The sequence below is a fragment of the Prinia subflava genome, chromosome 10 (assembly GCF_021018805.1).
Source record: "Prinia subflava isolate CZ2003 ecotype Zambia chromosome 10, Cam_Psub_1.2, whole genome shotgun sequence".
NCBI classification, from domain to species: domain Eukaryota; kingdom Metazoa; phylum Chordata; class Aves; order Passeriformes; family Cisticolidae; genus Prinia; species Prinia subflava.
The window spans coordinates 23,699,102-23,841,567 of record NC_086256.1 but is presented as its reverse complement, the minus strand read 5'-3'; the positions used below and the strand labels follow the sequence as shown (position 1 = coordinate 23,841,567).

At 46.2% G+C, this 142,466-nt stretch overlaps 3 protein-coding genes across 3 annotated transcripts; 1 reads left to right on the top strand and 2 right to left on the bottom strand.

The window, feature by feature from the left end:
• Nucleotides 1–24,498: 24,498 nt before the first annotated feature.
• TSEN15 (tRNA splicing endonuclease subunit 15) lies at nucleotides 24,499–34,248 on the bottom strand. Its single transcript, XM_063407752.1, has 4 exons — nucleotides 34,035–34,248; nucleotides 33,336–33,417; nucleotides 31,911–32,046; nucleotides 24,499–24,937 (listed from the first exon to the last, which is right to left on the bottom strand). The coding sequence occupies exons 1-4, from the start codon at nucleotides 34,197–34,199 to the stop codon at nucleotides 24,733–24,735; spliced, it is 588 nt and encodes a 195-aa protein (XP_063263822.1). The 5' UTR covers nucleotides 34,200–34,248; the 3' UTR covers nucleotides 24,499–24,732.
• A 3,534-nt stretch (nucleotides 34,249–37,782) lies between these two features.
• COLGALT2 (collagen beta(1-O)galactosyltransferase 2) lies at nucleotides 37,783–84,836 on the top strand. Its single transcript, XM_063407751.1, has 12 exons — nucleotides 37,783–38,108; nucleotides 67,327–67,437; nucleotides 68,946–69,063; nucleotides 70,170–70,304; nucleotides 72,880–73,084; nucleotides 77,324–77,443; nucleotides 78,378–78,454; nucleotides 79,813–79,919; nucleotides 81,077–81,209; nucleotides 82,054–82,181; nucleotides 82,654–82,860; nucleotides 83,243–84,836. The coding sequence occupies exons 1-12, from the start codon at nucleotides 37,864–37,866 to the stop codon at nucleotides 83,517–83,519; spliced, it is 1,863 nt and encodes a 620-aa protein (XP_063263821.1). The 5' UTR covers nucleotides 37,783–37,863; the 3' UTR covers nucleotides 83,520–84,836.
• A 1,416-nt stretch (nucleotides 84,837–86,252) lies between these two features.
• RGL1 (ral guanine nucleotide dissociation stimulator like 1) lies at nucleotides 86,253–139,896 on the bottom strand. Its single transcript, XM_063407750.1, has 18 exons — nucleotides 139,750–139,896; nucleotides 138,682–138,792; nucleotides 119,936–120,144; nucleotides 114,598–114,675; nucleotides 104,720–104,904; nucleotides 101,478–101,602; nucleotides 100,717–100,932; nucleotides 97,462–97,565; nucleotides 96,332–96,416; nucleotides 94,409–94,498; nucleotides 93,176–93,262; nucleotides 92,915–92,947; nucleotides 92,093–92,214; nucleotides 91,697–91,786; nucleotides 90,296–90,479; nucleotides 89,278–89,634; nucleotides 88,080–88,194; nucleotides 86,253–87,567 (listed from the first exon to the last, which is right to left on the bottom strand). Exons 1-18 carry the CDS (start codon nucleotides 139,774–139,776, stop codon nucleotides 87,470–87,472), a joined length of 2,316 nt encoding a protein of 771 aa, XP_063263820.1. The 5' UTR covers nucleotides 139,777–139,896; the 3' UTR covers nucleotides 86,253–87,469.
• Nucleotides 139,897–142,466: the final 2,570 nt, after the last annotated feature.

The window sequence follows — 142,466 nt, the reverse complement described above, 5'->3', positions numbered from 1 at the left end:
AGCAACAGAGGAGGGCTCCTGCAAGCCTGAAAGAGGCAACATCACCTCTCTTGCTGTGCCTTCCTACTTGAACTTCCAAGTGCAGGAAGACTGGTCCCAGCCTTCTCACCAACCCTCTGACTTGGGAGCAGCAGGATTTTTTTAAACCCAAGCTGCTCTGAAGCTGTTTCATCAACTCTGCCACAGTTCCCCACTGAACTCTCCTGCCAGGTGGAGCCTGTTTTGGAGAAATGGCCATGGGTTCACTTGCATCCACCCCCTTTCCCCTTTTTCCTTGGCTTCTTCTCTTACCCACACTGAAATCTCCCAGCTGGGAAGAAACTCTGGCTTTTCATTCCTTTGGCCTTTATCAGTTCTGTTTTTCTGCAGCCCTAAAGGTAAAAATGAGCAGGCAGTTACTTCAACACCTTCATGAAGAGATGTAGAAATATTATAAGCTGATTTCACTCCTGTCTGGTTAAAGGGAAAGGAATAGCCTGTGGTATAAATATGCAATTAAAAATAGTAGCAATTACAGTGTCTCAAGAATGAAACAGGAGCTTGCTGTGAGGTAGAGCTGCTTTTCCTTTTGCCTGTGCTTCTAATTCCAAACTCTTTGACGTCGGCCTCTAATCTTAACAGCTGATGCTCAACTTCTGGTTTGGCCACGCGTGTTAAATGTTATTATGTGAAGTCAGTTCTGCCTCAGACCTTTGCTGCCTGTCAGTGGTGCCAGGATAGCCACACCTGGAAACACCTGCATGCTTTTGCATGGATCAGCTTCATTTTCTCGTGGACAAAAGAAAAAAGATGCCTTCTGGGGGAACCTGGGGCTCCTGCTCTCTCATGTGCTGCTTGGAAAGTGATATTTGGTGCAAGCCTAGCTCTCAGCATCACTAAAGATTAAACAGTCCCTGCAATGGCCCTATTTCACAGAATCCTGCAATGGCTTGGCTTGGAAGGGACCTTAAAGATAATTTAATTCCAACCCCCTGCCATGGGCAGGGATACTTTCCACTAGACCAGAGCTATTTCAGTAGAGCTAATTGGTCTAGGACAGACCAGGAGCCTCTGGAGCCCCAGCTGCAATTCTGCAGCATCCTTGAGGCTGTTTTCAACTCTGAGACACTTCAGTGAATGCAAATACTTTTCAAATGAATTCCCCAATCCGGATACCCACTTGCACCCTAGTTGCTGAAGGCTGGCAGTCGTGGCTGACCCAGTGTTGGCCCACCACTACCTCCATGTTGTGCTTTTCTATTGATATTTCAGAGCTTGCCAACACAGAGGTCACCACAAAGGATATATTTTCCATTAATCCTTCTTATGCCATGCTTCTGGAGCCAGCTGCTCCTCCTGCACTAGTCCATGTCCCGAGGTGAAGACATTAGGATGGGCAGAAGTGACAGTAAATGGAGATTTCAAGTTGCTCAGCATGCAATCCCTTGTGTCCACAGCTGCTTTCAGTCAGAAAAACAGAATACTTAAAACCAGCATATTTTCCCCCCCTCTCCATTCTTTTTGACATATCCTAGTTGTATTTCTAGTCTATTTTTGACATTCTGTTAGTAAAACCTAGAAGGTTGAAGGCTGGGCAGGGACGCAGCAGCAGCAAGGCTCTGCTTCAAGGAGTGGAGATCAAAGCTCTGTGCAAAGCATGGAGGTGCCCTGAATCTTTTAGGCTCTGTCTCCCATCTGCAGTAAGGAATTACATGGGCACAAAGCAGCATCTTGTGCTCCTGACACGTCACGTCCCCTCCACAGCAGTCTTGAGCATGACAAAGAGCTGCTGTTACCAGACTTGTGTCTAGACACTATTGGCTTTTTGTCATTAGTTGTTATACACTCAGATCCTTTCTAAGAATAACAGCAGTTCCTCGGGCTGTGTGTGGATGGCCCCAGACATGTACATCACTCTGCACACAAATGGGTGGATGAATAGGACCTGCACAGCCTGGATCCCTGTCCACCTGGGAAAACCCTGCATGGATGCACTCACCTGGGAGCAGTGCAGATGGAGTGGAGTTTTACAGGGATTAGGCACTGGAGTGCTGCTGGCCTCACAAAGAGCTATTTCAGCATCCTGTCCCCTGTGCTTTGGGCAAATGGATGCTGACTCAACCCTCTGAGCAGCCCTTGTGTCCCTGTCTGTTATCATCATCTCTTAGTTTTTGCTGTAACATCTGTGTTTGTCCCTGATGAGATGGCAATTTCCTTGGGGCAGGGAGCACAACTCAAACACAGGAGTTTAATTATCCCAAACACTCTTTTCACTGCACTCGCAGGGGTTTTGGCTTCCATGCCTCCTGTTTGGATGAAGCCATGGCTCAGGGAAATGGCTCTACTAACAGATAACCCTGTATCTGGGTTAGAGACAGTGCTGGTAGGACTCTGAGGTTCCCTCACTGCTGAGAGACCTGCAGGGATGTCCTGCACCCTCTTGGAAGGAGTGGATGGTGGATGGGGAGGACACAGCAGGGTGAGCCAACAGCAAACAGGTCACCAGAGTGCTCCTGGTGCCAGCAGAGCCGAGGTGGGCTGTCAGCACACCTTGGCCAGCAGGTCTGTGTGGGTATTGACAATGTCAAGCTGCAGTTCCCTCTGTGCTCATGGGGAACAAACACAACCTTAGTGCTGCCTGTCCTTATTTCTGCTCGTAGGGTGGCTGCTCCTTGCAAACAAACACAGGCTGGGTCAGACCAGCACAGGAGTGACCCTGAGAAGAGACGCCTGTCCTGGCTGCTGGGGCACTGGGAATGAGCCTGTTCCCAGGGCTGCATCCTGGGGGTGACAGGAGATAGCGCAAGGCCGCTGCCCCGAGCATCCCCGGGGCACCACACCGGGTGATCCTGCCTCTGTGCCAGGACAGACCCAGCTAAACCAGAACTTCTGGGCACCTCACTGCTTCCTGCAGCCCCGGCCCTCCTCCGGCCCTCCTGGTGACTTTGCTCACAGCCCTGGTGCTATCATAAGATGCAGACGCTCGTCTAAATGCTGAGATGGGTGTTTACATCTTTTGTTGTTTTGTTCTCTCTAGAGAGTTGTGCTTAACTGGCCATGCGGTGGGATGTTTTCCTGCTGCAGCTCAAAAGGCAATTGAGAAGAACTGGATTTTTTTATTTAAGGCAGGGACCTTAAATGGTCCTCCTGTGTGCTGTCAGACCAGCAGGTATGGAAAAGCAGCATCTGTCTGAGGTGTGAGAGATGAGAGAAGGCCAGAGAAAGGAGCCCAACCCTTGATGCTGACACCCATCTGTTTTTACCTGATGCCTCCTTCATCTCCACTCGGCAGCCTGGGAAGTGCAGAACTGCCCCAAACACAGCTTTTACTCATGCTGTCACAGTCCCCAACTCTACTTGCTCCAAGAGCACTTAGAATGTTTTCCCCAGCTCTTTGCAATCCCCATGCTCTGTTTGCTTCTCCTCCAGGCCTTTAGCTGAAAGCACAGCAACATCTCCTGGAGCCGGGTGGCTACTGCAAGTTCAGTTGTCAAAGTGCCACCATCGAATCCCCAGGAGTTCCCTCAGTCCGAGAAATTCTGGCTTTGTTCCCATCGTGCAGGTGCCAGGAATGCCTCAGGGTCGGTGTGTGTCCTGCACCTTTCCTCACCTTGTGAGGAGGAGGAAGGACCCGCTTTGGAAACTGCCTATCCATTGTTTGGGTGTCCCTCAGGGAAGTTTATCACACCTGATGAGGCAGAGACCAGGTTGTGTGAAGCATTTAGAGGGAAACCAGGGAAAAGGAACTGGATTGGTGGCACCACACTGAAGGAGACAGGAGGGATTCACCCATCAACAAGGGTGCCACATGGCTGGGGTTTGTTACCTGACAAATGGTCTCCTGTGAAGAAAAGCAACTGCGGATGTGCACTGTGGGTACCCCTGGCCCAAGGATAAGGAAATTGGAAGAAGGAGCCACCAAAAATGGTTCTCTGCATGGAAATAAGGCAAAGTGCTGTCCTTGCTGACCTCCTCTGTAAAAAAAGAGGCAAATGCAGAAGGGCAGTGATTGGCACCTCAGAGGAAACACAGCAGCAGTGGGGCCAGATAGGATTTGTGTCTCAAGTGCACCTTCCCTGTTTGCAGGGACCTCACATCCTGGTGCCACCTCAGGGTACACAACCTCCAGGGGCAGAGCCCACCTGGATGCCAACCCAAGCCCACCTGCACCTTCCCTCCCTTCTCCTTCTCGCCTAAAAAGATGGGAAATACTGGAAGCAAACAGCTGCTCCCATGACTGAGAGGAAACAAGAAGGAGAGCAAGGGTGGACATGCATGAAGATTTCTTGTCTGGTGCCATGAAAAGGCGCTGCTTGTACTACAAGCCTGGCAGCATCAGCAGCCAAATTATTTGTTTAATTATAACTGCTGTCCTTGATGCATCTTGACTTGCTAATTAGTATTTTAAGTGCTTGTGAAACAGTTTGGATGTATTCCTTCAGCTTTCAGACATGTCTCTATCGCCATTACTATTCCTTCCTCCTGCCCCGTGCCATCACCTAAGTAACATCATTTCTGCTTCCAGACGGGCTGAACTCTCTAAAGCAGGAGGGAAACACAAACTTCTTTGCTTATTCATGCACAGGGAGCTCTTATTTGCATGAGAAGGAATGAGGCTGTGGAGCAGCATGCCCTAAAATCTGGGGAGAAGTAAATCTATGCTCTGGGCAGGGAACAATGAGGCACAAACGTGGATAAGCTGATATTTTGTTGTTGCTCTGCAGCATTTCTGGTTTTTATACCCTGTTTTCATCACTCCAACCACCCCACTCAGCTGACCCCTGGCAGTGGTGGGCTGGGAGCACCCCTGGCAGTCTCAGTGGTATTGCAGTGGGTGATGCAGAGGGCACGTCCTGCATGACTGGATTCCAAAAACAGGCACAAATTTCTGATTGGACACCACGGCTGCTGTGTCAGACTGCTAAACTGGCTTCAGCAGCAATGCTGGCAGGCAGGGACAAAGGTGCTGGCAGGCAGGGACAAAGGTGCAGCCATACGGGGACTGGTTGGATTTGGACATTAGCTGAGGCATTTGGTAAATTGCTCCCACAAGCAGATGAACTTTGGATTACCCTTACAGGGAAACTCAAATTAGGCTTTTTTTTTTTTTTTTCCCTCTACATAGTATCTGGCAACTGTACAAAGAACAAAAAAAATCCCTTATTTCACAGATTTCCTCTTAGTTTTTGGAATGTTTCTTTCTGCAAGTATGAAGATAGGAACTATTAAAAACCCTTTTCAGCAGTTCTCAAAGCACACAGTCATGCCAGCTGCTATTTATGAATGATGTTTGGGAGGTTCTGTCAATGGAAGAACAAACAGATTTTTGTACATGCACAATTCTGGATATTTAGCACACAGGGGCACTTCCCAAATGTTTTGTGAGAACAAAAAGCCCTTTCCCTGGCTGTTTACAGATGACTTGCAAAGAATAAGTGAGAGGTTCAAGCGTGGCTGAACCAAGCAGCTGCTGAGAATTCAGATAAATGGTTTCCAGCCCTGTTCTTCCACAAGCTCTGCTTTGGAGGATGCAGAAACGAGACACATTGCAGGGCAGTGCTGTCCATCACATCAGGGGTTAGAAGAAAATCTTGTCTTATTTCCATTCTCCCCACCTGCTCTTTGGAAGCTTATTCTTTAAGCATTATCACTGCTGAAAACTTTTTAGTGTTTAGGTTCCAGCCATGATCTCATGGGCTTTGATGAGCTTTTTGGAGCTGAAAGAAGCTTGTGTGAAGAAGGAAATGAAGATGATCCCTTGCACCTGGATGCCATGTGCCCTGGGATGTGCCCATCCTTACGATGAAAAATGCACACATCACCACCTTTGGTTTCCCCAGCACTGATTCTGAACTTGTGTGGCTTCAGAGGGGCAAAGTCTGGCTTTCCAAATTTCCAGGCCTCTCTTGTGTATCTTTTGTAGAGATGGAAGTGCTGAGATGAGGAACACAGGATTTCTTTCAAAGCCAAGTTGGCTTTCAATTCCTGTGTTGCCAATGTCTGCATCCAAAAAAAGCTGAAAATAAAGTCATCTGTAAGGTATCCTCTGCATCCCCCATCACCAAAGCTAATAAGATAATCCCCCATTAGGCCATTCAAGGCCATAAAATAGGTTTTAAGTCACAGAAATATTCTGCTTCAATATAAGCAGTGGGGTTTTGTAAGCTTGTTTTACTTCTCCTGTTTGTTCATGAACTGGGAATCTCTCACATCCTATACAGAAGCTGTTTAGGACATTTCTTTCTTTGTAAGTGGGGTTACTGAGCCTGCAGGAATACTTGGCTCAGACTTTACAGGAGGCAAACTGAGGCCTCAAAGGCTATTTAAACCAAAACATAATCAAAGTAAAAATGCCCCTCTTACAAAGATGTTTCTGCACAGCTGGTTTAGAGCAGTGGTGCAACAGAGCTTTTACTCATTAGACTGGACCTACCTCCCTGTTGTGCTTGAAACCTGTGGAGAGAATGTTTTCCCACCTCTGAAAAACAGGTTTCAGCCAGGCATCCTGAGGGAAGGGTGAACCAGCAGGGACTGCTTTGTCTAACACATGGTGCATTGGTCTAGAACATGGAACAAATATCTTCACTGTCAGATGTAAGATGTCCTTTAATTTTTCACGGTGGCTTGCTCTGGAGTGTCAGAGTTCCTACTGGAATATCCACTAGTAAAAAGAAAGGATGAATGGTGCTTGTGTTCCACTGCCCTGACACAACAAGGGAATGGAATAATAAAAAAAAAATGTTAAATTTACATCCTTTCTGCAAGGGGCACTAAAATGGCTCGCTCTGCATCAGCTCTTACCTTCACCCATGAATTTCTTAGGCTACAGAAGTTGATTAAATTTGGTCCAAGCTGGTGCCTCTTGGGTGGGAATGGGTGTCACACCAACCTCTGTCCTGCACTGAACAGGGACAACTTAGGGACATTTTCAAAGCAGGTGTTGCTCTGGGTTTTGTGGACAGCTTTGAGAATGTGTCTCTTTTTTAGTCCCCAGACACAGTAAGTACCCAAGAATGAAATATTGGGTACTTTCAATATTATGGTAGCCCTCAGAAACTTGAGTCAAGGTAAGCAACACTCCAGACTGAAAAGTCATGGAATCGTAGAATCTTTTAGGCTGGGAAAGGCCTCCAAGGTCAACTGCAACTGTTTCCTCAGCGCTGCCAAGGCCACCACTGCCCCATGTCCCCAAGTGCCACATCTACACAGCTTTTAGATCCCTCCAGGGATGGGGACTCCACCACCACCCTGCACAGCCTGTGCCAGGGCTGGACAGCCCTTTCCATGAAGAAATTTTCCTAATATCCAACCTGAACTTCCCCTGCCACAGCCTGAGGCCGTTCCCTCTCCTCCTGTCCCTGTTCCCTGGGAGCAGAGCCCTATTCCCCTGGCTGCCCCCTCCTGTCAGGAGTTGTACAGAGCCAGAAGGTCCCCCCTGAGCCTCCTTTTCTCCAGGCTCAGCCCCTTTACCAGCTCCTCATTGAACTTTTGCTGCAGTGGTCAAGTGGTGGTGAAAAAGCCCTGGGGGCTTGTTAGGAATTTCAATTCCTCCGTGGGTAGAACCAGCTGGGCACGTGGGTACATGAGACCTTTGTCATTGGTTGAATTTAGGTTGTGGACTTTTCTGTAATTCAGTACCAGTAAAAGGAGAAGTTGTGACCTGGAAACTTGCTACCTGGTTGGTGTGGCCAGGTCCCTGTTCCATTTCCTTGGAGCAAACACGGTTTTGTCCTTCCAGCTCTGGGGAGCTGTGCTCCCGTGCACAGCGGCTCATGTCACTGCTGACACATGGCCAGGAGTGTGGGCAGACATCTGCAAGAAGATACAAACTCCATGAGGGATTGTTGAGCTGACAGAGAATGCCTGAGACAGCCTTCACTCAAACCTGCTCACACGCTGGACACTCCTGACACCCGCTTTTACATCAAAAGACTGATGGCCCAAGTGCATAATAACAAATTAATAGAGACCTAGGGGGACTGAAAAGTCAAGTGTTTGACAGCAGTGGTCTGCTTTCCCTGTTGTTCTGACAGATTCCCTGTCAGGCCCTATCACACAGTCACTTCTGAGTCTGAGGGATGACAAAAAGGATTAGCTTATCCAAGCTAGATGACATTGCAAACAAACATCTTTCATCTGCTGAGCACTGCCTCTTGGAGCTGTTGCCGTCCCCACGGCTGCGAGGGGCTGTCAGGAGCCACACGCTTCCTGCTGCTTCCTTCTGCTGCAGGATGGGCACCCAGCTATGGCATCCCAGAGCCAGGACGGGCACGTGCCAGTGGGAGCTCTCGTCCCAGGATTGTCACCAGGGCAGGGGCTCTGCTCAGGACCTTGGAGCTCACAAATACTGCAGCTAGAGATGAGCAGCTCCAGTGCATTGGTGTACCACAGTGCATTGATCAGCAAAGCATGCACTGGCTGGTTGGAGTCAGAGGGAAGGGGCTCTATGGGCCTGGAACACTGTTGGATTGCATCCATGCTCCCTCTGAAGTCAGTAGGAGCTGACTTGTTATACTATTACCTTTTTCTTCTATTTATCTTGGATGAACTCTAAAAAAATTTGGTTTACATATCCATGTCATTGATACTGACATCTGAAAACTTCATCCTGGAAAACAGTCCCACTGAGGACAGTGGATTTGTTATAAGATCAGAGCAGATCCACTGTGTGTGTCAGAGGTGTCTGCCAGACTTGGGGAGTAAAACCACACAAGGCACCACAGAAGCAGCCAGATTTGTGGAGGAGAGTGTTGAGGAGCAGATTTCTTCTCCAACAGGGATTTGGGATTAGGACTTCAGCTGAGCACCTGAGAGGTGCATGTCAGTGGAAAGAGTAACCCTGCCAGTACTGGTTTGTGCTGCCTGCAAAATATCAGCACAACAGAGCAGTAAGCGACCAAGAGAAGGACCAGCACCACCCACCTCTGCCAAGGGTTCAGCCCACCCCAAGCTGTGTACTGACTGCATCAGTCATGCTGGACCTTGAATCAGTTTGTTGCAAAGAAACTTCTGTTCATGAACATAATTTTAAGTGCAGATGAAGATCCAAATCCACCTACAGAGTCCAAAGATGAGCCTCCAATTGTAAGACAAGCTAGTCTAAAAGGAAATCAATTGTCAGTTGAGGTGCCACCTTTGTGCCACCAAAGGACACAGGAGCTGCATTTCAACCCACTTGAGCAATCAGGCTTATTCCAGCACCAACAGCAACAGTCACTTTTCCAGACAGAATTGGCATTATAAACGAGTTGTTGGTTAATTTGCTGCTTTGTTATCATTGATTCTACAGCTACGTCCTTTAGCAACAGTGCCTGAATATAAAATACCCAGCAGCAAAATTATAACTGCATTTGGATGCAGAACACAACCTCCTTATCACCAGACTTTCAATCCCATCCAGAGTTTCGGGGTTACTCATGCAAAAATAGCTTGTCTGTCTGAGTGAGTGTGTGAGGGCTGTTCCTCAGCAGCTGGGAAGCAGCTCAGGAATATCTGTCTGTCCTGAGCCATCCAAACCCAGCTCCCAGGGAGCTCCTTGTGGAGCTCAGAGCCGTGTGAAGGAGCCCAAGGGTTGGCCCATCTCCCATCAGCAGCGCTGCCTCAGCTGGGTCAGACCCTCACCCTGCCAGAGCCAGAGCACATCCAGATTTGCTGCCTTGCATAAGGTCATCCTCCAGATTTACAGCTGGCCTAGCATTTTGAGCTATTAAAGTATCATGAGTTTGAGCACTCATAGGGGCAGGACCACTCAGGTGAGCCATGAAGATGCTGGTCCTCACCTCAGTGGGTGGAATTCCATCTCTGGTGGAAAAGGTCCGTGCTGGAAGTCTAGTGGGGAATGTCCCTGCCCATAGCAGGATGATCTTTAAGGTCCCTTCCAGCCTCAACCCTCCTGTGATTCTCTCTTTTCAGAGCTCCCCTCCAAAACTGGGCACTATTATATTTGATTATAACTTCTGCCTTTCCCATCCCAGCCTTACAGGAATGTGTCCTGCTCCTAGGCAGGTGTTGTAAGGAGCTTCTCTTGGCAAAGCTTCCAGGCAAAAAATTAAGGAAAGGGGGTAAAAAGCAAGAATATCCCTCACAGGGGGAGCAGCCATGCAAAGAACAGAGACCATGAGTAGTAAAACTGACGGTGAGAAACAAGGCTGGAGCCCTGCAGCTGCTGAAGCAGAAAGCAGAGCCATAACAGAGCAATGGGATATTTTTCCTTAAAGAGCTTGCATTGCTCTCCACGGGAGTACAAAAAGACCTTTGCTCACCTTGCTGTGACAAGTTATAAATAGAGGTTAAAAAGATTATTAAACCTGACCACTCCTGTCCACCAGAGGAATAAAAAAGCTTTTAAACCCAAATTATTTGATGTAAGTAGGACAATCCAACCTTTATTCTTTCCCAGGAGCTTGGTTAAATAAACGCTTTTCTCTTGTGAGTGAAAAAATGAACTTCTCAGTAAAATCTGTCAGAAAAACCTTCCAGTGGACAAGGAATTGAGAGGCCAGTAGTGACACATCCCCACACATTCAAAAATATGTTTTTCCTTATCAAACTGCTCTTGAGATAAATAGCCCCCTCTCTCACCTGTGTGTTTCTATACACACCCACACAGATATGTATATATGAATACATAACTATTTATTCCCAAAACATAAAGGAGCTTTTAAATCATGTGATGAGATGTAAATACTCATCTCACAGGCTCATACCCATGCCTGAAATATCAGGTGTGCTCCCACCTGGTTTGGAGCTGGCTCTGGACCCATCAGATGGCAAGTGAGGGGTATAGATCCTGATTCTGTACGTCTCCAAGCCACTGCAGCTAAACCGTGTTTCCTTGGCAGCTGAGAAGTGGCATAATAAGATTTCTACTCCAAAGATACGTGCCCAGAGCACCAGGCCTTTAATTATGCAAAGGACTGGAGCCAGCTCCCTCCTGCCTTTTCAGATAAGTGGTTTCACCGAGAGATTACAGAGAGCAGAATTTGGCACCTGGCTCTGCTGGAACGAAGGGGCTTTTGTTCTTTGCCCATGCAGTCTCCTGCCACGGAAATTTGTGCTTATCCCAGGATCCACCCAAGTGGATCCAGTTGTCATGTCAGCAGATTAGAGCCTACAAAAGACCAGCAGCCCTGGGCAGACATTTAGCATCTCCCAAAACCTCGGAGCTGTGTGGTGCTGATGCTCATTTGTCCTCTTTGTCCCACAATGGAAAAGTTGGCTCAAGCCCCCCTTCTGCTCCAGTCCCTGTGGCCTGGGAGCTGGAAAGGAGCGAGCAAGCCCTGCTCCTGCTGAGCTGGGCGTTGCTGGAGGCTGTTTCACTGCAGAACAAACTGGTCTGTGTGTGCCAGTGATACCTGGGCCATGGCAAATTGCAGAAACCAGCAGAAATTCAGCAAATCCCTCTAATGCCAGTTTGGCAGCCTTGAAACATCTTTCACTGTCTGATAACTAGACACAAAACCAGCCTTGTTTTCCTCTTTTTCAGTCTTGTGGTGGCTGACAAGACAGCTGGTCACCAGGGCAAGGGCACCTTACCCATGCAGAGGCAGGACAGGGCTGCCTCCTGACTGGGGCCACTCCTGCTCTCAAACAGTTTCACAGCTAGAAATTAGCTGAAATCAGATCTGTAAAAAGGGTCTTTTAAGTTCCTATGGATACACTGAATTGCTGCACTAGCATGAAATGTGCAGAATATGTCTCCGGAGCTTTGGGAGAAGCAAACCCTGGTAGTAGAAACTTGGGTGGAGGCTTTGGAAATTGCCTTGGTGTTGGGTTAATGCATCTAATTGAAGTGAACACTAAAGCTAATACAGACTTCAAGGAGAAGGGGTACCCCAAGGGTAAATCTGAGAGATAACTGGGATACTTTCTCTATATTTCAATATTTACACAGAAAGACTTCATAGCTGCATATTTACAGTGAATGTACAGAGTGAGAGTGACATCTGAAGAAACATACAGGCTTTCTTCTCCAAAGAGAAAATTGGATCGAGACAAAAATGACCTAAATAAACATTGGAAGATCATAGGAAAGTGTTCCTTGGAGGCAGAGAGAAGGAATATATACATGCAGATAAGTGTTGGGTATTGTTCTTTGGGCAATTTCAGTGCATCAAAGGAGCCTGGTATCAGCCCTGGAACAGCATCAGAAGAAATGTTGTCTGAGGAGAAGCAGAAGGGCTGAAAGAAATTTATCTGGGCAGAGAAAGGTACAAAGGACTCTCCAGTATTAAATACTGAGGTGGTTTCTGGCCTTTCCATGTATTACTCACTGGGGTTGAGAAAGAACAACTTCTCCCAGCTCAGAGGCTCGTGAGTCATGGAGAAGTGGACAAGTAGAGTTAGTGGTGGGTCCAGGAAACAGCAATAACTTATTGGGTCAGTTTACATGATAAAGACTATCATTTATGGGCTCAGTTTTCTATTATAAGCACAGAATAAGGTAACTACACTTATATCTTCTCTATCCCTATTTGGAACTGTTCAGCAGCCATAAACCCAGAGTATAATTTAGGAAGGAAAAAAACATCAAAGCAAATGAGAGATGGATTTCAGGAATACTTCAAGCATGTGTACAGCATGGAGCACTGACCTCAGAGTGCAGTTGAAAGGGATATCATAACACACCAGTTTGGAAGCAGAATGTACAGTTTATTGCAAAGAAGGAAAAATCCAGGGCAGAATTTTCTCACTTCTCCCCACCTCCATTTTTCACTGCAGGTAAATCAGATTACAAGAATATGCAGCTTCTGAAATGACTGTAAACTCAACAAGCAAAGTGCTGGGCCTCCTGAGCACCTCCCCATGTGAAAACAGCCTAAAAACTAAGGACAGCTTCAGGAAAGAGCTGGGTTAAGTGGCTCATCTTCAGTGTGCTGTGTGGATGAATTGACACTGCCAGGTACAAAGAACAAACAAGCTTTTGGAAACAGAGCTGTGTGCTCTGATCCAGCTGGGTGGCTTCTGCCCTCTGGTTTGTCTGGCTGATAATGGGCGTCAGGTGGTGGCTTGTCATCGTGTGCTGTCCCCATCAGCCCAAGAGGGCTTGGAGCAGTCATTGAGCTGTATTTTTAGTGCCAGGTTCCTCCAGTTCTCAAGCCCAAGCCAAACAACACCTCTGCAATCCAGACTTTGGGTGAGTTACTCATAGTTGGGCTGAATTACCCTACCCTGCTGAGACCCAGCAGTCCAGCTGAAAAAAACCCCACAGGCAGTGAGAAAAAACCTGCCCTGCATTCAATTTTCTTTCCTTGTGGCAATAATCTCCCCTCCAACCTCTGTCCCCATGCTGATAAGCTGTGACAGCCTTTTCAATCACAGTCTGAGATACAGCATCTTCAGGTATTCAGAAAAAAACAAATGTTGGGTGACAGGGGCTTTAGATGGCTCAAAGTGTTTGGGTGACAACGGGCTTTGGGTGGCCCTAAGTAGGTGGTTGGCCTTTTTTTGTGCAACTGTAGGTCCTGCATGGCAAACCCAGTCACCAACCCCAAGTCTCCCCCTCTTTCTTCAGTTCCATGGCTTGCACTGGCATATCTAATATTTAGGAATATTTAGGGATACCTCTGACTGTGGGGGGAAAGCTGTGCCAGAAGAGCAGGTTTAGCCTGAGATGCTCTTTCAGGAATCTCCTGCCTGTTGAGCACTGAGAAAGGGAAGCCCAGGTTTACCTTCAGCCTAATGAGAGGATCTCCTGGCTGCTCTGCATGTCTGGCCAGAGCCTGTTGACCACAAGTTCAAAGACATGCGAGGTTATTCTCAGGCCAAAGAGATGCTGCACTAGAGAGAAACCCCACAAGGACCCCACTGGACCCCAGAAAGAGTGTTGGTGTTTTGACATCAGTTTTCTCCCTTTCCTCTCTTGGCTTTGTGGGAGTCCCACAGGGTCTGGATCCATCCTGATACCTCTCACAGCAAAACTTCTGAAAAGTTTTGCATGAAAGACAGGGAAAGCAATGGGAGATTTATCTCCCTTTCCCAGCCTGAAGGAGCAGTCAAGCGTGTTGTGATGCATGTCAGGGCTGTGTTGGGCTGACACATCACCTGGTCATGAAAGGGTTCTTCCCACTGAAGGAAACCCAGTAGATTTCTGCTGCTGGAGTCACTGCCTGGCGAGGAAGTTGAAAAACTGCCAGCACTGAGAGCTGGGAAGGTGCCCAGTGCCTCCACACTTCGCTGGGAAGGTATCCCAGTCCCTGTGGATCTCATACCCATGGTCCCAGGACCACCATAACCAGTCGTGGTCTTTCCAGGGGACACTGCTGCCAGCACATGGTTTTAAAGGTGTCTAAGGAATAACAGCCTAAAACTCTTTGTCCACCAAGAAGAGAACTCAAAGAGCTTTTTGTACAAATGTTCCCACGCTGGATTTATTTGCTGTTATTTTCCTGCCAGCTTGCTGTACTTCTTATATACCCTCTATCATGCTATTTATATACCCTCTATCATGCTATTTATATACCATCTATCATGCTATTTATATACTATATTTAGGCATCTACCTCTGTGCAAGCCCATGTGGGCAGAAAGCAACACAGTGTGACCCAACGTCAAGCCCTAAAGTGCCCTGGCTGGAGCAGGGGTGGCGGCAGGGAGGATGCTAAGGAGAAAGAAAATTGTTCCACAAGTAATTGCAATGAGGAGATGGAGGCATGGAGGGGACAAACCTCTGCAGGCACTGTAAGAGAAGAGGAATGGCTGTGGGATGTGCTCTAGGGAAGGGGAGTGGGTGTGCATCAGATCCCACTGGCAGAGCTGTAGGCACTGCCTGGACCAGCTCTGGCACTGGCACAAGCACAGTCACACAGCAGGAATACAGCTCCTGCCCCCTGGGGCTCAGCTCTTTACTGGGAAATAAGGATTTAAAAATAGGAAGCTGGAAATGCCACTACACAGCAGCTAAATATAGCTAAATATAACTGAGGAGCTGCAGTGCTCACTCCAGGACCAAGGGTAGGATGGAGGGAGCTGCTGGTCATGGTAGAGGCTGCCCTGGGGAGCCTGTGCAGTGCCCAGCCACCCTCTGGGGGAAGAACCTGTTCCTGAGAGCCAGCCTGACTCTCCCCTGGCACTGCAGCCCTTCCCTGGGTCCTCTCACTGGTCACAGGGAGCAGAGGTCGAAGCTGCCCCTTGGGAGGAGCTGCAGAACACATGGTTGAGTTGTTCCCCTATAGAGCTGCTCATTTTGCCATCCTTGGAGGTGCTCAACCTGTTCCCCCCCACGAAAAAACCCTCAGTTATAGTTGTATGTTTGCCAAATGCTGATTTTGGGGGCTGATTCCCCAAAGGCACAGCAGCAGTGGAAGGTGGACGTGGTGTTACTGCCACAAAAATGCCAGCAGTGGGGCTGGGGCTCAGCACATGAGATCAGTTGGTTTCTGTTTTGCTTTTTAATAACCAAACCTGCTTGGAAAAGTTGGTCCGGATCCAGCATGGAGGTAAGCAAATCACTGACATCACAACACAAGGGAAATTGCAAATTGATTTTGGGAAGGGGAAAAACAACAGGAGACTCAGAAACTGAACTTCAGCACCAACACTAATGATAAACCACAATTCATCGCAGACCTGCTTGGGAAGGGGGCTGGCAGTGAGGACAAATGAACTAAAAGTGACATTGTTTGGTGAATGGAAAGGCTGAGGCATCCTTATGAGGGTTCAAGTGTGGGAAGTTATCTAAAAATAAACAAACAAAGCCCCAAAGCTCTGAGAATTTCAGCACCATCTGGAGATTCTGGATGGAGGAGCAGCCAGCTACTGTGGGACATGTTGAAGAGCAGGGATTATGTGTGTCTAAATGTGTATCACAGCAGTGCACATCACCAACAGGGGAGCCCAGGGCACAAATCCAGTCAGTGATGTATGAAGTTACAGTGGAAGATGTCCCTGCTCATGGAAGGGGGCTGGGCTGGGTGACCTTTAAAGGTCCCTTCCCACCCCAACCATTCTGTGATCCTGTGATTCTAAAGCTGCACACCAATCCCAGAGCAGCCACTGTCTGGGAAGAGCAGAGTAAATCCAACAGAAAACCCACTAGGATTTGAATATACTGGTAAAAAAACAAACCAAGGAGAAAAAAATAGATGTTTTGGCCAGTTTGCTGGGCTGAGGGGCCAAGTGCTGAGAGAGGCAACTTTCAGTCAGAGCCCAGCTCTCCATCCCAGGAACACCAAGAGTTGGGAGCTGTGCTGAGCCCTGCCCAGGAGACTGAGACTTGCAGCTGTCTTAACATTGCTTAATGCACAGGGTTTATCTCTGAGATGAAATTAAAACAAATAAGGAAGTGCAGGGTTTTATTGTTGTGATGAGTTTATTTCCAGGTGGACTTGAGGACCCTCAGGACCATGCTGCATCCCTGACGAGGTCCCTTCTCCTCCTTGGATGCCAGCTTAGCCTCCTAAAGTAAAGTTTTCTTCAAGGTGTGATGCCTTTATGGTTTAACTATTGCTTCCACAGCAGGTTGAACCAGTGAAGGGCAGTAGAATTGCTAGACATGAGCAATTAAATTAAATCAAATTTAAAAGTTAAGCTCTCATTATCTGAAACTGAACACTGGAAATTAGTAGACACTTACAGTCTTAATCTCTGTTGCTCAGATCTCTGGCTGCAAAAGGAAGCAACATCACCCCTGTCTGATTTCCTCATCTAATTACACAGGATTACAGAGCTGGCAGCTCACTAATATTTATGCTTTGTTTGAGATTCTGATGAAACATCCCAAAGGCAGGACTTCTGTATTCAGTGTCACGTCCAGACACCCTTTGATTAATAACTTATAAAGTAACATGCTAATGAGAGGGGGAAGAAAGACTTTTGAGTGGCTCCACATTTACCAAATGGAAAAATAAATATTGAAACCTGTAAAAAAAGACTTTTCAACACTTATCCACAAGATCATGTCCAGGATGACAAGACCAGGTTCAAGATGCACAAGCAGCCTGAATTCTGGGATGTCCTAGTGCCAGGCTCTGCAACCCTGAAACTTCCCATAACAGACCCAGATTTCTCTTATAGTGATACCAAACCCAAGGAGGATCTTGCTTGAGGAGACGTCCCTGCTCTTTACACCACCACAGTTGCATCAGGGCAGGTTTAGACTGGATATTGGGAAAATTCCTTCATCCAAAGAGTTGTCCAGCACAACTGCCCAGGGCAGGGAAGGAGTCCCCATCCCTGGATGGATCTAAAAGCTGCACGTGGGGATGTGGGTTAGTGGTGGCCTTGCCGGTGCTGGGGGATGGTTGATTTCAGTGACCTTAGAGGGATTTTCCAACATAAACAATTCCATGGTGCTGTTTTGGGGAGTCTGTGTCTCTGGCAGGAATCCAAGGATGAAAACCAGCACTCCAGAGCTGCCTGGCTGCTCAGGCCAGCTCCCTGGGCGCTGCAGGTGGAAAGAGGCAGCAACAGAGAAGGACTCCACCCACCGCTCCTCTCTGCTTTTCTGCTGGATTTGTTCCGTTTCAGATCTTCTCAGATTTTTTTCCTAGAATCACACAATCTCAGAATGATTTGGGTTGGCAGGGACCTTAAAGCTCATCTCATTCCAGGCCTGCCATGGGCAGGGACATCTTTCATGATCCCAACTTGCTCCAAGCCGAGTCCAGCCAGGCCTTGGACACTTCCAGGGATGCAGGGGCAGCCACAGCTTCTCTGGGCACCCTGTGCCAGGGCCTGCCCACCCTCCCAGGGAAACAGTTCCCCCTAACATCTCACCTAAATCTGCTCTCCTTCAGTTTTCTGGTTTAAAGCCCAAGCTGCCCTACATGAACATCAGGATTTTCCTTTCATAGCTCTAAAAAGCTGTGATTTGGGGAAATTTTTTCTTTCACACATGCCCGGAAAATTCATGTCCCTGAAGTACCCTTGAGATATCCTGCACGGCACAACAGCCTTCCTCCGTGCCAGCTCTCCCTTCTATCAGCCCACTAGAACAAAATGATTCAACCAAGGAACAAATGTTGGAGAGACCAGTCCCTGCAGGCTCACAACAATGGCAAGAAAAAAGCTTGGCTAATTATTATCTGCCTTTCCTCACACAGGCTTTTTGTGAGGCTGCAGCAATTAAAAATGCTGCTGGGGAACAAGATAGATGGGAATTACTCTGACTTGGGGAAATTACCACCCAGAGGTTTTTGATTTTTTTGTGCTGCTATGTAAATTCCCTTCGCTCTGCTAAAACTCTTCTAACCGAATGCATTACTTTGACAACACATTTCAATAGCTGAGTTTAAAAAGACACCCTTTAAAGCTGTTTCCAGCTAGCTCTGGCTTCAGAAATACAGCTCTGTCTGTATTTCTCATGGTAGTCTTGAACCCAAATTCCTGCAAATACTCTTCTGACCCTTTTTCTCAGCTCTCCCAGCAAACCTTTGCCATTCACGTAGAGCTTCAACAGGAAATACAAGACAAGAGTGGAAATCACTCACCTGATTATTCATCTAAGCCAGATATTCCCCTTCCTGGGAGAACCTCCCTGTAATCCCAACACAAGCTGTGCGCTGTGTGAGGCAGCCTGCAGTGGTTCTCCCTCACTCCTGGTGAGGTGAAAAGGCTCTGTCTGTGTGTGTGTGTTCAAAGCCTGGTTTCCCTCCCTCCTAATCTGGAACCCAAAGTTTACAACACAGAAGTTCCATATTTTTCCATATTTTTGCTGCCTTGTCACTTCATCAACTTTGTGCTTAGGTTTAATCCAACACCATCAGTTAGAACACAAACCAGACCAGACCCAAGATCAACCCTTGAACAAGTCCATGAGCATCCTCCTTCCACTCTGATGCTTCCCTTGATATCTGTGACTCATTCTTTCTCTTCTAAGCACTTTCTCATCTATCACACTCTCTCATTTCTAACCCCATTTTCCCATAACTACAATCACTCTGTTTGGATAATTTCAATGTACCATTACCTTGGTCAGGGCATCAGCTCAGCCCATCCCTTCCTAGGGATGACCATAAATGCCTGACTAGCAGCAACCTGCCTCTCAGGAAAATAAGCAATGTATTTTAAATGCTGGACTGCAAGTGATTTAATACTCTTCTTCTACTTTCATTTTTGATTTTTTTCAGTAAATCAGATCTTCCTGGGAGAATGACCAATTTCTTTTCTCACTCTACAATTTCCTGCAGAATGTAACATATTTTTAAGCACAGCGAGTATTTCTCATCTCCCTCGGCCACTTCTTTTGTACAATACTCTATTATTTATGTCATCTTATGTTCTTCTATAGTGAATATGATCTTTTATGGCTAGTTTCAAGCTGCAATTTTCCTTCTGGATATTTACTCTGGGCTTTTAAAATGTGCATGGCTGAATCAAAGAGCAGTGCAGGCTCTGGGCAGGAGGTGGGTGGGCAGCTGGCATTACCAAACACAGAGGATATAATTTTATATCACATGAGGGGGAATTAAATGGGAATGGGTGAGGAGTGGGGTAAGTCTCAAGAAGCCTGATAAGCTGGCTGCTCAGTTGGAGGCTACTGCACCATCTGAGACGTGCAGGCAGCAGAGGAGTGCTGGATGGCTAAAAGACTCTTCTGGGGTGTTTCGCTGTAACTTTTGGTGAGGCTGACCTTGCTTCACACCCTGCCTCAAGCTCTGGGGTGAAAAATTCTGCTGCAGAAGATCCAGATGGTCAGGAGGGACTGAAACACCTCAAAATCTTGGGTTTCTGCTAATAGATGGAGAAGTGGGCAATAATTGGTCTATTTGTAGCTCTGTATGACCTGCATTCCTGCAGCTCCACACAAGCTGCTGCTTCACAGAATCCTGGAATGGTTTGGGCTGGAAGGGACATTAAGACTCATCCAGTGCCACCCCTTGCCATGGGCAGGGACACCTTCCACTAGCCCAGGGTGCTCCAAACCCTGTCCAGCCTGGCTTTGGACACTGCCAGGGATGCAGGGGCAGCCACAGCTTCTCTGGGCACTCTGTGCCAGGGCCTCACCAAACTCACAGGGAATAGTTCCTTCCTAATATCCCATCTAATCCTGCCCTCCATCAGCTTAAAGCCATTCCCCTTGTCCTGTCACAACATTCCCAAAGCCTCTCTCCAGGAAGGTTGAAGTAATACCATTTCCTTCAGGTAAGAAGAATTTCCATCGCAGGTGTTTCTGCTGACAGGGTTTTTCCCCCTCCTTTTGTTTAGGAGAAGCAGGAGAGGCGTGTACGGTGAGTTCCGAAAAGCTCCAGCATTCCCAGAGGAGGAAGGCTCCGGCTTGGCAGTGTCCAGGCGCCCTCTGGCGCAGACACAGCCAACAGCTCCAGCCAGCTCTGCAGCAGCTCTGCCGGTGGGTTTATCCAGGGAACATCCGTGCCAGCTGTTAATGGCAGTGTCTGGGATTATGGAAAGGGGGTGACAGCCACCCTGCCCCATGAAGGCAGCACTCTCCAGGAGAGAGGGCATTTTGATGTCTTCTCCCTGTGACAAGGGACAGGACCCAGGGAATGGCTGGAGTCGTGTCACGGGAGGTTTAGTCTGGAGCTCAGGGAAAGGTTCTTCCTCCAGAGGGTGGTGGGCACTGCCCAGGCTCCCCAGGGAACAGGCACAGCCCCAAGGCTGCCAGAGCTCCAGGAGTGTTTGGACAGCACTGCCAGGGATGTACAGGGTGGGATTGTTGGGGTGTCTGTGCAGGGATAGGGGCTGGACTGGATGATCCTGAGGGTCCCTTCCAGCTCAGGATATTCTATGAATCTCTGCTGGCTGGACATCGGCACAGGGCTCACAAGACTTTGCTTCAGAATTTACCTGAATTTTTAGTGGTAAATGGGATTGGTCTGGTGGAATCAAGAGGACCAGTTGGTACCTGGACTGGAGCAGAGAAAGGCCTTCACAGACCATCTGGGCAACCCAGCAGAAGACAGGAAGCTTGGAAAGAAAGAGGTGTTTCCAGATGGCATGGAAAGATAAATTTGAGGGTAACTACCGGTGTGAAATATGGGTCAGGAGGGCAGTGAACAATAGTAAGAAATTTGCTGAGATGACTAGAGCAGTGAGAAGGAGACGGGGGGAAGGCAATGAAAAAGATGAGCAGAGCCATTCTAGTTTGGCACTGAGAGCTCGATGGCCAGATGAGATACTTGAGCAGAAATGTGTAGCCAAGTGCAGGTGCAGAGAATGACTAAGGAGGCATCAGGCAATGAATTCTGTCAGGTGCTGCAAACACCCAGCACGGAGCTCAGCAGGAGTCAGAGCATCATTAATTCAGTCAGGTCTGCTGCAGGCAGGGATCCGGGGTCTCGGTGGGAGCATCTGAGAAAGGAGGGAATGAAACAGAAAAGCCATCAGCTCCCTGGATACTCTGAAATATGAGATACAGCTGCAGCTATTTTTAGAAGCATGAAATATCCTGAGTGGGAAGGGAGCCACAAGGATCAATCATCCAGTCCAACTCCTGGCTCAGGACACCCCAACAACCCCACCCTGTGCATCCCTGGGAGTGTTCTCCAAACACTCCTGGAACTCTGGCAGCCTTGGGGCTGTGCCCATTCCCTGGGGAGCCTGGGCAGTGCCCACCACCCTCTGGGAAGAACCTTTCCCTGATCTCCAGCCTTCCCTTGGGTCCTGTGTCTGGAGGACTAGAGAAGGTTAACAAGTAGTCCATTTACAAAGAACAGGGCTTGCAGGCTTGCTAGTTGATAGCATTGAGATTCTACTGAAATCTGCTGAAATCTACTTGGACAAGCTATTAAACATCCAATTCCTATAGATCTGCAACACTAGTAGGCTGATGAATAAATTCATATATATTCTTTATTAGGAAAAAAGTTTTAAACAAAAAAGCTTTTGTTGACAGAAAAGAGGAAGATGGCTTATATTTAGCAGTGTTACTGATATCTCACTGCTGTATCCCAGGAGGAGATCATGTGGAAAATTGTGCCAAGATCAAGGATGAGTTAAAAGAGCCCATGTGGTCCTTCCAGTGATTTCTGGAAGTGTTTTGTAGAGATGCTGAGGGCCACTTTGTAGGGGGGGGATTGTGCTTCAGATGTGGAAGCAACAATCCCTTCACCTGGCCTCGCCTGCTGCCCTGCTGGCACGCCTGGGAAGCAGACACACATCCCTGGGCTGCCCTGGAGCACACCCAGCCAGGGAGGCCTGGGAGACGCCCAAGGGAGAAGCTGCTGTCCAAACAGCCCCCTGTGCTCAGTGCGGGCTCAGGAAGGGCTGTGGGAGCTCTCTTGGTTGTGCTGGCAACCACAGCTCTTCCTCATGGACTTGACAAGGCTCTCCTGCCTCTTCACCAGCGTTTCTTTGCATAAAATTTCCTGTGTGCGCTGCAAACAGCTGCATGCAGGAGAGGTGGGTGATGGTGCCAGCAGTGCCTCAAGGAGACACAGTCTGCATAAGCAAAGGCTCCCTTATGTAAGAGTCTCGCTGTCAAAGCCAGGCCACAACAGCCCTTTGCTTTTCTGTCATCCTTGACTCGATGGGGAAGCGTCAACACAAACATCCCTCCGCAGAGAGGAAAGGCTTGGAACAATAATCTACTGCAAAATGATACTCTCTGGATTTTAAAACACCTTCTGTTGGGCAGGAGCATTCAGTAAAACATCAAGCTTGGCAAATGAAACCTAAAAAAACCCCTCTAAAAGATAGCAGTATGGAGCCTGCAAAATCTTCTGGGCTGAAATAAGGGCTGGATTGGCAGCAGTGCCACGGCTCACACTTCCATGGATGTCTCACAAACACCTAAAGCAGAGTTGTGCTTGAACACTTTGGGCACAGCACCAGGATGCTTTGGATTCAGGAATGTTAATGCACTACTGCTCTGAACTGATCCACTTCTACAGGAAGTCTCTTCCCATCTTTATTCAGTGCCTGGAAGACCAGAGGCTTCAGTCTGTGTTGCTGATTTGACAAAGAGAAATACTTCAGAAGAATGTAAAGGAACAGCACAGCTGGCTCCAAGCTTATTTAACATCCCCGTGTTTACACTGTAATACCTGTGGGACAAACAGTGCTATGATATTGTTTGTTCTTCTGTGGTTTTTCTTCCTCAGAAATAAAGAATCACCACAATCTAAGGAGGCTGGAAAAAGGCCCATATAATCATTTCTCGGTTGGACACAAGAAGAAACAGAAATCAAAGCCTTCAGACAGTTTCTCCAACTTGACATGTGCAGCCTGGGTCAGCAGTTTTCAGTGTATGGAAAGGGAGGCTCAAGTTATGCTCCTCTTTCTGTGCACAGAAATTATAAAATGAAGAGCAAAGCCATTCATCAGTCACGCAGCAAACTGCAAACTGGTAGCTTTTCCCAGAAACTGAAGCAAATGCAAAGGAATTTGCTTTTAGGTTAAGCATCAGTGTCACTTAAATACCAAATCTGCCACATGCTGCATGTGTTACAGCCTCCTTGACACAAACCAGCTCTTTTCCTGCAGGGCTGAAGTTCTTCCCAGCTTGGAACAAGGACAATTTATGTGGTAGCAGGTAGGCTAGCCAGGTGTAACACTTGCTTTATGGAACAAGCCATGGATCCCAGGAAATATCAATGTCAAGGTCACACACATCATGGCAGGAGTAAGCACACAGGGACCTCTTCAAGGCAGGACATCACCAGACCACAGGAAAATGATGCTTTCCTCCACGAGGGGAGCAATGCTGAGAAAGGCAAAGAAAACCTCTTTTTCCATGACTAAACCCACAGATGCCAAGTCTCCCCTGGCTGTACTGGGATAAAGGTGTCCTGCAGAGCTCCGTGGGACAGTGTGCAGGACTCCCTGCAGGAACATTCTGCCTCCCAGCACATTTGGCCAAACTAACATCAAGCTCCACAGCCACAGAAACATCCACTCCAGTCCCAGGGATAGCAAGGCTTAAATGGCCTTTCATTTCCAGCTTGGTTTTTTGGATTCTCTCCCATTCTTCTACCCATGCAAGAAAAAAACCTCCTGTGCTTCACCTTCTGAACATGTGATCCTTGGCCACACAGCTGTCACACAGACAGCTCAAGAAGCTGCTCTGGGATGTTATTAGTTTAACCTGGAGAAGATCTTCACACAAATGATGTGGAAAATTCCTGCAGAAGAAACTAAAAATCAGGGTTTTTTTCCTCTTAACTCCAAGCTGAAGCACCTCCCGGGGCAATCACATTCAATATACAGAAGCTATGTCCAAAGACAAAATAAATCCTAGCAATGACAATGGCTTTAGAAACCTAGTTGGTGCCTGAAGCAGGTAACCAGTGTGCTCTTACAGCATAGATGGTGACATACTTTGGTGTTTGAGTTGCCTCTGGTGCTGCTATAATCAGTTTTCTTTTGCAGGGAAAAAATTAAGGTATTTCTGTGAAAGAGCCTTTTCTCCAAAAGCAGAGGGAAGAAAGCAACATTCAGAAATGCAGTCTGGGGAGCAGCATGAGTGCTTCTGACAGGGCTAAGACAAAGACATCTGTAAACCACAAAACCCTTCAGTCCTGCCACGAGCCCTTCAGACTTACCTGTAACCAATATTCTCAGTATGGGTAAGGATGTGTTTATTCTGTTATGTACCTGACCAGATAGAGAGGAAACACAGGCTTTGCAAACAAGAGTATTTATTAGTCAGGACTGAGCTGTGTCAAAGCATGACTACTTCATACCCCAAATGGCATTTCATCACAGTGCAGCTGCACAAGCCTCTGCTCTCCCTGAACACAGCCTTGATAAGCCAAGGCAGACTTCAGCACACCACTTATTCACATACATCAGTTCCTGCATTTGTTTGGGTTTGAGCACAGCAGTTCAAGTAGTGTTTTGTTTTCTCTGTCCCAGTCATTTGAGAAGTTTCTTTCTTTTCTTCCTCCACTGTTTATTATCCACATCTTCGGTATCATCAGGAAGATCTGGCATTACAAAGCCATCAGTCATTTTATAGTAGACTATTGTGGAGTCTGTCTCAACTATGGCCAAGGTAACTGACAGCAGGGTGTCTGGATCCTCTGGAGGGAGAGAGGCTTTCTTCAGTATTTCCCTTAACCTAGGTGAGGAAAAAAAATCACTTAGAAAGGAGCCCACAACCACCTACAATGGCACAAAGGTACAACAGCACTATTTTTATTCAGCCTGTTTTCACTCTGCAAACTTGTCTTCACTAAAGTGAGCATAGCATCTGTTCTATAAAAATCCAAAGTCGTATAATCAAGCAACAAAAGAAAATAACAGAATCAGTTACACACATTTCTCTGGAAATGGCTCAACACATGCTTGTAAGCTTTGTTTAGGTGTACTCATGTGCACATGCCTCAGCCATCCCTCACCCACCACAGTCCTAGCATGGCAGTCTCTACTGGTCCTGTTTTCAGCAGACTTATGTAAGAAATACAATTAAATAACTCCTGGTATTCAATTGGAGAACTGAATAATTAAGACTTGTTCCATTTGCAGAGGTAAGTCTTCCAATTCTGTGTGCCACAGGTCTCTGCCAGACTGTGGAAGCCCAGGAGCCCAAGCCAGGTTTCTCTACCTCCCTGTCTAGACTAGAAGCCACAAGACTAATGCTCTTCTTCAGAACAGTCAGCCCAAATAATGTCTTCCTTAAAAGCTCAAGACGAAGTTATGCAATTTTTCCTGTTTAGCTTATTTTAAGAGTAACATGCCAGTTACTTTTCAGTTCAGAGCTCAGGACAACACTGATCCCTGGTGTCCCTGGATTCCTGGTGTGGCTGGGGAGCAGGTTCTGAAGGAGTGTGGTGATCGGAGACAGAACAGTAACACTTCCCACAGAACATTCCCACAGGGAGCTTCCTCCTTCCCCCACACATCAGGTGCAAGAGGGTTCTGAGATTGCTGGGACAGGTTACATTCCAGGGGGAGCTCAGCTGTGCACCAGGATAAACCAGTCCTGGCTTTGTGCACCCTGGAGAGCTCACCCAGCAGAGCACAGGCAGCTCTGGGCACTGCAGCTGAAAACAGGCCTCTCTCTGAAGGCAGCAGCTTTCAGACTCCAATCACCATCCTCCCTCAGAACCCCTTTGATCCTCTCCTAAAAGCCGAATGGAACGTGGCAGAGAATGAGCAGCAGCCTGGAAAGCCTCGCTGTTAAGCCCGTGACCTTCTTAAGGATCCGTCTGTGCTCTGAGCTGTGCATAATCCAGCCTGGTGAACTCAGGAGGGCCTCTCCCCCTGCCTGCACCACTGGCCCAGACACACAGCACAGTTACTTCATGGAACAGAGATACAGCGCTGGGAAAAGCCCCATCCCAGCCCTCCCACATCAGCACATTTCCTAACAACACAATAAGGTGAGAGAGACTGTGCTGACACTGGCAGAGGAGAGACACTGCAGGAGATCCCTTCAGCTAATGGGACATCACTCCTGTGCTCACTGTCACCTCAGCAGGCTCTGCCTGCAGGTTTACCTGGCAGGTAACTTACTCTGTGCTCAGCACCTCCAGCCCCTGTACAGAGACAGCCCCAGCACCACAGTGTCCTGCCAAAACCCTGGCAGGGGACAGGAGCCTGGGAAAAGATCACAGATGTCCTTCCTGACACATGCAGACAGCAAGAATCCAATTGTCACATGCAGAATTATTAAATGATTCGGGTTGGAGGGGCCCTTAAAGCTCATCCAGTACCATCCACGGGCAGGGACAGACAGCCCTACCCTTGCCACCTTCTTGGGATTTCCACAAGAAACACTCTTAAGTTTTACAGAAGCCACATAAGTAGAATAAGACTAAGTATTTTTTATAAGAATTCTTATTTGTTGGAGATCATGCAGTGCAAAGTTTCCAGTGTAATTTGGAAGCCCAGTTCTAAAACCTCATGGTGCCTGTATGTTCACTCAAATCCACATCTGCTCCCACCAGACCAAATGCAAGCAGGACAAAACCCTCATTTCCACCCAGGAAGCAAACTCACATTCAGCTCATGCTCCAGGAGGAGCAAAAGACTTCACCTCAAACACCCTGTTATCCAAAGAGCTGGCATTTAAACACTTTGCATTAGAAAAAGGGCTTAGAAAAGGCTTTCTGGTTATCTACAGACTAGAGTCAGTAGGGATTGCTTTTTTCTACCAAAGAATTAGACAGAGGAGCAGGTTTAACTCACTTAACATTGTTCAAGAAGCACTGCAGCTAAAGGAACAGCACTAGCAATGTCATCCTGCATCTGTCATTACTGCTGCATTCAAACTTAATGATGGCAGTAAACTGACTGGTCTTGTATTATTGTGGCAATTAACAGCTTTAAAATAAAACAAATCCAAAAACAAAACAAGAAAACCCATACAAATCCATCCAGAGAGCAGAAGGGAACGTGGCATCCCTCCTCCAGCTTAACTTTGCACTATGTAGGCCCTCAACACCCATCAGAAACCTGTGCTGTGTTTCCCAATACCAGCTCCTAACAAAGTAACACTGCCCTTTTCTCTGGGAGCAAAGAAAGAAAAGAACCAGGTGTACAGCTGGTGACCCGAGGTTTCAGCTGACTCTGCAAAAATCAACTAAGGGCAGAATCACAAAGAATTCAGGCAGCAAGTTCTGTGATGAACAAAAGAGCATTTCAGAGACACATCCCATGCAATGCCTCTGAGAAGCAGCGCCGCTCTGCAAGCTCAGAGCAGTTTTATGGAGGTTGCATAGAGCTTCACTGAGCTGAAATGGAACTACTGCCTTCCATCCCATAAAAGCCAAAGGCTTTCAATCTGCCCTTTATATTTGGATGAATAATTCCTTGCAGGCTTGGCCAGCCTGCCCAGCTCCCTCCCCTGCTCACCAGGCAGGGCTGCAGGGTGCACACAGGCTGGTCTCTGTGCCCCTGCAGAGATCATTACCCCGGGCACCAGAGCGTGCCATTGTCCCAGCCTGGGGCAGCACCAAGGCACAGGAACCTCCCAGAGAGCACAATCCCCTGGATTGAGCCAGCACTGCAAACTGCAGCACAGCTCCACACCCTGCTCCAGGGCAGGCAGCAGCACTGACCTGGAAATACGTGGGAAGGAGCACGTGGGGCTGGGAGAAGGTGTAAATGCATATTCCTTATTCCTTGGGATTTGTTCCCAAAACACACGAACAGGAATTGCTAGAAGAAACTCAGTTTTTGTAATAGAAAGAAAAAAATAAATGCCAATAAAACACCACGTGCCACACTGGTCAGGAGAAGGAATTGAAACCCCGAGGAATATAAAGATCTTTTTCCATGGAAGTTCAAGAAAACAAGACAAACCATGCAAAAGGAGATATCAAAGTTCAGCAAAGTTCCACAGGACACACTAGTGGATGTTCAGCCACAGTACTGCATAACCAACTCTGCTGTGGGAACTGCAATCTCATTTAAAATATTAAATTTTAAAAAATAGATAGAAAATACTAATAAAGAGCTTGCATTTAGGAGCCATTAATTACATTTTCCATGTGTGATTTACTGCATGAGTAAATTATGCTTATAGCAAGGTTTATTAACAAAACTGAAGAAGATGCAAGATGCACATCACACTTCCAGTGCTTTAAAATAACAGGATTTTTCAGTTCATAGCAAGATTTATTTCACAGTCTGCAGACTTTGAAGACAGTAAATTCCAGTCCTCAGATTTCCTTCTCAGGATGCTTATGAGCTTTAAGACAAAACATTTATGTATTGCTTTTTTCTAAAGTAAGTTAGCAGTTTAACAGAGTAAGCCTTTCCCAAACTTCACAGGTCTCCATGACCTCAGGCAACTTCATCCTTCATTTACAACACTTGTACACAAAATACAAACAGAGCAGTGACATGTCATTTAATCTGACAGTTTATCTGCAACATTTTGCTTAGACAGAGTTATTTGTCTAGGACACACAGTGCCCAATTCTATTAGATCAGGAACTTAACCCCCGGTCCTTGAAGGATCCAGGCTTTCCAGGCTATCTAAAAATCCAGCTGTCAACTCTGTGAGCTCTCCTAACTTGCTGAGCTTGGTTTATGCAAGTCATTTCTGCCAGGATGTGACTCTCCCTGCTCTCTGGGGAGCCACAGCTCTGGCATGTACCGACAAGGAGGCACTTGGTGGGCACTCAGGTGCTGCAGTGAGCAGCAAACCCACCCCAGCCTGTGCACCTACACACTGCTCCCACAAGCATGAGAGTCCCTGCTGAATTCCGGGGCTCTCCAAGCCTCAGCCAGCTCTGTGTGGGTCAGAGCAGGCCAAGAGACAGAAACTCCATCGGACTCCCCAGGGCTTCGCTCACAGAAGATTCAGCAATCTTCATCTGAGGAACACACAGAGCACAAAGCCACTCCTCAAGACTGTAAGATCATTTACTCTTTGCTCCAGAGCCCATAATTCTGTAATTTGGTGGGCTCCTGTGCAGCTCTACCCTGCCATGGCTGACTGAGCAGCTTCCACCCCGCTCTGCAGAAGTGGACAGGGAGCTTAGGAAGCAGAACAGCTTTTGCCTTCAGCAGTTACTGTCACGCTCAAACTGGACATGATGAAATTTTGTAATTTTATTTTTTGTAGGGCACTCGTATTTGTCATTTGCCTAGATGTTCTGCTGGTAATTTCCACAGCAACTTTCCTGTGGCCTTTTAAGGACACGCTTCTCAGTGGCAGCCAAGTAGGGAACTTCATGAGACACCTGGGAGCTTGGCTGATGTGGATTTGAAGTAGAGAACCACTGCTGTATTTCCCTGAAGACCAAGCCCACAAGAGTGACTGACTAACACTTGCAAAATGTGAGATTATTTTTAGCACATATGGAGTATTAATCCATATTTTCTAGTTAATCACTTTCTTCCTTCTACCAATAAGAAAAACAGAGCAGAATGAAGATGCAAGTCTGATTTCAAGGTGTCACTTCCAAACCCTACCTAGGTCTTACTGGTTAAACACAGAGGTGCTGCCCATAAAGGCTGCTGTTACTGGCTTCTTTTGCAGTTAGCACAATTCCAGGCCCAGAATAGAGACAGAACATTTTCACCATCCCAAATCCCTCCAAGGGCTTATTTTCAACACGAGGCAAGCTGCATTCACTTGTACTCATACCTCCTCCCCTGCTTTTAGCAGGTAACACAAAATGCCAAAGCGCTGCTTTGAACAAAATGCAGATGCACGTTCAACACCACAAACACAAGTGTTGCACACAAATACAACCTCCCAGCCTGCCAACATCCATGGATATTGCACACATACAGGCTTTTATGGACACACCTGGCACTGCAGCTGGGATTCAGCTCATTTTAGTGACAACACACCCTGTGTTGTTGCTCTGCAGCAAACCCTAGTCACAGACTGTACTTTTACTCAATGTGATGCATTCACTCTCTGCCTCTCCACCACACATCCTTCCAGGACTGGATTCCAGACACTCCGGTGCCAGAGGCAGAGCAAACAGCATCACCACAGAACAAACAAGGGCAGAGGCTGCCCATGAAAAGCCCCAATGACACACTAAAAGATAGGACATGCATGAAGTGGAATATCTGTCATTAAAAGTCAATCAGAACATACTCCTAGCCTTTAGCCAATGCCAGGAATCCAGGTTTTCAGCCCAGATGGAAACACACTATGTTAAGCAAGCATAACAGCTCAGCATGTAGGTGGAATTCCTCAAAGATCCCACACCCTCACTGGCTGCCTTCTATTTCCACCCAAAATCTTGTCTGAGGTGAGAGCTGCAGCGTGTCCCTTTCATTCACACACATCTCCTGCTTGCAGACAGGCTGCAAGCATTTCACCCTGCAAGGCCTCTCAGCAGCTTTCTCTGCTGTGGAGATCACATCCTATTTCTCTGCAACACCAACCCCCCAGGAGTGATTGGCCAATACTTGCAAATATAATGGTTTTTTTCAGCACAAAAATAGTACTAAACCCCAGCAATATCTATTAAATAATTTTCTTCCCCCTCACCCAACAAACAGCAAAATGATGATAAAAGTCTGTTAGCAAGACATTGATCTGTCACTTCTACAACCCAAAATAAAAAGCATAACTCCCAGAATGCAAACATACATCTAATAAGTGCAATTAATTATCTACCTACCACTGTGTCAGGCTGCTGCCCAGAGAGCAAGAGAAAGCAGCAAAAACCAGCAAGATTTGTAAAGGCAGCCCTGAGCCAGCTCCTAGCAGGACTGAGAACAGAAGAAACTGAAAAATGCACAACCATAGGATGCTGCTGAAATAGTTCAGGTCTTCAGAGTCATCATGGCAAACAGCAGTCAGGGAAGGCAGCCTTTATCAGAGAGTAAATCACACTGTGTGTCTGAGGCTGCTCTAGGGGCCAGTTAAAAGAGACTGTAAAACAACTGAAGTGGAAGTTTTCTAGGCTGTAAATATCTGTAATGTAACAAATTCACGGCTGTGCTGTCTTCTGCTTGAAGAATTGCTCTTGAATGTGTGACAAAAGTCAAAAATCACAGGCATGTGAGACTCTAGATGTAAGTAAGTGTTTCCTGTTCAAAGTAACCAAATTATAGTTTGAAAACAAAAGCAAAACAAAGCAGACAAGGCTTATCCACAATAAAAAAAGCTGATTCTTTGGCAGCTCCAAGAGCATTTCTTTCCCCTTAGGTCCTTTCAAGTCTAGCAGCTCAGGAAGCATCGTACATTTCCCAGAGTACAAAATCAGCACAAGAATGTTCAAAACATAAGCTGTGGAGGTGTTGTGTTCTAACCTTGTCTCTCAAACACATACTTTGGTGTGCACTGTTATCTCCTAGCACATATGCAACTCCAGACAACAGGAAGTGTTTATCAGTGGGCATCAGTTTCTGCTTGACCTCCAAGAACCATTTCCAGACAGGGAGAGGCAGAGACTGATGCACAGCTGAGGTTTCCTTAATGTTCCAAGCAGCTTGTGTGCCTGCAGAACCCAAAATAACTCTGCTGACAGGCTGAGAGGTTGTTTTCCTTTGATATTCCTCCATTTCCTCCTCCCTCCCCTCCTGACCAAGCCATCAGCAGGCTGTAAAATGTGTCTGTGCTCCATTTTCTGCCAGCGGTAACCCGAGACAAGCCCTGAGCACGGCCTCACCTGTCGTGGCTGATGAGGATGTGTGCAGGCACTGGCACCATCACCTGGAGCCCCTCGTGCTCCCTGGCACGGGCGTGCAAACACACCAGCTGCAGCTCTGCCACGCCCACAGCCTGCACCTCGTGCCAGTTCCTCCCTGGAAACGTTCGTTGGGGATGAGAGGGGCAGAACACAAAACACAAGCTTTAATCAGTCAGGTAACAAATGCAGTATCTCAGTTAACGTCTAAGGTTTTGTTTTCCCTCCCTCTCCATTCATCTGCCAAATTCCCCTCCTAAGGAAATTCCCCTGCTAAAGAAATCCACTGAGCAGGACCAGCCTGCTGCACTGATGGGTGGTGAACAGTGATCTGTCTGACAAAGCTGCTCTGCAAAAGGCAAAAAGAAGAAAAAACTGCACAGTTTTTTTAGAAGCACTATAACCCAAATTTGGACTTCACCAGCACCCTGAACTGTGAAGCAGCAGGTGCTAAAAGCACTGTTAATGATCATACACAGTTTTAATCTCCTGCTTGAAGGGATAAGGATGAAGCTTTTGCTGCAGAACTACAGGAATCTTCTTTTAAAGACTATAAAGGCATTTTCTTCATTGGTGTAACACCAACAGACGCAGCAGTTTCTGGACTGTAAAATCCCTCCCTTCCTTGACCTTGAGAAGCACCAGGCTCCAAGCAAAACTGAAATATTTTCCTTAGGCTGGCTGGCTGCCTACTCACGGTCCCTTTTCCATAAAGCCAACTTGGAAGCAGCCAGGCAGAAGTTTATATATCACATAACTCTGCCCCACTGAGCAGACACCAGAAGACTGCACGGGATTTCACATTTTGGCCAGAAAAGCCCTCCAAGATCATGGAGTGCCACCACTGACCCGACACTGCCAGGCCCTCCACCAAGCCATGGCCCTAAGCACAACACCTACAGTTTATTCAGAATTACTACATTGTTACATAATATTACTGCAGTGGTTATAAATTACTGCTACCACACTTGCAAATGATCTTTGCTAGAGGAATCACTGCCTTGCTGGACAACAGGCCAGCACACAGCATCCATTTGCTAAATGGTGACTTTTGTCAAACACTATGATTAACTTCACATTAATCCACAAGTGAGGACTATTCCAAGCTCAACCACTGAACCTGTCACTTCACCTTCCTACATTCCTTTGCCTTCCCTTACTCCTCCTTCACTTCTTTTTCCATGCTGACTGCCTTTGGCCTGGAACACCTGGAACTGCTGGATGAAACAGGCCCTCATCTTTGCACAGGCTCCAGGGAGGCAGAGAGCAGAAACTTCCAGCACAAAAAGTCTTAAAATGGGCACCAAGAACGTTGTAAGGAAAGGTCCTGTCCCAGTGCTAACAACTAATTCAACAGCTCCTGAGGGCAGAGACATTTGTTGGGATACCGTCACTTCCCTGATTTACCTTCCAAGAGGTCCAGGTACACCAAGAAGGCGGCGTAGACTTGAGTGCTATCAGACACATCAAGTGACATCATTTCTGTGAACTGAGACCCAAAGAGGAACGTTCATGAAGGAAAGCACAAGTTATACCAAGAATGCACACATCATCTCTACATTCAGCGAAGCCACTGGAGCTTCAAAGCAGTTTTAAGGCAATCAAAAAGCAGGGCTTGTTTTCTGACAGTATCTCAAAAGCTCCTTTTTCCACATTTCCCATATTTTAGCATGTAAAAAAAGCAAGCAAAATAAACATACACAGGCGGAATCACAACTATTTCTGGAACAGCTCTAGCTTTGTGGCATTTTACCTATTTTGGGGTAAATAATCTTACCTATTTTTGCTGCATCACATCAACATAAGACGACGGCCAAATTAAACATCTCCATGTTTTTGGTGTGGTAAAAATTAAGATGGAGTCGAAGTTTAAGGCATTTACGTTTCCCAGCAGGGATTCCATGATTTATAACCTCCGCCCCTGCTGGCAGTGGCATTCCCCAGCTACCCCACGGGCTGGAGCGCCCCTCAACACACCCAAAAGAACAGAATATATTGGCGTCTCCCCGCAGAACCCTCCCGGGGGTCCCCACGTGCACCTCTGGGGGAATCCTGAGGGATCCAGGCGGGAGAGCGGGACCCCGCGGGACCCCCGCCCCGGCCTACCGTGGGGTGAGTGGTGATCCAGTTGCCGCCAGCCGCCCCCGCCCAGCCGCCCTGTGCTCCCGGCGCTCTCCCGGCGGCGGAGGAGCCCTGGCCCGGATCGGTGCCCGCCTCTCCCCGCCTGGCCGGGCAAACGCCGCTCCAGCCCGGCCCGGCCGCCGGCTCCATGCTCCCCCGCCTGTGTGCAACGCGGCTTCACTCCGGGCGGCGCCGCGCGGCCTGGCGCTCCCGGAAACTGCGCACCGCCCCCACCGTTCCGCCTCCGCTCCGTTCCTACCCCACCGCCCTCCCGCCCGGGCCAAAGGCGCCGCCTTAAACCCTTTAAATTAAACATTATATAGATAGATATAGATAGAGACAGAGACCGAGATAGAGATTAGAGATAGAGATGATAGAGATAGATATATGTATTCCTTTCACGGTCCCTCCTTCTAAAGGCTCCAAAGCAAGGAATGCATCATCCATCTGCAGTGTCCAGAGCTTCTACAGACTGCATAATGGACATGCCTTCAAGGTATTGCCATTAAAAGGACTGCTTTACTAGAAACAGCTCTGACTTCCAATGAAAATATTCTTTGCCTAATGCCAGCTGTCCCAGGTCTGGCTTATCAGCTCCACCTGTCTCGGTAACTCTTCTGATAAATTTAAAACACTGGCTATTCTATAATAAAGCATCAATGAAAATTGGTCTGTATGTATGTAACGCATACCTTTGTATGTGGCTTATATCCACAGGAGGTCATATTTGGGCCAATCTAATTCAAGGAATTTTGTGGTGAAATGAGTAGCCATTCTGGCTGCTTAAAAAGTATTGTGTTAGCCAGCACTTCAATTCCCTGGGCACAGAATAGACAGCCAGATGGGATAAAAAAATCCAGCCTCCAAGACTTTCATGGAAGAGTTGGCAACAGTGGTTCCCTCAGCTGCTGGGAAAATAATTAGATGGATTTGAGTTCTTAGAGGTGAAGAAGCAAGTGAAAGGAGATGGATCCACATCGATCTACAGATGAGTCAAATCACATCAGCAGGATGCAGCCTCTGTTTTCTTCAATGTGGGAAACAAGTCTAACGTAGAAGAATTCTGCCTCAGAGAGAATTTGTCACCTGCCACACTGAGGGATTATGCCTCTGCCAGAGACAGTTGTCATAACTGGAATCTCCTTATTTGGTGTAGATATTTAAAGGAGGCTGAAACAAATGGCTTAAATTGATTTCTGTGGGACTTACATCTGCAAAAAGCCATTTCTTCCTCAAAGCTAAAATATTTCACCACAGAGTGGCTTATTGTCTTGTCGCAGCAGGATGGAGTCTGGGCTTAAAAAAACCCCACAGGATATAATTTTGGCCACCAACAGAGAAGTCAGAATGAGTCCAGATTTCTTTGTACGTGGACGTAAAGTCATACACGTTTATAGGTGTTGGAATGACATGAATTATCAGGTAACTGTTTACCTGAGCTCTCCAAACTTTGCCCCACGCTGTGTGTGACTGGGAGTGAGACATGAAGCTGGCCTGACTCCTTTCTTTTCTGCATGGAAGAATATCTCATGTTTCAGGCTTCTGCTGCTCTCTCTCTTTTGTGTTCCGCAGCAGCCAGACAGCACAGGGAGTTGTGTGAGTGAGGGAACATCACTCTGGAGAGCAAATTACTGGCTTTGGGATGCTGCTGGCATCTTTTCATTTGCCCCCAGCAAATTGTTATGGCTCTGATGCTGCTCACAAAATAAAAGGAAGAGAGGAAAAGAGCTGAAGGTAGTTTAGATTTCACTGAGGACATGAAGAGCTGCTCAGGGCAAAAGCACACTCAGACTTCTGGCAAAGGCAGGCAGAGGAGGGGCTTATTTCTGCTGAAATATCCTAAAATCAGGACTCTGACCCAGCTTGAGTGTCCAGTGGATGGAAAATGCCATCTTCCAGCCCTCCACATCAAGTATAATTTGGCAGCATTAGTCCTCACCCTCCAAATGTGAGCGGTCCCGTGGGCAGCAGCGGAATTCCGTGCGTGGAGATTGGCTCCTGTGAAACTCCAATCACCTCGCACAGGCTGCAAAGCTGCTCCTTCTGTTTGCTTAATGAATACAAGCTTAAAAGCAACATGTGGCAAACTAACCATGAAAGAAAAGCCTCATTAATGTGTCATTCTAGAAGGACAATTATAAAGGCATTGTGAAGGGCAAACAGAAGGAACATATTTGAGCTAATTGTTCAGGAAGATGAGTACAAATTGAGACAGTTTCTCAAATTTTAGTGCACATGATTCCTTGACCCCTGGAGAGTCTTTATTGAAGTTTCCTAGAATGATCCTTTTTGGGAAGTCATCTGATCAGGAAACTGAGACAATATAATTTGGTGTGCTTGATAAATTAGGATCTATAAACAAAGAATGGAAAGCATTAACTCTCTATATGTGTGCGTGTGTATTTATATACATATACTACCTGGATGCAAGCAATTCACTACGAGATTATGGATAATTAAACAATTGTTTGCTTGCCAAAGGTTTCCTCCTTTTTAAGTGTTGCAAGCACATAGCCAACAGTAGCACCTGCTCGAAGTGGTTCTGTCCACCTTGGAGAAACTTCCTACCCACAGTAAAACCCAAATATGGTGTGATGGGGCCCTTAGAGTTAATCAGAGATTTCATCTTGAAAAGGGTCTAGCATGCCCAAATCTTATTAACTTCTAAGAGAGCTATGATTACTATGCCTCTTTTCATGACCCAATAATCTTAATTGCTGGATTATGTTTTATGTATTTTTATGCTAAATTGCCATCAGTCTATTTATGAGAACATTTCCATGGTGGTTAAATCAATGAAGTACAGGGAAAATCTTCCTTGTATTTCCTGTCTTCAAAGAAGAGGTGCTGAGCAAGCTGGGGTTGTTCAGCCAGGAGAGGAGAAGGCTCCAAGGAGACCTTTGAGCCCCTTCCAGTACGTGAGAGGGGCTTATAAAAAAAAGAGAGAGAGTGACTTTTTAAATGGGCAGATAATGATAGGACAAGGGGAACATGCTTAAACTGACAGAGAGTACATTTAGATTAGATACTAGGAAGAATATCTTCCCTGTGAAGGTGGTGAGGCCCTGGCACAGGTTGTCCAGAGAAGCTGTGGCTGCCCCATCCCTGGAAGTGTCCCAGGCCAGCTTGGATGGGGCTTGGAGCAACCTGGGACAGTGGAAGGTGTCCCTGCTCATGGCAGGGGGTTGGAATGAGATTATCCTCAGGGTCCCTTCCAAGCCAAGCCTTTCTACGACTCTGGGACATTCATCCTTCAGCTGCATTCCAGCTGGAACAGCACATCCCTCCTGCAGCGTGGGATGGGTGCGCGCTGTGCGGCTGCTTCGTGCGAACATCCCGCGCATGTTTGCCAAAAACTTTCTCACGTAAAAGTTCAAGGTTACTTTAATTCCCCACCTGTGTGGGAAGGATGAGGCCGAGATCTTCACGTAAGCATCGAACAAAGGGACGCCTCAGCGTTAGCAGCAACACTCCGAAAGCCTCTTTAAAGCCCAAAACAAGGGTGTAGAAATGTGAGGTTAGCAGCTTTTACCGCGGGTGCTGAGCAGCTACGGTGCTCGCAACCTCACCAGGGTCGGGGGGATCGCACCCGGGGTGGCACCGGCGGCTGCAGCGCGGGGTCTGGGCGGTGCCGGGGTACGGCGGTGAGCGGGGCTCGGGGAGCGGGCGGTGAGCGGGGCTCGGAGAGCGGGCGGCGGCGCCGCTCAGCTCCTCCTTCCCCTCCTCCTCCCTCGTCTCCCTGCCCCTCCTCCTCCCGCGTTCCCCGGGCTGGAGCCCGGACTGCTGGCGGCTCCGCGGCTGCCCCTCGCCCATCATGGCTGCGGGCGCGCCGCTGCTGCTGCTGCTGCTGCCGCCGCTGCTGTGCGGCTGCGGGGCCGCCCCCGAGCCGCCAGAGCCGCCCGAGCCGCCCGAGCCCGAGGCGCCCGCGCTGCCCGAGTCGGCGCTGCTGCAGCCCACCGTGCTGCTCGCCATCCTCGCCCGCAACGCCGCTCACACGCTGCCGCACGTCCTGGGCTGCATCGAGAGGCTCAGCTACCCCAAGAGCCGCATCGCGCTCTGGTAGGGCCCGGGGGCGGGCGGGGACAGGGGGCTCCGCAGGCAGCCGGGACCGCGGCGCTGCCCCGGGGCTGCGCCCACCCGAGGAGCCGGGGCTGTGCCGTGGTGGCCGGGGAGAGCTCGGCCCCCGTTCCGGGGTCCCCCCGCGTGTCGGGAGCGTGGTGGCTCTGCCGGGAGCCGCAGGGAGATGAGTTATCCCAGCAAAGCTGGCCCGGAGCCTGGGAACATTCACTGCCGGAGCATGTGTCCAAATCCACAGGCACGGAGAACTCCGGCTGGGAGCGTGGGGCCGGCTCCCGGCTGGTAAATCCCGGGCTTTGTGGGAGCTGGTCGGGATGTTCCAGGGCCGGAGAGCAGGCGGGCTGGGTAGGTGCTGGTGGGCATTGAAAGGAGCATTGTTGCCAGGCTGGAGGCTGGAAGATGGATTAAAAGATGTATTCAGAAATCGCAGCATGGGGGCAGCTGCGGCGGTCAAACAGGGGTCGGGATGGAGGATTGAGAGCATTTGGGAACTGGTCAATCTGCCTTTGCAAGGGGACAAAGAAAAAAAAAAATCTTTCAACCTGACATAAGTGTTGGGAGGAACAGGATTGCTTGGAAGAAACAGATTTTCTTTTTTCTCAGTAGAGTGTGACCCAAAGTTCTCTGAAGTCCGCGGTGAGACTGTTAACTTTAAAAGTCAATAAAGTTTCGTTTTACTTTGAAGGGGCGTGGGGAGGGCCTTTCCCCAGTCACATCACTGAAGTGTCATTAAACAGATGTTTCTGTGTGTGCTTCGGTAACATGGCTGTAATTTGTCTCCAAGTACGGGGCTCTGCAGAACATCAGTCCATGGATTTTTTTTTCCCCTTGCTTTTGTGTTGCAGGTGTACAAAGCAAGTTGTGCTATCAGGCCAGGTTCAGGGTTGCCACACAAGTGTGTGGAATCACAACCTGGTGTGTGGCAGTGGGTAAATTCACATTCCTCTCTGTGTAGATCTGTGACTGCTCGTTCATTCGTACCAGTAGGAATTTTGCCAGTTGAGATTTCCTCATAGCACATGTGTATAAAAACAGATATTATCAGACCCCACATGGGCCTGTGATTCAGCTGAGCTCGGTGTTTATAAAAACTTGTGGGAGTTTTAAGTGCAGTCCTGATCACAGAGCGCATCCCGAAATGCCTCTCGCTGTACAAGTGCAAAGTAAGTTTTGGGGTTTTTTAAGTCCTGCAGATAATTGATTGGCTCTACAACTTTTCCAGTACATTTATTATCCTCACTAGACTGAAGGTCTCTGCAATATTGTGTGGAAGTATTTGTGGGGACTCATTTTAACATAACTTTGAATATGCTAAGGTTTTTATAAGAAATCACTATTTTTAAGAGGATTGCACACAGACACAAGGCATAACTAATGGAAAATCTGCTGATGAAAATGTCAAGATTTATAAAATGAGAATGACTAAAATTGTCACTGGAAAAGAAGTTCTGAGGATGCTCTTAGCTGCCACAGAGAGTGAGAGGTACCTGTGGGTGGAAGTGGTTCCTTGGAGAGGTTTAGTTCTGCTCCTCAGCAAGACTTGAGCTTTTCCAGAGCTGGGAATGCTCAGGACACAAAGTACCTACTCAGAGCAAGCTCACGTAGGATATCTGTAAAGTCTCTTGAGAACAAGTGAAACCATTCAGTCCGTTTCTGGAAGCATCTTGTGTTTCAGACAGAGTCCTTTGAATTCCAAGTTTACCTGTGTCCCTGTGTTACTGGGATAGCTTGGGGAGGAGCGCAGGGGAGTGGTGTGTGTCACAGACTTGCATTCCTCCATTGCCACTTATATTCTACTTCAGCATTTTCTTGAGTAAGTCAGCATTTTAAAATGCCCACTGTAGATCTTGAGAATGAAAACTATAAATATATATAATCTCTCAAGCTCCCGTATGCTCTCTCTGCATAGCTGGAGGGCTGAAATTGAGCAGTGAGTACCTCTGGCTGAATCTAGGGGGAGGCTTTATGAGTGATGGGTAAAGATGGGTTAAGAGATAACGAGTTTGAAGCAGGCACTGAATTCCGTGGTGTAGCCTGTTTCAGTCTCAAGTTTTGTTATCCTGATACTCAGCAAAAGATGTGCGGTGGGCAGCCTCGTGTTGCCTTCTTACCTTTGGTCTTAATGATGACTTAATTCTGCAAGTGGTTGTGAGCAGCTTTGGAAGGACTTGCTGGCTACTAATGAGCCGAGCAGGCCATTTGGGCTGGGGCCAGCTGGCACGGAGGAGCCGTGGCCTTGCAGTTAAACCCTTCCTTCCCCTCTGACTGCCCTCCCTGAGCTCAGGAAGTTCCATCGGAGCTGCCTCCTGGGCCGGTCCCTGTGCCAGCCCCGGCTGTCCTCGCCCGGCACGGCGGGCCGGGTCATCCCGGGACTGTGCCGATGGCTTCACGGTGGGAATTTCTGTGGGACAGCTCTGCTTTGTGTCCTGGCCCTGCTCGGCTTCCCGGGGCGGCTATCGGCGGTGTGGGAGCCTTAGGAGCCGGCCACCCCGGCGGGAATGGCAGTGTCCCCGCTTTAGGCACAGAGCCCGAGCCGGCTCTGGTGTCACCGTGGAGGTGCCATGCTGAGGGGACAGCTGTCCCTCCTGTGGGGGAGGAGGGGCCACAGCCGCCCCTCAGCGCCCGAACTCCCCGTGCTGTGGGGAACGGGCTGGGGCCGCAACAGGAGACAGTCTAGAGAATAAACCTGGCTGTTGGACCTGCTGGACCCAAGTCCAGCTTTTTTATAGCAGCAGAGGATTCTTCTGCCGTGCTGCTAGTGTGGCTGGGCTTGGTGTAGCTGAGCTTCTCCCAGGGCACCCTGTGCTCCCAGCCCGGCTGGGAAAGTGTACAGCATTGTTTGTGCTGGGCTTGGAGAACTGCAAAGGGAGGGAAAGCGATCTTTATCTTGGACAAAACTGACCCACAAGTTACTCAGTCAGCGTGCCCCAACCCCTTTGTTTTTAGTGGGCCGAGGTTGTAGGGTTTTGTTTTGAGCTCTCTCAATGCTGAGTGTTTATTTGAGATTGGTCAGTCACAGTACAGAGTGTTTCCTTGTCAGGCAGGTTCATCTTGGCTGCAGTAGACAGCCTAAAAGTGTGTGTATTCAGCAGTCTATCACATTGCCTTGCACTTTCCTTAGTCACAGATTAAGTGATGGTATAGCAAAAAAAGCTGCCTGTAATTTCACCTTTTGCTTCACCTTTTCAGCTCCCTCCTCCCATGGTAACCTGGGGATGGAACGCCTGCATAAATGGGTTGGTGCTTGGGAGCAGTAATTAGGTCTCTTGTGCTTGAAAATCTGTGCCTGTTTGGCGATCAGAGTATGCTTATATTTCAGAAATGATAGTGTGAACAATAGGGAGACAGGTGGAAAGCTGGAATAAATCCCAACTGAGAGATGAGTGGGTATACTGTAACACAGCTACGGTGAGGGAATAGTTTCAACTTAAAAGAACTGGTTGGAGCTGAAAATAGGAGCTGATGAGATCAGTATAACAGTGTTTCATAATCATATGTTATTAGACTGAAACTAGCTGATAATATCTGAACATTTTCTTATTCTTTAACAGTTTACTTTTCAAATGTGAAAAAATTCCACACAGAGGGCAAACTCCAGTGAGATGCAGGGATTATTTAAAACTTTAATGGCTGTTATTACTCACAGGGAAGTGCTGGCTTTCAAACACCCTGTGTTTTTTCTCCTTGTCTCCATTTGAGCAACGAGGTCACTTTAATCTTCATGGTCACTATTAATCATTTAGGAATGCTGACATTCCAGTCTGCTGGCTCTGCCTCTCCTGCTTCTGTCCACTGGTGTTTTGCACTTATTTCAGATGTGCTCACCTGTGCTGTGACTGCCATGTGGCAATATTAAAACACAGTGTTTACAAATTAACTGACTTTTCACTTGGCTCGTCATTTAAATTTTAGTGGGGTTTAGTTTCCCATTTGTGTTTGTAGATACTTTAAATGTATTTATTATGTAATTTTAAGAATAGTCATAGCCTAAGAGGGGTAAAGAGTGAGATGGGATTTGCACAGCTTTGGAATTGTAATTAAGTTGATGTTCCTGTTGTGCAGGGTGTTGCAGAGAGTCTCTCTGCCAGAGAACTTGCATTTAGATGACTGCATCAAAAGAAAGGAGTAAATACTTCCAATTTCTAGTTGGGGAAATTGTGGTAGAGGGGTAAAGTAACCTACATGAGATTCTTGAATTTACCAAGACTGGAGATAGAAGAATCAAGAAAAGTCAGGTACGAATACTTTCTTGATAAGGTCATTTTTACACCAAGGTGCAGTAAAATAACATAAAAATGGAAAACCATGGAAAGCTTAAAGAATTGTTCCCATCGCAATATCCATAATTAATTTTTTTCCTTTGGGTTTCTCCCTCCCTCGTCTCAGTCTTGGCAAACTGAAGCAAATGACATAATGAAATTATTCAGTAGGAACATTTGAAGGGAAGTCAAAAATTACTGCTGTGCCTTGCTGAGGTCTGTATGGCAAGACAGAAACCACTCTTCAGCTAAAAACTCTGCAATTCTGCAGAGAAGCCATAATAGAGGGGTGAGCTGTGTGATGGCAATATGCAGGAGCTTCTGTATTTTTCCTTGTTGTGGTCACAAATTGCCAGATTCTAGTGCTTGTTTGATGACAATAAGGAGCATCTTGTCCCACACTTTACATTAGGGTCTACTAGACAGCAGTGTGAATGGTGGGATAAAAGACAAAAATAATTTGGCATTGCCATAAAATGAATGTATAGCACTCCAGAAGTACAGGGATAATAGCATAAAATTGATGTATTGAAATGTGTAGGAGTTCTCTGACATTAGTGAGCATAGGAAGAATAGTGTGTGTTTGTTTAATTATTTTTATATCTGAATCCTGCATGGTCTGTATCTCTCAAAGTGCAGCAATTTATTTTGGCTGCTGTCTTTTGGCACCCACCTTTTGAGACAGGGGTCTACCCTGTTATCTTTGTATCTGTCCCTTGTGTCATAGGCTGCCTGGTGCCTTGTAGTGCAGGTTGTGGGTTTAGAGACTAGAATCCAATAAAATAATAATAATAAAAATAAATAATAATAATCTGTTGCCCAAAAGAAACAGCAGGACAGAGTTCAGTAGCAGAGGCTGTTGTTTATGATAAGCCTTTGGATATTTTGAAAGGTCAGGAAGATTTAATTTTCAAGATTTTTTTTTGTATTTTTCCTATGTACAAAGTAGGGATGAGAAGACCTCAAGGAGTCATCTGCTTCATTCCTTCCCAGGGCAGGATCCCACTTCATCCCCTACTTGTCCCACAGGGTTGGGGTTCCTCATCCAGTCCACGCTGCCCAGGTTGTGCACTGGCCTGTCTTTGAACCACCTTCAGCTGCAGGTCCAAGGACCAGCTGCAACCAATATTTGCTGTTAAGTGCTCCTGTTAATTTGCACCTAAAAAAAATTCAATTTCACTTGTACTTGGCACAGCAGCTATTTTATCTCCTTTCTGGTGAATCTGGGAGTAGGGATGAGTTAGGTCTGATCCAGGGCGAAACCTGCCCAATTCCTGCTGTCATCCTCATGTTACAGGGACAAAGCCCTCTCCCCTTCCCTAGTGCTTCTCCAGCTCGACTAATGCATGGATATCCTGGGTTGGGTAGTGCTGGAATGCACCTCCAAAGGCTGCCTGGTCCCTGCTCAAAGCCAGCTCTGGTGAAGGCTGCCTCGCACTGTTTCAGTTCAGGTTTTGATGTCTCCAGGAATGGAGACTCTGCAATCCCTGGGCAGCCTGTCACTGTCAAGGACTCTCTTGGAAATTCATGTGGGCTGAGGGTGGCAGAAAGAAAGGGAGAAAGGCTGTTGTTCCAACCACTTTTTCTCCTTTTTCTTTTCTGTTCAATGGAACACGTCATCTTTTCAGAAAGCTGCCTGGTCACTGCTTATCAGATTCCTGAGGAAGAGACCCCAGGTGCCTGAGTGCAGCTGGAGAGGGGTCAAGTCCCTGGGAGGTTTGGCAGGGCCCTTCCTGAGGAGACCAAAACAGGGATTTGTACTGAGCCAGACACTGAAGGATTTCTTTGATCTCTTACGTAAATTATTGCATTCCTGCAATTATTTATCTGAGTCCCCTGGGACTAAAAGTCTTCATGCACTGAGTCAAGATCCTCTAAAAACAGGTCTGTGATGCACATGGCGTGCAGAGCATCGCCCAGCACTTCTGCCATCTCTTGTCCCAGAAGGCTCATCTGGGCTCCAGGGTCAAGAGAGGACCGAGGTGGTGTGGGGTGCTGTCTGTCAGAACCTGGAATTTCCTTCCTGTGGGATGATGTCTCAGACTTCGTATTATTGCAGTCTATTTCTGTGCATCTCATTTCCTTTATTCTGGTCAAGCATCGTGCATGTTGATGGTGCTCATGGCCAAGGGTGGATTACAGCTAAATGGGACCCACATGCACCCAAATTTCAAGGTAAAGAAAGATAGGAATAAAAAAATTTTTGGTGTTCTCTATAAAGTGAATTTTTTGCCCTCTTCTGTAAAATGCCCAGCTCCTTCATACAGGCATGTGGTGCTGCTAATAAGCTCATCAGTTAGGAAAAATATGATTCTTTTTTCCTTTTCTTGATGTACAGTTTGCCTCATACAGTGCCTGAATCCAGTTAAGCATGAAATTATTAGTTTTGGTGCAGGCACATGCATTTGTCTGTATATCTATATCTGGTGTCCTTGGGCCAGAGCACTTTTGTTACTGTAAAATAACTCTAGTTTTCCTTCTGGAAAAGTTGTCGGGGAGCCTAATAACATGTTGATTTAAAACTTTTTCCATCTGACTATGGATCTGGTTTATACTTTCAAATGGAGTTCAGTCATTAAAGTTTTATGTGAACCACTTAGGTTGTGATAAAGTTTTGCAAAGTAACACATTGTTCCTCATCTTGGCATGATGTGGCACTGCTAAAAAAGGGCAAAATTTTGTGCTAGAGACTGAATTCACTGCAGAGAACTGAAATTATGTTAATGGCGTGTAAAGCAGAATTTCTTATATTTCTTTGGGAGAAGTGGTTGCTTATTTGAGGTAGCTGTTAGACATTTTGGGAAGTGAAATCTTACTCAAGAATGAAGGCTGCTTTCATTCTCAGCAACTATTTAAGTAGTCAGTATGTTTTTTTCCCCCTGGTGAACTAAGTGTATAATCAGGTAAAACAGCCTGAAAGCTGATAGTGTTCTTTTGAGGTGGGATTATGCCTTCACCAAAGTCTGTCCTTGCTCTTTTTCCAGGGATTTATTTAAACATAGATGTTGATGAGATCTTTGTATCTCCGTGGTGCCTGAGTGGTTGTAGTACATGGAATGAACAGATTTCCTGCTATTCACCTTTCATTCTGTCTGCATGGACTGACAGGAGTGACACATCTGTTCTAAAGATAAGCAGACCTTGACCTGGACCAGGATTTTGAGGCTGTCCCTCTGGAGCTCATGAGGATCTAAATTCATGCTGAAGCAGAAGATAGTAGGAGTCCATGTAAACTGCAGTGCCATGGTAGGGCTCATTTAAGCTTTTTCACATTAGTTTTGTAAGGTTTCAGCTCCAAAAGGGAATTGTTTGTTGGGTTGTTTTGGTATGTTTTGGGGTTTTTAAAAGATTTTTTCCTGTAAGGAAGAAAAACATGATTTATAATTATGCTTTTTTTTTCTCCCTACACAGAGTACAGGCTTCTATTAATTCCAAAAGGATTGTTTGCTTAGTTTAGCACTTTGATCTCTCTGCAGAGGGAAGGTTATGTGTGGCTGCAGCCTGGTTTCAATTTTGCCCAGTGGCAACAGTGAGGTTGTATTACCTGTGAAGGGCTAGTTTATATCCTGAAGCTGACAGCAGGTGCTTATCTCTTCAGTTAGCAGGTCAGAACCGTGGTTTTGCTGCTGGCTCAGCAGCTGCTCTTAAAATGGGCGCTAAGTTGTGCCTTTGGGGATGGAATGAGAATTTAAGGTTATCGTTTGAGTCATTTCCTCAGTACTTACAATCATTGTTGTCCTTACAAGGTACTTGGGAAAATTCAGGGTCAGGTTGGATGGGGCTCTGAGCAACCTGGTTGAAGATGTCTCTTGTGGTTTTTTTTGGTTGGTTGATTTTTTCCTCTGTTTTTTAGTTCACATATGTGAATTATTCCCTACCGGACTTCAGCCAAGTGAACTTAGGCAAGTTCTTGTGGCTGGACTGCTGTATCATTAGATAACTGAAAGCCTGCTTCAGGCAGGTTGCAATAAGATGTAGCTAGGAAGTGTGATTTTGGACAGGAAAAGCTGTGAGAGATCTGCTCTGTTCCCACAGTTTATGTCTAGGAGGCAAAGAGGAACATGACCTGTAAAGCTTTGCAGCAAGACTCTTCTCTCTCCGGCAATCATCAGCAACCCCAGTTCATGTGAGGGAGCAGGAATGTTACATCCTCTTTGCATCAAAAAGAGAACCAGGAAAACAAAGTGTGTGAGACTGAAATGTGGTTTGGTGTGTGCTGCAGAAGCAGAGCAGGTGCTGAGCTCTGTCCTTGGCTGCACTGCTCCAGGGAGCTGTTTTGCCTTTTCCTTGGAGTGTTTCAGTGTGTCCTTGGCTGCTGCACCTTAATGCTGGGAGCCCTCCTTGTGGTTCATTGAGGGTGTGTTTTTACTCTTGCAAATTCTTCTTCTTAAATGAATTAAATTCTTAAATTTATACATTCCTGTAGTGTAACCAGAACTTGTAATTAACACCATAGCTCATAAAGACAATGACAGAAATATTCACAATTCCATGAAAAGCACAGTAGTTACATGCAAAAGTCACTACACTAGACTAAGGAAAATCCTGAAAAAAAAAAGACACTGAAAGATATGTCAGCATAGGAACTGCATGATTAGCCTGAAGATATGTTTTCATTTTGGAAAAACAGTAAAAGACAAGCTATTTCTCTTTTCTGCAAGCTGAAGGATTGAAAGGAGTTCTGGTGTCTTCAGGAGCTGCTGGCTGTATTTTATGTCTCCTTAATTCTTGGCTACAATTGGCTAGAAATACCAGTGGGAAAAATAGCTGGAATAGCTTTCAGGTTTGGAAATCTAAATATTCAAGGGTCTGTTTTACTGATGGGTTGTACAGGCTTAAAAAGCCAGGAGGAGGAGTGGTGTCAGTAGGGAGCAAGGTTGGATAATCTCCTGTGTTGTGGACATGATCCCTTGCTGCCCAAGGGATTAAAGTGTAGTTAGGTCTTGAAGTGGGAAGACTTAGAGAACTCCAGTTACTTCTGTAGATCCTACAGATGAGAGAAGGGCTGATGGTGGTGGAGTGTCTGATATGACCTTGTGATGCCCGTGGATTGAACTGGGGTTCCTTAGAGGGTTGTGGTGAGGAGTAAGATTTGGAATGTGAATTTTCTGGTGGATTCTGCGTGCTGGCAGAGCTGGGAAGCAGACTGGTGTTGAGTTGGCTGGATGACATTTTTTCTCTTTTAGCATGTGCAGAGGGTTTCTGGAAGTACTTTAGCTAGAGTTCCTTACTTTTAGTGCCTGGAACTTGATAGCTTCTCTAGTTTGGCTTGGCTCCAACTCTTTTCAGCAGTTTCAGACAGGGGTGGGATGTTGGTAGGAGTGAATCCTTTCTGTTTCCTTTTGCTACACAGCACAACTTAGGTGAGGGCTGGGATTGGGAGTTCCAAGCTGCTGTAACTGAGATATGAGCAAGTTATTCAGGCCTTGGAGATTTAGAAAAGCCAGGTGCTGGTAGGGACCAAGCACTGCCTGTGCTCTGTGCTGTTTGTATCTGGTTTAGCACAGCCAGTTCTTGGAACAGCAGAGAGCAGCAGCCCAGTACTGTGCTCCCTTTTCCCAGTCCTACTCCCTTAGCATTACTTGACTCATTCACATAAATCAGTCTCTGGGTGCTGCTGGTGTTTGCTCCAGATGATATGTGCTCCTTCAGTACGAAGCTCTGGATGGAGTTTCCATTTATTTGTCTCTGAGATGGGCTCCAGGGTTTTGGAGGAGCCTACCCAGACTAAATTGGTTGGTAGAGAATAATAATTGCTTTTGGGTCTTTTGCCTCCTCAAATATTTTCTTCCTCCAGCTCTGGCTGTCAGAGACTATGGTTGCACTCATTTTTCAAAACACCAGTCTGAAATAACTTCAGTGTGTGTGACTGGAATATGAAAATGTCACTGGTTCTAAATACTGTCTCTTAGTTTATGATTTATTTTTAATTTTTTTTTTACTTGAATCAGGATTTAAATGGAAATTATCATATACACTTTTAAATGGAAGTTGTTACTGAGTGTGTTTGTGGTACATGTTTTATCACTCCTAACATACACTCACTCCCCCTTCTCCCTTTATTTCTCACACAAACAAGTTACTGCTTCCACAAAAACTCTTGTCAATGAGATGTTATTTCAGACTAGTGAGCTCATGGCCGTCTGCTGGCAGAACTCTGCTCTGACTTAATACAAGTGAAGGCTGCTGCCAGGAGTTTTTGCCTAATACCTGAGCCTTGAAGGAAGCTCTGTTTCACAGAGCAAGAATTGAGCTGCTGTCAGTGGTGCTTCCAGCAGCCTTGCCTACAAACTTCCCATCTGGCTTTTTGGATGAGCCTGTGTTTTTTATATATGTGGTGCAGATTTAAGGGGGGAGGAATATGTGTTCAGGGCCAGGCTGGGCCTAAGCAGGAGTTTCTTTTCTACTCTCACCAGTTCATTGTGCAGTGATGTTGGTTGATTCTGCCTGTGGAGAACTTCAGTCACCTTCAGGTTCGCTCTGTTGAAAGGTGGAAAACTTCTTGTTGCTTGTGGAGCTTGTGGGTCAGAATCACAGTTGACATGCAGAATAAACACAGTGTCCCACAGAGATCTGCTGAGGAGAAATGTGCCTCAGGTTTTTCACGTCTCCAACTGAGTGAGATCTCCAAGGGGAAGTGATGGTGTGTTACATCTCCCAGCACTAATCCGCCAGTTGACAAAGCTGACCAGGCTCCTGTAGCTCCTGCAGATGTGTGGCTTGTTGGGTACTACAGTGGCACCTTTGGGATAACCCAGAGGCTAAGGAAGACATCTGCTTCTAATAGTCTGGACACATAGCTGGACAAAACCTCCAGCCTTTCCTCCTCAGGAGGATGTATTTCTTCCAGGTCTGCTGACCCAACAAAGGTATATTTCTTCCAGTTCTGTGCTGGCATAGAAATTAAGAATATCCTTGGAAGAAACCAAACTAAAGCACCCAAAGCCCTAGATTTCAGCTCATTAGATCTTGTGTCTTCAGATCTACATGATCTGAAGAGGTTAATGAAACTCTTTAAAACAAGAGTTCTACCCAACTACAGCCACTGATAAACTGGCAGAAGTTGAAGAGCAAAATAATTTCTCAAAGGAGACAGAACCAGCGTCTCAGTTTTTCCATGAACTGTCTTCATTTCATGTATTTAAGAAATCCCTCTAGTAGCCTGGTATTTCTGTGATATATCAGCTGCTCCCTTGCGAGCTGATGTTGCACATCAGTTGCTGCTGTTGTGTGGATTTGAGATGGAGCTGTTGAAGGATCATTTGAAAGGCTTCAGAAGAAGGATCTGAGATGGTTTCAGATGAAAGTAATTTTTTAAAAAAAGTGCTGGGTTTTTGGGGTGTTTTTTTTTGTTTGGGTTGGGAGCTGGTGGGGTTTTTTTCAGTGGTTTTTTGGTTTGGGTTGTTTTTTGGGGTTTTTTTATGAACATTTATTTAGTTGTGGGGTTTTTTTGAGTGAAGCAGATGATGTTAGCTAAATCTTTGAATTCCATATGGGGCCATTAGCTGGTTTGCCTACACTGTGAAGTAGATCATATTAAATAATCTATTGAACACCTTTGAACATAACTCCCAAGAAACTTAATAGCTTTTAGCAAATAAAGGAAACCATTAGGTTTCAATTTATCTGCTGATACATCACGTCTGTGTAAACCCCAAAGTCTTCCAAGACAGTCCATGTTATTTTGTATGCAGGTGCATATTTTGTAGTATATAAAAAGTTGTGGCATAATATCTGCTATTCCCTGTGAAGTACTGGGATTTGGGTTAGGATGGTGTTTACCCCTGGCAAAGGACGAGCCTGGGACTGGATTCCTGCATGCTTAGCAGAGGGACTGTGGGTTCCTTGAAGCTGGACTTTCTCTGCTCTTTCATTCCTACCACAGCAGTACGTTGTGCTGAGGTATTCCAAAAATTCAGTTTTCCAGCCTCTGAAATGGCCCCAGAGCCCCAGGGAGCTGAAATGTCCAGGCTGGGAATGCTGCTGGATGAGTGCTGTGATGCGTGCAGGGCTCCTGGGCCGGAGCATGTCCCTGACATGTCCCTGTCCCCTGAGGGAACAGTCAAGTCCAACACCTGCAAGTGTGCTGGGGTTGGAACGCACTTTATCTTGTGCACTTCATCCCCTGGAATGGAGATAGCTAAGATGGGAATCTTTCCCATGGGGAAACAGCAGGGTTAGGAACCATGCTCTGCAGAATAAAGGCACAGGTGCGTTTTTCTGGGCATCCAGTTACCCACTTTCCTAGGAACTGGTTACTGTTAGACCTAAGTGCCCATTTCCTCTCTTTATTTACATCCAGGCAGTGATGGGGGGAAAATACCAGTCTTCAAACTGTGCCTTTGTGGTCAGGATTAAACCTTAAAGAGATAAATCGTGCATTTGCATTCTTCACCACAGCATGCTTGCTGATGCAGCCTTCAGTGCTTGGCTCTCCCAGAGATTTGCCTGTCTTCAGTGGGTGCTCCCTGAGATTTGTCCCTCTCCAGTGACTGCTCCCTGAAGTCCTCCCAAAGAGAACAGATCAGCAGAAGGGAGAACTGTGGTGTTGTGTACTGCAGAGGAAGCAATCCCATCCTCCAAGTGTTCCTCTATTTTCATGATCCCATTTCCTTAGCTGGGGATGGGAAATGTACAGCATTACTTACTGAGGGCTGCAGAGCCTTCAGCTTACAAGATTAGAGTTAAGAACTCACTGTTTTTCTTTGTCTTCTCTTTAGCATTAAGTCAGCCATTAGCACAGCACAGTTTTACATCAGTTTGAGTCCAGTCAATCTTTTCCAAGAGAGAATTCTGACCCTAACATCTGTGATATGTCCCGTGTGTTGACCCCACAGCAGCCATGTGTCCAGCACATGTGTGTCCATAGGAGACGTGGATTTGTGATCCCTGAGATCACAAATTGAAGACATTCAGATCCAGACATTTTAGCTGGTCCAAAGTATTTGGAATTTAAAGTAGAAATACTTTGCTTTTAATTTTTTTCTTCTTTCCAGTACTAGTACTTCACTGCTTTAAAACACTAAACCCTAAAAATCTGGAACCCTGTATCTGAAAACCCAGAGTGGGGTACTTTTCAGTACTGGAGACAAATTACTTGGATGGGAAGAGAGATTTTATCTGTGAGTTTGTGAGAGTTTCTTAAAAGAAACAGAGGAAAAGTTGTTCTTGATATTGCCATGGACATATACTTACCACTCATCTGACAAGTACTCTGTGAATGCACTAAGTAAACTGCTCTACAAAAGCTGAAATCTGTAGTTTATTTCAGTGTATATTTTGGAAGGAGTGTTAGCTTATTTTATCATTCCCAGCCCTGACACCCACTCTTTTTTTTTTTTTTTTTTTTTGGTGACTTGTGAAAATCCATTAATCTTTCTGGTTTTGCTTCTGTCTCTGTAAAATGAAGCTGTAGTGCTGTCTCAGTGCAAGGTTGGAGACCCCTTGCTGCGGGTTTTGGGGGCCTCTGGGAATGGCCTGTGACCTCTGTGATTTCCATCACCTCATTCCCAGAGGTACATTGCAGATGAGTACACATAGCTGTTCAAAGCAAGAACACTGTAAAATTTATCTGGAAAAAAATCAGAAGATTTTAATTGATAGATTCATTATTTCATCCTAGCAAAGTGGTGTTTGTTGTGTTTTCCCTCCCCCTTTATTCAGAATCCTGTCAGCATATGAGGTTGTCACCTTTTCAGCTGTTTCTTCATCTGAAATGGGATGGACAGAATTACATCCAGGAAAACTCTCTACTTCATCTGTAAAGACTGAATATATTTTTCCCTGCTTGGCTGCAGTGGTTGTTTTTCTATTCCCTTAATTATAAAACATTTTTAGCCATTTGCCATATTACAAATATGATGTAATCCATTTATTTTCAAGCAGTGTACCATTCCATGCAATTCAGAGAACCTCTGTTTTCCAGGGTAACTGGCTACTTGAGGAAAATTAGGCCAAAATTATGAAGTCTCAAGTTCCATGCTGGCTTCAGCAAAGTCTAACTCTAAAATAACTCACTGATGACTGTAAGTGTTAGTTTAGTGTTGGTGAAAGCAAAGTTTGGCATAAGGTCCTTTATGCCAAGGCAAACCCGTGCCAGGGAGAGAGTAATGAAACCTGCTGTGTTTGTGTGCTGTGAGTTTGCAGTGGATCAGGGGAAATGTCTGGTCTGATGTTATTAAATACTCTGTGTTGGAGGTGTGTCAGGTTCACAGGGTTTGCTTTGGTCGGGTTATTGAACTGCTGATTCTCAGAGGGAAGAGCTGGTCACATCTCCAGCGCTGACACTTCAGTTCTGCTTTTTTGTTGCTGAGTCCTTGATCCCAGGATACAGGAGGTTAAATGAGTTTTGTAGTTCTGTCTGGGTTACTTTCCATGGGTGTTCTCTGAAGCTCTGATGATCCTTGAAAAGGCAAAAATCTGCTATTCCTGAGTCTGTGACTAACTTAGGTGCCTTATCCTCTGGCTGTGCCGCTTTGTGGAGTGTGAGTGGAACACACTGCACCCTGGGCATCACCCTGGCTGCTGCCTCACACAACCTCTGCATGCTTGGGTGGTGGGGGAGACCATGCTTTATGCAGGTGTTGAAAAGGAGGGTCTGCAGATTGCTTGGAGGGTGGACACACAGGGAAGGTCAGGCCCCAGACGTCAAACTCAGTTTAATAGTGAAGACATGATGTGGAGAAGAGCCTGAGCTTCCTGGAGGCATTGAAGTGCTTGGAAAAGGGGTCTGAATTAATTAACTCCACAAAGGGGACATGAGTAAGTCCCTAAAGCCTGGGTGGTGAGTGCAATGTTATGTAAGATCACAGAAAGTGACCTTAAAGCTCATTCAGTCCCACCCCCTGCCATGGGCAAGGACACTTTCCACTATCCCAGCTTTCTCCAAGGCCTTTCCAACCTGGCCTTGGACATTTCCAGGGATGGGGCAGCCTCAGTGTCTCTGGGCACTCTGTGCCAGGGCCTCCCCACCTTCACAAGGAACAATTCCTTCCTAGTATCCCATCTAACCCTGCCCTCTGGCAGTGGGAAGCCATTCCCTGTGTCCTGTTGCTTCAGGCCCTTGTCCAAAGTCGTTCTCCTGCTTTTTTGTAGATGTGCTCCACTAGAATGACAGCCTGGCTCCCAAACTGTCTCCTGCTATGGTTATTGTGTGGATTGGGAAAACCTCTTCCCTGCTGCAGAGGTGAAAGCTGGGCAGCCATTTGCCATTTTATCATTCAGTGACAGTGGCAAACCAGTTGGAACCATGCTGAGCATTTGATTTATTTCTTTTTCATTTTCTTGCGTTACTTTTTCTATATGGTTCCTTGTAATGTTAACGCGAACTTTAACCCTGGTGTATGTGCCTTGACTTAAAGACAGATTGTCCTGAGCTGCCCTCATCATCTCCCTTCATTTCCTGACCATATGGCAGGCAGCAGGATCCTGGGCTATGTGTTTTGTGGACAATATTCGCTTCCTTCAGGTGGCTCCCATCAGCAGCAGCACCTTGGATATCTTGGGGTGAATGTGGAGAGACTCTGGGTGGATTTCATGTCTTCATTTCTAGGAGCATATGGAACAGGGCTAACTTTTACTACTGTGTTTTAAGGTTTCTTTACTTGTTTCTGATATTGTGGGTCAGATTGAAAAGTGTTTTTAAAGCAGAAATTCTTCTCCTTTGCTGGAGAGAGGTGCTAGCCCTGTGAATTCGTGGAAGGCCAGGTTGGACCAGCCTGGTCGAGTGGAAGGTGTCCCTACCCATGGTGGGGTGGGAGTGGATGGGCTTCAAGGCCCCTTCCAACCCAATCCATTTAGGATTCTCTGTCTTCCCATCAGCCATGCACCTGAGTGAGTTAAGAACAAGCCTCAGCAGGTTCAGTATTGACAGTATTCAATGGGATCAATAATGCAAATCTCTTACTGGCTGTGATGTAACTTGCCTGTGAGAGGGCACCTGCAGCCCATGTTGGAGATTAGGATCCATGTCTGAGCTGTGGAGCTGTGCTCTCCCCAGCATTCACCTGGAGCTTTTTGACCAGGATTTCTCCTGGTTTCTACCAGCATGTTCTTGTTTGTTTGCTCTTGGCCCAGAGGCTGGGCTGGGGTCCCAGAACTGCTGGGCTATGTGGTGAGGGGGCAGGCTGGCCATGGACAGATCAGTCCCACTCCTTGCCTCACTTCATGCTGTGCTCTAGGCAAAGCCTTGAATCATGGAATCATTAAGATTGGAAAAGACTTTAATGGACACAGTGGTCTAGCTGTAAAAGTGAGGAGAACCTTTCCCTTGCCTGCAGACTTGACTGATCCCTGCAGAAACACAATTACAGAATAGAACTACAGAATACCTTGAGTTGGAAAAGACCTATAAGGCTCATGGAGTCCCACTCCCTGCTCCTCACAGTGTTACCTAAAACTAAACTGTGTGACAAGGACCTTCACTGAGAACCTCCTTGAACTCAGACAGGGTTGGTGACATGACTTCCCTGCAGAGCCTGTCCCAGTGACACCCCTCTTGGTGAACTTTTTTCTAACAGTCCAACCTGGCCTTCCCCTGGTGCAGCTTCACTCTATTTTCTCATGTCCTATCACTGGTCACTAGAGAAAGGAGTGTCCATCCTTGGAAACATTCAAAAGCCATCCAGACACGATTCTGGGCAACCTGGTCTTGGTGGCCCTGCTCGAGGAAGGGAGGCGTGATGACCTCCAGAGGTTCTTTCTGTCTTGTGGGGCTGAATTACCAGTCCAGGGGTTCATGTTAGAAAGCCCCTGTGCAGCAGTGGGGTTGGCTGCCCCTTGGGACAGCCCCGTGGCTTGGAAGAGGAGTGCTCCAGCAGCAGGAGGAAGGCCAGCCTGCCTGCAGGCTTGCTGTGATCTAGGGCAGTGCCTGGGTCCCTTGTGAGATACAAGATATGAAACATGGCAGCTCTTTTCCTCCTGTTTTTTTTTTTTTTTCCTGAAGAATTTGTTACAGATCCATGGTTGACTTTTCTTGCTGTACCTCTTGACTATATTTTGAAAGCAGATTCTGTGCTAACATTTTCCATCCCAAAGGTAACTGACTTGTTTGTACAGAAGCTGTAGAAGAAGCAGTCAAGAAATTTACTTCGGTTTCTATTCCTCTGTGTCTGTACTACATGTTATAAACACCTGGGATTTTATCATCCTTGAAGTTGCCCAGTTTTCCTGCAAGCAGCCAGTAATTCACAGCCCGCTGAGGAGAGCAGGAGTGTTTACGATGTGCCTGTGCCAGCCTTGGCCCTGTTATCTTGCTCTGTAAGAATAAACTGAAGCTATTCTTAGTGTCTAAAGCTCAGAGAGTTTCTGGGTGCACAGACAGCTCATTGTGCTGCCTGCTGAGACAGTGCTGGGGATCACACAGTGAGGTTTTAGCGGGCGGTCTTGATCCTGGGGAGGATTTTGGCTCTGACCCTTCCAGCAGCAGTGAAAGGGGAATGGTATTCCATCGGCTGAGCGTAAACCCAACATTTTTTTCCTGTGCAGCATAGCAAACTTTGACTTGGATATGATAGACTTTTTGTTACCTTTCCCAAGCAAACTAGAAATAGTTCACAGACATCTGCTGATCACAGTTTGAAAACTACTGCTCTCAAGCTACCCTGAGGTTGAATTCCTTTGGAAAAACCCTCGCTGGCTTTGTCTGCTTCTGTAATCACAGAATGACAGAAGGATTTGGGTTGAAACAGACCTTTAAGCCCATCCAGTCCCACCCCCTGCCTTGGGCAGGGACACTTTCCACTAGACCAGGTTGCTCCAAGCACTGTCCAGCCTGGCCTTGGACTTTTCCAGGGATCCAGGGGCAGCCACAGCTTTGGGCAACATAAGGTACCTGGTACAACACACCAGGGTAATCAGCTCTAGGGGCAGGGATGGAATTACCCTTCCTTACTGTGCTTAGGTTGGTCTGTGTTCTGTATCATCTGTTCCTGGTGGGAGCATTGCTGATCCTGCAATGGAAAGAGTGGAGTGGAAAGAGTTTCCCTGCATGAGCAGTGAGAAAAAACTTTAATTGTTGTAATTGCTTTTGCCTTGCAAGGCAAGTCTGGAGCTTTCTCTTGGGGTTTAAACCTTTAAACTTGGCATAGCTCCCTGTGAGAGAGCACGGCGTTGGATTGACAACAACCCTGTGCGTGTTGACGGCAGCACTGGGATTTCTCCATGTGTCTGTAACAATCCATTCATCTGGCACATGCTCCTGCTGCAGCCCTCTCCGTGCCCAGACAGTGAGCCCTTTCATGGAGAAATGCAGAGTCATATTTCTGAGTGCAAATTAGCCAGGGGATTGTTAGTAGTGTGGGCTTGGCCAGGCTCATTCCTGTGAGCAGGGAAGGTGTGGGCAGACACCCTGTGTGTGCTGCCAGCAGACAGGGGAGCCCAGGGCTGGTCCCCCGCTCTCTTGGGGGACAGCTTGCACACAGGGCCAAGAGTCCTTCAGCCAAATGACCTCCAATTTGTCTTGCTGTCTCTTGCAATTAGACTTTTCCATAGGGTGGTGGAACAGGAGTATAATGCTTTGTGCCCCAGCCTGCTGGGAGTTGCTGGGATGCTCCTGGGATGATGTGTCGCTGGTATTACACTGGGTCACTCTGTGCTGAAGCTGCTGCATTAGGACAGTCCTGAGCTTGGGACCTTGCCCAAGTCCAGACTTTCTTCCTGCCTCTAACTCCCCTTTTCCAGGCCTTTGTGAGCAAGGGCAGGTTTTTATTCTGGTGGAATGGATGTGTACTGGTGGAGCACATCTGGGCCTCAGCTTTCTCTGACTGTACAACTCAAAGGGGTAGGGGAGGAGCAAGTAGTGATCTTCACTCTGTGACCAGTGGCAGGAGTTGAGAAAATGGCTGGAGCTGTGCCAGGGCAGGGTCAGGCTGGAGATCAGGGAAAGGTTCTTCCCCAGAGGGTGCTGGGCACTGCCCAGGCTCCCCAGGGAATGGGCACAGCCCCAAGGCTGCCAGAGCCCCAGGAGCATTTGGACAACGCTCCCAGGGATGCACAGGGCAGGATTTTTGGGGTGTCTGTGCAGGGACAGGGTTGGACTGGATGATCCTGAGGGTCCCTTCAAATTCAGCATATTCTGTGTTGATCAAAGGAGCCTTCTCAGAGGTGGGCATAGAAAAGCAGAGGTGCCACAGTCAGCTCTGCAGGTCTAGTGTGTTCCCCTACAACGTGACTGCAAAGCTTGCAAATGCAGGTGGCATTTTCCAAGCTGTTATTTAGTGAGCACATCCCTGATGCACACATCCAGCCCTGCTGATTTGGAAGGTGTCTCCCAGCATTTGTGGCACATTTTTTTTCAGGAATCATCACACATACACTGAATGCTTTACTGTTGAGGTTGTCTTCAGGATGTCTCTGTGCACCTGAGTATGTAGGCAGGTAGCAGCCTGCTGGAGACAGCTCTGGAGGGCTTGCTGCTCTTGTCCTGTTGACAGTCCTCTTCAGCCTGCAGCAACAACAAAGGAATTCCTGGTCCACTGGAGAGACACAGAGTTTGGATGGAGATCAGCCCTGAGTTCAGAGCTGACCTCAAACAGACCTGTTGGGGTGGCAGTCCTGTTGCAGGGTCTGCACAGGGGTGTTGTTGAAAGCCTCCTAACAGAAATTGTAAATTACTCAGTGAAGGGCTTCCCTCAGCCCTTCAACTTAGTTCTGAGGAGTGCTGCAGGGGGAAAAAAACAATCTGTGTTTGAGTGACCTTTGCATCAAGCTGTGGATAAAGTTTGAAAGTTCCAGGGAGTCTGATGTGAAAATATGGAGTAGTGTTGGTCTTCATCAACTGTTTCATTTTGAGCATCTCCTGCCCTTCTAAACACATCCATTTTTCTCTCTCCAGAGATAAAATCCTTTTGGATAGCCAGGCATTCTTTCCCACTTTGTTTGTAGAAAGAGCAGTTTGTGGCCTATTTCTCTACTCCAAATCCTTTTGGACTTCTTCTCCAAGTGCTAAATATGGGGTTCATCTCAGAGAACGCTGTTGCTGGCATTCATTGAGCTCTTCTTGTTCTCTTATTCTGTTATTTTAGGTTTGTGGTGGCCTCAAAGAAAAGCTGTCTGACAGCTTTTGTGAAGAATGGCTTTATTGTTGCCTATCAGCAAAATTTTCACATGAAAGGGTCAGTTCCTGTATAAAGCTCTCCAGCATCACACAAAACATCCTGCCAGTTTCCAGATCACAGAGCAGATTCTCAATTGGTAAAAGAAGTTGTCCTGTGCTCCAGAATTAGCTTGGTGTGTTTCTTATTGCTGCTTCAACTCCTAATTAATCATGTGAATTAAAATATTCTGGTTTTGTTTCCTAATTTCTTACATTGTTTCTTTCAGCCAGCACTGTACAAGAGATGAAAAATCACTTATTTGTAGTCATTTAATTATGCAGCATTCCAGCAAGAATGTGTGTTGAAATTACTTTTAGTCTTGTAGGACATTTAGAATGAAAACCGATTTGTAATGAAGTCATATTTCATATTTTAAGTCAAGAATTCTTAAAAATGTCTTGCCTGGAAGGGTACATTCTTACTCAGTTGGGAAGAATGGAACATACCAGCCTCACCCACATAACTTGTTTGTGTTCAGCTAATGCTGTTTGTCTCTGGATGTGTCCTGGGCTAGTGGAAGGTGTCCCTGCCCATGGCAGGGGTGGGATGGGAGGTGTTCAGGGTCCCTTCTAACCCAAACAGTTCAGTGGTTCTGTGATTCTGTGTAGAACTGCTGAAAGCTCTTGTTGGGTGGTGTGGGACAGGGAGGCAAGCACTGGGTGCTTACTGGTACTTGTAGGGCAAGCCTTTGACTTTTTCTGGGGGGAAAAAAAAGCCCATAAATTAAAAAAGTAAGTTACTGAAGGGTTTGGGTCTGTGTTTCCCTCCATGCTGGGGGTCTGGTGGTCCATGGTGTGAGTGTTCTCACCAGGGATGGGGCAGGACCTCTGCAGTGCTGTATCTGCAGGCTCGGTGCAGAGACCAGAGCTTTTCAGGTGTTTCTGTTTTGGGGGACCCTTGGCAATGTGATACAGGCCCGTATTCAATGTGACCATGGGAAAATCAGTGGTGCTGAGCACCTAAATATGAAACCCATCCAGAGACAAGAATATTTCTAAATACCAGTGCTCCTTCCCAGTGGTTTACACACTTGGTTTAATCTCAAACAGCTGCATCAGCTGGTGTCTGAGTTAGTTGCTGGGATTAAGCTGTCTTTTCAGAAATTGCACAACTGTTGCAATTAATTCCTCCTTTGAACAATTGGTTTCAGAGGCCAGTCACCACCCTAATCCTGCATGTATGGGATTTCCTGGGCTTCCCTTAGGGGACTTTTTCCCTTGAAGCCAAGTCTGCTTGGAAGTACTCACAAGATGCAGCTGGTTTTTTGTTTCTTTAAAGCTTAGCAGCAGGGTGAGCATGGGGAGAACTAAAGAGACAGAGAGAGGACTTGGGATTGAAGCAGCAGCAACATCCTTTGCATTGTGAGAGAATTCCCGTTGCATGGATGCCAGGGAAGCTGTTACACAGGGATTTTTTGACTCTTAGCATGAGGGAGCCGTAAGGGTTGATTTAGATTAGATATAAGGAAGACACTTTTTACAATGAGGGTGGGGGCACCCTGGCACAGGGTGCCCAGAGTAGCTGTGGCTGCCCCTGGATCCCTGGCAGTGTCCCAGACCAGGCTGGACAGGGCTTTGAGCAGCTTGGGATCATGGAAGGTGTCCCTGCCCACGGCAGGAGGTGGAATGGGATGGGCTTTAAGGTCCCTTCCAACCCAAATCATTCTGGGATTTCATGATTCAGTGGTGGGGAGTGAGGGATAAGAAAGTGAGCGATTTCTTGAGGTAGCATGGGAAGAGCCAAGATCCTGGTGTGTACAGAAGTATGTACACACATACATCTGTGAGTCATTCACTTGGAAGACCACTGAAGGTTTTAAAATCAATGCTGCTGCCAGCAAAATCCATTATCCACAGCTGCTGAAGGGCACTGGGAAAGAGTTAGAGGGGAGCCCTGTGTGCTGCATTCCTGTGCTGTGAGGTCCTGTTCTTGTACAGCTGCCCAGCCTAGGGAGCAGTGCTGCTCGTGTTGCTGGTTCCACACTCCCACACAGCTCCCTGCCACCCATCTGGGCCCGGGTGGCTTGGGGACCAAGTTAAAATGAAAAACAAAAGAAGGTACTTCCAAAAGTCTGTCCTTAATTAAGGAAACCCTAGAACAAGTGCCAAGTCCCTACGGAGCCAAAAAGTCTTATACATACATTAGAATTTTGGCAACTTATTTAAATGCTTAAACAGTTCTTTGAACTTGGGCTGAATGTTCAGGCCCTGTTAATCAAGTGTGTGAGCATAATTTTGCTAAAATAACTGATTTAGATGGTTTGGATCTGTTCAGAGTCTCTGGACTACATTGTTGGAGCTGTCTCATGGCGTGTTATCCCTGATCCCCTTGGTATCTGAGGGATTTGAGATACCAAGTCTTAAATTCACAGATGTGAGGTAGGGCTGGCAGACCTGAAAAAGAAAATTATCTATTACCTGAGTCTCGAGTCTGCTGGATGAGTGAGAGCCATATCTGCCTGTTGCTGGGAGTGTGTTTGGAAGGATACAGGGAACCCTGCTTGGTTTGTTGCTTTTTTTGAGAAGATCCTGGGCAGGAGAACACAGAGTAGTTGACGGTAACTCCATTTAAAATCATACAATAGACTAATCAAATGGTTTGGGTTGGAAGGTACCTTAAAGCTCATTTCATCCCACCCCCTGCCATGGGCAGGGACACCTTCCACTAGCCCAGGTTGCTCCAAGCCCTGTCCAGCCTCACCTTGGATAATTCCAGGGACTTGATCTGTGGTAAAAACAGACATTTTCACAACTGAAATTAAAACTCTCTTACCATGCTTAAGAAGTGTTTTGCTTCTGTCTTGTTTTGAGTTCTTTCCTTCCTCTTTAGGATCCATCCCTTCTTTTCCAGTCTCTTCTGGCTACACTGTTTTCTAGTCAAGGTAATTCATCCCTGGCTTTCCATCCCAGTGGAAACTGCCGCTTCAGGGAGGTTAATATTTGACTTGGTTTTCTAAGCCTGGCAGCTTTCAGACAAAAAGAGCAAGGAGAAATGACTCGTCTGTTACTTTATTTACCACTTGTTTTGGGAAATCTAAATCCAAATTTATGTTTGACTCATATTAGGGCTCTGTGGCTGGACTCTGCTTTTTCAGTTATTTTTGGCCAGGCTGATCTCACACCCAGCATGAGCAGGGCAGCCTGGGTGACAGGAGCTCAGCTCCACTCAGACCAGGAGCTCTTGGGGCAGCCTCAAGGGACTGAAAGGCAAAGGCTTTTATGCAGGATCTAAACAATTCAGAGGTTAAAACTCGCATCCTGTGCTCTGTTCATTGTGTGTCATTAGTGTTGTGGTAAAAAACATGCGACTGCTGGAGTAAATTATTAATAGTGGCTGGGGCTGGATGAAGTGGTGTGGATTTTTCCAATGCTCTGGGGTCTGAAATCCCTGGAGTCTCCCCAGAGCATGGGGGGAACCCCCCCTGCAGTACCTGTTGCTGCTGGCTCAGCTCAGAAGGTGCTCAGGAAGATGCTGAGTCCTATTCTGAGGGCTGAGCTTTGTCCTAGAATATTTGAGCACCTCTGTTAGCCCAGGTTCTGGAACAGAGCACACAGAAATGTGCTTCCTCCATCACTTTGGTACTAGCTGTAACCTCTCTTTGAATGTTTTATTGCTGCTCAGCTCTCAGGAAAATGGCCAAGGGGGAGGTACTGGTGCTTTTGTCACCAGTTTCTGTGTTACAGCTGTTAGTTAGGAATGATTTACTAGCAGGCTTTGCATTGACTTTGGGCTTTGCTTTGGAGAAGACCCTGTGGGTTCAGGGCACATGGGCAACCTATGGCTCTTGCTTCAGTGGAACTCAATATTGGACCACATCCCATAGCAAGGCTCGTGAATTCCTGGCTGCAGGCAGAGAGGAACCAAGGGAGACAGTTAAAATGGATATCCCTGGGGCTTCCTGGAATTTGATTGCATTGACATTTTAGTTCTGCAGTGTGTGGAGGCAGCAGGAGCCCTGGAAAGCCAAGTGCATCCTCTCCCTGTGAACCATTTTCAATGCAGCCCCAGCATCAGCGGCCTCCCGACCAGTGTCATCCTTTGTGTGTTCTCAGTGGAGTGATGGGAAGGGCCCACTCAAACCTGGCTGTCCAGATTTGCCTCTCACAGCCATGAAGGGTGAACCCAATACCCTCCTCAAGCCCAGCATCTTCAAAACACTGACAGAAAGGGAAAGGAGCCTCTTACAGCTTTTGTTTTTGAAAGCTGGCTGCCTCCAGTCCTGACTCAGCTTTGCACTGCTTGACAGTGAAGCACTGACCCCTGTTTGAAGCTGTCCCTCCCACCCTGTTTGTCAAAGAGAGAAGGTGGTAAATGTTAAATTCAGTAGGAAAATTACTGCAGGGCCCTGGCTGTGGAGTTTACCTCAACTTGTGTCACAGCATGACCCCATTCTCTTGACAAGCCAGCAGCACACAAGGTGCATTTTGTCCTCTAGTATTTTTCCTGTACTGATGGTGAAGGTGAAAATTTCCTCATCTGACCCAGTGCCTGAGGTGAATGAACTAAGTAGCTTGGGAGAACAGGCCAGAGTGTGGAGAAGTGAATATGGGGGATTGTTATTTTCAGTTCCCTTTTTGGGGAGGAAAAGAGGAGAACAACCATCAAAACCTAAATTAACTCCCCTTTGCAAACATAATTTGAGGAGACATTATCAAGCTAAAAATACGAGCAGTTTGTAAAAGGAGCTGTTTTCCACACATGCTGCTGCTACTCACATTACTTAATGAAAACGGGAGGTGCTTAACAACGTGCTTTGATTTTCCACTGTGCACGATCCGTGAGTTTTTTTGGGAGGGGGTATTCTGCTGAGCATGAACAATGAGGGCTTGTGTCCATGGTACAACTCCTGGTTAAAGCCAAAGTAAATATTGAAGTGGTTGTAGTTCTGTCGACATAAGCCCCTATATGAACATTCTCGCTCAACCTTTTCAAAAATGTAACTTCTGTTTATTGGAAATGGGTTTAAATCTGAGTGTTAAAAGCTGCCATGTTATTGGAATAGAGGTGTCCATCTGGAGATTTGTCCTTGTCTGTTTACTAAACTTTTTCTGAATAGAGTGGGAGGAATTAGAAATTTTTTTCCTCCATTTTTTCCTGGTTGTGTTGCACAGGCTTTAGGTTGTAAATCTTGTAAGGGGACCTTTTTTCTTTAATTAAATCTTAGATGTTATTAATCAGCTCTTAAAGATGGTGTTGCTGATCCACACAAAAACCAGGATTTGAACCTGATGCCAGGTCAACACTATTGCTGACAGACTCCCACACAGATAATGGTGCTGTGCTCAGCCAGTTGCTTTCAGAAAATACGCCCTAAAATCCAGGCACTGCCTTAGTCTAAGGGCCATGGGGACAAGCCAGCCATGCTCTGGTGAGATGAGTGGGAGTTACAGTGATCCACTCTCTTCATCCTGTCAAGTGCAGCTCATGGACCAGGAAGGATAAGAGGATGGAGTAAAAACACTTTTGCAGGACAGGGAGGTGGGCAGAGGTGACAGCATCTCTGGTGTGACGTGTTCTCATGACCAAGCTGAAGTCTTAGCTGTGTACTTGGCTTCCTGAAATGCTGCAGAGCACTACAGAAGTGTTTGTAACGTGGAGTGTCCTGATGTGCCTCTCAGGGCTGGAGGAGCTCTTGTTCCCAGTGAGAAGTCCTGCTCCACATTTTAATTAGCTTGTTTTTCTTGTGCAGGGGTTGTCATTTCAGAAAAAAAAAAAAAAAGTATGTGCCTGTTTTTCCACACAGTGCTATTGCAAACACCAGAGCTGCTATTTTTTCCTGGGAGGAAAGGTCTAGTGGTTCAGATACTACAAAAGCAGCCAGTGCTGATGCTGTTTGATCATAAATTAATTATTCTGTAACTAATAGTTGTGAGAAACGACTGCTCACTTTAAAATTTTCAAAGGTTTATTAAACCTTAACAAATACAACAAAGGACTGGATAAGGAAAAAGGGCAGCACTGGGAGTGTGACGGACTGCCACAAGCTCATGTACAAAATGCTGCTTTTATACCCCTGAGGGTTGCATTAGGCAAGCCTGGCCCCTCCAAAGGCTGTCAGACAACTCTTCTTAGCCCTCGAGAGCAAATCATCACATTACCCAATTACAGCAAAGTGATAATTGTTTCTGTAATGGCTTGGGTTGTTTGGGTTTTTCGGGGGGTTGGTTTGGGTCTTTTTTGTTGGATTTTTTGAGCTCAAAGCTGGAAAAACAAAGGTTTGCCAAACTGCTAGTCATAGGGCATGTTTCATCCAGGGTGGAACAGCCTTTGAGGACTTTTGGGCTTAGAAATGCTGCTGGGTGGATAGTCCTGGAGAGAGCTGTCCGTCCTTTGTGCCAGAGCCTTGGCTGATCCATGTCTTTGAGAGTCTACTGGGATGTGAATTTACCTTCCATGTATCACCATGACAGCCTGGGCAGTAAAGTCACAGAATCATGGAATGATCTGGGTTGGAAAATGCCATTTTTTTCCAGTAGATTCCTTGTGGGTAGAGCTAGAGATCTCTCCCCCTCCCTTTTGCACATCTTACTTCTGCACATCTTCATCCTCTGGCTGGAGGATGTTGGCCGATGGTGTCATCCAGGGTGAATTTTGTCAAGGGCCTGCTGCCCTTGATGGAGTGCTCCAGGTGTGATGGGCAGAGTATCCTTCAGCCCCCTTGTTGTGCTTAGGGAGGCAGAGATCTTCCTCTAACTATGCCAATCGCTGTCATTCAACTTCAAGGTTTCTTTTGCTAGTCAGAGATTTGGGCTTCGTGAACAACTCTGAGCAACTGAGGAAACATCTTTCCATCAGGGTGATCTTTTTCTCTGAGGTTGAATGACTCTACGTTTTCATGTTGTCACAGAAATTAGTGTTTCATTTGAGAGCTCTGGGTTTCTATTTCATAGCCCTGCAAACAGCTCTCCATCTAAAACATTTTGGGCTTGTGTGTGCACAAAGTTGAAAGGAGAAGGATCTCTTGGCTGAGATGGGAGCAGCTAACATAAAACTGAGATTAGTTTGACATGTATGCAGCTGAAGCTTCCCCTTTTCCTGCCCAGACTGCAGCAAATCCCTTGATATGTCCTCACTGATACTATGTGAGGTTAGAAGGACTGGGATGAGGTTAGAAAGAGTGGGATGAGGCTTGCTCAAAGAGAAAGGCACATGGACTTTGTGAAAGCTGTGTGCTTACTTTAAAGGGTCTCCATGGTCCTTAAGGCTCGTGTGGACCTGGAAAAGAGGATGTTGTGGGATGAGCTGTGACATTCCCCAGGGTGGCCACCATGGTCTCAGCCTTGTTTGTGTGATGCCCAATTGCAGTGTGGCCCCAGTGCCACCTTCTTGGTGCCACTGCAGCTCCAGTGATGACCATGAACGTGAAGCCATTTCCGCAGTTTTCTGGTATTTCAGGAATTCTGGAGCTGTTCACTGACTGTGCAGCTGGAACATGGGAGGAAAGCAGGGTGAGACCTATGAAATGCCTTGGTGGGTGTGGGAGCCCAAGGAAGTGTGTGAAAATGGGCTCCAGGGGATGAGCTTCATCCATAAAACACATGGAGCAAGTTGGACTTAGGCCAGGTCAGCACTGTGCCTGTTTTAGTCCAGTCTGAACATCATTGCAAGCTAGATCTACAGTGCAGCATGAGCCAGGGTCTTGGTCAAAAGCAAACCCTGAAGCCATGACTAAGCCCAGCCTTGCTCTGTCACAGGAGAGCAGTTAATGACACAGGAATCAGCCTCTTACACTTGCTGAACTATTTATTGTTTCAGCAGACATGAATAAATATTCAACAAATAAGCCTCCTGGCCTTAAGTGATTTTGGTGCTCTGATTATAAATAAACTGAAAATCCAAGTTCTGTGTTCTTTTTTACTTTAAAGCAGGCTAGACCCCATGGGAATGGTCTGTTCCTGCTGCACAAACTGAAAAGGGTTCATGTCCTGGTTTTCATCCGTAGGGTCATATGGTGATTTGGAGTGGAGGTATTTTCCTGAAATAGCTTTGGAGTAGCTGTAGGATTTGGGATGTGGCTCCTTTCTGCATGTCCTCCCCTGACTACAGGGAGCTGTGGCTTTAAGTAAGATGGAGGATGTTCTGGGAAGTGCCTTTGGGTCTCTGGAGCTCGAGGATGAAACAAGAAACGTGTAGCAGTTGAGGGGAGCTTCCAGCAACCTCCCCTCAGTGATGTGTGTCACACTGTCTTTACTGTCTGCACCAGACCTTGTGGGACTGTTTATACTCCCAGAGGAAAGTGAAGGGATTATAAATTCCCAGTGGAGTATGCTGAGCTGTGCACTGCCATGGGACTGCGCTTTCCTGCCCATTCCAGCTAGGAAAAATGAGCAGCCCTTTCAGTGGCAGGAGTTTGTGGTGGGGTCTGACACAGCCCCTTGCTGGGTGTGCAAAGCCCTGGTCCCAGGGAAGGCAGCTGGGCAGGAGCAGCTGGGGTGGGACTTGGCTCACTCGTCCTGTGACCTGAAGGCTTGAGCATCCCAGGCAGAGAGCAGTGTGTGGCCCCTGTGGGAGCTTTCCATGGGATTGCTGTCAGGGATGTGAGTCTGTTCCAGTCTGTTCAGCTGAACCCTGATGGAAAAAGCCATTCTTCAGCGAGCACTGTGTTCCTTCCCTCCACTAATGGCACATTTTAGTCATTTGTTTCAGTTATTAAATGGTTATTTTGTCATCCCACAGGCTTTGTTCCCTTCCCCTTTCCACAGTGGTGGTACTCAGTTGCCAGCTGGGGTTAAACCTCGAGTGCAGGTCTTGTCTTTTCTGGTGGCTGGACTGGGCAGAGCACTCCATGTTAAAGCAGGGATTTAGGCAAAGTCACAAACTGGTGCTAACGTGCTTCCTTTTCTCCAGGGCAGCCACTGACCACAACATTGATAACACCACAGCAATCCTCAGGGAGTGGCTGAAGAATGTGCAGCACCTGTACCACGACGTGGAGTGGAGGCCCATGGAGGAGCCCCGGTGAGTACCTGGGAGGGCTTTTGGCTGCACAGCCCAAATTCACGAGGTTTTCTGTTCCCAAATCAAGAGTCCCACAAAATGTCCAAGTGTCAAAATGTGGATTATTTGCTTTCTGGAGTCTGTCCCATTAAAATTGTGTTCTTAAGGAAAAAGGTGAGATAAGGTCTCTGACTTCAGTGAAGCACCTCATGCAGAATTTTGTGGAAGAAAGTATTTTCCATACAGTTATTCAGCATCTGTAGCTGCTCCCTTTGCGTGGTAAACAAATTACATTAAGAGCTACAGGGAATTAAAATTACCCTTCTTTATTTGCAAGGAATCAGAGAAATCTATAGTATCTATGAAAGCTCTGAGATATCAAATATTCAGTAAGTACTGACTCAGAGAACTAGATTTCATTCCACATGTTATGCCTTGCAGGACCATTGCTTTGAAATATGGTGTGCTTTAATTTTTATTTGTTTTTAAGATCAGCTGTTCCTGGGTTTGTTCTGTTTTCAGTTTCTTCCATCAAGGAAAATTACATCAGTTTCCCCTTCCTTTGGGCTTGCTTTTATATTCGAGTTCCTCACTGCAGTGATGGGCAGTTTGTGGTACAAACCCCCAGAGAGTGCTGGTTTTATAGACATTTTTAATCCTTTCATTTCACTTGTGTTTTCTTCATCCTGCCAAACTTTGCTTAAGTACTGCAAAAAGCTTTTGAAATTCTTAGCTCCTTTCCTGACTTACACTGGCACTGTTTCAAAGTCCTGGATTTTTATTCCTCATTGGGATCTGCCCCTGAGTTCCCTTCCATCTTTGTTAAAAAGCCATTGCTTTTGGAGCTGATCCTGAAGGCAGAGCCGTGCATGTGACTTTGCTGCCGTGCTGGGGCTCGTGGGGCCGGGTGTTGGGAGATTTAGGAGCTGTTCCCGGGATGTGTTAGCAGTTCCTAATAATGCCCAGAGCCCAGGGAGGCCAGGCTGCCTTCATCCTCACATCCCAGCTCTGCTGGGCTGAGGGGGGCTGGGTTTGCAGCCCAGCAGAGGGCAGATGGGTTTGTACCCGAGGTCAGGCGGGTCAGTTTGGGGGGTCCCCTCTCTGCTGCCACAGCAGCTCCTGCATTGGATGGTGCTGCTTTGCTGGGTTGTAGGAAACTGTGGCACTGCTTGTTCTCCGGTACCTTCTGTGCTCATGTCAGCATGGAACTTGGAATTATTCTCTCTCAAAACCTCTCCTGGATTGTCTGAGGTGACTTTAATGCTGTTCTGCTTTCATAATGAAGGCAGCAATGGAACTCTTGTTTTCTTCCTCCCTCCTTCCTCCCTCCTTCCTCCCTCCTTCCTCCCTCCTTCCTCCCTCCTTCCTCCCTCCTTCCTCCCTCCTTCCTCCCTCCTTCCTCCCTCCTTCCTCCCTCCTTCCTCCCTCCTTCCTCCCTCCTTCCTCCCTCCTTCCTTCTTCATTCTTCATTCTTCTGGTGTAATAAAGCCCAGACATGGATTGCAGTCACTTTTTTTTTTCTTTTCTAGGTCTTACCCAGAAGAAATTGGGCCAAAACATTGGCCGAGCTCCCGATTCACTCACGTGATGAAGCTGCGACAGGCTGCCCTGCGCAGTGCCCGGGAGAAGTGGTCAGACTATATCCTGGTAAGTACAAGGTTTGAGTTATTACCTGGCCTCAGGCAAAAGCTTTCCAGGGGCTCACTTGGATACTGGGGTCTGTCAAAAGTTTGCTCTCCATCTAAAGACAAATTGAGATATCATGGGTCATTTCTTCATCTGGTGAGCCAGAGATTTTGCATTGAGGGAGGTGAGTCCTTGACTAAGCTCAGAGCTTTCTCCACAGGCATCAGAATTGAGCACAGTCCTGGTGGTGGGAGGTACCTGCAAGGGTGCCCCAGATTGAACCCTCACCTGATGAAATGTAAGGGAAATAGTTGTCCAGAGCAGCTGTGGGGCGATGCTGCCTTTGGTCACTGTGAGGAGGGTGTTCCCAAAGCCTCCCAGCAAGGTGAGGTGTGAGGGCAGTGGAGGAGTGGTTCTTGATGCTCTTCACAGAATGAAATTGTCCTGAATTTTCAGTCGTGTTATTTTCCCTGGCAGCTAGGGAGCTGTGCTGGTATGAGGTTGTGTGGAGTCAGGGAAGCTCTCTGCCCAACTCATTGCTGTGCCCAGGAGCAGCTGCCCCCAGGTTTCCCTGGGACAGCCCTGTGCCCTATGGGGTCAAACCCACCAGCTCACTTCTTTTAGGGGTTTTTTTTTGCTCATGGAATCATAAAATCATTAAGGTTGGAAAAGGTCTGAGATGTCCGAGTCTGGTCGTTGCCCTGCCGTGTTCACCGTTAAGCCACATTCCCAAGTGCCAGATGCACACATTTTTCAAACACTTCCAGGGATGGTGACTCCACCCCTGCCCTGGGCAGCCTAGTCCAGTGCCTGGCCATTCTTTTAGAAGGAATTTTTCCTGATATCCAATCTGAACTTCCATGGTGTAGAGCCCAACTCCCCCTGGCTGCACCCTCCTGTCAGGTGCTCCATTCTCTTCCGTGGATGTGCTCCAGCCCCTCGAGGTCTCTCATCGTTGTGAGGGGCCAGAGGTGCCCTGGCAGTGGCAGCACAGGAGACAGGCACTGCCTGGGGCCCATGGCCACTCCAGGGCTGGTCGTGTGCCTCTGGCTGCCTCATTCCCAGGAAACCATCAGGGGAATCATATTGTTTCATCTATTAACATTTTTTCCCTCTTTCTTCTCTAGTTTATTGATGCAGATAATTTACTGACCAACCCCCAGACCCTGAACCTGCTGATAGCAGAAAACAAGACACTGGTGGCGCCGATGCTCGAGTCCCGCTCGCTGTACTCCAACTTCTGGTGTGGCATCACTCCCCAGGCAGGTGACCTTGTGCAGGGGCTGGGGGCTGTGTGAGTGCTGTCCTCAGGGGGCTCCTGCCCCTCTCTCTGGGGCAGCAGGCATCCTTCCTGTTCTGTGTGCTTTTCCCATCTGCTCCTTCTGAACAGAAGCTGCTGTAGCTCTGAGGTGGTGTTAACATGTGGTGTGATCCCACTAACCACACAAAAAATATTGATGAACGATCAGAGATTTTTTAAGGTGGTTCCCTGTTTCTGTAACGGCCTTGAAACACTTGGTGCATAATTTTAGGCCAGGTTTTTTGTATAGTGATGCTGATCCAAGAGGAATTGCTTTTCTTTCCACAGATCTCCATTGTGTCTAAATTATCTTTCTCATCTATGAACAAGATTTTTGAAGTGTGGTAACATCCTTTGCCTTGTAGGGAATGTGTGTGCTGAAGTATGCATGTAACAGGTGCTGGTGCTGAGCCTAAAAATGAGAGTTTCGTGTTGCCTTCTCAGTGTTACCTTTTTGTGTTACTTCTGATCCACATAACAATTGCATTGGGTCAGAGCACAGGTTCATCTGCAGATGTCTAGGGAATAGTAGAATGATAGGGCAAAAAAGTGAGTGTTACTTCCCCAAACTACTTTTCTTTCCTTGGGCAGTCCCCTTTGGGTTTTTGAGGAATATATTTGCCTTTAAAGCTCTCAGTGATTTTTTTTATTCTACAGAAATTCCTGTCTGAATCTATTTTTTGGCACCCACACGATCTTCTGGCAAAGAGTTCCACAGTTCAGACTAAGCAATTGGATAAAAACTGGCAGGAAAAAGCCCTGAACTTTCAAAATTCTTGGAAAGTAAATATAGAGATAAGAAAGGCGGTGTGACGAGGTGTGTTTACTTGTTTCACTTGGGTTTGTTTACTTTGTTTGAAAATGGAGATACAAACTCTATAGCAAAGGGATTGGTTGTGCTTTAAGTTTTTAAGGCTACGTCCTGAGCCAGCCAGGTTTTTCATTGGGGTACATCAGCCCTGCGTCTCAGGCTGGAGTGGATCTCTGCCCATGTGCACCAGCCCCAGGAGGAAGTTTCCACCATTACCAGCACTATCTGAGAAAAGGAGAGAGGAAAACTAGCAAAGGCATCTTGCAAAATTTGTTTAAAAAAAAATCCTGCTGGAATGAACAGAAGGAGGAAAGTTCTGCCTTTATTTTTCCTTTTCTCTTGTTTCTGCATGCAGTCCCAGGGCTCCATGTGCTCAGCCTTGCTCTCCCAGGGGACTTGGGGAGGGGATAACAGCTGGAGCACATCCTGAAAGGCAGCCTGCCCCCAGCACGGAGCCACGGTGAGCCAGGCCCAGCTCCAGACAGAATGACATTTATCTGTCACAGAGCAAACCCTGGGACAGGCACAGCAGCAGCAGCACAGGGAGGCTGGAGCCCTCCTTCCCTACACGTGATTTATGAGCAGGGGACAGCCCCAAAAACCAGGAGTGAGCCACTGGAGGAGGAAAGATGAGTGTCCAGCACCTTCACTTGTGGGCATTCTCAGGTGTCTGTTAAAGGGTGGGGGTGTTACCTCTCCCATTGGTGGGGGTGCTGGTCACATCCCTGCCCACCTGCTCCTTTCTGTGGCAGTGGGGATGGCTGTGTTTGGGATATCCCATCCTCACACTGTGGTCAGTGTGTCTGAAAGGCAGAGGGAGATGGCAGATCCATAACCAGGCACGTGCACCACGCCTTGGCCCCACAGAGCCCAGGGCAGAGCAGTTCTGCTGGCTTCTGCTCAGCCAGTGCCTGAGTGCTCATGGAAAACAGAACATAAATGGAGCTTTAACTTCTTTTGGTGACTCATTGTTTCTGTAAAGCCCAGAGTCTGCTCTGGATTGAACCATCCAGATGTCAATTTGATGCTCTAGGGATTTCTTCCTGGAGGAATTCAGTGTATTTATTTCCACATGAGGCACACACTGTGGGTGTTGACCCAGAGTTCTGGAAGGCTGGCAGAGCTCCTGGGTACAGGGAATTATCCAGGAGCTAACTGAAGTGCCTCCCTGCACACAGGCAGGAGTGAGTACCAAACCTGCTTGCCCTAGGATGGAGGAAGCAGGGATTCTTACACAGCTGATGGAGACTGAAATGTTGCCTTCACTGCAGTGACAACAAATTATTTTTTTTTAAAGTCATAGATTGAATTAATTTGCAGGTCCAATTCTCTGAGATACTAAATGGACTTTGTTGAATGTGGAGGATGTCATGGATGCTCAGCAGCTTCCAGGATCAGGCTGGAGAGTCTAAGTGCAAAAAGGGTTTTGAAGAACCAGGAGAAAATAGTCTGAGGTTTGAAGCTCCATTGCAGGGGAATTTTGCAGTGGAAAGGTTGGGCTCTCCAAGAGCAACTAAAAAGTAGGGAGAAAGTCAGTCTTTAATTTTTGGGATGAAGACTGTTTCTAAATACTTGACTGAACTGTTTCCCAGTGGGAGACAGAATAAAAGCTGAGACTTGAGCCCTGGTGAAGCTGTGCTGGAGACCTCAGGGCGTGAGCTTTTGCTAAGGAACGGCTTTGGAACTGGAACGTCTGGTAACAGCAGCCCCCTCTTTGTGGTTTCAGGGCTATTACAGGAGGACCTTGGAGTATCCCCTGATCCGGGAATGGAAGAGGATGGGCTGTTTTGCTGTCCCCATGATCCACTCCACGTTCCTCATTGACCTGAGGAAGGAGGCCTCTGCCAAGCTGGCGTTCTACCCGCCCCACCAGGACTACACCTGGAGCTTCGATGATATCATGGTCTTTGCCTTCTCCAGCCGCCAAGCAGGTGTGTCCAGGGCCTCTGCTGGGGAGGGGTCACTCCTGGAAACACACAGACCTCCACTGCAGGTTCACAGCCCACAGTCCTGGGTGCGCTTCCGTGTGGATCTCAGACCCTGTTCCCTTTCCTCTCTGGGATCCAGTCAGGGATAAGCAGCAGCAAGTGACTGGAAAGGCAGTTTGGGATTGCTGCTAGTTTCAGAGGATGTGGGGGCTGTTTGTGGGATGGGGCAATATTTCAGAGACAAAAGCTGTGACTCCACCCTTTGTGTCACAGCAGGTGAACACAGGTGGGTGCTGGGAGAGTTGGAAGGTATTCTGTGGGTGAGGTATCTAAAGTTACCACTTCCAAAAGATCCATGAGGAAGGGGGTTAGGACAAGAGACTCTTCTTCAACCATAGAATCCTAGAATAGTTCAGGTTAGGAGGGACCTTAAAGCTCATCTCAGTCCACACCTTGCTATGAGCACAGATACCTTCCACTGGATCAGGTTGTTCCAAGCCCTGTCCAGCCTGGCCTTGGGTACTTCCAGGGAGGGGAAATCTCTGGCTGTTGGTGTTTTAAGAGAGCTCCAGGTTTGCTGAGACATCACTGTCTCTTAAGTGCCTTATGCTGCTGCTCTTCATGCTTGTGGTGAGGATGTTTAGTCCTGTTCATTTTGCTCTTGTGAGTGTCTGTCTCCAGCAGAGTCCAGCCTGGCAGTCCTGTGCAGCAGTGTCAGAGCTGAAGGGAGCTCCCAAGCCTGCAATGCCCATCTGTGTTGTTCTTTGCCTGCTGTGTTGAAAAGGGAAAGATTTGGGGCATTATAAGGAAAAAGGAATTGGTGAAACCTCAGCAGCACCCCTAAGTGCCTTCTGCTCAGATATCGTGAGTGGGTTGGTGACTTGCTGGGGTGAATTATCAAGGAAAAGTTGTTCATGGATCCTCTGAATGATGTGCAGTTGGTGCTCCCTGTCTTCTGCAGAAGATGTAAAATTAAGGAGAGCGGGAAGGGCTGGGAACAGGCAGGCAGGGAGAAAGCCAAGGGAGGAAGGGTTGTTGTTTTTGTTGTTGCTGCTGCTGTTCTTGTTCTGCAGGCTGAGCCTTCCTTCTCACTGTTCCCACACCAGCACAGCAGCCACCAGCTGACTGTAGTTTCCCTTTTAGTGTTGGGTCTGGTTGGCAGGTCTTGACAGCAGCAAAAATGATGTTGTTGTCTTGGCAGACTGAGCAGGGCGTTCTCAAAATCAGCTGTGAGAGGATGAGGAATGCTGAGATGAATGATGGATGAGAGGCAGCAAGAGCTGAAATTAGAACCCTTGGGGGCAGAAGTGAGAATTGAATTGCAGAGCAGCTTCAGGGTCCTGACTTTGAGCATGAGGCCATCAGTGCAGAATCACGAGACCCCCCCAAGGCCATTCAGTCCAGTGTTTGCCCAGCACTGCCAAATCCATCACTGAGCCATGTCCTCAAGTGCCACGTCTTGGCTCTAGAGGAGAGCTGAGGTTTAAGTTTGGAGAGCAAAGCAGGCTGCTTAAAATCTACTCCTCCACTCTTTGCCTCTGACAGCTCTCCCAGAAGTGCAGCCTCCAACCCATGTGGTAACTGCAGTGTGTTAGCTCCAGCTGCTTCAGAAATATCTCTGGGATTCAAACCCATCATTTTTTCCTTCTTCCTACAATACTAGCTTTTTCCAGGGCTGACCCATGACATTAAAGCTGTCTGGCCTGTTGATCTGCTCAGATTGTTGACTTGTGTCCTGGGCTGAGTTTTGTCACCCAGGATAAAATGATGACATCCAAGTTCAGAAATGTGAAAAATGTGCGAGCTTCAAGGTAAACTTCTTTTTGGAGTAATTTCACTTACTTTCCCTGAAGCCAGAAATGATATTGGCTTTTGTCCAGGCCAAGTGCTTGCTTAAAACCTCAGATCAAACCATCGATTTCCAACAGGGAATCTGCTGCTGGAAGCAGCTGTTCTGTGATGCTCCAAAGAGGTGGTCCCACCTCTGAGAGAGGACGTGGCCTGTTTGTGTTCAGATTTGGGACGTGGGAGTCCTGAATCTGAACACAACTCGGAGCGGATGTGTCATTGCCAGCACTGGACTCTGCAGAGCCCCTTGCACTCACAGGAGAGATTTTAGCCAGCCAGGTCAGCCTGGAGAAAAGAAGGCTCGGGTGAGACCTTAGAGTCCCTTCCAGTGCCTAAAGGGGCTGCAAGAGAGCTGGAGAGGGACTTGGGACAAGGAATGGACAGGATGGGGGGAATGGCTTCTGGCTAAAGGGCTGGGTTAGATGGGATATTGGGAAGGGATCCTTCCCTGTGAGGGTGCTGAGGCCCTGGCACAGGGTGCCCAGAGAAGCAGTGGCTGCCCCTGGATCCCTGGCAGTGTCCAAGGCCAGGCTGGATGGGGCTTGGAGTAACCTGGGCTAGTGGGAGGTGTCCCTGCCCATGGCAGGGGTGGAAGGAGATGAGCTTTAAGGTCCCTTCCAAACCATTCCATGATCTCCTGAGCTGCCTTTCAGCCTGGGTATCTGAAGCCCTTGAGCCAGCCAGGAGGAAGGTCTGGTCACAGGGAAATGGGGACAATTTTGGCTCCTTAACTATAGCTGCAGTTCTAGGACATGACTGTAAATCCTGGACACTGCCTTTAAAGCCCATTAAGGATATTAATGAAAATACCTGTAGTTTTTCTATCCCTTGTAGCAATCATTTAACTTTATAATACAAAAAGAGCTGGGAGTGAGTCCCCCTCCCACTTCACGGGAGCTTTACCATTTTCAAGTACCTTTTATCCCAAACAGAACAGGAACACTGGTGTGAATCTGTGCAGATTAAGTTCAAGGCAGCGGAAGATAAGAGCAGAGATCAGTGAGCCAGATAAGATTAGTTGATTAGATCAGTGCCAAATCCATTAATGTCAGCAGGCAGTAGTTTTTTATTCTGCCCTTCACCTAAATTGCAGCTGACAGCTGAATATGTTTTGGCAAGTAGCATAGCAAGCAATTTACTTGTAGAACTTCAAATGAGAGAAACACGGGAGTCATTAGTGCCAACAGTTCCGCTCTGCTAAAAATACCGTGGATTAGGGGCACTAATAGATGAAAGCATCAGCACACCAGGTAGTGTCTGCTTTTCATTTATTTCCTCGAGGTAGGGGGGGCTGGTTAAGCTTGTTTCATTAAAGGAGAAAAAAAAGACAAAAATATAAAAAGACAAAGACAGTTTTTGGTCGGTTGCTTGGGTTCTAGCAGCTTTGATTTGGGTTAGTTAATAAAGGACCTTACCAGAACTCAATGTAAAACAACAGAAATACTTCCCTTGGCTTTTCTGGATGTGGCTTTTGAGAATGTTGCCTGATGTGAGAGGCAGAGTTACAGCCAGTGGTGAGCAAATCCTTGTCATCCCAGAGGGAAAGCATTCTGCTGGTGCTGGGATGTTCCCACTGAGTGAGTCTGTGCCCTGCAAATGCATCTGCTCCAAGGACAGGCTTTGCACCTTTTCTCTGTTTCCCACCTTCAACAAGATGGGAAACAGAGAAAGCAAAAGCTTTTGAGTAGAAGGATGTTAACACTATCACATCTGTTCTCCTCACTGGTGTCTCGCTCTGGGATTTTCCTTTAATCTTCAGGGCACACTGAAAATTAGTTCTGGAGAGGAAAGGACTGTGTTTGGTGGTGACTTGGCCTTTCAAAGGTTGTTGGCATGTGTATGCCTCAAAGTCCTTTGCAAGCACAGGTGAAAATGTATCACGTTTATTTCCTAGCAAAAGGAAACTATGATAAAGAATAGAATGGATTGGGTTAGAAGGGACCTTAAAGATCATCTCTTTTCAGGGACACCTTTCACTGTCCCCGGTTCCTCCAAGCCCCCTTGAACCTGGCCTTGGACACTTCCAGGGGTGAGCCAGACACAGCTTTTCTGTGCAACCTCTGCCAAGGCCTCCCCACCCTCACAGGGAGCAATTTTTTCCCAATATCCAATCTAAACCCACTCTATTTCAGTGGGAAGCCATTCTTCCTCCTCCTGTCAGCCCAGGCCCTTGAAGGGTTAGTTAGGCAGCCAGTAGGGATTGGTTTTATGAGAGAGGCCACTTGCTGCCAGCCAGGCAAAACAGAAAGTGGAACTGGAGTTATTTTGAATGGTTTGCTTATGAAGCAGAACTTTTTGGGACTGGCACAAGTGTGTTTGTGGCTATGTAGCCACAGCAGTGAAATGCCCTGCCAGCAGGCCTGATTATAATTTCTGCTTTTCTGTGATCCCCAGGAGTACAGATGTTCATCTGCAACCGTGAGCACTACGGCTTCCTGCCCATGCCCATGAAGCCGCAGCAGTCGCTGCAGGAGGAGGCTGAGAATTTTGTGCACACCCTGATCGAGGCCATGAGTGAGTTGCTGTGCCCTTGCCACGATGGATCCCCCGAGTTAATGCCTGCAAAGCTCTCCTGCCAGCAGCCCAGCTCTCATTCTCTTGCAAGTCTGCATCCTGACCTGTCTGCTCTAATATTGTTTTGATATGCACTTTCTGAAATTTTCCACCGCTTTTCTACCTAGAGGTGTAGTTGCTTCATGGTCAGGTCAAGCCCATCCACAAAATCCCTCAACTTCCCCAGATCAGATGTGTTGCATTCCCAGATGCATCTTTCATGTGGCCGGGGTGCTGCTTGTCCATGTTTTCCTCCTGCTGTCTGTGTGGCACATGGCTGCTGGCACTGCCTTTGCTGTGTGATGCTTCCTGCTGTTCCCTCCTGCAGTGGCTCCTCACCCCGAGCCGTGAGGAGACACCTTCAGAGTCATCGTGTCCATGCAGGCTGTGCCAGGGTGACACCAGGGCCTGTCCATGCAGGCTGTGCACAGGGTGACACCGGGGCCTGTCCATGCAGGCTGTGCACAGGGTGACACCGGGGCCTGTCCCTGCAGGCTGTGCCATGGTGACACCGGGACCTGTCCATGCAGGCTGCGCCATGGTGACACCGGGGCCTGTCCATGCAGGCTGTGCCATGGTGACACCGTGCCCTGTCCATGCAGGCTGTGCCATGGTGACACCGGGGCCTGTCCATGCAGGCTGTGCCATGGTGACACCGTGCCCTGTCCATGCAGGCTGTGCCATGGTGACACCGTGCCCTGTCCATGCAGGCTGTGCACAGGGTGACACCAGGGCCTGTCCATGCAGGCTGTGCCATGGTGACACCGTGCCCTGTCCATGCAGGCTGTGCCATGGTGACACCGGGGCCTGTCCATGCAGGCTGTGCCATGGTGACACCAGGGCCTGTCCATGCAGGCTGTGCCATGGTGACACCGGGGCCTCTCCTCTCTTTCAGTCGATCGCCCTCCCGTGGAGCCCTCTCAGTACATCTCCGTCCCTCCGAAGCGCCCTGACAAGATGGGCTTTGATGAAGTAAGGAGCCTGTTCCTGTTCTGCTGTTCATTGTTTTGTCTTCTCACTCATCACCTGATCCTTAACATCCCTTCCAACTTAAACAACGCCACGATTCTGTTTTAATCCAGCCAGGAAAAGAAGGCAGAAGTGAGGCTGAAAAGCAGGTTAACCGCCCTGATCTTGTGCTGTTTGCTCTACATTTGACTCTGGAGAGCAGCTTGGCCTCCCTTCCATCTGGGACAGAAACTGGGCCTTTGCTAAAGCTCTCCAGCTTTCCAGTGGCAGGAGAGAAGGATTTCTGTTACCTGAGAGATACTGGAGAGCTGTCTCACACTTGAGTTCTGGCCCACCTTGGGTACCCCCAGGGATGCAAACCATGCCTGGGGAGGAGGCTGGAGAGGGATGGAGAGCCTTTGATTGCCTGGTGTCTGTGTTATTCCAGAGCCAGCAACCTGTGTGTGCAGCTGCCAGGGTGGCTCTGGGACTGAGGATTGTGGGGATCAGGGGAGCCTTTGTCTTCTTGGTGTGCTCTGCTCCATCTGTGTGTGGGGCTCCTGAAGCTGGACCCCATCCAGCTGTGTGTCTTTGAGCATCTGTGTTTAAGGCACAGCTGCTCCAGGATTTTTCCATGTTGTCCTTTGTGGCTGTGCTTTGTTTATCCAGTTTATTATTCTTTCATTTGTACTGAGCTGAAATTTGTTCCACTTCTTACTGGGATGAGGATTTGCTCCATGGACTACAAGGCTGTGCTTATGCCAGTCTGCCTGGGACTGAAAAATATCCCTGAACCCCTGAGGGTTACCTGCAGTGAGGGCTTCAGTCCTGTGCCCTCCAACAGTCTCCTCAAGGATTTGAACAGAGCCCTGCCCAGACATCTCTGCTCTAAGCCTTAGCTCTCTGCTCTCACAGGGATCACAGTGGATTTTCAGTGCCTGAAGTCATCACAAAAATGCTCTCTTTACCATGGCCTTGTACTTGGGTGGTGGTCCTGCTGGTAACCCTAAATCCAGGCAGTGTCAGTGGTGTGGATCAGTGTTCCTCTGGGACTGATGATGCTGCACATGGCCGTGTTACTCTGTTTGATATAAGCCTAAATATCCTTTATCTTTTTGGCTCTAACTGGTCTCCTCTCACTTTTCTTCATCCTCAAAGAGCAAGTTTCCTCCATGAACATCCATAAAAAGTAGTTGTTAAAGAAAAAGCCTCTACACTTCCAACTCAAAACCAACTTCAGCTTTCTGACAAATTCTGGAGCAAACACACGTGGTATTTTCACAAGAGCTGCTTTTCCAGTGGGCTGCTGGCGAGGGTGGATCAGGACTTCCCTTCTCCCTCCCTCCCAGCCTGATGCCCTGGTGTTTTTCTCTTCCACCCAGATTTTCATGATCAACCTGAAGCGCCGCAAGGACCGGCGGGATCGGATGCTGCGGACACTCTATGAGCAGGAGATTGCAGTGAAGGTAGTGGAGGCTGTGGATGGAAAGTGAGTTTTGGTTGTGTTTGAGGATGTTTTCAGAGGGGGATGTGCTTTACTGCTTCACAGCATCTCCTTGGATGCCCTACTTCCAGCAGGGCAGGGTTGGCTGTGGAGGAGCTGAACACCAGCTGCATCTCCCTGACCATCTGCGTGGGGCAGTTCTGCTCTGTTTCTTTCCTCCTTTGCAATTGGTCAGTCTCTGTGACAGAACCAGGGCACTGAGGTTCAGACTAGGGTCAAAATCAGGTTAAAATCACAGGTTTCTGTGAATGGAGCAGTTGACTCCTGGGAATATTGTCCATCCTAGTGCTACAGAGCTGTGGTGCTACAGGGTTGACCCTGACACAGCCCTTTGCAAGGTTACTCTAAGGCCTGGAGCATAAATCTGCTGAGGAGCAGCTGGGGGAGCTCAGCCTGGAGAAAAGGAGCCTCAGGGGGGACCTTCTGGCTCTGCACAGCTGGAGGGTGCAGCCAGGGAGGGGCCAGGCTCTGCTCCCAGTAACAAGGGAGAGGACAAGAGGAAAAAGCCTCAAGCTGTGCCAGGGAATGCTCAGGGTGGACAACTGGGGAAAATATCTTCATGCAAAGGGTGGTCAGGCTCTGGCACAGGCTGCCCAGGCAGCAGGCAGTGGTGGAGGCCCCATCCCTGGGAGAATTGCTGGGTTAATCCTTGGATTCAAGGATATTAGAGAACTTTTTCAGTCTTAATGATTCTGTGATTCTAAGGTGTGTTAAGACCTTTTTATAATGAGAAATCGAGGCAGAAATTTTGAGTCTGTGAGATGCAAAAAGGCCTCAAGGAGGCAGAAGCCCACTTAGCATCTAGTGATCTAAGAAACTTGGGATCTTATCAAGGCCTCAGAAAATCAACCAAAGCCAAGCACCTGGCAAGTGGGTGGTCCCACAGGAAGTTTTTGGCAGAGTTAAAGACCATGGTCCCATGAGAAGTCTTTGGCAGAGTTAAGGATACAATTTATCAACTTAATTTAGAGATGTAAATCAAGAAGTTCATTTTCCTCTGTGTTTATGAGCAAAACAAGTGCAGGAATTTCTCAAGGTGTGGCTTTTCCCTGAACGTCAGCAGCATTCCCCGTGCTGTGCCTGTGTCCTGCTTGAATTGACTTATTTCTTTGCAATGGTGATAAATCCTGTCTGTTTCCCAGGGCACTGAACACGAGTCAGCTCAAAGCTCTCAGCATCGAAATGCTGCCAGGATACCAGGACCCATATTCCTCCAGGCCCCTAACCAGAGGAGAGATTGGCTGCTTCCTGAGCCATTACTACATCTGGAAGGAGGTGAGGATTTTGGGGTGCCTCAGGGGTCCTGCAGGAAGGTGCTGTGTCCTGGTGCACAGCCAGTGCTGGGGCAGAGCACTGGATCCTGCCCAGGTTCCTGGAAGTGTAGGATGGGACTGATTTCCTTGGATTGCTGGGGTTTTCTTGAATGGAGTGTTCTGTGAACACTCTCCCCTTTCCATTTCCAGTACCTAAAGGGGCTCCAAGAGAGCTGGAGAGGTACTTGGGACAAGGGATGGAGAGACAGGACAAGGCAGAATGGCTTCCTACTGCCAAAGGGCAGGATTAGATGGGATCTTGGGAAGAAATTCTTCCCTAGGAGGTTGCTGAGGCCCTGGCACAGGGTGCCCAGAGAAACTGTGGCTGCCCCTGGACCCCTAGCAGGGTTCAAAGCCAGGTTGGATGGTGCTTGGAGCAACCCGGGCTAGTGGAAGGTGTCTCTGCCCATGGCAGTGGGGTAGACCTGGATGGGCTGTAATGTCCCTTCCAGCCGAGACAGTTTATGGATTCTGTGATTCATTTGCCCACAGCTCAAAGTGATTTTTATCAGAACCTTTTCATGACCGTTTTTATATCCAGTATCCTGCTTCGGGCAAACCTGCTTAGAAGAAAGGCAAAAGCAAATAGGGTTAAAGAAGCACTCCTAGTTTTTTTTCCCCCTTACTCTGCGTTTGAGCAGGAGCAAGTTCCAGTGGCTTGGCATACATATCACGTATATGTCAGAGTGGTTCTCCAGCCTCCCTGCCCTCATGGCCTGGAGGGCAGTGCCAGGTCAGGCTGGCCCCAGTGACAGCAGGGCACCCATGGGGGCCACGTTGCTCACATTGGAGCCCTCGTGTTTCAGGTGGTGAGCAGGGGCCTGGAGAAGACCCTGGTCATTGAGGACGATGTGCGCTTCGAGCACCAGTTCAAGAGGAAGCTCATGAAGCTGATGGACGACATCGAGCAAGCCCAGTTAGACTGGGAGCTGATGTAAGTTCCTGCTCCTCTGGCAGGTCCTGGGCACCTGGGGAGGTTGGCAGCACTGCTGGGCCGTGGCAGAGGTGCAGGTTGATGCTGCAGTGCAGGGGATGGTGGCACAGTCGTCTTGATGGCTCTTCCCATCCTGACAGATCCGTCCCCTGGGGCACCATCCCTGCCCGTGGTGGACAGCGCTGTTTGACCCCAGCTGTGCTGGAGGTGCTGACAGAGGAACCAGCACAGCTCAGTCCTGAGCCTTAGAATGTGTCATCCTAGCTCCCTTGGGAAGCCTTTCCCAGCTGTCCCACCCACTGGGTGGAGTCTCAGAGGTCTGGTAGTGGTGCAGGATAGAAACCTGTGAGCTGGGTCAGGGATTACTTCTGGGATTGACCCTTTGCCCTGGCCTGGCTGACAGGAGCAGTCTTGTCCTAATTGCTGCGGATTCACTTTGGTTCCAATCTCTTTGATCTTCCCACCCCTGAAGCTACATAGGCCGGAAGAGGATGCAGGTGCAGGAGCCCGAGAGAGCCGTTCCCAATGTGCGGAACCTGGTGGAAGCTGATTACTCCTACTGGACCCTGGGCTACGCCATCTCCTTCCACGGCGCTCAGAAGCTCATCGGGGCTGAGCCCTTCAGCAAGATGCTGCCCGTGGATGAATTCCTGCCCATCATGTACAACAAGCACCCTGTGTAAGTCCCGCTGTAGCTCAGGGGAACACGGGCTGGGCCTTGCTGACTGATCTTAAACCAGATCTTGCTGGTAGCCTGGTTGGTGGGGACTCCTTGTGGTGCTTGGTTTTGTCCTCCTGGCACAGGTCAAAGGAGGTGACAGAGGGTAATTTTGCCTGCCTGGGGCAGGGCTTGTGGGCTGTTTGTCTGAGGCACTTGTCTGTCCCTGGGAACAGGCTTTGGTTGTACAGGTGTGTGTGGTTGTAAGGACGTGGTTCTGGCTGTACCCTAGCACCTACCCCCAGCCCCAGACACTGCTCCCTGGACTGACCCTGTCTCCCAGGGACACGCTGGGCACCAGCAAAGGCTCCTCTGTTGCTGATGGTGTTCCTCTCCTCCGTAGCACAAAGTACATGGAGTACTACGAGTCCAGAGACTTGAAGGCCTTTTCAGCAGAGCCCCTCCTGGTTTACCCCACGCACTACACGGGGCAGCCGGGCTACCTCAGCGACACGGAGACCTCCACCATCTGGGACAACGAGACCGTGTCCACGGACTGGGACAGGACGCACTCCTGGAAGTCGCGGCAGCAGGGCAAGATCCACAGCGACGCGCAGAACAAGGACGCGCTGCCCTCGCAGCCAGCCCTCGACACGCCGTCCCCCAGGGATGAGCTATGACTGCCTGCCTCCCGGGGCCCTGTTGACAGCTGAACCTGCCTCACACTTTAGCTTTTCACCCTGGAAAGTTGTAGAGCAGCTCTTCATGTGGTCTCCTTCCCACCACTGCCAAGGGCCGGGCGCGAGATTGGACTGGGCACCTGCCCAGGCTGCCAAGGACAGGGTGGGACACCAAGGAGGAAGAGGAACAAGCATTCCAGATCCAAGCAAAAGCCCTGGCAAGCTTTTGTTAGAAGAAACCAGCCTGGAATTACATCGTTCCACAGTTCCTCGTGTAGAACACTGTATTTATAAAGATTAATATATAGAGGCGTACAAACGTCAGTGCCTTTCGGGATGGCTGTACCTGGGCTGCTCACTCACTGTTACTCCCTGTAGGTCTGTAGGCTTTTACCACCCTGTTTGCTGAGCAGCTGGGGGATTTGGGTTTGTTTTCCAAAGGGATCCCTAGCAGAACCAAGATGTTTCCCCAAAATGTTCAATGCAGGAGAGCAGTGCTCCTCTGTTTTGTCTTCTCCCCGTCACGCTCCTGTACAAAACCAGTGCTGGCTTCCCACCAGCTCATTTTTAATCTTGCTGCATCCCATCTAAACAGGCCTCTGGATCCAGAATGGATGTCTTGGAAATCACGGAAGCCATGCACGTGGAGGTGGCTGGATTTATTTGTCTCTGTACTACCTGAAGGGAATGCAGGCAGAGTTGGTCCATGTCGCATCCTGCTTCACCCCCACCTCAACTTAGTCCTTCAGGAAACAAAATCCCAGGACCTGTTGGCAGGCCTGTTTATTTAGGCCATGAAAGCAAGTGTAGGAGTTTTGGGAACTTAAAATGTAAGAAGTTAGGTTACAAACTCTCCTTATAAAACCAAAAGAACCTACAGCAATGTTACTCTTTCAACAGCGCGATTGAATTGTGTGTTACAGGACGGAAAGGCGACTTGCCTGGATATTTTTTCATGTGAGGAGCAAACTTTTCTATGTTTTGGATGAGTTCTGATGTTTTTGCTGTTGGCTCACATGCCAGCAGGACATGGTGTTTATTTTTTTAAAAAAAAAACCTTTCTCAGAGGCCAGGTGATCACGGACTGTACTGGCACAGACCCTGAGCTTCTGGGCAGTGGGAGGATTCCCTCCTGGAATTGCCATCTGGAGACTTGCCTGCTGGCAGATCTGTGCATTGACTATGTGTGGCTGGGGTTTTGGTTTTAATTTTTGTTTGTTTTGAATAATTACTGATCAATGTTGTGCTTTCTGCTGCAGAAGACATGTTATTACCTGTCAGCCGGTCTGATAATACATAGAACCTGGTGCAAGATGAGCAGCTGTGTGTGTTCTTCTTGTGTGGGAGAGTCCTGGAATGGTTTGGGTTGTGGAAGGCACCTCTAAAGGTCACCCAGTCCAGCCCCCTGCCATGGGCAGGGACTCCTTTCACTAGATCAGGTTGCTCCAAGCCCCCTCCAGCCCATCCCTGAATGTTAACTGGAGGCCAGTGGAAGTCCAGCTCAGGGCATCCTTGGCTGTGTCCCTCTCCAGTGGAGTCACTGGCTGTATAAAGTGCCCATTCTGCAGTTCCCACCTGCAAGCCAAGTTCCTGCTGGTGTCCATGTGGGAGTAGGTGCTCACACGACCTGGTGAGTATGGAGGTTGCACCATGGCCCACACACCATTCCTTCCTCACAATCCCTCTTTTGCTTCCTCGGCAGGTCCTGAGCCCACATGGCCTGTGTGAAGGACGCTGCAAGTCCCAGAGGTGTTGCAGGAGCAGGGCTCTGTGACCAGGTGAGCATCCAGCACTGTCAGGTGTCACTGTGGATACAAGGCCACATCTCTTCCACCCTCGTGCTTTTTGTTCCATGACAGATCCACCTCAGTGCCTCTCCTTCCTTCCCCCTTGCTCTGGGATTTCCCTGTGTGCTGACCCATCATTTCCCTGCATCAGCACACTAACAGAGCATAGATTTTAAAAAATGCAAGGTATTTGAGTTGTCCTTGTTTTGGTTAACTTCATTCAAATAATGAAAGATGGAAAAGATCTGTGCATCACTTTGCACAGCCTTGAACTGGAGCTTCTGGGCCCCTTGGCCTCGTTGCCAGCCCGTGCAGCCAGGGCAGGTTCACGTGCATGTGGGGATGTGTCAGCCTGGGACAGAACTGCTGAGAAGTGGAGCTGGTCAGGGTGCCCAGGGAAACTGAGTTTGCTTTAACTCTGATTTCCTTAAGCAGAGTGGTAGCAGTTTATGGAAAACAACTTTACAACAGGGCTGGGGTTTTTAGCTTGGGGGTTTTGTGAATGTTTTTCCTTTCAGCTGACTCGGGAAGTGAGTGGCACTGGGGGCTGGGTGGTGGTTTCAGGGGAGGGGAACAAATGAAGGATATAGGAATTAAATGCCTGTGTCCATTTCAGAGCAGACAAGGACTCAGTCTTGCTGACTGGTCCTTTACCTTGTGTGTGAAGAATGAGTTCATGCAGAAGACATAAAATTGGTGTGCAGTCTAAATTACCCAGTTACGGAAATCTTTAAGCTGAAACCTCAAGAAATGGCACACAATATCCTTATTTCTCACAGGCTGTGTGCATGGCTGATGCACTGGGAGGGCTTTGGCTTTGCTGCTGGGAAGTTAAACTGGAGAAGTGGAGAAGCTGAAGGAAATGACAGCACGGGAAGTGGTGTGAGGTGTTTTTACACATCTGACATGCACTAATAAAAGGAAATTGACTGATTCCAGGCAAATATTAATGAAAAACAATTTATATACTTATCATATAAAGATTACAGGTAAGCAGTTAAAAACATAACATATATAAACATTTGGAAAGTGTAATTTTAAAATCCAGAACATTCACGTTTCAGCTTAACACTGCCATACACTCTCTGAGGGAGCAGTACTATATACATTAGGAGCTATGCTATGTACACAAGTAACTCCACTGTACAGACACCAAAAGCAGAGAAAACTGAACTTCTAGTTTTGCCCTAACTCTGGGCAAAGGTTAAGGCTCAGTAACAACCTCCCCTCTTTCTCCCTCCCTCCACACAAACAAATGGAATTCAAAGATTGTTCAGACTGTGACCTACACCAGGTTTGTGGGACCTATTGTAGGGCTCCTGGCTACAGGAGACCTACAGTCGGTCTGTTTTACCTACCTGTAAACAGAAGTGATAAATCCAAATGTAGTGTAAAACTTACCTGAGCCCAATTTTGCAAAATAGTGCCACAGAACTGGGGGGAAAAGGCCCAGGCATGGATAAACTCAGTTTCAACTAATGATCCTTAACAATCCTAAGCTATCTGTTTGGATAATAACTCCTAGATCTGTGCAGGGATGCACAGTGCTACCACCAGAACCAGAAATACTGTATGTATTTCATGTGTCTCAAATCAGGGCTGCTTACAATCCGATGTCTTATGGCTTTTAAAGAGGTTCAGAGTTCAGTTCCAGCAGAGGAATTGCACATTGGGAGGATGTCCATCCATCACAAAAAAGGCATCGAGTTCTGGTCCATGGCTTAACCAAGTCCAAGGGAAACCACCCTGTTTTAAATTGGACATTATGACCTCCATCCAACACACAGCAGTGGCTGTTTGTCCCATTTGTGATGCTCACACAAAGGCAAGTGCAGTTCATTCATTTTAAAGTTCTTTGGAAACAAGATCCAAAATGGGTCATTCTCTGGTGTAGAACAAGTGCAAAACGTTTTCAGCTGGTTCAGGCAGACACACTCAGAACTTGCTTCAGTTCTTTAAAAGTGAGTCCAGATGATCTTCTTCTGGATAATACTGGCATGAAGGAGACTCTTTCCTCACAAACGAGAGTTGGCTCATGGGGTGTCCGTAAGACATGCAGCAGCCTGGAGCCTTTGCACCAGGGCTGCCCATTGCTCCAATTGCACATTTTCGACAGGGAATTGTGGCAGATTCCCCAACGCGGGAGGGCAGCACAGGGCAGCCTCAGCCAACCAGCTCCGCCTTCTTGCGCAGGACAAAGTCGAAGTTCACGTGGCTGTTCATGCCGTAGAACACGTTGGCATCGCGGGGGAACACCAGCTCTGCAGAACACAGCAGCGTTAGTGCGGAGGGCACAGCAGCAGCAGAGCTGAGAGAGGACAGCGAGCAGCAGCAGGATGGGGTGGGCAGGGCCCTCTCCCTGCTCTGCCAGAGCAGCAGCGGGAGCAGCTTCCTGCAGGGCAGGGAGCAGGGCAGGAGGGGGAGGCCAGCCCAGGCCGTGCTCAGCCTGGCAGAGGCCCTGGCAGGCTCTCAGAGAAGGTTGATGATGGGTGGGGCCCGAGGGCCTGGTCCCAGGGAGGCAGAACATCACCCCCACCCAGGATCCTGAGGTCACTCTATGGCTGCAAGGCACACACAGACTGAGCTTGGCAGCCCAGGAGCCGGTTCTGCCTGTGGGAAGGGGGCTGTGCTGACAGAAACCACCCCTGAGCAGCCAGGGGGTTCTCGCTGGCAGCTCTGACATGTCAACAGCATTTCTAATGCTTCCCATTTTACTCTTCTCTTTGAAATCCAACAGAACTTTGCAGGCAGCAGCAGAGTTCTGCTTCCCTACCTTTGTCCTCAGAGATGACCTGCACAAGCTCATAATCTTCAACTGCATCAGGCTCAAGGTTGTGCTTCAGCAAGGCTCGCTGGGTGACATCAGGGATTCTGTCTTGGTTGGTTATCTAGAAAGATAAGGTGCAATGAGATTCTTCTCATTCATTCTTGTGATTTAGTAGTTAGCAAAAACCCGACTGCTTGTTCTTGGAAGAGATGTCAGAAAACCGAAAAAACAGGTCAGTAACGAAGGGGCAGGTGCTGACTCAGTATTTATGTGTGATACCAAACTCCATATTTATGACATTTGGAGGTGCTGGCTTTTCTGTTCAAGCTGACAGACACAGTACTAGCAGAGACAGGAGTAAATCCCAGGGCCTGCTCCCTTTGAGAGACCTCATTCCCACCAGCCCCAAAAGTCCCTATGAACAGCTGCCCCAGCTGCTGTTTGCTCCTGCACCAAGCACTTCCTTGGACATCCTGCAAAGCTTCCTGGCCTTGGAGCTGTGTTTGCTGTGTGCTGTGCAAGTGCATCTGGAGCAGACACAGGGCTCCTCCAGAGCCTCCTGCAGTCTCACCAGGAGCCAAATCCATCAGGCCCTCAGGGAACAACTTGTTGGATTTGGGCAAGTGAGACCATTAAAATCAGGAACTAAAGGTGCTGAGAACTACCCCACATTTGTTTCCCCCCCAGCAGATCCTGAGGGTCCCCAGCTGAGCTAAGCCACATCACCCGTGGTCCCAGCACCAGTGGCACTGCTGGGATATGTCTGTGGAACAAGCAGAGAGACAAATGCCTGAATTCTGGGGCTGCTAGTCTGGGAGAGAGCAGGGAGTCTCCCTGCTTCACGGGGAGAAGCTGTGGAATTAAAGGGCTTGTCAACTCCCTGTTTCCAGAAACCAGGTCCTGGGGAAAGCTGCTCCAGGGAAAACATCCATCTTATGTCAAAACCTCAGTGTGCTCACAGTGCTTCACCTGGAGCTTTCTGATAATACACAAACTTCAATTTCCAGACCAGAAACTTCCCTAAAGCTGTTTCCAAACATCTCATTCCTACCAAGCTCCACACACTCTGCATGGCACCAGGTGCCATTTTCCCTTTCCAGCCAGGTTTGACGAGCCAGCTGAGTGAAGGGGTGCTCTCAAAACGCAGAGGTAGGCTCAGGCACCCCCCTGCACACATGTGCCCAGCCCAGAGCCGTGCACTCACCAGGATGCTCTTGTAGACGCTGTCCTGGAGCCCGTCCATGCTGACGCGGATGATGCAGGAGCCGTCGCTCTGCCGGTTGTACACGGGCAGCGCTCTGCAGGCACTGCTGGGCACTGAGCCCGAGTCCCTGCTGGGGATGGAGCCACTGTCCGAGCCAGCGTCAGAGATGGAGCCCTTGGTGCTGGAGCCCTTGTCGGAGCTGATGGAGCCCTTGTCGGAGTCATAGCCCTTGTCAGAGCCCACAGAGCTCTTGTCGTCGCTGGAGGCCAGCAGGGAAGAGGGTGAAGATGACACCCCTGAGGAAGGTGTTCTCATGGAAGAGTCAGGGGAACAGAAGGATAAGGGGTGGCCAGAGATCTGCACAACAGAAAGGAAACTACTGTCACAAAGGGGACATTGGGTGTGTCTGGGTGTGTCACTGTGCCAAGGGAACGGGAGAAAGCAGCAGACACAGACAAAACCTCAGTCACCCACACACTGCCCAGCCTGCAGGCAGGGGGATTCCTTGCCTCCAGGAAAACTGAACCTCACTTGATTGATTACAGCATTTAATGACAATCCCTGTCCTGCTGGGGATGCTGTGGCCTCGCAGTAAGAGCAGCCCAGGAGGTGGCAGCAGATCCAAGGAACAGCATAAGGCTGCAGGCGGCAAGCCAGGAACTGGGACCGGCTGGGAAGGAGCAGAGTTGTCACAGGCACTCCTGCTCCAGGGGAGAGCCTTAGCACAAGTGGAAATACACACACCCCTCCCTCTCTGTCACCCTCCTTGAAACTGCCCCCTTCCTTCCCTGGCTCTGCCTTTGCCTTTCTCTCCCTCTGCCTTGCTCAAAAGCTTCCTGACAGGAGCAAATCCATTGTAAGGGGCAACACAGATCATTGTGCAAGAGCCCTGACTGGATTATTTCCATTTTTACACATTTCTCTCTCCATTTCACTAAAACCAATGCTCTAGTCAAGACCAAGAGCCTTGGGCGAGTGTCTTGGGCCTGCCTGCAGCGTGCAGAGGCCTCAGCTGTACCTTTTTCAGAGGGTCCTCAGGGCTAGAGACGGGAGTCACACACACATCCTCAGTTTCAGAGTGGTTAAACTCACACGATGAAACACTGGCTGAATCCGTGCTTTCCCCGGAGCTCCCTCCCACAGGAGAGCTCTTCGGGGGTTGTTCTTTGGGTGGGGTGAACACATCAGTGCCCAGAAAAAGTCTAGTATAGAAAGAAAGAAAGCATAAAAGGCAGTCAGTGAGAGCTGGGCTGAGCACAGCTGTCCCTTGGTTCAGAACTCTTACATTCTGGAGGTTTTTCCTCTTTGGAGTGGCCTGTTGTTTTCATTTCCTCTGTGGTGTTCATACAGTTTGTCCAGAGGCTTTGTTACAGGCTAACAACACCTTCCTGACCCAGAGTGCCACAGCTGCAAGGCCACCACCAGCTCATGCCCCACTAGAACAACATTCCCCTTTGGTCTCTTCACATTTTCAGCCTCATTTAATAGGAAAAAAAGGGCTTCACAGGGCAAATTCACTGCCAATTCCTGCCCTCTGTCAGGGTGCCACAGGTACCAGGGTCTCTCTAGAAGGCTGGAGATGCACACCACAGGGAGATCACAAAGTGTAAATTAAAGGCACTCCCTCCCAAGACTCATTTCTAAATGCAGGTCAAGTGACTTGAAAGGAGTTTCAAAGGAAACAACTGGTCTGACCCACCAAGAGGAGGAGCAGGGAGCATCAGCATGCAGTTAATGATTTAATATAGCTCAGAGAGGTGTCAGTCACTGCTTTTCTGCAGTATTCATTTGAAAACACATTCAGAGTGCAGATATTTTTATTTCAGTCTTTGAGCTCTGCTTTATTCCACGCAGCTTTGCCTGCATTCCTGCTAGCCTCGTTTCCCAAGTCCAGCTGCATGGCCCTGTCCTCTACCCACCTCCTGTTTGAATCTTTGTGGTATTACACCAAATTGGACCATGTCCCATGATTTTTTTTTTCCTTCTCCAGCTGGAAGGCAGATTGTTTCCACTATCAAATGCGTTTTTGCTAACTTGATTTTCATATTAAAATCCTGCAAGGAATTTTTGCATGTCTATAGCAATTTAGACTAATAATAGACCAGACTAATCCTCATTTACTCTGTTTTCCTGCTGCATTCAGTGAAGTTATTACACAATAGGTACTGAATTATAATCCAGCACTAAAATGGTTCCCCCTTTTTTGACACCATAGGAAGGTCTCTTCTGTCTTTAATATTCCTCATGACTGCTTCTAGCAACACAAAGGGACAGCTTCAGCCACAAGGCTGCATTTCTCCTTAAAGCAGAGCAGGGTTGTGGACCCCCAGCCAGGTTCTGCAGCTGATTCAATGAGCACTGCTTGAGTTATCCAGGTCCATATTCCCACCCCAAAACCCCTCTGCCCCATCATACTCACGTGCTGATCCTCTTCACCATGCTTTTCTGGGATTTGGGGGACAGGATGTTGGTATCAGCAGCTGCTTCGGCCTCACGGGAGAGTTTGTAACTGCAGGGCAGAGGCAGCAGGTGAATATTTGCAGACAATGGGATTTAGTTGTACAATGTTATTTGTTGTACATCTCACAGCAGCAACATTCAAGAAATCTAAGAGTCCTTCAGTTATTCCCCCCTCACAGAGCTGCAGGGCCATGAAGAGGAACACTGCTCTGCCTGCATTTTACCTGCATTTCACCTCCTTACAATAGGTTTTAAAACTAGTGCTCTCCTGTGTTTCTGTGCCCTGCCATGACCTGCCCAGGTGTGTGTGTGGGCTGGGAACAGAGGGGTTTGCCTCAGCTCACTCAGGACCTACCTCTCCTCCTCTGTTAAGTGTCGCTGCCTCCTGAACCACTGGATGAATTTTTGGTCTGGTATCAGGCAATAGCTGTTGCATGAAGATTGCAGGAGCTTGATTTGGGCAATGACTTCAAATTCCTAAGAAAAGAAATCATCAAATAGGAACAGAAACTCTAATTAGAAAACAAGATTATATTCATTCATACTCTAAAAACATACAACAAGGGATCCAGGACAAACTTAGCTTGATGTGAAGTTCAGTTTCAGTTTTCTAAAAGTAAAGGTGGGTTTTCCTCCCTAGGATCCATCCACTCACACTTGCTCCAGAGGAATGTGAAATGCTACCCTTAAGGCATGTGACCAGAGCGTGCTGCTCTTCTGGAACTGCACTTGTACACACACTTTGCCAAATAACCCTGGATTGTTTAGGGCAGGTTCTTGAGCAATTAAGGGGAGGAAATGGCTCCCTCTTCTCAAATCCCAGCCAAGTCCAGGTCTGCTTTCAAGCCCTAGGACAGAGATTTGGCCTGACTTCATTCACCCCAAGGTAACCCCAGCACCTTTACTCCTACAGGACATTACTTATCTCTGACCAACAAGGATCAGGCTGCAAAGGAGAGGAACTGACAGCATTTACTGCTCAGTCCTCTGTACCTGGTCTGCCCTCTGCAGCCTTTTACCTACAAAGAGTTTCCCACAGGAGAAGGAAGACATTTACTGAACTCTGTGTTCTGGAAAGCAAAGGTCTCCTGCCACCAGGTCTGGTGCAGCTGCTAAAGACAAATGCCCTTGCCCAGAGCGTATCAACAAACCAAAAACCACAGAACATTCAACTTACCCTTCGTCTCTTCTCAAAATTGATCAGGCCACCCTGTTGGAAGGAAAAAGAAGGGATCAGAGAAGAGCCAGATTTGTACCTTGAGATAAATGCACAAAAATTCACACAACTTTTCGTTAATAACACTGCATACTGCTTCCCTTTTCTTTTTGTACACAGATATTTTAAGAGCTGTAGAAGGAGAGGATACAGAAACAAGTAAAGTTTTAGTTGGGAAGGCAGGGAAGGTATTTAGGGTTCCAAAAAAGTGCCCCAAGTTACCTCGACATAGTCCTGAAGGGCCGTGTCAAGCATGATGAGATCAGTGAGGAAGGTGCCAAGGTAAGGGACTGTGCCTTGCATCACTCCCTGCAAGTGACCAGAGCAATGCTGGATTAATTAACTGAAAAATGAGAATAATTAGAATTCCTGAACACTCCTGTGTAAGAAAATGAAATTAAAGTAATCTCCTTAACCAAGCATCGGTCTTGTAATTACGTTTTCTTTCATTACATCATTTTCATTAGATAATCTAGAATTTAAAGCCAATTCCAGTGAGACCAGGATGCTCTCACAGATATCACCCAGTAGTTTTGTATTACAGTACTGCCACCATTGATTCCCAGCAGTGGGTCCCAGGAAACCCTGCCTCTGGAAGAAGCACTGGGGACCAGGGACAGGGTCCCTCTGTCACCTGCTGCAAGAGGAGGAGCTGGGGATGGTCCTGGCCAGCCTGTGTCAGCAGTTTCTGCTTCATCCCCATGGATTTTTACTTAATGATGTGTGATTCTTCCTTGTGATAGTGAAGTCAAATCAAGCCACAATTTTTTTCTCTCCAAGTGACCATCTTCCCCAGCCATCCACTGCATTTCAACGCTAATTATTCACATTTTAAACTCCTAGACTGCCAGCACTTGCAGAGTTCAGGCTGGCTGTACACTTGTGAAGGAAACACTTGTTTCTACTATCCAGAAGGATCTGTATTTTTTCCAGTCAAACAAATACACAGACAAAAGTCATATTCAGCACTTTTACCTCCCTATTCCAGATTTCTCTCCCCCTGTCCTTTTAAATCTTTGCCAGCTTTGAGACAAAAACTGTTTTCACCAGCAGACTGGAACCCAGACACATCTTACAAAGCAATCTCTGTAGAGAAGCAATTTTCAAGCTGGTATGTCAGAAGCTTCATCAGCATGTTTGAAAGTAAATGAGACTTCTGCTCTGCCAGAGTTAATTTTCTTTATCACAAGAACTCCAGCATTTACAGCAGCACATATTTTACTACATGGAAATTGTGTTTCTCTCTAAAGTGTAACAAGAGTAGATAATGGAACTCTTTCTTGTAGGACCAAAACAAGAGAACTGGAAGTGATGGCCACATGTTTATATCCATCAATCCCCTCCTGCCCACTGTCTCTGCTGAAGACCTTTCTAGATTTTGCTTCTTAAAGAATTGACCAATTAGGGTTAATCATGTTACTAATTCAAAAAGGGAATGAAAATCCCCAAACACACCTTGTTTTTTTGAAGTTGAAGTCGCTTCTGTGACTTTTTCTGATTTTCTTTCTCACTGCTGTCCAGATTTGCAAATTTGGATGTTGCTTCCTGTGAGGTGAAACAGAATTAAAAGCAATTAATGGAGGATCCAAGGGGTAGGTAAACTGGCAACTACAGACATACAAAATAGTAAGTACATTTAACCAGACAAGTTAAGCCAGCAACAAATAGCTGCTGTGCAGACACACGTGTGTCTACATACATGTTGATTTCCTGGGACTTGGATGCTGATTGAGAATTTTGGACAAAAATCACACAAGGTGACTGTGAGGGACTTTTTCTGCAGAATGGCTCTGGCCAAAGCTGCTGAAAATCTCTTGGGAGTTTAAATCAGAGAAGCTCAGATGTACTTCAGGTGTCCAGATACTCTATCCCAACACTCCTGACATCAGGATTTTTGGTTATTTCCCAAATCATGCCTGCTACAAGTAAACATCTCCATCTTACGTAATGCTTTGTTGTTTTTCTTATGCTGCAACACCGAGATCCAGTGACTGTGGCTTACTGCCTAATCCAAAACCATGCAGGAAATTAAAGGAAGAGCTTTCCATCCCCACAACTCCAGCTTTCCTATGAATGGATGAGATATTCCACCATGGTTTTTAAACCTTTGTTTCCCTGGATGCATAGGGGATGTTGGAGTTACACGTTTCTCCCAGTGGCTGCACAGCTGTGTCACAAGTCATGCTCAGTGTCTGTTCAGGAGGAGAGAACTCTGCTCCTTCTCCATGCCACCCACTCTGTTTCCAGTGGCATTTTGTTTGCTCCACACTTGGATTTGCAGGATGGACAGGCAAGGTCAAACACGACCTCCCTTACAGGGGCTACTTACAGTAAAGGAAAACTAAGTCTTTGAGGATTTAGTGGATATTCATCCTCCAAATGGTCCAAGATGAGAAGCAGGGGAGAGGTTCTAGCTGTTCTGTGGGATTTTTCTCCTCTCACTGCTTCCAAAATGTTTTTTCAAATCTGCTTAGGGCAGCTGAAAGGTGATGTACTGGGAGCCAGAGCTCTGGACTCTAGTCTCAGTTGTTTTGTCTTTTAATATTTAGTTAAATAGGTTGTCCTGAACATACACTTTCCCTCTACACTTATTATGGTCTCACTTGCTTTAAAATTTACCTACAGATGTTGATAAATGGATGATAAACAAAACAGACTGACAGATGTGAATGTGTTCACCCACCATTCCTAAGCAAAAACAAGTTTCAGATCCCAAGGCAAAGGGCTGAAGGACAAGTGCCAGACTGGCTGGACAGAACTGCCAAAGAATGAACTGGTTAGCGAGTTCATAGGAACTTTTTATGTAAATGGAAAAAAACCTGCCACAAACATTCCTTATTTTTTGCAGAACACAACCTTTCCCTGCCATTCTTCCTCACCCCTTTCAGGCTCTTGAGGTTACTGGGGTTCACCCAGGAGAGTGCAAAAGTCAGACTGCTCCACACAGAGCCCTCTCTGTTGTCCATCTGGCCACACACAGAGTAGGAAGCCTGTTCCTCTGGAATTCCCAGCCCTGCTTCCTAGTTCTAAGAGAGGTACAGCAGAGTGGGATCAACATCTTGGATTGATTCCTCAGCTCAAGCTGTGGCATTGTTCCAGTGACCTCATGGCCTGAGGGGCTGCAAGAGCTGCTGTCCACCCAGGTCATGCTGCCAAAGCCTGCTGGTTGTGGCTGTCCAGGCTAAAGCTACAGATTCTTCCAGGAACAAGGAAATCAACTCTCAGCCCAGCAAAAAGTGCAGGTTTTACAGCCTGCTCTTCCCTAAAGAACCACGTAAGGTCCCTGAGGAAGAGATGAGCTTTGGCAGCTGGTTTCAGAAAGGGTTAAACCTCAGATTTCATGGAGGTCACAAGCTTTGAACTCACACTGGTTCTCACCTTCATCAGCAGCTCCCTACTTGTCAGGTAATTGTCATGGTCTGAGAAGATCTCAGACAGCTCTTCATACATCAGCAGGACGTCCCTGCACAGAAGATGAAATCATTAGTGTCATTAGCAAGCACTACAAAATCCAATCAGGTTTCTGTTTCTTTCTCATCAGTCATTAACGGTTCAACTTATAACAGACAATAGCACCAAAATGCATCCAGTGAGATGCTGCACATCTCCTGGGAGCCTTGGTGGGATATTCTGGTGCTCCCAGTAAAGTTGGGCCTTATCTGACAGCAAAGAAACATCAGCAGCCCCTGGGCAGGGCTTTGAACCATCTGTGCAGTGTGAGAATGCGTCAGGGGATACAAAGGAACAGAAAAACACCTGAGAGGGAAGCCAAGTTCTTGATTTTTGCCCTATTCTATGCACTCTGGAAAGTTGGAAGCATTTAAGTTGGAATAGTTTTTTTTCCCCAGCACTAAAAACACAAGATAGGCAATATTTTGATCAGAAACAGAGGGCAGCAGAAGGAAAATTCCACCTCTCTAAGAAGAAATACAGAAGGATACTGCCCAGCAGAGCGATATTTTAATATATCAAAGGCAAAGAAATCTGGTTTCCCCAAACTGAATGAGCAGAACACCATCTTTTCTAGACAGCAATTTCTGCCATCTGTGGGGCAGGCAGTAAATATTATTAATACAATGAAATGTTCCCTTGGAAAAAATATTATTTTCAATACTGGCTTTTGTAGTTTGGGAATATATTTTATGCAAATATCAGCATCAGGAGAAGAGTTGGGAGGATTTGTAGCAAGCTGGATCTCCTCCAGCTCTATGGGATAGAAGACAACAAGCAAAGATTGTGGTGATCTGGGAGTGGTGAGCCTGAGCTGGGTGAGAAGCCAGTGCCACAGCTTTTTCTAGAGAGGTTGTGGAAGATCCAATGTCCCCAAGGGCTGACTGTCCCCTCAACAGGAAAGAGGAGCTCACAGGAGGGGTCTGAGCCTCCCAGGAATGGGAGGTTCTCCTGACAGGACCCATGTCAGTGAAGGAACAGAGCAAGAAGAGTGAGGAGAAGATGAAAAGGAGGAGCACTGAGCCCTGTGGCCCTTGGGAACTGAGGGAGAGGCTTACTTAGAAACAAACATCCAGGTGGTCTTCAGCCGATAGATGGAGTTGGACTGCAGAGCTGAAATGATGGCCCTCAAGGAGGAGAAGTTCTTCAGGATCCTGCATTCCTGTGAAAGGAGCGGTTGGAAACACAGGAGCATTAAATGTCAGCACTACACAGACCTCAGTGCTCCTCGCTCTGAGCCCTGTCATGCCTGCTGCACATTCTCACTGCTGAGCAGCAGCTGTACAAATACTGAGCATCAAAAATATCACTCCCCACTCCAGCCACCAAACACTTCACAAGCTTTGGCATTTACAGCTTGTTTTCCTCACTTTCATGTACTTGTGGTGTCACAGCTTCCAATTCTCCAAGTAAAAATAAAAGCGGAACTGAGTCCATGAAGCTGTGGTGAAAGGCACAAAGGTTATACTTCTTAAAAAGCTCTTTATAGTTACCAATCCCTTTTACCCCTTAGGGAGAAAACCAGGCTTTGCCTCTTTATATGTGGTATTTAAAATGTAAACCCTCAATCATCTCAGTGTCAATTAAAAATAAAGACATGCAAAGGAATAACCTGTTATTCAAGTATGTGCACACTGTTAAAGAGAAAAACCCTCCCAGCTTTTCCAGAGTTGGGATCAAATCTGAACAGTGAGAATGGTTCATGGATGTTTCTTATGCAGCTACTCTGTGGCAAAAGCTTGGGTGGAAAAGGATAATAAAGAACTCAAAAAGGTAGCACAGATTCCTCATACAGCAGAGGGAAGCAAGAAGGAAAGTCTGGTCTGTGACTCCTGGAAATCTGTTGGTGCCTCAAGAACAAGAGCTTGGATACCACAGACTTCAGCACAGGTGTCTGTACATGCAAATCCAGCAGACAAAACACCTGCCAATTTGGCTGCTGCATGGAGATAAGAATGTATTCAAAGTCCAAATCCACTTACCAACTTTTTAATGAATCTGATTCTTACCCTAATAATACTTATTATGTAAAGGATCCTTACAGTAAAAATAGACATGATTTATTTCCTTTGTAGCACTGAAGAAATGTAAAGCAACCTCAGCATAAGCAAAAGTCACACCTTAATATATCAGCATCTCTGTTCCTGAGTTGCACTGGAAGTGACTGAACAGGTAAGGAGAGTACAAGCTCTGCCAGTCACTGACCTATAAAAAACTGTGCTAATTAGGAGACTACATTTATTGAAGTGTGGCTTAAGCAGAGAGCCAACAGCACCCGAAGCAGGGGGACACTTGGATCAGATAAAGACCAAGTTCAAGACCATGGGGCAGGACTCACTAGACCTGAAAGCTATTTTTTGCATGGTTTGGGGCCAAAAACAAGGCACACAACAGCTCTCCTCCAGAGACTGACATGTTAAAGAATGAGACCTTTCTTTTTGTTCAACCTGACATTTAGGTTGGGGAGAACATGAATTTAGAGGCACAAAACACCAGATTTTCTTCTTTCTTCCCACTACAACAGGAGTTTGAACTGGAAGATCCAATTTGGAACCATCTTGACTCAACTGAATGCTGTGTAATTTAGAGCACAGTAGGAATTTCATTTAACATCGGATTTAGTGTTCTCAGTGATTCAACTGACTGCAGACTAAACTGGAGCAAGCTTTCATTTGCATGTAAGAAGAATTTCTAAGAGTGATTTTAATAACTTTGTTTCGTGCTGTGTCCTTCACAGAGGGAAAACCAGAAAGAATCCTGTGCAGAAACAGCTTTGATGTAAAAAAATTTAAGCATAACAGGAGATTAATGATTTCATTTTTGCTTTTTATTTTTAAAGAAAATATTGTTTGAGTGAAATTGGCTGCTCCTGCTCAGGAACCTTAGATCTAGGTGGAGCAGAGAGGGTTGGCAGTAGACAAAGTATTCAGTTTATCTTTTGAACCAAGAAAATGGATCCAAAGTCATGAAGAGATAACAAACGTGGAACTCCGTGCTGCTAAGTTTAGTTGTCAGTGAATAACTGTACTTTAATGAGTGGATTATTTTCTAATTCAGGCACCTAACTACTCAAAACATTCATTTGCATGCACAAAGCAAGCAGCTTTCTTCAGAAATGGGCAGCTAAGTGTGTGTGCACCCAGCTGCTCTACAGGTGCCATTATTCTGCAGAGTGTGCACATACATTTTTCATGTGTTTCATGCTACAACTGCAGCATTTAATGAATTCAGTAAAGGGAGAAGCACAGAAGGTATGAATCAAGTAAAGGGAGAAGCACAGAATCAACAGGGGTGTAGAATAAAGTTCTCCACCCACAGAGTGAGTGGGCTGAGGGCAGTGCCTTTCCTGACTTCCCCAGGCCTCCCCTCTGCCTTGGGATGATGAGGAAGTTCTGCCCAGCCCCAGGAAGAAGGCCCTTTTAGCTGGTGCCCTCTGCAACTTAGATCTGCATGTAGAAACTGGAAATTGAACTTCCTAATCCCTTCACACAGGCAATAAAGCCTCCATCAGATGATGATAAAAACAAGCAGCTGGAAGTGCCACAGGAGAGGTCCCAGATCTTCCCCATACCAGATTCCTGAACCGTGCACTTGCCAGAGCTCAGGTGCTGGGACTCAATGCTGCTGAATGGAAGCACACAGGGTGCCAAGGTTGGAAAGCCTCTGGCTTCAGCTTTTTCTGACAGTTCTGTGCAGCTCAAAAAGAACCCATGTGATTCTTAGAAGTCAACACACATCCACATGGAAGTGCTTGAAATGGTCTCTTCCAGAGAGAAGAGTTTATTGCCAGCTGCCCAGTGCCCCGAGGGGAATCAGGAAGGTTGCAGTAAAATACTAAAACCTAGGAAATTAGAAACTAGAGTTATGTAAAGCAGGCATGGAATGACCCACTTCCTGCAAAGATTAGGAAAAACACGATCAAAACATGGAATCTGCTACAAGATCCTCTTGTGCTGGGGCACATGGAGGACAGGGAGGTGATTCCATGTGCTGGTGAGGTCCTGCCTGCCCAGGCCAGTGGCCTCCCACCATGGAGTGATTCCACCAGTGGACAAGGGAAGAGCTACTGGTATCAGCTATCTGCACTTCTCTAAAGCTCTGGCATGGCCAAGTATCAACCCCATTTCCATGGTGGGGAAGAACTGAGCAGAGGAAGAGCAATATTCATTTGGTATCATAAAAAATCAGTTCAAAATGGAAAGAATTAGAGGTAAGATGGCCTGGACCAATGTGTACAACCCCCTTTCTCCTCTCCCAACTCCTCCACTCCAAGGCACCCACCCAAAAAACATTAAACAGAATAAACACTTTACATGTGCGATATTAATCCACTTCTCAATGATCTTGGCTCTCTGCTGGATTTTGAGCTCCCTGGTCCCCAGGATAGTGCTGATGACACATTTGGTGACTGCATTGAACTGAGTGATGGTGGCTCTGATAGTTGGAGCCAGGTTCTTGTTCTCCTTCTTATCCCTTTGAGACCAGATGGATCCCAAACAGTGGTAGGGCACAACTCTCCTGAAGAGCATCTAGAGTGAAACAGAGGTGTGGTAAGCCAGCAGGTTTCTCCTAAATCTCTTTTATCCACAAGAAGAAATACAGGTTTAGAGGACAAATTGATCCAAATCTAATATAGTACTTAAAGGTAAGGATTGATTCTCTCAGTTTAAAATATACTTTGGCATACTCCTTATAGGCTTGATGCCCTGAAAGAACTGTCAGCTAAACAATACTGGGAAAATAAGGGACACCTTTATATCAGCTGCATAACCAAGGTAATTTTTTTTATATAAGGGAACTGAGACAAAGCAAAATCTGAGCATTACAGTCCAGAGTAACTAGACATCTTTAAGCCAGGTAGTGGTATAGTTAAAATGTGCTATTTCTCAGTGCCAACAAATTTTGTAAAAGAGACTACACATTTAAAAAAACGCCCAATGACTGAAGCAGCTGGAATAACCACAGAGTTGTGTTCTGTGTCCCAGCAGCAGTCCTGTTCTGGAAAACTATACTCAAAACAATGTAACTTTAAAAAATTATTATTTTATAAAGTTATATGCAATACTCTACGTACCACATCCATGTATGTCAACTGTTCTGCCACAACGTGGTCTTGAAAACAGGAGAATTCTTCTGGATTGCTGATCTCCAGTTCCTCTCCATCAACCAGGCCACTGGAGGAAGTGCTACAAAACCCATCTGGCCAGAATGGAAAACAACAGTAAATTTATACAGCAAACAATGAATCAAAGCAGGTGTTTATTTTGCAACATGACTGTATTACAGCAGAATGCCCCAAGGGCCCTGCCTGATGTAATGGCCCCACTGTGCCATTTGAGTGAGAAAAATGACCAGAAGATTAAACTGGCATAGAAAAGGTAGAATAAAAAGAAATAGAGAGAACAAATCTCAGCAGAGAAATGGCTTGACCCATCTGCTAATTATTCTTCTGAAAGAAAAAACATCACCACCACCCCAATAAAAACTCCTTACTGACATTGCACAGTTTTGTTAATCTACTTTTCAATATTTATATTCTAAAAAAAAAATCAAACTACAGAGGCATGAGGCTGCAGTTATACCCCGAAAATACTGCATTAAGAATGCTCTTCTATCCAGAAATGAAAGAAGATACCCGATTTCCTGGCACCCTTTGTGGCTACATGGGCTATATTGAAGAGACTTTATTCCAGCAGCCTTCACCTTTTCTCTCAGGGAATTTTTCCCAGGAAATGGAATACAGTGAGCACCTACAATATTCTGCTGAATAGTTCTTCTAAATCTGCACTGGGCAGCAAGGGGGAGGTGAGAGAGCAGAACGGTCCTCACTGAGGGACCTGACCCAGTGCAGAAAGGAAAGGGTTCCACTGCTGCTGCCATGTCACCTTTTGGCTCCCAGAATGTGGGAACAAAAAAATTCAAACACCATGAAATATGCCCTTGTTTCCCATGGTAAAGGAGGAAGTCAAACAGAAACTCTCTGAAAATAAATCCTAATTCCTTTTACTCTAAGGCAAAATAACTCCATAAGGAGGGAGGAAAAAATAGGGACTTGTTGAAGACTAACAACTAAAGTACTGAGTTTACTACTGGAGAGGTTTCATTTACAAAAACAAGGAGTGTTATGCAAGACTTCATACTCAGTTAAAGCAGAGCACTAAAGCAACAACAGCAGATAATGTGATAGAGAATCATTGTTTTTCAAAATACTTCATTGTTCCTTCCTCCAGTAATTAACAGAACATAATCACCAATGTAAATTGCTACAGTTTTGATGTAACAAGTTATGTCTACAGGCTGATTTCCATCTGTACATTTGAATTGCGCAATTTATTGGCAGAACTCAGTGGGGTAAATGGAGACCTCTGTTCTAGCGCTACTTTTCCTGTTTTGTAACAATTTGCATAATTAATGGACTCGGAGAGGACTGCTACAAGAATCTCACTCCTTTTGGCTTTGTAAAACCTCATTTTCCTTTTCGCTCCTGAAATTCAACTGAAAATCCTCACCACCAAAACCATAGAGCTGCAGCCCTATGCAAAACCTCACAGCATGCTTAAAACGAGGTCTGAAGCACAGTGTAAATTTTCCTTTTCTTTTTTATTCCTCTTTTTCTCCTTCACAGACGTGTAAGCAGACTTCTCCCTACTCTCTAACAAGCTGGAATCCCCTTGTACTCAAGTATCTCATCCTCCTAGGACCCCTCTGATCCACTCAGCCCTCTCAAAGTCTGCCTGCCTTTTGACTGCACTGAGAGCAAGCACGTGCCCCTCCTGACCCTGCAACCTCTGCCTCTCCTTGTTTTGCTTGCTCAACCTGCAAGAATTAAGGCCAGAAGCAGCTTTTATCTTCCTATCTGGTACTGCTCCTATCTAATCTACTGGCATGGCTGATGGCAGCACAGAACTGAGGTTTGATTACCCAAATCAAGCTGTAGGATTAGAGTCCAAATTTCAAAATTCAGAACCCAGCAGGGATGCTTTGGGACAGTAATTATCAACAATTGCAGAAAATGTATCAGGAATTTTGAAAGAAAATGTACAAAGATGGAGCTCTGATAAAAGTAAGGCAATCCTAAAACTCTCCTCTGCAGACTTCACAGCTTAATTTCATTGCCCTCCCCTTATTTTACTCTAATAACCAGTCTCTATTCTGCCACAATTTAGAAAATGTTATCATTCCTATTGGCCCACCTCTGACTCAAAAAGCATGTCTTCAACTGTCACCTGAGGAAACAAACACAGAAACAGGGCTGCTGGGAACTTCTGCTCACTCTGAAGAACAGATGAACCCAAACAGAGCTCTCATGAGTCTTCCTTGTTTGAGCTGGGGGAACCCAGCCCAGGAAATGTCAGCACTGGCAACACTTTAGCCACCCTGTTCCCTTACCTGTGCTCAGTAAAGGCCTGGGCCCAGGGCATTACTCCTTTTTCTGTTCATGACTGAGTTATTTTGGCATTTACAGTATTATGCATTGACATGGTATTCCTGGAACATCCGGCAGACACGACTGTCATGGAATGAACGTTGGGCTTTTTCCTGGCATTTCCTTTATCATTTCTGGCATGAATTATTCCCTCTCACCCCTCTACTAAAGCTGGAAGCTGATTCCAGGTCTCATTCCCAGCCTGTGTGAGCTCTCCCCACTTCCCAGCTCTGCCACAGGAAGCTTTCTGACCAGGATATGGGGATGTGTCAGGTTTGTGTGACTGCAGCTCACTATTGTTCCAGCAGACTGTGACCCCCAATAACGTAAGATTTTCCTCTGTCCTTGGATACCAGCAGCCAGCCACTCCAATAGGAAAAAACATCCACAGGCACTTCCTTTGACAAGATGGTAACTAGGAAGAAAAGCTGCAGGACAAAGCTTGTGACTCACGCTGTATTTTGTCGCAGCTCTGTATTCTGGTTTTTGTTTGCTTGGGGTTTTTGGGGAGCGGGGGGGTTCAGTGAGAAGCCCAGCTAGAGAGCAGCTGTGTGTTTTAACTCAGTGACATGGGAAGTGTGCTCACAATTAACCAGTTGGCTGCTGCAGCAATCTCAAAGCTTTGGCTACTAGAGAAGTGTTGGATTTCCCAAGCCACCCCAGGAGGAACAGACCTCACACTGTAATACTATTTCATCCCTCACAGAGCCTGCAGCCTCACACAGAGGTTGGGTTTCCTTTTAAAAAACAAAAAAACCACAACAAAAGTCACTGGTGAGCCTCACAATATTATTGATAAGCACGAGAGGTGGTGAAATATACTGCACATAAATCCCTAGGGCACCTTACAGTCTGGGAGGACACAAAGAGAGAAGGGAATGGTAACTCACCAACAGCTTCTACTTCTTGGTTCTGAAACTGCTTCAATAGGTTCTGCACCCTGCTCTCCATGTCAGAATTGGGCATATTGTTCTTCAGATAATCCAGCAACTTCAGCAAACACATGTAGTCAGGGGGCTCCCTGAAATCCTCCGAGCACTGATCGAGCCAGGCCCGTAACACTGAGGCTATTTCTCTACAAGAAAACAGAGAGAACACAGTGTTTGCATCCAGATGGAACTGAGTGTACCTGTATACAACACAACAACAACACACAAGACATTCACTCACCTGTGCTGAGCTGTACCACAGCCAGCTTTAACAACCACCAGACATTACACACACCACCAACAGCACAATGTAATTCCTTCATTCCCTCTTGGGCCACTGGGAAAAGCTCAATGTTTGCTCCATAACCACTCCCTAGGATGCTGTGGGAAAATAGCAGGGAGGAAACAAGGTATTCATGGCTCCTTCCCAGTGGAAATGCTAAATCAAATGCTTCCTCTGGGGCTTTTCATCAGCTGCAGAGTCTGGGGACCATACTGGAGCTGCAGATCCCTCCACACCGTGTCCCTCCTTATCTACAGTCTGAGCACAAAGCCTGCCTGCTTGTGGAACTGTGGCTTTCATGGAGGAAAAGGAGAAAATCCCAAACCTAGCCCCCACAGGCACACACAGGAGTGGGATTGCCTCCTTTGGGTGCAGAAAAACCTCGCTGAGCACGAGACTGCCCCTGCCAGAGTCAGCCTGGGAGGGCCAAGAGAGCTGAGCCAGGGAGACACAGTGATCCTGCTAATCTTAGTGATAAAAAATGTATCAGCAGAGGTTTGATTTCATCTTCAGCACAAACCAGGGCCGGGCTGTCAGACTGCAGCACACCAAAAGGGTGTCCTGCTCACGCTGGCAGAGCAGGAAAAGGATGCTTAAGGAGCTGTAGGACCACTGGATCTTGTTCAGGGAGGTTATCCCAGACTTTCACAGATTCATGCAGCTAAAAGAACACTGACCCATGGACAATCCTTCTGCAGACTGAGGGGGATGAGGGGAAAGCAGAGCTGATGACTCAGCGTGGTTTCCACCCTGCCTCAAGCGGGGGAAGTGATCTCTTTGTTTGCTTTTCCTGATTTATGTAGGTTTTCATCCACACCCAGCTATTAGATTGGGACTTGGATACTGCACAATATATGCTTGTGGGAATGCCCTTAGAACCTATATTTGCAAGGATTTATCATCATTTCAACTCGGTTTTGTAAGAAAATAAGACAATTTAAGCTATGGCTTTCTAGAAATAATTCACAATGTTGTTGACAATTTTCAACTCAGTGTAGCACAAATAGAAAATTACTAAAAAAATAACCCCTTTTCTTAAAACTTTAAGCTCCTTATTTCAGAACAAAAGGCACAATAAACACCCAAAACTTCCTGAGAAAAAGGCCCTGGACTTTTCCTGTCTCCAAAACCATTCCTATATCTCAAGTCTCTTCCAGCTCAGGAAACTCTGTATTGGAGCTGTGTACAAATACTGGCACATTCCTGCTGCAAGCTGGGAAACCACAGCAGTCTCTGGTTAACTCAGCTGCTCAGCAGCATCCAAGATAAACCAATGGTTAAGAAATAGTAGAGAGAGTTTCTCCCGCTCTCTGTGTCTCATCTGAATTATGTAAGTTTTCCTCAAAACTCAATTAACTTTTAATACCAGACAGATTTCATACAAGTTGCATCTATTTAAGTCTGTTGTTTCTTTCCCTTCTTGCTCTGATAACGTGGCAAATTTGAATTTTCAGTTAACTTGGAAATCTGTTGGTAATATTCTTTGGTTAGGCTTGCTGACAGAAGAAATGCTGGAATTACAATTTCAGAGCTACAAAAAGTATTTAGAATCAAAAATTAACACGCAAACACGTTCTGGATTTGAGGTTTCATTGCAAGCTGTAACACAACCAACACTGCTCCACATCCCAAGGCCAGGAGAGACCACAACAGGCAGATGCTCCCAGTGATGCTCCCAGACTCTCCCACCACCCTCCCAGTTTCAGTTGTCCTCTCTAGCCCCACACACACCCAGAAGCTGTCACAGCAGCACCACCAGTCACAAACACCACTGTCCTGTGCCCACAGCATTTCCCTCTCATTCCCACCACAGGCAGGGAACACAGTGCCTCACCCCATGCCCAAGTAGTGCATTTCCTCCTGCTCCGTGCTCCTTTTCACCACCCACACCACAAACCATCATCTCCCCTGATCTCAACACCAAAAGCCAGGCTAGATACTCTATTCCTACAACCATTTACCAATTCAGCCATGATGTGGAAGGAGGAGCCTCTCCACAGGGCACATTCTTGTATGAATATTGTTCACATACTCTCTACACTAAGCTCAGTTTCCAGAGGCTTGGTTGGTGGCCACTTTCTTCAGCTGAACAATAAACAGAGTTTAAGATGGATACAGTCTCCCAGAGCAGGGTGAAGAGTTCACAGCTGTTACAGACATTGAATTTGCCAACAAAATCATTTCAGAGGGGAAATAGGAAAGAGAGAAAAGGTACACTGTGCCCTAGTGCCCTCCTGCTGCCCAGCTGTTCTACTGGAGTGGAATAATGCAGCTTTCCAGAGATGGGCTGGACACTTGCCCATATCTTGCAGTAGCTTTAATTTGCTGCCCTTGCAAAGAAGCTCTCTGTACTCGACAGACTCAGATAGGAACAGGGGCCTTCCAAGAGCTCAGACAGAAAAGAAACACTACAGACTACATTTTTCATGGGTTGATTATGAGTTATAAATTCTTCCTTTCCTGCCTATACAAAAACCCCTCAATGCTTAACTCCCGTGATGCTGGCCACAGACTCCAGGCTCTGCTGAGCAATGCTTTCAAATTTCACACCTATCTGAAAGCCTTCTGATTCCTACACCAGCTTTGCTTGGAGTCCTTCTCCAAAGGTTTCAGTCTCCAAAACCCATCCAGGCAGGTGGAGAGGTGTATCTGAGCCTGTTGCTCACAAACTGGGACCAAGAAGTCACCCACCCTCCTCTGCCCATAAGCTGCACAGAAGGTGACATGGCTGTGACAGCTCCAAGTCCAACAGCTCTGTCAGCTCAGCAGGGCACAGTGGAGGTGGGAAATGAGACCCTCCCACCACATGGGAATTCTGCCTGGCCTTGTCTCTATTGGGAAGACAACTCTTAACAGTCCTGGCAGGATCTGACAGGAATTAAAGACAGCATTTCACAGAACCACAGACTTAACTAGGTTGGACACAACCTTTGAGATCATCAAGTCCAACCTATGACCTAACACCTCCTCATCAACTGAACCATGGCACTGAGTGCCACGTCCAGTCTTCTTTTAAACACCACCAGGGACAGTGACTCCACCACCTCCTTGCACAGATGATTCCAGTGCCCAATCACTCTTTCAGTGAAGGATTTCTTTCTAACATCTAACCTAAACTTCCCCTGGCATAGCTTAGGACTGTGTCCTCTCGTTCTGTCAGTGGTTATCTGAGAGAAGAGACCAACACCCCCACCTGATACAAGCACCTTTCAGGGAGTTGTAGAGAGTGATAAGGTCACCTCTGAGTCTCATTTTCTCCAGAATAAACAACCCCAGCTCCCTCAGCCGTTCCTCACAGGGTTTGTGTTCCAAACCCCTCACAGCCTCGGTGCCTCCTCTGGACGCGCTCAAGCGTCTGCAGGTCCATTCTAAACTGAGGGGCCAGAGCTGGACACAGCACTCAGTGTCCTTCCTAAACTGAGGAGCCAGAGCTGGACACAGCACTCAGTGTCCTTCCCAGACTGAGGGGCCAGAGCTGGACACAGCACTCAGTGTCCTTCCTAAACTGAGGGGACAGAGCTGGACACAGCACTCAGTGTCCTTCCTAAACTGAGGGGACAGAGCTGGACACAGCACTCGAGGTGTGGCCTCACCAGTGCCCAGTACAGGGGAGGAATGACCTCCCTGCTCCTGCTGGCCACACCATTCCTGACCCAGGCCAGGAGCCCTTGGCCTTCTTGGCCACCAGGGCACACCCTGGCTCAGGTTCAGCTGCCATCACCAGCACCCCCAGGTCCCTTTCTGCCTGGGCACTGTCCAGCCACTCTGTTCCCAGCCTGTAGCACTGCAGGGGTGGTTGTGGCCAAAATGCAGGACCTGGCATTTGGACTTGTCAAATCTCCATTTCTGACCAAAAAGGCAAAAGCAGTTTTCTTCCCACCACAATTATTTCTAAAGAATGAGAAGGGAATCTCAACACTTAAGGAGAATAAGGGGAACCTTCGTTCCAAAAAGAGGCAAAATGATTAATTTCTTATGAAATTCTAGAAGAAAGTGCACAAAACTAGCTGTAACTTACCAAATGCATTCTTAATTCCATCAAGAAAAGACTCATTAGAGATGGCTATTCCCTCTCCTCCACTGTCCAGGCAGTAAGTCTCAGGCTTGCTCACACAGACTAAATTAAGTTACCTGTATTTTCTCTGTTTTCCTTATTCAATCAGGGGTAAAATGTAAGCAAACCACAAGAAAAGGCTGCTCCAAGGGTGGCTTCTCACACCCAGTCTGTTTATAAATACCATCCTGATGATGACTTCCAGCAAATGATCAGCTCTTTCTGGTTTGGAAAACACTTGTTCAAGAACATGTGGGAGACTTTTGGTAGGACACACATGAAGCTGCTAAGTGAAGAGCTCTGCTAGCCGTTCTTTGTTTTAATTGAGATGCCAATCATTATTTTTCTTTCTAATTATTCTTCCCTGCTTGGTTCTGGTTGTTTTCATAACTCTCCCACTCTTCCAGTGCCCTGTGTTTGACTCTGCTTCTCATGTAACCACACTGGTTTCTGATGTTGTTTGAGCTTAAGCTGCTTTACTGGAATGAATGATTGTTGCTCTCCCAAATGCCTCTTAACTGCTCCCCATCATGGATTTTCCAGACATCAGAAGCTTCCAGCCAATTTTCTTCCATTTGCCTCACATTCCTTGGGTGTCTACTGTCCTGGACTACAATGTTTCAGGTCCAGTTTTACTTCTGCAGTCCTGTAACTGTACACATTGTTTTCCAGTGAGACAGTTTGGTTCAGAAGGAACCAAAAGACAAGTTTTTGGTCAGGAAGATCCAAATGCACAAAAATCCATGAGAGTGTTTGCTTGTCACTATGAAAAACTCCAGATGCTGTGGTACACTACATTGAAGGTTATGGTATTTGCTATTTTAATGCAGAAGTGATGAAGGAGAGGTGAACATGCAAGACATGCCATGTGGTCACTAAATAATGCCTTTTTTTTCTCTGTTTGAACTATTTCCCCCAAATGCTGTGCAATGAAACAAGGTTTCAGTTTAGCTTCAAGTTGCTTTGTCTGCGGTTTTCAATTGTGCCACATTTCAAGTTTAATAACAAATAAATTCCACATTTTGATAACAAAGCAGATGCAACTGCAAGCTGACATTCAAGACAAGCAAAAAAGCCCCAAGTATTTTGATTCATTTCTGCAGCCTGTCATCCATCTGAGGGAAAGGACACCAATAGACTCCAAAGCCAGTAACAGAAAGAATCCACAGCCTTGTAGTGCAAGAGGAGGCTTGAAAGGACTTTTTGCTGTTACTCAAGGATTCAAAAGCCATGGCAGTACTGTTAGACATCTGGAAAGCAAACAAATAATCATGGTCTAAGTCCGCAGACCAACATGGCAACACTGTCTGCCTCCTGAAAAACCTTTCCTGCAGGTAAACCCAGGCTTGCACTCCTGTATTTTTGAGTAAGATCTCCAAGGAACCAGATTCAGTTAATATTAAACGAGGCTTCCCCAAATGCAAACATCCCACACGAGCCTGGACGGCTTGTTGTGTGTCTGGACAGGAATGAATCACTTCTGGGAACTGCAGTGACACAAGTCTTTAGACCACAGGCTTTAGACCCAGACTTGATGTTCCTTTCTCAGTTCCAGTCCTCAGCCTGGTCTTCGATGTCAACCTTCGGAGAAAGCAGCGTCTGCTCTTTTAACACATCACCTCTTTAAATTCATGGAGCCTGTGCTTTGGGAGCAGTTACCTGCCAGAAGTGGACTGATTGCCCAGAAATCAAAATTAACACTGTTCTTCACTAGAGGAGGAAAATGGCAGGAGCTGTTGCATAGATCACCCTGCACAGAAAACCCAACCTTTTAACAGAGTTAACAGAGTTAATTGAGGAACTGGTCTGCTCCAAAGAGATCAGGTGATGGGTCCTATCACCAAAAGCATTATTGCCATCTCCTGGGCAGCACACTTGGCCACTTGGGGAGGACTGAATGCCCCACCCTGCATCAGTTGCTTGTCCTGCTGACCCCTTCCCACACTACATAAAGGTGCTGAAGATCTCGAGGAGGTGACTGTCCCACTCAGGTTTTCCATGACTCTGCCTGATAAGGTGCAACAAGCCTTCACATCAGACATGAGAAAGAACCACTTTTTGCTTTACTTTCTTTCCTCATTTGCTTTTCATCAGGTGACATGTACCAAACTACACATTTGAACCATACAACCTCATTCAAAAGGCAAGAACATAACAATTATAGTAGAAATTTTATTAATTTCTCTTTAAATCTTAATGCAATTAATCATGCTGATAATTTGTTTATATTTATAAAATATAAAATATAAAATATATATGTATATATGGTTTTAGTCTGAATTTGTCACACACCTTGGTGTGTAACACATTTTTTTGAATGTGAACAGAAGCCATGCAGAGAACACAGAAGACTCCAAAGACAACGACAACCTACAACACAAAGGGAAGTCTGTCACCCCTTGGCACAAAAACACGCAGCATGAGACACAGCACAAGGTGATCTTGTTGATATGGTAACAGGAAGAACAAAAAAAAATACTTATAGGAGGTAGGGGGTCAAATAAACTACTCCTTTCAACTCTCTTATCAGACAATTAAAGACACAGCATCACGTTTCTAGAAACACAGCCTGAAGTCCATCTAACTCAGATGTTTTGCTGGAATATATGACTTTTTCTTGACTTTATTATTCTGTTACTTGTGGTCATGAACTGTCTGACCAACTGAAAGTTGTGAGAAGTATGGAAAGCAAATTACTGAACATGAAAAGCTAAGGTGGGTCCTGAGAGGGAATGAAAAAGGCACTTGTTTGAAGCTTACAACACTGTTGCTGGTTTTGATGAGTTTACTCACAACTCTAAGATCCAAGGTATTTTGAAAGGCATGGTACCTTCATTTAAACCACATATTAGTGTAATTAAGTCAGATCCCTGTTGAAAAATACAATTTTTTGACCACTCCAGCAGCCAAAAAAATGATAGGAATGATGTCCAAATGAAGAGGAGAAAATCCCCTTGGCAGAAGGGGTCCTAGGTCACGTTTCTGAACACAGCTGAAGTGATCTTGGGTCAGTAACCACTGCACATCACTGCAGCAGTGTGGAATCACTGCAGGATCTGGGAACAGAAGGGCAGGCTTAAAGCTCCCATAGCCCCTCTAGAGGGCTCTGCCACAGATCTGCTCAAGCCCTAGTTTAGGATCTGCAGGTGCTGAACACTGAAGCAGGTACATAAACACTGTGTGGAATATTCACATAATTTAAAAAAAATAGATCGTTAACATCAGGCATTCTCCTCAGAATACATCACAGCTCTATCCTACAAGTGCAAGAAGAACAGAGAATTTCAACACAAACCTGTGGGCTTACTGTGCTCCACACAGGACAATGTTCCTTCCACACATACCCTCAGTTTTTGCTACCCCTCCTTCTTTCAGGCTCCATGAGGTACTTAAGGAGTCACAAACTCTCCTTCTGCAGTTGTTCTTAACCTCTGCAGCACTTTTTGTGTCAAACCAGTGGAAATGCTTTAGATTGCATCCCACTTGTAATGGCCCAAGTGGCTTTTGAAAGCCTCTGAGCTGTCACAACAGGAGTCTGATGAATGCAGAAGGTCTCTGGCCACAGACCACAGGCTTCCCCATGAGATATTTTTCCTCTGAGAAATACAGAGTTAATGGCAAGAAATAACAAGGCTCTACTGCTGCTTCCTCCTATTTCCCCAAGTCATATAAAATCAAGAGCACAATTATATCATGTTTCTGTTCTGTGAGAAAAGAAGGAAAATGCAATTATATTGGAATTATCCCAGACAAGATAAAACCTGAACTGCCAGAAGTACATGTTTCACAACAGGACTACAAAGCCAAACACTTTCCAGATACCATTAATTGTATCTAAGAGACAAGTAGCCAGAGCAACTGAAAGCAATAGAAATTTTTAGGGAAGGAACGTGAATTCATATTTATATGGGATCTGTTTAGACATGTATATATACCTGACAAATAACTCTGTTGACAACTTCATTGCTGAACTTTTTTTTAGGCATGGATTGAGTAAAAGATACCAAATTCCCACATAAAAGGTATCTTATGAAGGTCAAAAGATCAAAATCAGCTGTTCTGAACTACATTAATGAAAAAAACTGCCAGAAAATTCATCACAAATTGAGCTGCCACAGGAACAGGACCACAGGCTCCATCCATTTGTCCATCCCTGGCTGTGCAAAGGTGTTATGTGCCAAGAGGGAAGAAAATATTGATGCAGCAGGAACTGACAAGGCTGGTAAACTGTATGTATGTCAGAGGAAAATAATTCCACTACAATCAAACAAACAAACCAAAACAAACACTCTCCTACTAAATGTTATTTGCTTGCACACTCCCCTGCAGGTATAAGTAAAAACTGATACATTTTGCCCAAAGCACAAGTGACACAGGTAACATCAAGATTACTTTCACTCCTTTTCTCTCCATCTCATCATCAAAGTCCTCTGGGTCCACGAAAAGGCAGCTGGGGAATTAATCCCACTATGGTTTGTACTGGTGAATATAATTCCTCACCCCCAGTATAAATCCTTCAGCTATTCTGCAGGAAGGATAAAGCTTTAGCTCATGTTTTATGACTGAGATTGGGGGATATCAGATGGTTTGCCCAAAGCTGGAAGAGACCCCCGAGCTCAGGCTGGATGGAAGTGTGGGAACCACTGGCTGTTACTGCTTGTACCCATGACATAATGCTGCCTCCTTGGTGCCTGTAACCAAGTTCTAACTACCAGCTGTTCTTTGAGGAGTTCTCATGGCAAAATGGGAGCAAAATATTTTACCAGCCAGGAAAGACTGAGGGTTGAGCTCCTATGTCAAGTCCCATGGGGCCAGAGGAACAGAAAACCAGTAATGCTGACAAGAATCAAGCATCTTCATTCTGTAATCAAATATAACCACGCATGCCACAGTGCACGCAAACCACAGATGTCAAAGTACAAATGCTGATGACTTAAGGCACATTTTATACCCAATGTCTAAAGATAAAACTCTAGGAGGATAGCCAAACTGCCTTTTTCTCATTTAAACTGCAGTTCAAAACTGCTTTGCTATTTCTTTTGCAAATGAAGATGACCTCAGAATTTAAATTTCACTCTAAAAGCAGCACTGTAAATCACAGGGCACTAATGGAAAAGATCCACATACACACACTTTGCCTGAGTCACCCTCAGCTTTGCTCTGCAGGCATTGCTGTAATGACAATAAAATCACTCGTAAACAATAACCACTTACTGCCACAGATAAGGCAGAGGAAACAAACACTCCTTTTCTGTTTAATCAGCAAAATGTTGGCCTAGATGTGTTCATCTCATGTTTAATTCCAAAACAATTTCCCTGCAAAAGATGCCTGGATTGTATTATTGGATATGTTACAAGACAATTGGTATTTGGCCTCTCCACAAGCTTGTTTAAGCATGCAAACAGCGCAGTGAATTTTCAATGGAAAGCTCTGCTGCTCATCTCCTCCTCCAAGACCAAATCCTGTCTGGGGCTTGCTTCACAGTGCAAATCCATACTTACGCCCTGAGTACCATCTCAGATTCCAAGGAATTCAGGTTTGCCACTTCTCCATGGCTTGAGGTCTCCAGGCTTCCAAACCTGTAAAGGAGATGGATGTTTAGAAGAAATTCTAGTGGAAAAAAGCAAAATCCCAAGTAGCATCATTTATATACAATTGCCATGAAGAACTATAAAGCGCTTCCAGCTCAAACTATGAGGAATCTTAACAAGTGGGCAGAATCAAGGACCTTGAAGATTACTTCATTTAGGAGGGAAAATAGCCTAAAGAAACAGCCAGTTTCCAACCTAATTTGTTAATTTATACAAAGCAGCCTGCACACAGGAGGAATCAACCAAAACAGTGTCTTTGCTCACAGCTCCAAGACCCTTCTGGCTGTTTTCACTCCATCCTTTCCCAGAGCAACATTCTAGTGTGCAAGGGGACTGTAACACATCCACCTTCCCCAACACAGCTTCTGTATCTCCAGCTCATGCCATTCCTAACAGCTCCAAGTGTTACTGCAAGGTTTCCTAGGTGACAAGTGCTCACTTTGTGCCCAAACTCCCGATGATATCAGTGAGAAAAGCCCACGATGCTGGGAAAAACACCACTGGGAGAAAGGGAACAGTGGGCACAACTCCAGCAGTGCCAAAGGGAAATCTCTCACCTGCAAGGCACAACCCTGTGCCTTGCAGGCAGGATCTTGCACTTCATTTTCAGCAGGAGTGCCCATTGTTTCAGATACACAGCTTCATAATGATCCATGAACAATTCCATGGCTCCCTACAGGCAGCTTTAATGAAGGGCAATGATTATGCACTGTCCAGAATAAGCCAAGCTGATTTTATCCATTTAGGTTTATCCATCTCAATCTGAATGAAGAGTTCAAACAAGTGAATAAGTGCTTGTGCTAAAATAACCTGGTAACATCAGACAGAGAGAACACAGTGAGATGTTTCTGTCCTGAAGGTTCATGTCAGAACTGTCAAAAACTCATCCAAAAACATTTCAATGGAAGGAAGTAATGGTAGTTTTACACTCCTCTCAAGTATTGGTCTAAGGTTTTGTATGTAAGAATCACAGACCTGTTGTTAAAGGGAGAGGATTCCACTCTCCATTGCCATCTACTCTGTAAAAGACGCCTAAAACGCATCTCACCCAGTAGGCAAAAGACACTTTTCCCCCTGCTAGGGAAAATTTTCAAAAGAAAAATTAAAATTTTATATTCAGTTTTCAAAACTTGCAGTTAATTTTTTGAGGAAAAACTATTGAGATGAGTCCCGACGTCATCGTCCTACTATTGCATGAAATATTAAATATGTCTTTGCAGAACATTAGGCAGTTGTGTTCAAACAGAGACACAAGCTGAGTTCTACAGGAGAAAAGAGCAGGCAGTTTTTTGTGCAAAACTGGAGAAGGATATAAGGCTTCCTCATGTTGCCAGATGTAAATCTCTGCCTATCTCTCATCTCTCCATGAACAGGTCATTAAATACGGGTTAGGAGGAGTTAACAACACCAGTGATGTAAAGAACAGCCTTTCTGCAGCCTTCCAGCACTCTGTTCTCACCAGCTCCCGGACAAAGAGCCTTTCACTGCCCAGCCTTGTAGGAATGCTTTGCATACAAAAAGAGACAAGAGAAACAAAAGGATCCTGTAGCCCACAGAACCTTTCAGCCTTGCTTGGCATTTGGGAAGTTACAGACTGCACTCAAAAGGGACTGACTAAGCAAATGAGACCAGAATGTAATGGGTAACACTGAATGTTTAAATACTGGAAAACAGAGTGGAAAATGCATCCCTGCATCTCTGTTAAGAGGGAGGGAGGAAAATACTCTGAGTAATTCAGCAATAATAAGAAAGGTGGTCTTTGCAACGGCCCCAAATAAAGCCCTAAAAAAGTTTGTAAGCACTGAAACAAGCCATTTGGAAGGCCAGATCCTCAGGAAAAATAAGGTGGTTTGAAATTACACACATGGAATCACAGAAGTGAAATCACTTCTCTAGATGAGTAGACAAGCCAGTTAATATAAAGGAAAAGGAGACGAAATAACAGATGCTACAGAAACAGCAGTGAGTCAAACACCACAAAGTGCTGTCCCAAAATGTGTGGCTCTGCTACTGCAGGACCCATTCCTTCGATGCTCCCCCTCCCTGTCCTCTCCATTTACCCTCCAGCAAACCACCCTCCTGCAAAAGGAATGGATGGGAAACATCAGTCTAACTTCTTCTTCACTGTTGTTACCCAGCTCCAATTCTCTCACCAAACAATCTCAATTCTCTCCTCTGTAAACTTCTGCAGACAGGGACTGGTTGCTGCTTCCTCTGTGCCTGTGCCAAGCACAGCACAGCTCCACTTCTGAGGAACACGGTTATCAGGGTAAAATGCATTATGGAAGAGAGGAATTCGGCCTCCTTCTAACCTCATCTGTACAGCTAACCCGCTCTGGCTTCCATCACACTTTGCAATACCCCCGGGGAATACCAAAGGCACCACCACACTGCATCCCCACACCCAGGGCCAGGAGGAGCCCTCTCCTCCCCTCCAGGACCTTCCATGGAAGGCTTCCACATGGAAATGCCACCAGGATCTTTTTCTTTTAACTCTCCCTGCCCACTTGTTCTAAACGACTAGAAAATATCAGAACGTACAGGGTTAAAAGCTTGGCAGATTTCCAGAGCTGTCCACTGCATTTAGATGCCAAACTCTCACAAATGCTAAAGGGATGTGGATGTTCAATTACTCCTAAACAGCTTTGGAAACACAAGTCTTACCGCTCACCCCTCAACATACCAGCCTATGCTCAAGGTTTTGTCTAGTGACTTCTAATCTATCTTAGAAGAAAACTTTTATAGGCTGAACTGGCTAAAAAATTAATAGGGCTTCTATCTCGAATTTAATCAAAAGCAAAAGGGTAATGTGAAGTCCTGGAGGAAAGAAAATAAAAAAATGCAACAACCAGATTTCTAAAACTGTTTCTAAAACTGAATTTTCTCTTAAGCACAGCACTGGATTTTTTATTTGCTTTCCTGACTCAGGGAAGAGCACCTCACCTGCTTTTGGACACCATAAATGCTTCCTGCCCCAAATTCAGCCAGCACTGCACTGCTTGGACAGGATACTCTGCACAGAGCATCAAAGGACCAACAGGTTTGCCCCCACCCCTAGGGTACAGGATATGCACATTTCCCAGGACATTTTCCCAAGAGTCTCAGGACTTTTTGTGTAAGCTGGGTTTGTGTAAGTCCAACACATTCATCAGACAGTTCTGCAGCACTGTATCCACAGCAAATCCGGCATAAATTGAATGCACTGGGCTTGGGGGTGATCCAGCTTCCACAAATACATTGTGAAGGAAGTTTTTCAGTGAGTATGTCCCTACAAAATAAAATATCCTGCAAGTGATGTGGATGCTGTTCCCTCCTCCTCTCTCCCAAGGAGCTGCTCACCTGTAAAAAGCTGGAAGGGCCTGTTTGATCTGGTCACATCACTGTTCTCCCTTGCACCAAACAACAAGAGCTCAGCACTTCTAATTGTTCCCTTACTCCACAACTCTGCTCTACCCCCAAGAATAAGAGACAGGGCTCAAATGAAACTAAAGCTGACAACAAATGCCAAAACTGTGCCGCCTTTTTTAAGAGATTGCCTTTTTCATTATTACTTCATTGGCACACAAAAGAAACTATGCACCCACTTTAGTCTCTGTACTCTGATTATTAACAAGTATCACTAAAAACAAAGTTGCAAAAATGCAGGCTTCTTATTCTGCTACTTATTCTCAACTAATCTAGAAATGAAAACCAAGCTGGTTAAAATCAATTACTATCCATCTTTTTTTTCTTTTTTTTTCCTTATCATTGGCTTTTCTTCACAAGTCCATATTCCTCAGTTACATGTAAATCATTCTAGTTTTTGCAGCTTAAGTTTAATCTGTATTTTTCTCCCAAGCCATAAAATTCTGTATTATCCATGATATACAAAGGCCATGACAAACATCCATGGATTCTTAAGCACTATGCTGCTAAGATTTGTGAGAAGGGAAGGAAGAGGCAACCTCCTAGGATTTCCTGTGGATCCTGTCATGTATTACAAAAGGCTGGAGATGATGCTGAGAAGATCAGGCAGCCCTTTCCTCTGAAGGGGGTATTGTAACTTGCTCAGAGAGGTGCACAAGCCAGCAAGAGCAAAACTGGGCTCAGAAAAGAGAGTTCTGGTCTGTGGAGACAGTTCTCCTGGGCTTTCCTGCCCTCTCCAGACATTTTCACCTCTTTAAATCAGTGTGAGAGGAGGAAGGCAGGGCCAACTTCCTTAGAGCATCAATGTTTTTATCTTCTTGTACATATCCACTGTCAATTTTCATCATTTCTCACATTCTGAACTGGAATTGGGATGGACTGAGAGCTAAGGCACAGAACAGTCAATGTAACTGGAGCCAAGTCTGCTCTCCAGGACAGCTGCTCTCTTCTCAGCTGATTGCTTACCTGTCAGGTTATTGTTATTATCTTTACTAATTGAGCCAGACAGCATTCCTACAAAGCAGCCAGGATTATCCTTTGCAGATAGGAAAGCACAGATAATTTATCCATGCCTTGTTCCTTATCTACCTAGTGGGAGAGCCAAAATTAAACCTTAGGAGTTCTTATGCCACTTCTCTGTCCTAATTACTTCATGCCAGAGCAACAGTTTCTGTGAATCATGGATTTTAAAAGTGCAGCAAATATGACACTCCCAAAATAAGAGCACCCCTGACCCAGCTGTGTCTCAGTTAGAATTTAGGGTGAGAAACTAATGTTGTGTGTTCCAAGCATTTATGCAGACATAGCAGTCATGATTTAACAGTCTGACCATAACAGCTATTCTTATAACATTTAGCAGTTCTTGGGCTGTCTGCAAAAATTTATAACTGCATATTCACATGACGTGATAGAACGGGATAGCAAATTCTTGTGTTTGTACAATCCCTGTTCCAAATCAGCAGCCCCCAAACAGAAGAGCCAGGTCTGAAAATATTGGTATCCAACAAAATCTTGGAATCTCCTCTAGGTATGACTTTGCAGCCCATGCATTCTGTTGGGTTTTTCAAGGGAAACTTGTATTAATTTTGCTGTGTTGGTCCAGTTGGGTTCTTTAGCAGCCAGACATGGCACACTTTCCTTACCTATGCCTGGATGAGTGTTGGAACGTGAGCAGCAATGTATTTATAGACTGGATGCTTATGCTGAAATTCTGGATTTTGAAGTATTCTTGACACCAGGTTATTAAATCCATGCCCACTAAAAGCAAGGGAAGAAGTTCCTGACAACTTTTCCCTGTCATGTAAATGATGGGTCCATTTCCTCTGCACAGGATGGCTCTTACCTGTCCAGAAGAAGTTCCAGCACTGCCCTGGGAGAAGCAAAGGCCCTGTATGTTGCAAGGAAGATGCTGATGTAGGAAAAATCCGCATCCCCAAAAGCTGTGAGAAGGTTCTCCACCAGTTTCTCCAAAGTTCCAGCTTTTATAGCCCTGATCTTGGATGTTTCATACTGCCTGACAGTGTGCTCTGGGGGTAACTGGTCTCCTTCACCCTACAAAAAGAAACAAAAACAAAGGGCAAAAATCAGGCAGGAGACAGATTCCTGACACTAATTAAATCCTATCTTTGCACAGGAATTGGCCATCACCAGTTACTAAATTATTTTGTTGATTTTTAGTGCTCTCCAAGCATCAAAAGCTGTATCAAACCATGGAGTTTTTAAGTAACTTTATTTTAAAACATTTCTCTGACATGCTCAAAAAAACATTCTACAATGTGACCACTATCAAGTTAAGTCATGATGCCACCATACATCATTATCTAAAAGATAATCCATTATCCCACAAAGAGTAATATTACTGAAGGGAACAAAAGTGATAATTCAGTGTTTCATTTAACTTCTGAATAAACATGAAAAATGACCATAACTTAAGCACTGGCACTTGTGATTCCCTTGCTGAAAATACCAATTTTGGGGTGTCACACAGGACCCAAGGTCAGAATACATTTGGCGCAAAAACATTTCAAGATATTTTTGTAAGGAGGGTGTCAAACTCATCTCGCAAACAAGGCATTCTAACATTTCCATTTTCTCTTAGAGTTTCCACTTGGCACAATATTTGTCTGTAAATCTAGGGTTTGGGATTGTGTGTGGGTATGTTTTTAAACAGCATTTGTTTTAAATGCTTACAGCCTGCTTGAAGTCTGAAAGAACATTTCCTTAAATTATGCCATTATTTAGAGGACAGTTCAGAGAAGTATTTTTGTGACTGGTTTAAACCCTATTTTGTAAAGTATGTGGAATAAAAATGGGATTATAAATAAAAAAGTCCAATATTTACTCAAACACCTTGATACTGAGGGCACAAAGACAGCATGTTAACAACAGTCACTACCAACCCTGGCTCAGGATACTGACAAAACACAAAGGAAAAAATAATCTATTAATAAGATAATTAAGAAGAGATACCCCACCCACTTCCTATTTGCATCATTACCCTCCACTGCTTTGGAATTGTTTCCAATAGACATCCTTTTCAGTTTTAAACAATATAGATGTCTTCAACATCATTCTAAAACTCTGTCTCTAGTATTATTTACAAAGCTCTGCTATCTCATTTCCCAACTTAATGAGAGCCAACAAACCCTTGCTGCAACATTAAAATACAACTTTGCTGTCTGTATTTTAAAAAAACAAACAAAACAGACTAGATAGGGAAGTATTTTGCTACATTTTGTTCCATAGTTCTTATGGCTTTTTAAAAGGTGTATAACTCGTAATATATTTGACTTAAAGGTGCATCTGGAAAGACATGAATTATAAAAATGAACTAAAAGTGTATCTGGAATTATGTATGACACTGTCATTACAGAAACATTATTACAGGATATGTTGTTACCACTATGTAACTGTCTTACATTCAAATTTTCTCTAAGCAAAAGTTGATTGCATTAAAAAAACCCTGCAATTCTCTTGCTAACTCATCTTACAATTATGATGTGCTTTTGACAATAACTAGTTACACAATGCAACCACTTTCAGACAGGGAAGAAAGTCTGCACCCCGGTATTTAACTCTCAATTTTTGATCCAGCAGATTGCCCCACTCACAGTGTAATGGTTTATGGGCATATTTACTCAGGGCACATAAAACCCTCTCGTTAACTCATGTGAGTATATTCAAAACAAGGGCAGAATCTGTTTCCAAGATAGACGCACAAACTTTTCCACTAATTGCAACACTACAACTTCCCCAAGACATCATGTTGGGAGAATGTTAAAAAGAAACAAAACACCCAAAAAAAATCTCACCAAAGCAAAACAACCCAGCTTCTGAAAAATCTAAAACTTAGTCAGCAAAATATCAGACTTCTAGAAATCATTGTGAGAGTTCTGGGATTGCCTGTATTTCTATTATTTTAGCAATTCTGCCTGTAAGTTTAAAAGGAAAAGGGACTTGGCAGACAAGCTCAATAACAGGCTTTGAGAATAAGACCTTGTGGGCTGAGTTTCATGCTAACAGGAAACTGCTCAGTCTGGATTTAATCAAGAGGGCATCTCTTCACTGACACAGCCAGGCTACCCAAAGGCAAAGGAGTTATGTTTGCTTTAGAGCTCTCAGCTCAGGGGAACACTCTACTCACTGCCATGGAAAACTGCTCCTAAAGCTCTTGGCAATTTTTGACAGGGGTGCACGGTGACCATGCATTGTTAGTGGTACCAACAAATGACACCACTTTTGCACCCTTTTGTGCATCCAAAGAACAAAAAAAGGAGCTCTTCATCTCCTCTTTGTCTTCTTTAGCAACGTGCCCAGCAGTCTAACAAAGACCTCAACATTTCAGGGCGTCAGTAACATTTTCTTGGTCCTCTAAAACAAACAGATATGGCATTTTATAGTCTGATTTATGTCTTTTAAAATATCACTTTGATTTTTCAGGCAACAGATTACAACCTTGATAATCTGCAAGTGTAAATGATGAGCAAGTAGCATCCTACAAGACAGACAGCCTCTTTCTAAAGCAAATATAGAAAGATTAAATAGAGGTTAAGATTAAATATCCTTGCAAATCCTTGTTTTCTGAGGCTGTGTGTGTACTGATGTGGTTTAATTCCAACAACTTTACTAACCCCTGGCAATGCTGTACCTTCAGAGGGGCCCACTGTCTTTAAGGTGATCATCTCACAGCTCTACAGCACAAAACATGACCTATGTACACAGTTCTTGCTGAAACAGGAGAGCTCCGTGCAGACCAAAACACATCCAGGCTGAAAAGCTTTGTCCAAACACTACCTGGTAAGCTCCAGTGGGAATATAAATTATCTATAAATGCCACCTTTGCCTAAATAAATGCCACAGCCTAGCAAGAGGGATTAGAGACTCAAGATAAAAAGGAAAGGTAAAACTCTGATCAGTACAGAACCAGGCTGCTACCCAAACAGACATACAGAACTGTGGTCATTGTCTTAGAAATACCACTGGAAACAATTGCTTTCACCCCAAAAAAAAACCCAGAGCTCTGCAGATTTTTTCCAATGCAAATATTATCTGCTGAGATTCTGGAAGTGAGAATTGTGGAATGACATCAATCTAATTGTTTTTTATTACGCAGACTGGAAAAAAATACTAAAGCAACTGGGATGAACAATAAGGAAAGGAGATAGCAAATATTCTTCAGTCATTTCAAACATTACCACTTCACTAGAGATTTGTTTTATTCAGAAATTCTGCAGTTATTTTCAGGAACATCTAACTAACACTTTAAAGGCATTTTTACCAATTTTGACAGATCTTTAAATACTTTTCACTTTCCTTGAAGCTTACAGCTTTTCCAGATGGAGTGTTTTCCACTCTGTTTTTATTAACTTACTGGACAGGCACCCTATGCTGGAATAAATGTGCCTGAAACACAGTAACTTGTACATTAACTCAAAATAAAGCACTCTAACCAAGATTGTCACTGCCTGTCTAAATATGAGTCTGCTTTAACCTTCTGAAAGTAGGAATTTGATGCTCTTTGTGATTTTAACCATATTTTTTTTCACATTGCTTCCTTACACACAGGGTCTCCAACACACACTCATCCTTGGGGGAAATAAAAAAAAAGGGGGGGGGGGGGGAGGGGATCAAATCATGCAGTGATTGAACTTGAAAAGCTCCAGAAATATAAACATCCATAATGTCAGTCTAAGAGAAGAAAAATCTGAACTATCCCTCATTTAACATGCAGACACACATCATTAAAGAAAACAGCAAGCTGGATGAAACAGAAGTTGTTTTGTTAAGTATTTTGCTAAAGAACAATTGCAAAGACATGAACAACTTTTTTTGACAAAGCATTTCCTTCCAACAAAGACCTAGCTGGAGTTTCTAACTGAGTGGATGGCAGTGGGATCGAGGTGTGGGTGCAGGACAGACAGACAGACAGACAGACAGACCCACGGGAGCTGACATCTGCACCAACCCCCAACTTTTGTTGACTGCTGAACAAAAAATCCCTGTGAGAAGTGGCGATTTTGTCCAAAAAGTGCCACACAGCAGTGCCTGGGCTAATCTTATTGAACAGATCCCAAGTATTCCGAGTGGGTTTGGGCCCGCCCGTTCCATCCCCACCGCCCTCAGCGCCGCGGGCCCGGCAGGTCCCACACGGTGCTCTGTGCCCGGCTGCCGGCACGGGGAAAACTGGGAATTTAGAGCACAATTTCCAGCCCAGGAATTGGGAAATCATGGCTGGCACCTCAGGGCTTGGGTGGCCACGGTGGATGTCCTGCAGACAAAGGCAGATGCTTTTCCACACTGCACTTGGAAATGAAATGAAATGAAATTACGCCAGAGCTCTCCACAGAACTCTCTCCACTAACTCTAATTTCCTCATTTTGGATGCTGTTTAAAAAAACAACAACAAAACCAAACACACAAACAAACAAACCACCATAACTCTGCATACTGACTGCACCAAACTCAGAAGCCAAAATAAATTGATGAACTCTTTCCTAAGCTACGAAAAGGAGCGGTATTCCTGGATTTCCAAAGCTCCGCCCTTTTCCTTTCCTTTCTTGCCACATAAACACCCGTTCTTGGCAGCGACCCAGAGTTTCCAGGACCAATTAATTCCATGATCATGACACAAAAGGCATTCTTGTTTTCTCCCCAGAGCTCCCAGCCTGGTCGGTATCTGTCTGAAGAGCTGGCAGCCACAAAAGCTGTGAGGCAGATTTAGAGGGAAAAAGAGAAAAGGAAAAAAGCCTCCTACACAGATGGTGCTGCTCAGTTAGAAGCTTTTCACTCGGACACCTTGCAGCGACTTAAAGTCACTCTGGGGAAAATAAGGAACAAGAGGCATTCCACGGTGCTGAGCTGGGCATTCTCGCACCTTCTGAAGCGATCCAAATTCCAATTCCTTTGGTGAATTTTGTGGGACCAGCTCTACACGAATCAAAGCAAAAGTAAAGAAGCCTAATTCACAAATCACCTCTCCCTGCATACATCTAAAGGAGTTTTAGCAGGTGCACTGCTAAACTGAATCTTCAAAGAGGTCTAGGTTAAAATGGCATTGTGCAGCTCTTACAAATGTCGGAGCTTATCCAGCCATGGGAATATAGAAATTCCTGCTCTGAATTTACCCACTCAGAAGCATCTGTGCAGCAAAGGAATATAGCTTATTATTCACTGACAATCAAGTCATCTAAGACGTTCACTGTGCTGCATACAAGGTTTTTAAAGAAAAAAAAAATCACCTGAACAGCTCCAGATCTCCATCGCTACCCTGTACAATTTATGCACTTACCTTCTTGTTGCTTCCTACCTACAAAAAGTTCCCTCTCATCCTGCCTCTCACCTCTCTTGCTAGAAAGACTTTTAACAAAACCAGTACAAGGCCCCTCACCCTCTTGTCTGATTTGGTGTCGTCATTGAGTTAACTGAACCTGAATCATCAGATTATTGATGTTTCTTTTTTGTTTGTCATGTTTCACAGAACTGCACTTCACCACAGCCCTGTTCCCTCTTAGGCATGACAGGGATGTATTATTTTCATAACTTGTATTATGAAATATTCCTTGTGGTGGTTTTGACTGGACACTAAAGCTTAGCAAGTTCCTAGTTTAAAACTGAAAAGCAAGAAAAAAAAACCAGTAAGTCAGGTAGGACTCTTAGTCATGTGCATCTTACGTTATTGGAGGACTAGCTGTCATCAAATGACATTTACTACAAACACTATTATAATCCAGAAAATAAATGTGTTCCGTACTAAGTATCTTCCCAATGTCCTTCTATATTAGAAGAAAATTATTTGTAAAACTCAGTATCCTGCTCTCTTCAGTATCTAAAACACCAAAATGTCCAATCCCTAAACCAAGTAGTAAAAAAACATTCAAAATAATAAACACCTAAGTGAGCAGAGCACCAGGATGAGGGCAAGGAAATGGGTTTTAGCGCCCATTTTGGCAGTACAATCAGCCCATTTTCTGAAGTATTTTGATTTCTGGAGCCAAAGTGTTACACAGTGTCTCCTGAGAGAAGAGCTCTACAAAGTCTCCAGGGACTTTCATAACGCAAGCAGTGCTTTATGATCAGTTGTGAAAACAACTAACAGCTTTTGCAGGTATGGATTACAGAGGGTCCCTAAGGCAGGAAAAGGCAGCTGGGGCAGCTCCCCTGTGCCCCACAAACAGTAATTACTGCTTCTGCTCACAGCCTTTATCTTAACTCCCTTCCTTCCTTCCCCGCACTCTCACAGCTTCCAGTCTGCCCTGGAAATCTGGAGTTGCCAAAGCACCCAGGAACCATGACTGGGAACCACAAGGGAGAAGTGGTGCTGAGCAGAGAAAACAAGTATAAAAGGTGGCAGACAGCTCAAACATTTCACTTGAGTCTGAAACAGCTTCTCGTGATTCTGATTATAGATTACAGGGATAGGTACAGTGCACCTGCCATCTGACAAATATTGAGAGGTTAAACCTCATAGCACAGCAAATTCTGTATTTATATACAGTATTTCTAAGCTGCCTTGATGTTAAAAATGACAACTCTATGCCTACCCTAAGAAATGCCCAAGGAAAGCTATTATTTAAATGTTTGTGAAACAGGGGTCAGCAAAGCCCTTTGTCATGTTCCTTTCATGAAAAATGCTAAAATACACTGACATTTTTTAATAAATACCAAGTGTAGCAAAAAGAGGGGATGATTGATATTACCACTAACACAGTCAGGCAGATTTCATATGGTATCATAATTTTTGACTACTAACAGAATACTTGTCCTGTGACAAGTCACACTATTTTTTATCTCCTTCCAGGAATGTAATTTAAATTAATTGTGGAGCTCATCAGCACTTTCTGCTCAGTCAGTAGAAACAAAGGTCCTGTATGAGGCAGCAGGCAACAGGGCTAAGTTCAAAATGGATTTAAGGATGCCGCAAGTAATAATTCTGTTGCATAATAGTAGCACAAATGCATATTACATAACCCAAAATGCTTTTATTCATCATAATTGTATTGTTGGCTCTCCTTTCACATTGTAAAGCTTGCTCAAACAGTATATAGAAATTAAATTTATACTGAGTCAGGAAATCAGTGTAAACTGCCACTGTATCCAGTGTAAACAACAAGGCAAGAGTGATTAATAACTAATAGTATGAACAGCTGGAAATTAAACCTGTAGGTGAGGGGAGATGAAATGCCTTCTGACAGAGGAGAAAATACTTAGCAGAAGACTGATTCATATTTTAAAGTAGACTGAACTTAGAACAAGGTATTTTTGTGGAACAACAAACACCCAAGAAATGCTGTTACACGTCTCATAATCATTACCATGAACAATCTCTAATGCCAAATTTTTCTAAGCTTTTAAAAAGAAATAGGTTAGCAGTCAATAACCACTTTTATGACCACAGCATGAAAACATACCTAAACTGCATTATAAACTTCATTTCCATGGCTGTGCTTTTTACTACCCTTTGTTTTGAAACTAAGAGGCCTCTCCAGGGTGGGGTCTGAGTAGAAAAAGATTTAATAGGAAGCTAACATTTCCTAATATTAAGTGTTACCAGCTTGAATATTTATTTACGTGCTCAAAGAGTCCAAAAATATTAACTCAATCATTAGTCCAGGCCAAACTGCATTTTTACTGCATTATCCAGACATCACAAGGGATGGAATATGGTATCTCCTGGTGTTGTTCTCCTGCCCACACAGCCCCCTATAAAGCCAGAGAGTGACTGTGTTTGGCTACCTTGTCCCAGTTGTACAGGTATTTTCTCTATGAGAAATTCTGCATTTCACTGGACCACAGAAGAGTGTGACAACCAAAGTACCACACACCTACACAAATTATTGCATTCTCCTAAACTACAGCATCAGCCATGAGCCCTCCTCTTCTGCCCCAGCACAAATGGTGTGAGCTGGCCCTGAACCCTCTGTAGATATTTGTGTTTTGGTTTAAGAATGCTGTGTTGCACTTGGACTGAAATCCTTTGGCAATGGACATAAATCAAAACACATAATTATGTGGAAGTATTGAGTCCGAATGCAAAATAAGTATAGCTTACAAGTAAGGGGGGAAAAAAAGAAAAAAATGCCAGATAAATCAGAAGTTGTCCACATTGGTTTGATTTTTCTTCTTTTCAGAGGGGGTTGTTGTTTAATTACCCACCAGGAGTTAATAGCATACCTCTGCTCTTCCCTGTCCTGCTCCCCCTGACCACCTGATGTTTTCCCGAACAAAGTGCCTGTTTTTGCAGGAAGAATGCAAGCCTCATGCTTTAAGTAAGTGTGCAAGAGTTCATTCACATTTTCTCTGCTCCAGAGAGCCAGGAGCCCGGAGCACAGCCAGAATCCATCTGAAGCACTCCATGGGAGGAATGCACAGGCTTCAGATCTGCCTTCCAAGTGAAACACGGCACTGTTACTCATGGGGCACTTCCAACAGCAGCACAAGGGCTGCCATCTCCAAACCAAAGACACCAGCCCTGCCCTAAAGGGCTTCCACTCTGAGAAACACAAAATGCATCAGAGGTACAGCCAGAGATTACTACAAACCAAGCAAACAAAAGCAGAGGTTTATCTTCATAATAATTTTCTTGCTGTATTTGCATGGAATATTTAAACCAGGTTTCAAATGCACCTCAGGAGCACTTGGTTAATTAATCTCTTTTGTACTGAAGACAACAGCTAATCCAGTTGGGTGTATTGACTTGTTTGCATCCCAACACCAACACATCTCTGAAATGTTATGAACCTCATCTGACAAGATCTGTCCACAGGAAACCTCTAAACAACTGAAAGACATTCTGCACTCAATTCGAGCCAAAGCAGAAACTCAATTTACTCAATACATGCAAGCTTGTGTGGGGCATAAACTATATTTAGGAGGGAATAAAACCCTAGCTAGCTCTAATGTGGTGGTCTATTTCTGCTTTAGGATTTATAGATACTAACAAGGAGCCACTGGGATGTGGCAGTCCAGTGAGATCTACCACGAGCAGATCTCCAGTTTGAAGCCCAAGGGCTATCTCAAAGCATTCAATCATTCCATACTGTTCAATCCTTCTGAGATCTTTCAATGGAAAATGCCACTTAGTAAAAAAAACAAGTTGTTTTACCTGCACAAAGAGCCCATGGACAACCCAGAAAGGAAGAAACAGCTACTGACTGTAAGAATGTTGAGTCTCCCATAGGAAGAAAGGCAGTACAAAGCAGGTGAGGGGGTGGGAGGGGAAAAGAAAACAATCCTTTAAACTGCTTTCAGACAAAAACAGGTGGGAAGAATGTAAGATGAAATATAGATGAAATACACCGTAATAACAGGATTACTCCACAAAAGCACTTGAAAGGCCTACACCTCCTCAGTGCCATTGTGGCCCAGGGGCAGCACCGGTGGCTGCTGTCACAGCCGTGTGTGTGACAGCCATGGAGGTGGCACAGAGGAAAAAGTCAGAACTCCCTCAGTCTGCAACTGAGCAGAGCAAAAGTTAGTGAATGTCACCATGCAAAGTGGCACAAAACTACACACCTGAGGTGCAGCTGCCAAAATCTCATTTTGATTGCCAAAGCTGCTGAATGTGAAACAGATGGCTTATGCAATCAAATGGAGATAAAAGGGAGAGGCCAGAAAAAAATGTCTGCTTGAAAGTCCTGCTCTGAGAGGTCCCAGGGGGGCACACAGACCCAAGAAAAGACCTGAAGGATTACAGGAGGTAGAACATTACGTATTTCAGCACAACTTGCAAGTGTCAACAAAAAGTAAACAAAGTCTGAGGAGCCCACATGTAGAGTACCCTGTTCTGCTCAAACTGCCTCATTTTTAAAGCAGCTGTAATGAAGCTGAATGGGGTAAAGGAAAGGGCAACCCACACAATTCCTACTTTTTGCTTTACACACATGAAAAAGAGCAAGATTTGAGCAGCCAGAGTTCTCCTTAACCAGGACGAGGTTGCAGGGCTGCTGGAAAACCAGCCCACACCAAACTCCTGTACCATGTGGCAATATGGCCCTGACACCTCCTGGGCATTAAAGTCCTCCTGATTTTTTTTGATAAGTACCTGTGTTCAATCTTATTCTACCTCATTAAACATTTGCTGCAAACAAATTGAAACCAGAACTTTATAAACAGCCATACATAATAATTGTAATTTTAAATCAAACTAGAGGTTTTCCCTCCTCTAACAACGGCCAGATGCAATAGAGGAAGGTGAAGAAATAACACCCATAACGTTCAGAATAACAACTCTAAAGGAAAAGACTCTTCTCAGCTGCAGAACATGTTTATTTTGTCCCTACATCACAAAAATTAATGTCTTGTGTTTTGAATCTCATGCATTTGTTCTCATTATGTATATAAATGTTCAATCCTTTCTGAATCCTCCTGGACTGGGTTGGACTCGATTACTTCTGCCAGCAACCAAGTCCCTTCAGGTTAATTACACACAATGTAAAATCCCTAGTTTCTTCCCCCCCTTGCTTTAAAAACCACCCTGGAGATAACATGTCCCTTCTCCATTCACTGTTTAGAAGGTTTTTCCTTTATCCTCCTGCTCATTGCCAGAACAGAGCCTCCGTCCTGTGAGGATTTACTGTTAAACCTGCACATCAACCCCAGTTGCACCAAGACACAAATATAAGCCCTCACCTTTTGGTGTCTCCAAATCCCTTTCCACTTGTGGATCCCCTTTCTAGTTCTCCTACCTTTGAGATAAGGGAACAAGCACCAGGAACAAGTGAGAAGTTACTGTCATCTCCCTAAGAGTATTTTCTAAGCTTCACTCCCCCCTTCCCTGCTGTAACTTAATATTTGAGCTTCCTTTCACAACTGCTGTTGCATGGTGGGCAAATGCTTCCACAGAACTCCGGACTCACAAGTCCAGGTCTTCTCCCCAGATGGTTTTAATTAATTCACTTCTGGTCCTAAATTGTTTCCATGTGCTGCTGTGCCTTGCTAAGCAGCTGCTCCTTGCTGCATGTGTCACATGTGAAGATATCCATGTGATAACACTATGAAGCCACTAAATAAATATTACCATGCAGCTCTGACAGCTAATCCATCTCTCACAACTTTTTTTAACGGTTCAAAGCCTTCAGCAGCCTCAAAACCCCAGCTTTTTTGAAGTCACGTTGTCCCAGAAGCACTTTTTCCCCATCTCTTTCCCACCTCCACAATGAAAGGGGAACCTCCCAAACCCAGTCCACAGCACTGAGGCTGAATTTTAATCCTACCCAAATCCTACTTTTGTGCTGTGGTACATTACAACATCCAATACAGTCAGTCTGGAGAAAATCTGCAGCCATGCTTTGAAAGTTATTTGGGTGAAAGGTGCTGGAAGAATGGAAGGCCATTATCACTTCACTTGGATATGTTTCTGCTTTCCTTGCAGTCCCTAAATTGTCACCTATTGGTGGCATGGTGCTAAACTGAAGTACAGAATTCATGCATTAGCATGAGTTCAGTTTGATCCAAGGTAAAAGGATTTCCATAAAGAGTAAATGGATTTCCATGTCCAAAACATGTAATTCCTCACTATGTCTTTAAAATTTTATTAAAAAAAAAAAGTCATTAAAACAGAACACACATCCTCATACATCAATAAAATTCCTATTCCATAAGGTGTAAAAACTTAACACAGACTTTATGGTTGAGCCCTACATGCTAGTGTACCACCCAGGAAGAATTCCAAGGCACTCTGAAGAGCTTGTAAGGCCACTGAACATAGTGCCTTCTGGGGTGACTCAAGGGCAAAAGTACTGGGAGACTGCAGGAGCAAACCATGACACCTTCCCAGGGACAACAGCTGGTGAGCTGCTCAAGCCTTCAGAAATGAGGTTCCAACTCCCTTCAGGAATCATCTTTTACAATCTCTGATACTATCTTAATGTGGTATTAACACTCAGCCATCACAAACCTTTTGCCCCTGCTTTACTACACAGTAACTACAAAAAGACAAGCAAGAGCAGGATCCACACCGAGTTAGTATTTATTTACTCCGTTACACAAAATAACACAAAATAACCCCATTTTGTCCAAGGGGCTAAGCCATGATCTGACTACTTTGTGCTGGCTTCTTCATACAGGTGCACCCCCTTACGGTGCTGGCTAAAGGAAATTATATATTTTTAAAACAGCAGTAGTAACAGATGCAAGTTCAAACATGCATTTATACACATTTTTAATTAGCTTTACCAAGGTTAAATTTAAATCCAAGTGTGACTAACGTACTTGAAATGCTTCAGCCTGTTCCTTAAATGAAGGCATCAAAACCCAAACAGTGAAACTAATGGTTTCTCCAGGGCTGTTCTCTGTACAACATCTCAGTCCAGTTCATGTGCTGCATCTCACAGGCTTTCAGATGACACATAGCCACATTCCTTGCCAACTCCTCCTTAACCCAACAAGTGACCTAGATCTAGCATTCAGGAAGAAAGTGCCTGTTCCTTTGCAGAGCAGGCAAAGTTTGGGGATCATTCCTTTCACTTACTGCTTCTTAAAAAAGCAAATAAAATAACATTCAGTGATGTCAGCAGCAGGACAGTTATGGCACTGAAATTTAGGCAGAACCTGTAGCATCCAAGTAGCACAGTTTTTAAAAACAGTCATCCTGGCTGTCAGAGGAATTCCCAGGGGAAAGCATTTACAGCACAGAATGTCATTCTAACCCTGCATGTCACAGGTAAATGCCAAGGGCAAGCTTTCTCCATGAGCAGGCTGCCTGGGAGATAGCCAAAATGCAGACACACACAAGCAGTGCAGCAACAGAACAGTCTCCAGCAGCTTTACTCAAGAGGCTCCCTTAACTCTTGTTACTCCACTTAATGCAAGGATCATTAGCAAGAGGTGCCCTGCACAGCCCCAGCAAGGGAGGCTGCCCCCATCTCTCCTGGTTCCTCATGGCCATGCCACGGTATCCCAGCCCTAACTCAGCCCTCATAACTCCACAGGGTGAAAGCACTGCCACCCTGTCAGGCTTTGGCAGCTTGGAGTGGGAGGTTTCACACTCAACTGAGAGCCTAACACAGTGCTACAAAGCCAGTCACCCTTCTAATTATGCATTTTGTATTTGGAACTGGGAAAGCAAGGGACAGTAATCTTTCAGGCTTCCTTTTTAAAACTCTTAATAGGCTCAGTTTCCATTTTTGAGTGTCTGTTGCACACACAGCCTCTATTAACCAGCTGATGACTGTATCCAAGACTGCTACTTAGGATATCCCTGGAGCCTAAACCAGGAAGCAAGGAGAAAAATATTCCATGAGAAGTCATTAATAAGGGCTGTGAATAGCACCGTGGTACTATTACACCCACAACTGAAGGAAGGACAGGAGGAAAGAGCCTACTCCAAACCAAAAGACAAGCTGAGTGAGATGCCAAAGCTTTCTTTTGGATAACTGTGTACATGTCTATAGGTAAAATCACTAAGTTCCCTCTGAATATGTTACTTTGTGGGTCTCCAGCACCCAAGAGACATCTTCCCCCAAGCTGAACCAATGTGAGCACACCCCATCCTTCTTCCTTCTCCAAGACAGCTCCTCAGAGGCTTTGGAGTGCACAGCAGCACAGCTCAGTATCCAGAGGAAGCCTGTCAGCTCCTTGGGAGCTGCTTTTCTGCTTCTACCAAATATACGGCCAGAACTACACCCTGGCCTTGGTCTGGGCAGTCAGGACAGGCTGAGGGAACCTGATTAAAGGGTCTGCTTTAGCCCAAAGTGACCAACACATGCTCTAAATCAAGAGGAAGGACAGCAAGCTGCAGCAAGGACAATGATCAGCCAAGCCATTGCCTGCTGCTTCCACAGGAAACTACACTCAACCAGAACATCTGGGATTTAAGGGTAAGATGAAAAAGAAATCACAGAGCTGGCTCAGAAGGGCATGTGGGAGGGCAGGAGCAGGCTCAGAGAAAATGTGAGGTTTTGCTTCTCCCTAAATGTTGATGATTCCAGGCACCACTTGAATCTCAACCCATAGTTAGGAGGTCTGTGCAGGAAAGAAAGAAATCCAGACTAAAACTTATTTTCTGACATATTGATCAGGCCAGAGAGATGGTTGTGTCCCAGGTCCCAACTGGGATATAGATTACTTAGCCACAAGTTTTTGCAATGTTTTTCTGTCTGAACTCTCTAGCACAAGCTTCCCACCAATGTGTGTGACTGTGGAAGTGTTTAGAAGCTAAACCTGTGGTCACAGTTTTCAGTGCAAGGCAATCACTTGTGCTTTTAAAAAAAAAAAAAAAAAAAAAAAAAAAAGGGTAAAATTTTATAAAATTTAAAGTTTATTTTTAAAACACCACAAAATTCCCAGAAAAGGTAATTATCAAATAGCAGTGCTAAGAAAACACACAATTATTAAGTGATAGATTTGCTACTTTTTAGCTTTTCCCTGTTTTAGCATTTTAAGGTAGTGAAAAGCACCCCTCTAACAGCAGTTCATTGACAATTTTGGAAGAACATGTTCTGCTATACACCCAACATTATAATATTAAAGACACTTTAAGACAAGCTGTATTTTGCAACCATCTCTGCCTGAACAAACCCAGAGCCAGAAGTTAAGCTGTACCCAAAATAGAAAGCAAAAAGTAAAACTCAAGTTCTAAAATCTCCTCTAGATGTGTAATCCGTGCCTAATGAAGCCAGGCAGCCTGGCCATGAGAGCAAACTGTTTATCTGTTATCTGAATATTTAAGACTCAAAGCAAGAGGAGTCCATGTCATCCATCAGTAAAGCAAGGAACGTGATGTGAGGATGTGCTCTGAAAGCTCAGCAGTCATTTCAGGTGTGGAGAGTCAGCACCGAGGCTTGGGGAACTCCAGTTCCTGGCTGCATTTCCTGTGACCTGCCCCACTAAATACTCGCACATTTCAGCTCTCTTCCTCACTCCTCCCCAGATGAAGGACTCGGAAAGGAAAGACATTTGCAGGTATTTAGGAATCCCTCCTGACTGAGCGCTCATTCCTCACCTTTCCCTCCTCTCCCAGGGCTGGCCAGCGGTGGCCCATCCCTCCCTAACTCCTGGAAGGGGCAGATAAAGCACTGCAGCTGCTGAACAGGGGCCTCGACAACAGCCATTTCACAGCATTTTAAAACCTCGTTTGCTTTTATGTTAGTAATCTTGTCCACCCGACCACACCACTACCATGCCTCTATTCTTCCTGCACCACTCTTCCCCCTCCCCCAGTTCCCTCCATCTCTCCACGTACTTCTCTACCGCTGCTTTTTCCCTTCTCTTCAACTATTTACTGTTTTCCACAGATCACCGGCTGGAGTTTACCTTCCCACGCCATTGGCACTATCGGCATATTGCTCCTGGCCACAGAAATTCAGGTATTTAGCGGCTGATCTACTCTTACATCCACTCTTTGGCTGCTCTTACCTACTTCTGGCTACAGTATGACCCAACTTGTCTCTGTTTCATTTCACGGGTACCTGGCCTTCAGTTCAAGATCAAACTTGATCCCCAGAACATTGTCTTTTATGCTTTGGTGCCTTTTCTTCACAGACAATAGCACCATCCTCTTTGACATCCAGCCTCCCTATATGGCCTGCATTCACATCCTCAGAGGGAAGCAAAGTCCCATTTTTCAGGCTCTTTCTGAAAATAAAGTTTTAAAACACAACATTCTCTTTCTAACCACATCATTCAAATTCCTTGCTGTACTCCCAAGCCTTCCCTTCCAGTTACCAATATGCCTTTTTTTCTGGCCTGACATAATGCCAAAGTGATGACTGCCCACCCCCAATCCTCCTCATCTCCTCTTCTGAGTGGGTTCCATCCATATGTATAAATCCCTACTTCTCCATCCTTTTCTATCACGAAGATGTCAGGCCGTGTATCTCAGCTTCCATGGCTTTTGTAGCTCATTCCTCTCTCTCCAGGAGACACCAAAACCCACTTTGTTTAAAAAAAACCACATTCATGCTTTCTCTGGTTGAATCCACTGTGTTTGGCAGGGATTCTCTCTCAATATTTCTAGAAGGTACACTTGACTTTTGAAGCTTTGATACCAATCATTAGCTAAGACCTATGTACAGACAATCCTCTTTAAATATCACCCCTGCACATTCTTTTAAGTCAAAACAGTGCTTTTGTGCAGCATCTCTCACAATGCTGAGCTCCCACTAGAGCTTTTAATATTCCCTAATACTCTAGTGCTTAAAGTCTTAAGCTTCACTAAATATTTAGTGACTAAGTATGTGGTGACAAAGCAGTGGCTATTATTAGCATCCTTTGATGTGTAATATTAAATTTAAAGCTAAGAAATTCAGTGATTATCCAAAAGCCTCACAGTTGTGAAATTTTGGAACTGCTGATGCCTGCTTCAGTCACAGCCTGTTTCTCTTTCACTTTTGTTAGTTGTCGAAGTTTGAAACACAAAAAGGACATTTCTGTATTTCAGTAGGCAAGTGTTTATGGTGCTTCAGTTGGAACCTCATGATTGCTCTTTAAACAATCCATTCTCTCATTACATGGTCAACCATTCAGTGACCCTGGATGGGTTCTTAGGATGGAAAATTTTAAGGAAGGTTTATTAGACTTGGCCTGTCACAACAAACCAGGAGAAGCTCAGTGCCTCAGAAGGGCTCATATTGCTTAGTGGACTTTCACAGGACACAAAGAAAAACACTGAGAAAAAGTTTTCAAAAAAGGAAATCCAGGCATGCACATGATCGATAAGAGAGTTACTATGTTTGGTACTGTGAAGGCTCAATACTTGCTGATGTACTAATAGGTTGTTGACCTTCAGTCTTCAACCTAAGCCTGACTTAGAGCACCAGCAAAAAAATTAAGACCATCATTGCTAAACACAACACCTTGTTAATTTAGTGCTAACGAGTTTCAAAGCATAGAAAAAAACCCCCATAAACCCTTATAAGCTCCAGATTTAAAAAATAAAAAGTCACCCGATGACAGTTCTAAAAGAGACAATTTGGCTTTTCAAAGCCAAACTGCTGGGGGCAGGGATGGCTCTTCATAAATAATGCTATGGGTTAGAGGCTCTTTATTGATTTCAGGACCACAAAAAAAGCCATTAATAAAACAAGATCACAAGAAGAGCTTAAAATACTTTATGTTCTGAAGAGCTTAAGGGAAACAAACAGCCCCTATGTTCCAAAATATTTTTAAATAATACACGTAAGATTCAGGCTTTTTGGTCATGAAAGTGGCCAGACTGGAAGCCAACGTCACAGATTTATGCCCGGAACAGGTGTGGATTTCTGACACATTGTCTCCTTCCCCACAAACATTCCAACCTGAAAAAACCAACAACAGCCTCAGGAACCTGACAGTCACTGCCCTGACCCTGCAGTCCCTGGTCCTCCTGTTGGGATAGGCAGCATCAGCTGTGGGGATGACCGCAGAACAGACACGCTCCCTTCCTCTGAGAACACGACCAAGGCCTAGCAAACTCCTTCTATTACAAGGAACAACACAGCCCAAGCAGGAAAAAAATCTACTTGTCCAAACTATGTTTATGGGACACACACATTCAAAATGATCTTCACCTCTTACAAAAACCAGCCGGGAAAGTTGCAGCAGCTCAAATATGCTTGGTAGTATTTTTCCTGGTAATAACAGGAGGCAGAAATAGGAAATCTGCCACTCAAAGGAAGCAGATTTGAAATTATCTGTTCTGATTAGTACTCAATGTACTTCTTGGAAACACGGGGAGACTAAGCACTATCTGTATGCAGGACAGAATTTGCCTATTTTTCCTGACTCTGGTTTCATCTATGCTGTATTGCTTCATGTCACAGGAGCTCCACAAGAAAATGACTGGACATAAATCTCAGGGCACTTTTAAAAGCCTTTAAAATACCAACATGGATACTGCATCAAGCCAACTTCTTATATTACTGCCTTTAATCCCAAGGAAAAAAAATAAACACAACAAAATACTGTGGAAGTTACAGGCATCTCCTGCAGACCTGGCCCCAAATGCCACAGCACTGATTCCAATGAAGTGAGGAAACTTTTTATCAGCTGGGGACTTGGCCTGATTAAAGTGAAGGCACTCAGCAGCGTGTCAAATCAACTGTGTGCATTTAAGCTCATTTTACTTACCATTAAAACCTTCGTGCTTTGAAAAACAGTACAGAGCTGTATTTCTTGCAGAAATGCAATTAATTTCTCATCTGGCTAAGGAAGCAATACAGAAATAAGACCCAAACCAATATTCCCTTAAGTTCAGAGGAAGTTGTGCTGACTTTGAGGGACCTTCACCAGTCAAAATAACATAACTATTTGTTTGGAGACCTGAGATAGGATCCTAAGAGCAGAAATGAGCCATAGTCCAGTCTGAAATAACTGTTCAATGTTTAGCTCCCTGGGCCATAAGCTAACATCCTTATTTCTGCACCAAGAATCACCTGATACCACAGCTGCTCAAATTGTTTTCACAGGTCAGGAAAAGAGGAAGAGTCAACACAAGGAGAGTGTAATTTCAGATGACCCAGGCAGACTAGTTCAGTGTTTGTTCTTTTTTTTTTTTAAATCATGAGAGCAGTCAGTGCTAGAAGTTAATATTGTAACAATTTCTGTGGAATTCAGCCGCCTGGAGACTGCTCCGAAGTCCATGAGCCGCCCTCCCTCGGTGCTCGCCTCACTTACCCCCAGCCACCTCGCTCCTTTGTTGGCAGCCTGCTGGATCTGCACTTTTTTAAGGGTGACGTTGTAGACGGCTCCATCTTCTACCTCTTCACCCCCATCCTGAAATGTGGTCTGCCGGGAAAAGGAGAAAGAAAAATAAGATGAAAAAGCACGTTTTCCACTTTCTGCTGACCACAATCTATCCCAGGTGCTCTGCTGCTCCAGGCAGAGCAGAGATGGGCAGCACAAAGTAAACACAACAATCAAAGCAATCCAGGATACCCTTAGGTTGACGGAACACTGGAGATATTCTTGGCAAGCTGTCCTTTCCTGTGGTATCGAGGTACCCTGACTTTTCATTTCACTGTTTTTCCCGGACTAGCACATATTTTAAATAGCTGCATAGTCTTCTAAGGAAAGAGTTTGGTTTTGATTAGCAGTCGTCTCTTTCCTCCCCTCTTTTCTCCAGCAATTCATCTCTTTGGCCTTTCGTTTAGGGAAGGATTCGCACTTTTAAAACTGCTGAATTACTTCGGCAGACAGCCTTGAGTCTTTGAAGCTACAGAGCATTTAAAACACAGCGACATTCTAACTCTCTCGAGGAGAGATCTGAAGCGCTTGTGATTTGTTCTTCCAAAAACCTATTATTACAAGCACAAGAGAGAAAAGCCAAGAGGCTTTAGAGCCGGGGGGGAGGGAAGAAGAGTGGTTGAAACTCGTAACTAAAAAGCAGAGGATAATAAAGCAGAGGGCAGCGTCTCCCGAACTTCGAGCCAACGCGTGATGTAGCGACTCCGCTCGGAACCGGGCACGGCGTATCCCGGTACCGGGCACAGCATCGCTGGGCACGGCATCAGCCGGACACGACACCCCCGGCACTGGCACAGCATCGCCGGGCACGGCATCAGCCGGACACGACACCCCCGGCACTGGGCACAGCATCGCCGGGCACGGCATGGCTTGGCACGGCATGGTCCGGCACCGGGCACGGCACGGCTGGCACTGCGCCCCGCTGGGCAGCGGGACCGCGGCAGGGCAGGGCAGGGCCGGGAGGGGACGGGGCAGGACGGGGCAGGGACGGCTGGTTACCATTTTGGCTCTCCACAGCAGTTTCATCCTCGGTGCTTGCCGGGGCCGGGTCGGACGCGTCGCGCTGCGCCCGCCGCGGGCCGGGCCGAGCCGAGCGGCCCCGGGGCTGCGCGGGAGGGACGGGCCGGGGGCGGGACGGACGGACGGACAGACAAGGGGAGGCGGCCCTGCCTGGCACCGCCTCGGCCCGGCCCGCTCGGGGTTTCCTGTTTGTGGCCGCAGCCCCGCTCGGCGCTCCGTGCCCGGCAGTGCCCGCGCTGCCCCGGCTGGCCCGGCCGCCTCCCCGGGAAGCGCCTCCTCCTCTCCCTTCCCTCCCCTCCTCCCCTCCCCTCTCTCCGGGCACGGCGGAGGGGCGCAGGGGCGGCCGCGGGTCAGGTGTTCGGGCTGCCGTAAGGAAGGAATTTTAAGCTATGCTTAACTTTAAGAACTCACTTCTGCCAGTTGGGAAGTAAGGAGATTAAAGGTTTTAGTAAGCCCTGCCCGGCAATCGGCGACACTGTCCTCACCTTTATTCCATATCGCTCACAAAGAAGTCCCCAGGAGCCACGAGCACCTCTGTGGATGCTCTGGCTGTAGGAACCTGGACAAGACACCCTAGAAACCCCACTAACTTCATTGCCTCCTGAGCTGTCTTCAGTTACCTTTTAGGGACTTTAAATAGGGATGATTCAAGTGCGCAAATTCCCGTGCAAGGCAAGGAAAGTGCTCAGAATTGAGGCAGAGCTCAGACTTCCCAAAGCCCCGCACTAACCTCCAGCACGTTCCTGTTTTTATTTCCAGCAGTGTTAGCACCGATGACCTGAGGAGCACTGCAGGCTCGGGCGCTGTCAGCATTTCTGCCTCTCAACACGAGGAACCATACGGAGGCAAGGAACATTATTTTCAGCTACGAAACCAACACTGAGCTGTGTGGTGCCCTGATCTGATCACTTGTCAGGCTGTGCTTTCAGTTTACATGTGTGATCCTGAAGTGATCCGGAATAAACAGACATCCATGACCTGACTCAAGTGTGCTGCACCTAGAAATCGAAGTGTGGACTCCCCAGAGTCCTGTGGCTTCTCCTGTAAAACTGCAAAGAGCACTTGGAATGGTTTTGCAAACTGCTCTTCCACATCATAATTTTAGTGTGCAGAAAGCGGGGTGTGCATTGAATCCCTTTGTGGCCTGCCCAGCAGGTGTGTGAGTACCTGCAGAGCAAATGGCCATTGAACAGGATGAATATACCAGCGTATGCAAATGCATATCCAGCCACAAGAAATACATCACCAAAGCCAAAAACAAATAGTCTGAAATAAAAGCTTTCTTGTGTGATGATGTCCCGGTGCCACAGTACGTGCACTACCATCACTTTGGATGGCAGCCACAAAGCAGTGGCACTTATTTCTATTTCTTTACTAAAAAGAAAATGGCAGAGTTAATACAGTGGGAAGAAGCTCTTGTATTTGATTCAATTTAGCTTCTCTTGAATCACATGTTTCAGAGTGGATCCTTACAGAACACCTTATGGACAGACAAGCTCAGGACTTCCCATTCAAGGCAGAGCACAAGCCCTCTCAGAAATTGTGCTCCTGAATCCACCGACAAGTGACAGAGAGAACCTCCATCGGGAAGGAGCAGCAGATGACCTCATACAGTTTAGCAAGCAGCAGAAAGCTACTAATTTTATTAATTAGATTTGCCATTAGTGTTGCACAGAGTTAGATTTTCTTCACAGATTATTTTTAGGGAGATACAGTGCCCAGACTTCAGAACTATTGAATTGTTTAGATTGGAAACAATCTCTAAGATCACTGAGCCCAATCATGTGCCAGTGAAAGGTTATAGAAGGAGCAGTAATCAGACATTCTATTGATAACTATCTGCCTTAGGAAAAGGATATTTCAAGGCCCCTAAAAATCTGCCTTATATATGCAAACACTGATTATTTAATACTGGAAAAGAGAAAAAGCAGTGTAACACTTAATTACATTTTAAATCCATTATATACTGTACAAGCACTTATTTGAGACCAAGAGACAGAGTCCGAATGCACAGGAAAACATGAAGACCAACCAGGCTCTGATTAATCTAAAAGATGTTCTATAAAGATTTCAAGGACAGAAGGAAGCCTGAAAATGAGGAAGAAGAGTCTACAAGTCTGTTTAGTAGAACTGCTGGTTTGCTCTTTTAGTAGAATTTAATCACAAAAGTGATCTACACCATTGAACTATGCGGTCAACACCATGTTAAACATTTGGTTCTTTCCACATCATGTTCACATGCAATAACTACATTCCTGCCATAACCAAGCCCTGTGCCTGCCCTTTTTACCAAAGCAGAATTGTTCCTCTGATACATCTGAGCACACATTCCCTCCCACTCGCAACAAGAGAGAAGCACAAATCCACTTCTGAATGCAACTTTACACTTCTCACAGTGAAATGTTATATAAGAAAATACTTTGAGGTCTGGAAAGCTCTCAGACTGCAGATCATTGACCACTTACAGCCCAAAAGGAACTTGCCAACTGTCCACAGAGAAGTAAGGTAGTGGCAGAGTGATGATTTTTCCCTGGGTTTCAGCTGTTGCTACAGCTGGCACGCAGACGCCTGCTCGGGAAGACAAAGCACAAGATCTATAAAGCAGCTGGAAATAAAGAACAGCTCATCTGACTGCCCCTGCTCAGGCCTGACAGGAGGAGAGGAGGAAACAGCAGTCAGAGATACCCGAATATAGA

What these genes read in the sequence shown, in the direction of transcription:
- RGL1 (XM_063407750.1), bottom strand. Translation starts at nt 139,776, where the DNA reads ATGAAACTGCTGTGGAGAGCCAAAATG. An exon ending in AGTGGATTAATATCGCACAT is followed by an intron (nt 97,566 to 100,716) that starts GTAAAGTGTTTA and finishes CTCCTTTCACAG; the next exon opens with GAATGCAGGATCCTGAAGAA. An exon ending in GGTCATCTCTGAGGACAAAG is followed by an intron (nt 87,568 to 88,079) that starts GTAGGGAAGCAG and finishes TGTGTTCTGCAG; the next exon opens with AGCTGGTGTTCCCCCGCGAT.
- TSEN15 (XM_063407752.1), bottom strand. Translation starts at nt 34,199, where the DNA reads ATGGAGCCGGCGGCCGGGCCGGGCTGGAGCGGCGTTTGCCCGGCCAGG. An exon ending in GTACCTGGACCTCTTGGAAG is followed by an intron (nt 32,047 to 33,335) that starts GTAAATCAGGGA and finishes GAACGTTTCCAG; the next exon opens with GGAGGAACTGGCACGAGGTG. An exon ending in ATCCTCATCAGCCACGACAG is followed by an intron (nt 24,938 to 31,910) that starts GTGAGGCCGTGC and finishes TTCCTCACCTAG; the next exon opens with GTTAAGGGAAATACTGAAGA.
- COLGALT2 (XM_063407751.1), top strand. Translation starts at nt 37,864, where the DNA reads ATGGCTGCGGGCGCGCCGCTGCTGCTGCTGCTGCTGCCGCCGCTGCTG. An exon ending in AGTGGTCAGACTATATCCTG is followed by an intron (nt 69,064 to 70,169) that starts GTAAGTACAAGG and finishes TTTCTTCTCTAG; the next exon opens with TTTATTGATGCAGATAATTT. An exon ending in GTGGAGGCTGTGGATGGAAA is followed by an intron (nt 79,920 to 81,076) that starts GTGAGTTTTGGT and finishes TCTGTTTCCCAG; the next exon opens with GGCACTGAACACGAGTCAGC.